Source organism: Cyrtonyx montezumae, unplaced genomic scaffold, assembly GCF_038088225.1.
Source record: "Cyrtonyx montezumae isolate F1298 unplaced genomic scaffold, pur_monq_1.0 scaffold_10, whole genome shotgun sequence".
NCBI classification, from domain to species: domain Eukaryota; kingdom Metazoa; phylum Chordata; class Aves; order Galliformes; family Odontophoridae; genus Cyrtonyx; species Cyrtonyx montezumae.
In genome coordinates this window covers 28,255,929-28,362,787 of record NW_027071826.1, presented here as the reverse complement: position 1 = coordinate 28,362,787, position 106,859 = coordinate 28,255,929, and the positions used below count along the sequence as shown (strand labels likewise).

The window sequence follows — 106,859 nt, the reverse complement described above, 5'->3', positions numbered from 1 at the left end:
TTCCCTCCCTCCTTCCCTCTCACTTTCCCTCCTTTCTTCTGTTTTCTTTCTCATTATATTCCAAAAAACAACTTATTGGAACTATTACTGAAATTTATCTTTTTTCCCACTCCTAAACTTGCACAAGGTTCTAGAGTAATTCTAGTGAACTGACGAGCTTCAACAGACAGTTAAGTATTTTGGGCACTACCTCATTGAATTCAGGCTTTTGCACTAGGGCCTCTTTGTAAGCACTGTGTATAAGTGTTTGTTTTGAGAAGCAGTGAAGTAAAAATACTGAACTGATATCTTTGAGCCAGAACGTACCACTTTCCAGGAAGATTATCACGTAGCATATAGGCTTTCCCATAAGGTAGAACAGTATTGCCCTTCCTGTTCTGTTTCTGACAGTTGTCAGCTTGAAATAAATTAAAGAGATTTTTTTTCATGAGATATTTTTTATTTCATTAATTATTTTCATTAATAATTTCATTAATATTTTTTAATTTCATTTCATATTTTATCATCTCAATTTAATTTTCGTCAATCTAATATTGAGGAATTACGAAGCCTATTTATAGAGTCTAATAATATAAGTACTTATTCACACAAGTAATTTTATGTACGTAAGTATTACTGTGGCCCACAGTTCAAATATCAAGAAAATATCTATATTTTAAGATCATGTAACTGAACAAAACCTTTAATTTTGTCATGAGGATTATCCTGAGTTGGTATAGTGTCAGACATTGCTTTTTTTCTATGGTAGATATTGGAGCTATGATTTGTGTACTATATTGACTTTGGCATACATTATCCTTGTTATGTTATGCTCCAGTGGCTTTTAGGAAGAGGTTCATCTGTTCACTGATTGAGAGATCACTTATTTCAAATCTGACATGGAATGTGGAGGAATAAAAGTGCTTATTTACTTTTTTTCATTCTGCTGATTCCTTTTCATTCCAGTTATTCATTATGTGTTACAGTCTAGTGTGCTTTAGAAAGACTGTGAAGAAATTAGAAGGTTCATGTGTGAATTTCTTTCCTTAAAGATTCCCAGTAATGTTCATATTCAACAGAATGGCCTGAAGAACTCCTGCCCTGTTCCCCACACTCCTTGTTTCATCACAAGTAAAGTCATGTAGTTACAAAGCTACTTGCCAATGCTCAAAGAAAAACTCAACTTTGGGTGAGGAGAGGTCACTTATCTTCCAAACCATAGCAAAGTCTTATTTGGCTTTACTGAGCACGATATGAACCTTAGCAATTCACACAATCACGGAATTCACCTAAACAACTCAGTTTCAAAGGGTTAGATAATCATTACAATGTTTTTATACATTTCTTTTCCTGATTTTACTTAGAGAAAGCCTGCCTCTCTGAGTAGAAGACAGAACTTGTGCATTTAATTATGTAATCAAGGCTTTTGCTCTTTTTGAGACCAAAAGTACAAGTAATGTGAGAATTCTATCTCAGGGTCTTGGCATTATGTTTTATAAATATTTTCCAACACTTACCCAGAGATTAAATAAAAAGACTGTAACATACTTGAAAAGGAAAAGGTTGGCAAAATAATACAATTTTAAAAGATGCAAAACCCATTATTTCTTTCTAGCTGACTTTCATTTGAAGTACAACCTCAAGTAACATCCTATTGAAGTGTTGGAGTTTTGTTAATTAGTTTGAATTCAAAGATAATATTATATCAGATAATCAAGCCGTCTTGTCTTGGATAAGCTTCTATGGGGCCCAGAGCACTAGTCAAGTACAACTTATGTGCATGATCAACAGGTCAGTGTGCTGCTGTAGCCTGAACAAGTTTCATTTGGATATGACTTGAAAGAAACTGGGGAGGATTTTCAAATGTCGAGTTCAGAAAAGATTGTGTCAAATAAAATGCACTCATGTCCTGCTACACCTGTTTTGAAATGTCGCTTATAACTCTTGCAAAGGAAAATAAAGCTCATGGACCACATAAGAGGAAATTTGATGAGGACAGTTTACAGAAACTGGAGAAATGTGCTGTTTCTTATGTAAGTCCTCAGCAAAGCTGTGAATGCCCAGCTGATGACTGACAGTATGCATTTTGTGAAAAATCATATTTATTAGGACAGTGTATTTCAGCTATTACAGACTTATGAACAAAAGCTGCCCCGTCCAAAAAAACTGCAAGCAAACCATAGGTACTGTGTGAGTAGAACGAATAAAATTTTAATATCTTATAAGGCAACAGAAGGCCACATTTATTTTAAATATTTTCAACACATTGGAATCATTCAGTGAGTCTTAGGCTTCTAAATACCCCAACCTCTTTTCAAAGATGATTTAAAGTTTCATGTTTTGATTTCGAAAATACAGCCTGTCATTTCGTACAGAATACCACTCAGCTATTACTCTCTGAAGTACAAAGCTAAAAGCTTAGGCATGTTCAAATGTTTTAGGAAGAAAAAATAGAGAAAGATTATTTTTGGAGGAATCAGATTTGGCATCTAGAAGGTGTTTTCAGTAGGATTATACTATGATTTTCAACTTCTATTTAGTTATTTTGAGGGTTTTTTTGTTTTCCTTTCCAATCAATTTGAGTTGAATAGTTGCACTGTTGAACGTTATTGCTGTTGGTACTCTTCCCTCTCTTCTCTCCATTTGACTCAAAAACATCAAAATACAGACTTCTTTGGCTCCTTAACATCTCTTTGAAGACACAGCAAAATAGCAAATGCTCTTGCAATGCTATTAATATTCCGTGTGTACCCAGCAAGTTTCACAGGGTTTAGTCTCTCATGTCTACGTGTGATTTGCTTTAATAAAATCATAGTTTTGCCCATATGTAACATACACATTCAGCATTAATATCTTTGATGTCGTGAACTGAGCTCAACTTTTCACTTTTCGTCCCACAATATGTACTGCAAAAATAACAGAATATTAGTATGGTTTAGTATTTTATTTTCAGGAATTGAAGTCCTTTGAGTAGTTCTCAACTAGATGTAATATAAATATCCAAGAATAAGCTAAATAGATTAAGGTGGTTTTTTTTTCATCTTCCCTTTGTAATCGTGTGTGTAGGGGGGTGTTTTTACTATGTAAATGTAAGTTTAATTTTCTCAAAAACAAAACGTGCACATAATTTACTTTGTAAAAGTTATTGTAATGGAATGGAGTATTTATTTTTAAACTAAATTCTCAAGGAACCATCATCTGTAAATAAAAGACTATTTTTTCCTCCTCGCTATTTTTGTTCATCCTATCAATTGTATTTAAAATTTGTATGTAAAATATATTATTGAGGTACTGTAGGTTTCCCTGTTTAAGTAACTCTGTCTCAGTAATGTTTTCTTTAATTACTCTACTGATCCAGTCAATATTGTAGTTTCAGTGCACTTGTTAAAAAGATCAATTTTATTTTGGAGATCTGCAAAGAATTAAAATAGGTAGTTTACAAATGTAAATTTTTTGAAGTTCTTTTAATTAACGTTTGGGGAAGTTGTGTCACAGAAGATTAGCATACACTTCTGGGGATGTGGATTTCCTTTAGTTCCCATGCTTTGGCAACTTTTACCACTTCCAAATAGATAATACGAAAAGCTCTTAAATGCCTTTTGAGAATTCAAAGCATGCTGCCCACAAAAAATATTTATTAAAATACTGTCTCAAAAGATGCATCTTTCATGTCTTCAGACACTAATACATAGGTCGTATTATATAAGGAAAAAAAACCAAACAAACCCACAATGTAAATTATATTGTCATTTTACCTGTATTTTTAGGTTACTTGTATTACTCTAGTCTAGGAAACCTTATGGTAGATTATTTCATATGTTTTTTCCTACTTTCTCTAGTATTAGAGTAGGAAACAGCATCCACTTAAGGATAAAGTTATAGAGTAATTTTATCCAGCACTTTAACCACTGATTGTTGGGGGAGTACAGAACTGGAGGCATCTTTGTCAGGATGCTAGGCAACTTTCTGAAAAGCCATACATTTCAGCCATTTTGAGCGGGATTTGGCATCACACATCAAACGAGAAAAAGAAAGAGAAAAAAAGAAAATAAGAGAGAAAATTATTTGGTTTTAGATATTTCTGAGAACAGCGTGGTGTGTTTAAAAACTGTTACCTTAGCCGATCAGAAGTTGGAGTGATCATGTCAACAGAGTATACAACAAAGATATCATAGAATTATATCATAGGCTCATAGAACGGCCTGAGTTGAAAAGGACCCCAAAGATTATCTAGTTTCAGCCCTCCTGCTGTAGGCAATGTCACCATGTGGCCACAGGCCAGGCTGCCAGAGCCACATCCAGCCTTGCCTTGAATGTCTCCAGGCATCCAGAACCAATCTGGGCAACCTGTTCCAGTGCATCACCACCTATGAGTGAAAAACTTCCTCCTAACATCTAACATAAATCTCCCATCTTAGTTTAAAACCATTCCCCCTTGTCCTATCACCTTCAACTTCACATGCAATGAAGGACCTTGAAAATCATGACAAACAAGAGAGGGAATCAGTGGAGATACTCAACAGATCTACAGTGATATGATCAAACCTGTGTTTTTGTTTGAAAAGCTGCATTTCTTGTCAGAGAATACTGTATTGAAAATTGAGACAAGAACATGAACAGCTATGTACATGAACCAGAAATGCTAGATGGAAATAATCACCAAGATTTAGACACAAACCAAATATGAAGAACTGTTTACAATTAACTTTCTGTGGAAGAGAAAGGATACACACGTATTGGGAAAACATGAGAAAGGCTTAAATTACCATAATGCTGAGAATGTTAGAAATACATAGGTAGACACTGAATAGTTAAAACACATGTAATAAGTTAAATTTTTCTAATTAAAATTAGCTAAGCCAAAGCAATCCAACTTAGAGGAAAACTCACTGTCTTTTCATTCTCTTACTATTTATTGTCTTGTTTCTTGATCGTTTAACACAGTAAATTGATGTACTGCTGAAGAGACAGACATTAGGAGCCTCTTTGTTGGAATTCTACTGATGCCAAGATGTCAAATGCCAGATTGTTGTTCTTTATTCACATGATAGGTTCATGAAGAACCTAAATTTTACCTTCAGGTCTAAAAGAAGTGTTGGAATGCAAATGTTCTTGAACTCTCATGCTTCATGGTATCGAAGATTTCTTCAATATCTGATAAGATCTAGCCAAAGAGCAGTATTTGCTATTGTTCTGTGTCAGTTACTCTGAGGAAGAAGTACCACATGCAGGGAAGTAAATATATCAGATAAAGTGAAGTTCCAAGAATGAACTTATATAATAACATTAAAGTTGATCAGAAGTTCAAGAGAGTGAGATGGATCTAAGTTCTAAAATAAATGCTTATCTTCTCAATATACAAAGCTGTCATCAGATATAAACCTTGTTTTCTATGTTGTAGAATTCTTCATTATTTGTTATTGCATGTCAGCTTTATAGTTATTTAAAGGTGTTATCTCATAAATACAGAATTAAATTATAACAGACTGCTTATAACAGACTGCTTTTAAATGTTATAATACAAATTGTTTGCTGTATGGGAACTGTCAAATCACGGCCTGAACCACTGATCGATCACCTGAGATGAGCACTGAGTCAGCTGCAGGAGCACAGGTGAAGGCAATGTACCTGTGTGACTGGAAGGAGTGGAGTCTGGCTCCACCTCTCCCAGACTCCATTTAAGGGCTGACCATTACCGGGGAAGGATCTCTTGTTTGAGATCCCTCCCTTGTGGAGTTATTGGTGAGTCTCAGCCATCTGCAAAAGGTGAGCCTCTCTTTATTTCTCTATTTACTGGTTGTCTGTTTACCATCTAGATAAGCCTAGCAAAATATACCATCTTCCTCGCTATTTTCTCTGAATACTATTCTTTTGGGTTATTCACCCTACAGTCTGCTTTTTCTTAATTATTTACACAACTCAGTAATTTCAGAGATGCAGTTTCATACTCATATGGAAGTATTCCTAAATTATCTCTGAGGACAAGGCTTCCACTATCTCACTGGGTAACGTGTTCCAGTGCCTCACCATCCTTATTGTAAAAAAGTCTTCCTTAAGTGCAATCTAAATCTCTTCTCATTTAGTTTAAAACCATATCCCCTTATCCTATTGTAGCAGACCCTGATAAAGAATCTGTCCCCTTCCTTCTTATTTCCCCCCCCTTAAATTGTGAAAGGCTGCTCTCAGGTCTCTCCAGAGCCTTCTATTCTCCAGGCTGAGCAGCCCCAGCTCTCTCAGCCTGTCCTTGTACAGGAGGTGTTCTATCTCTCTTATCATTTTTGTGGCCCTCCTCTGGATGCACATAAGGTAATTCCATATAGATTGCATTATCAGACACTGAAAGTAATGCCTCCTATTTATTTCCATGGAAACTTCAACAATACAGATACAAAGAGCACAATAATGCTATTCAATGGAGCAGACTCTCAGCTATAAAACATTATTTTCAACATAGCCACCACCATTATCTATGCCTCTTCACCAGTCATGAAAAAGAGCCTGCACACTGTGCTCGTGGAAATCTACGTGGCTGTCTGGAACATGGCTTGTCTCATGTTGCTGTCACCACTTCTGAAACCCAGTACACACCATCTCAGATGCTCACATCCACTGATTGGTCTCCATAAATGTTAAGCATCAATGAATGTCAGTGGATGCAATTGTTTCCAAGTGGAGAATTAAATGCCTCTGCTTCCCTTCATACGCATTTCCGTGTCAGATGACATTTTGTCAGGTTGCCTCTCTGCTGCCATCTGCCACACAGCAACAAAAAAATAATGGGATATTGGTGGGAAGGCTCAGCCTATACTGCCATACCTCTAACACCCTCCTCTGACGTAAGCCAACAGAATAATATAGGAGGCATTACTTTTGGAGCAGAACCATATGAAATAATACTCCCAGTTGTTCTTGCACGGGTAGTTCGTACTTGCTCAAGCTAGGAATGCTTAAGTTTGGTCTTAAAGACCACGTATCTGTCTCTGAGAGAAACTAAAGCTTCACAGATCACAGCTGAAGACAGCCTCTGAAGAAATGAGTGGTGATTTGACTTTTACAACTTATTCTTTCTGAGTGAAACTTGTTTAAGCATGCTGGGCCTTCATGAAAACCCTCTGCAACTCCTTAAAAAGAATGTGAGGGGTGAGTGAAGGATAATTTTTTCAATCACAGTATGTTATAAGTCAACTTCTTTCTCTTTTTCTTCCTTCTGCATTGCTTCCTTTTAGTATTTTATCTGGCTTTCTGTCTCCCTGTTTAAGAAATCAAAGAATTAAGAATGCTATGTGAATATGCATTTGTCAATTTCCAACAAGTGTTTGTTACTAATAATGAGATGTATTCAAGCTGTAAATGACAAGACTTCAATATATGATTAAAGCATTGGAAATTATTTATGAAATTGTCATCATTAATAGATTTGTAAAGTTTTCTGCCAGATTATTGGTCAAACTTACAAGTACTTTTACCAGCACTTAACTTTTCTTTCAGACTCTAGTAGTCATAGAGTCAGAGATAGAAGCCTATTGTATGATTCATAACTAATCAAAATAGTGCCTGTAACACCAAGTATTGTACAATTACATAAATTTTCAAGCAGTAAAATTTAAAGATAATGCCTTAGTGAAAAGCTTGAGACACAGATGCTCATGTGAAGTGAGCTTCAAAGGTACACATATGTGAGTTAAGGGAAACCTTTTAAAATGTTGGTTCAATTTCTCTATCTTCCATTTCCCTTGTTAAGCTCAAAAAAGAGGCAAACTGTTGGAATGCTCTTTGTCTATCCTTCTTATAGCAGCAATAGCAATATTTTGTGCCACTGATTGCTTATGGAGCAGACAGAAGTGTGTTGTGAGAAATCAAGGTTTCCAGAAGCTGAAAGAGAGTTAAGATTCTTTAAAAAAAAAAAAAAAAAAAAAATGGCCTGCATATGAGACTAAAGATCCTATTCAAAGCCAGGAAAAAAATCCGGATATTTTCCAAAACCAAGATTAACATACATTCAAAATAAACTTGCATCACACTGTGATGCTAGCATGTCCTTTCCTTTAAACAGCACTCAACAGCTGAGAATCATTCACCTTATTTTAACAGACATATTTTGAGAGAAATGGGACAAAGACAATATTAATTTTTCAGTAGTGTGAGCAAAAGAAATCTGACGCCAATCTGCCCTTTTTGCTCCTTGGATTGAGTTGAGCAAATTCCCAAGATATCCTCTGAAAAAGTATCCTCTGACTGGAGAAAAAAAAAAAAGGGGTGGGGGGGAGGGTGGGAGGGAAACCCACCCTCTTGATTCCTACTGTTTTAGTTTCTTGTGTTAATCTTCTGGTTTGATTTAGGAATGTGCTTCTTGGTTCCCATGTGCATTGTTGTTGTACTATTTACTTTGGAAGGAAAAGTGAGTATATGGTTCACGCCTTAACCTTGTCAGGCTTCCCCCTTACCAACTTGAACTGACACCACAGAAATTCTGAAAGGAAAGGCCACAGCCAAAATTAATCATAAACATTAACCATAAAATATTACTCTTGACCCTACCAAGGGGCAGACCTCTAGGAATAACATCCTGCTCCTTAAGAAAATAACATCCCTCTCCAACTGAGAGGAGCAGACGATCTCATCTATGCGTGACGGACATGTTGACCTGTGCCTCAGGGAGTAACATCCGATTTCAACTCAGAGGGTAATAAGCACTCCAGGTCTTACATTATGGAAGGCCTTCCCAAAACACAGCCCCACAGATAAGCTCTGGCAGCTTCTACCTTCTGCAAAAAACAAGTCCTGCCCAAGGTTGCACTAAAAGGTAAGATTTTTAAGCAAGGCCAAAATAGAAAATAGAAAAATTAGAGTTGCTACCCTGGCTTCCAGTTTCTTTTGGCCAACAAGCAGCCCTGATGAAAGCCTACAGTCAGCTGCTCCTTTGTAACATTCCACATGAATAGATTCTATGCTTAGCTTATTCTTAAAGGCACAGTCTATTTCCAAAGCTACCAGTTTGCTGCTGAACAGCATGCTGACTAATTTAAGGCAAGCCTCAGAAATCTGAAAAATCCAGAACCAAAGCATGGTGCCCAATGCTAATTTCATTTTGAAAAGGAATAACAGATCAAAGACCAAAGAACAACTGATTTTATTGGAAGTCACAGAAGATGAGACTTAGGGGCTTCATCAAGCAAGAACTGCAACATTAAATGAAGCATTTTCAAAAGATCACCCCCAAAAAGTCTAGAAATGGAGCAATAAACCAGATTGCTTCCCAGAACAAGTTGGTAGTATAGACACAGACTGATTACAGCAGCGAGCTGTTGAAATTACATTGAGGAGTTGATTATATTATATTTCTATATAGCGCTTTTCCATAAATTCATTCTATTGCAAGGACAAGATGCAGGTAGCACCTATACTCATGCTGCAGAGCGCTCTCCTCAGCATAAATATCCTTTCCACACATCTCCTCAGTGAGTGATTTTTTTTTTAACTTCATTTTTTCCAACATATCAGTCCCAGATGGAAACCGAGCTATTTGGTAGGACAGGTAAGTTAAGTAGAAAGAGAGCCGGAGAGGAAGTCAAATAACATTCCTAAATATTGGAATGCTCAGTAATGCAATGTAATTTTCATAAGAAACTAAATCAAAATTTCTTTCATAACCCTTGTTTTTCCATCTATTGGACAAAAAGTAAGGTTTGTCTTACCCATTGATTTTAAATAAAGAACAAACATTGAACTTTTGCATTATAATTATTATTGGTAAAGGTAAAGCTTATCTGAGATCTCTCTGTCATGCTGGCATGCAGATAAACTCCTGGGAAATGAATGTGACAGATTTTATAGAGATGGCAGAGGTTTCTGTGAGTAAATGACTTAATGTGAGTAAATATTCCCACAGGAATTGATTTGTACTTGATTTGTTCTTGTGTAGTCTCAGCAAATATAAACCAATATTCAACAAATATCTAACAAATATAAACTGTATCCTCCCCAAATATCTTATTTCTGACTATGCAATATGTTTTCTCAAACTCAGTATACTCCTACTCTCACAATAATGCCAATACATCAGTTCTGTTATTAATAAGCTATTTATACATATTCTGACAGCAGACTAGACCTCATCTTTAAGATCAGTACCTGATGCACATATTTCTTCCCTCTTGCCCTCTGGTTCTTTCCACCATCCATCACAATGACTCTTACTTCCTATCCTATCCTGTGAAATAGACACTACCTTCTTTTTTCACCAACAGTAAAAACAGATCAAGGTGGTTCCATGTGTTGGTAAAGATAAATGTTGAAACTAAAACCTTTCCTTTTGGGGCTTCCGTTAAATTTCATTGGGTAGCATTTGCACACCTTTCAATTATGATGCACAAAGGCTGGTGTTGCAAAAGGTTTTTAGAGTCTTATAACATCTTACCTCTTTCGGAAAGCACGCTTCTTAATTGAAATCAAATGCCATTTAAAATTATGTTCTGTGTGATTTAGTTGTCCAGTCTTTTCTAATGGTGCAGATGGTATATTTTGTCTAAGAGAATACTGACCAAAGATGCCATGGAATTATGCAAACAGTGTACTTGTGTACTTCAGTGTACTTGTGATTAATAAAGACAGTAGACTACATTAAAGACATTTTCATTCTGGAGATGAGACAAAGATAATGAAGAAAAGATGTGAAGATGCATTGAACCTAAGGCAATTCTCACTGGGGGAGATTTTTCATTTGCCCAACTTCTCCCTTGGGGTGAGGAAACTGAAAATCTTCTCACTTGTCATGGTAACGTGATAGAAAGAGAATATTTATTATTGTATGTGTGTATGCTGTTTCGTTCCCAGTAATGAATGAAAATACTGGGTTCTGAATAAAGTTCTCCTCTGTTTTATGAAGAACGGTGTTGTGTGAACTACACTTTGTGGTAGAGGAGTGGGAAGGCCCTTGATTTCTGGTCACCCTTCCACACTACTAGTTGAAATAAATCTGCCAGGGCATCTGTCCAATCACTTGTCTGGGCACTGGCACTTTCATCACCAGAAGAAGTCAGAATTTCCTTCTGAGGAGAATTGACTTCGACTTTTTGAACTTTCAGACTACTGGGCTGAGCAGAGTGAAAACAATTGTTTAAAGACATCATGCATGGATCTGAGGGACAGATGGCTCTGAGCTATGCCAGAGAATTACGATAAGATATTCAGGCTGCATACCGTAACTTTTTTTTTCTTTTTTCTATTTGTTTCCTTTTAATTTTAATCATTGCTCTTTCTCTACTGTTTGTTCCCAATCTCAGTTGCTTTTAATCATTTCTCTGTAACAGTGAAAATATAAGATACTCTGATAGAAACCCGAGACCATTTACTAAGCAGCCTTAGGCTGCTTATTATTATCATATTCAAAGAGCAATGGATCCCTCGATCCTGAAGATACAAACTAAAGGCAAGACCTCCTAGATGTTGTGGCTCCTCAGAGGCTTTCACTTGTGTTCATCCTTTTAAAACATATTCAGCGTACAAAGAGTCCTAAATGCTACTTAAAGGTGAAGTTAAAGATCTACATGGATTACACTCCCAATGCAAGGGAAGGGATTAACTCTTCTTTCAACTCCTGCTGCTTAATGTTGATTTAATATATTCTCTTGACTTCTAATAAGGTTATTGAAAGATAAAAGCATATAAGGAGCTGTGCCACAGATGCGACAGTCAGAAATTCATATGCAAAATAAAAAGAGATGTTATAATAAAAAGAAATTTGAACGTTGCTTGTATAAAATCTGGCTTTGTTTTGATGCATAAAACAGCAAACACTGTTCCACGCTGAGGTTTTCAAGAATGTCTTAAGTATACAATGCTTCTGATGCCACCCCAGTTGCCTATATATAGATCTGTCTTGTGTAAAGAATTTAAAAAGCATTAGAATGGAGAAATCAAAGAGACAATAAATTTTAAACCAATCTTATTGTCTGCAGCCCTAAGTGTTATTAAGATCAAAGTGGAGCAAACATCTGGCATTTGCCTTTCTGCAAAAATTAGATCAAATTACCTACCATAGGATTTAGATCCATTCGGTAAGATCTTTCCATTGCACACATAGTTTTTTCTCTTTTTTTATTTGCTATATCTAACTGAGCTTCCAACCTCGACCCTCTTCATTCATTTGGAGCTGAAATAAATTAGCAAGAAAAATGAAAATATATGTTCCTTGTGCACATCTGTTTCCTAAGGGACATTCACAGTCCTTCACATCCTAAGGAGAGAGGTTTGGCTAGTCTTCATCATTGCCATTAAGTAGCCTTTACTGATTACACACAACCCTCTATCCCTCCTTAAAATATAAATTCTTCATGCTTACTGTTCTGTTTTCACTGTCAACTATATTTTATGATTATTGCCCACATACTACATTATTAAGAAGCCTGCAACACTAGGCCATACTTTTATAAACATAGCAAATGTATATTTTTCAGTCTCTTAAAGTATATCTAATGCCTTTCGATACCTTTTTTTTTTTTTTTTTTTTTTTACAGAGAGAAATACAAGTACATTACGTCTATGTAGCACAATTTTTTATTCCCTGGAAAGAAGAACATGCCAAGGCAGAGGTAAGACTGAAAATATGTAATGACTTTGCCTGTAGTCCTCGACAAATTAATTACAAAATGCAGAAACTCGATAAAGTTTAACAATATAATGGCACACAGATTCATTATTAAATAATTTAAAAATGCTAACAGAATTCTTTAGTGATACCATGCAATAGCTGTAAAATTATGATTAATGAATTTTAGAGTTGGTGTCCCAGATGAGCTGTAACTGACATGTTAATTCTTTCCAATTTCTTTCTTACTGGAATCCATATTGGTATTACTAGACAGAAAGTTAAGATATACCTATTTTCAATTATTCTAAACATGAAGATATTTTAACTTTTGTTCTTTTGATCTCCTGTATTATGAATTGGAATATAGCTGTTTCCATAAGGCACTCTTTAAAAAAGAAATGCAAACATGGCAATTCCAAATTTTATTTGCAGAACTTTTATTGGGAGTCAGTGTAACTTCTTGATTTGATTCATCCCCAAACTATGTGACTTACATCTGTATCACAGCATAGAGGGGTTATTGCTCATCGCAACTTAAAAATTTATTTTTTTAAGGTGCTCCCAAACATTCTTCTTTTATGTCAGTTTACAGTTTGATCCTCACATCTTGCTCCTCAGCCACGTGAAAGAGGCAGACAATTAGTATTATTTTCAATCTTTTTCAAAAGTAATGGGAGAGTGAACAAGTGGCAGTTAAAATTTCTGTTCTTCTACCCCCAGACCAAATAAAGCCTGGGGAGGAATTCAGGCAGCTAGAAGTCACACATTGTCAAAGGGCACCTTCCAGTCATCAGCTATATTCTTGGGCAAGCAGTGCAGACAAGCTTCAGATGTTTTTATGGAGCGGCATTACAAGGTAGCATCAGAAATCTGCACTACTGGTATTCGTTACCATACCTGTATGTTGCTTGCATTCCTGGTTTAAATCTCAGACAACAAACAAGAAATAAAGCAAGATGTCCAAAGCTTATTATGGTCAAACTTTCTGATACCTTAAGGCCAAGGCCTGATGTAGCAGTGTTTTGACTAAATCCAAACATACATCATTGTTTTTCATTTTCTGAAATGTTAAACTGTGAGGCTTCCCCCTTTGCAGTTCTTGGTTAGTGCAGCTAGCTGCACAGGGAAGCAAAATCACTCAGAAATAATTTGGGGCCTTCTGCTGCTGGTGTTGTGACTGCTGTATTTCAGTGATAGGGGAAGTAAATTCTAAAGCAGGTTTGAATTCTTCAGAGTGAATAAGACCTATGCTGTTTAAAAAGAGAAGGAGCAGTCTGTGTTGTACTGGGTTAAGCAAAGCAGTGTTGCAGGCTCTGCCAGTGACTGGGCACTTCTCCTTTCAGAAACCTGTTGAAAGTACTGTGCCAGGTCAGGTTTGCACACTGGGCAGCACGAAACGTCACTCGTGACAAGATGACAGCCCTCTGGTCTCTCTTTTATTTTTTGCCCAGGAGAAGATGAATTACAAAGTTCACTTCTGCATGGCTTTTGCAGACAGTGCCCTTTTTCTGGCCGGGAACTGGCCGAGCATGCTGCCATGTGGCCATGTGTTGTTCAGATGTCTCATGTATGCCCAGCCAGCATGGCTTGCGCTTGATGCCTCTATCTGATCGCATGTGCAAGTCTACTGCACAGCACATGGGTTACAGAACACACACACAAATACTGAACAGAAATCTTGCCTGCCTCACAGGGAAGAGAGCAAGAAATAGCCTTATTTCTGTCTGTCTCTATAAAAGCTGAGGGAGGTGTGTGGATTCCCTCTCACCCTCGCATCTTCTTTTGATTAGTGTAGCTATCTATAAAGCACGCAGGACTTCACAGTGGACATAACTCCAATTTAAAGTTGGTATGTAGGTCAAATGTAAATTATAATGACTACCTCAGCTTGTTAGTATATAAATAATAAGGCCACAGTACTAGGAAGTATTAGAAAGGTAAGCCCAGGAGGTTGTTCTCTGTTTTAAATCTTCATGTGAACATATATTTGTACATCCCTTCATGGAAATTTATTGCATCTGACTGTATCCATATCTCAGACCAAAAAAAATTCAATTACCTTTTACAAATAACACTTTTAACATTATTTCCTTTCAGTAAATTTTAGAAGAGCAAGATAATAAATGAATGGACAGAAATAGGGGTGAAGGATGAGTAAAGCTAAAGCCTCTATGTTGCCCTAAGAGGCAGTACACTACAGACTGGTCAGCTCCATTATTTCAAAGGGCTACAAATGCAGTAAAGCCATGGAGAATATTACCATCACCTGCCCTTTGTGGCTGGGTGCTGGCCAGCTGACCTCTTGGTCACCTAGGTGTGCTACAGGAAGCCAATACATGCTGGCTACTTGTGGAACTGTCTGCTCAGCTATGTCATTGCTGCTCCTTGGAAGGAAAGGGAATAGACCTGTGGGACTGTGGCTCCCATCTGAGCAGCTTCTACTGTGAAGGCAGAGAATGTAAAGGGAAGTGAAAGGAAATGACAAGTCCTCCTATACTCCTGTATAATTCTCTGTCCCTGCTGAGAGCTTGCTGAGAGCTCTGCCTTGCAAAGATGTTCTCGACTTTTTTTTTTTAAGTGGGAGTGCACTGATGCATAGGCACAAAGCTGAGGTAAGGTATGAGGCAGGCATGCTGAGTCCAGCTCCACCTCTATAAACATTCAAGTTTGATTTATACTTTGAACTGTCACTATATGGTTTACAAGGGGAGAAGTGTGAGTAAAAATTGAGATTTTCCTTCTATAAATTGTGGAAGGGTAAGGGGGAAGTGACAGATCTCATTTAAAGACTTTATTGAAGTAGCCGTGTTGAATGACGGTGCCGTTGCCTGTCTCTGTGCCTCACTGTCAGAATGTAAGCCCTTTTATAATTAAGAGAAGCCACAGAAGTCAGAGTAAAGTACAACAGATCCAGAAAGAGCTGGAAACTTAAGGAAGAAATAAAAAATAAATAAAAACAACAATAGACATGGACTGGAGAAGATATTTTATTTATTTGTTACTAGTAGTTAAAATGACGTACAAAATGCTGGGAAGACAAAATTCCAATTCTATTCAGTTACAAAATAATTAAAACTTCATTTTAAACCAAGTTTTGCTTTGTGAGACCGAGCATGAAAATACTGCAGCCTTAGGTTATATAGTCCATTGTTTTTAGAATAAAGCAGACATTTAAATACATATTGTGGTTGATATTAAATATCTGGTATAATTGTAAGTTAGCAGAACTTTCTTACTCTCAGGCAATAACTAGCAATTCATAAAAGTTCTTTGTATAAAATTTACATAGTTATAGGGGGATCTGCCTCCAGGGGAGTTCTGCTGTGAGCTGTGCACAGGCTGTCTGGAACCTAAGTATTTGTAATACTTTTATCAGTTGCCCTTTAGAATGCTGAAGTCAGTGATGTCTAAAGCTGTGCTTCACATCAAAGGGTTTAGGGACACAACAGCCTAGGATGAAATCCCATTACTGTTAAAGAGAACGGGTGTTTTGCTAGCGACATCATATGAAGAAATAATTTCATTCTTAAGGTGTGCCCATTTATTGAACAGAAACACTACGGAGTATAGAACTTTCAGCAAGGGCTGAGATTGGCCCTGTTACCTGCAAACCAACTCAAAAAAAAAACCTAATTTAAAGGTGAACAACCCCTGTCTATCATCAGTGAAAGAGGATTTGTATTAATAATAACATTAAATATCCATATCTTTCTAACTATTCACATTCCACACAGTGGAAATCTACCTCCTGTAATGCCAGATTTTAAAATTGGATTTTAAAATCCACTAAGAAATGTGTCAAACCTGCGGAGTGAGAGTACACCAAGTGAAATGCATTTTAAGAATACGAACCAATGAGTTGCGATCTCTTAATCTCATAAACACAGATCTCATAGCAGTGGATTTTTAAAGAAAAATATCTGAATTACAGAGATGCAAGATATCACCAATAATTGCATGACACATTGAGTTACATCCATGGCTTTTAATGTAATGACTGTACATCCTATACATCTGTGACATGCCACTGTATGGTTGTCCCTTTGGACATGTTACTAAGAGCAGAACTGTCTTCCTCAGAGCATGATGGACAGAAATCCTGTCAAAGTAATCACCCTGTGGCTGAGAGAGTCATTTAGTGTGAGAAAGTACAGCTACACAGATTGTGGGGAGAGAAGTCTTGCTGCTGAATGGGGAAGTGTGTCCTGAGCTACACAAGCCCCACCACGCCATTAACATGGGCCAAGGACCATAGGACCATGCCTTTTTGTGGGTGCAAAACCAGATGGGGTCTTTTTGTTGGCACACAGGTGGAGGCAGGAAGGCCTGCAAGGTCTGCAGCACCACAGGACCTTCAGCATCTGTACGGAAGGTGCCCTCCCAAGCCAGTGCCCAATGCCTGGCCCAGCAGCCACTCTGAGGTGCAGCTAGCCAGGCTGCAGCAGTCCAGCCAGCCTTCAGGGCTTTGGGACCACCTTGCTGGGATGACTTCTCCTGTGAGACTCCCCGTGGTCTTGACAAAAGCCACCCCTCTCATCTAGCTTGTGGTCCTAATCCTGAAGGAGGGAAGACACAGGCTGATCTCCCAGGTGACACTCATTGAGCTGTTGGAAGTACTGTGTCCCCGTTCATGTGTTTTTTCCCCTTCAGTGAGAAGGGGAATGAGTTAGCCCTTAATTTTCAGGAAATTCTCTTTACTTAGTCCAAATCCTGCTTAAATGCAAGTCTGTGGTAAAAGATATAAAAAGAGGATTATTGCTGGCAAAGTTCTGCATCTCTTTTTCAACAAACTGCATGCCTGTGGCAAAGCTAAAATAACAATAACAATGCAATGTTTACTAGTCATGAATGTCGTGTCTTTTGTCTCTTGTGTGGTTATTGCATTTGCAGTCACATGATGCTTGTTTTAATTTTTGCTTTGCTCTTTATGTACTAAATTACTGCCATTCTGTACTTGATCTTGCTTAGCAAGATTTTTGTGCTGCGGTATGTACGTTTCTATGTATGTGTGTGAAAAAGAGGAGAGAGTTCAGATAGGCACAATGAAGCCTGCAGATTCATTGTATGTATGTATAGATACCTATGAATAAAAGATACTGCATATACATATATATGTAATATGAGGAATAACTGCTATCAGAAATACAAGACATCAGATGGATCTAGTGGCACAGGAATGGGTTTTGACTGATGGAGAGAGATATTAGAATTCAGAAGTATATTTATAGCCTCGTATATAGTTTCTCTTTAATTTATGTAATATATGACTAGGTATATAAATTAAAGCAAAACGTAAACAGAAGACAATATCTCTTCCTCTGTGTCTTCCTATTTAAGTATCTTTCCTTTTCCTATTCCCCCTGCCTACTTACTTTGGCCTTTTGCATTCTAACTTGCTGTGGTTCTGTTTTCCATCCACCTATGCTGAGTTTTCAGCACTCCCATTTCCCCATTGTTCTCCAAAAGCAGCCTTTGGATTTCAATTATTTTTCTGAAGAAGCATGTTACAAACACTTGATACAGCTGCTATTTTCAGTGATGTTTTTGCTACGCCATAACTGCTTTTTGCTTACTTCATATTTAAGAATAGATTCATGCTTTCAGATATAGTGTCCACTCACACTGATGTTACTCCTAATACAGTAAAAGCAAATAGCACGGCAGGTGAACATTAGCAAAAGCCACAGCTCCACTTTCCCAGTAAGTGACAAAAATGCGAATATACGCTAGGAAACCTAATTCATTCACTGTGGGTAAGTAGATCTTTAATATTTCCTACCCATTTTTTTTTCCTCAGAGTGACCATTCTCATACTTGCTTGTACACACCCATTTCCTCTCCTACACATATGTGCCTGCTCTTCCCTTACATCTGTTTTGTTCTTTTTGTTTGGTTACTTGTTTATTAGGTAATTCACTGGGTTCCTTTCAGTTTTGTCCAGCCCCGAAGCTTTGCTAGTTCATGCCACTCACTCACACTGGCAATGGCTGCAGAGTCAGAGTGCAATATAGCACACTTCTCAGCTTAGTCCAAGTCGATAGATATACACCGACACTCCTTCACGCGGGTGATTCTTTTCTTCTTCCTAGGGGGCTGAAGCTCAGGGCAATTGAGGGTAACAGTCATGGTGGTAAATTTCTTGGGCTTGCAGAAGGAACAAGACTGGAAAGAGCCTTCCTCTTTGCGGACATGCCTGGGGATGTAGAATGAATTGCATTGGCCATAGCAGAACCTGTTGATAATGGTGCGACTGTTGCAGCCTTCTTCGTGGATAGTTTGTTTGAGGGGCTGAGTTTTGCACCAATCCCGTTTTAGGTATTTGCGCTCAGTGATGTGTAGTGCCTCCTGGCTGGACTCCAGCACCTCCTCAGCAGGCATTGAGGTGCCTTTTCCTCTTTCTCGATGCCTGGAGCCCGACTGCTGCTGTGTCTGCATCTGCTCTGAATCATTGGGCTGATCCTTGTCAGGAGGAGGGATAGCGCCTTGAGATCCACGATTCCTCTTTCTCCCTTCTGCTGTCGGTAGCAGAAATCCCATCAGAAGAAACACAGCGCCGATGGCATACAGTGTGCGGACCATCCTAAAGAGAGGAAGTTGAGGAAATAAAGCACAGTTGTGGATTTCAGATATCAACAGGAATCAGGTATGCAGTAAATTTTCAGCTCCATAAAAGAAATGTGTGTGTGTGTGCATGAACGCACACACTTAGAAAAGATGAGCTCTTTGCTTTCACCAGCTGGAAAGCAGTTTCCAAATTACCAAGTGATAAAAGCTTTCATAAATTGTGATTGAAAGTCAGATACTGAAATAAGTCTATACAGAATTTCACTTAGTGTTGCATGCAACTTTTTCCAGCTCCTTTCTTCATGCACCCTTCTAAAGAATTCTCATTCCCTTCCTATAGCTTTCTGACATCAGGAGTGCTCCTCCTGATTTACACAAGCGGAAGGAGTGATTTTATGCCTTGCTAGGATTTATGACATAATTATCTGCAGTACCGGAGGACATCCATTCTACATGTTTCTTTGTCAGACTCGGAAGCTTTGTACAATTCCTTGCATAACACACATCCAAAATACAACATGCAGGCTGTATCTACCTGTTATCTGAATACATCATCCCAAGCTCTGCCTCAACTGCACCTCTGAACTGGTCCACTGAGTCTGAATGTAATGAAACCTAGGGTGAGTAAGAGATGTGTGCAAGATAGGCAACAAACATAAACTGATATGTAGATATAGATTAAAAGAGATGCATCTTTTAATTTCAAATTACACTTTCTTACATTACCCTGAATCTCTGACTGACAGAAGCAGTCATAAATCTCTGTGCTATATTCACTGTGTCCATCATGATAGTGAAAGGACATATGAAGACAGTAGGATTTCATATATGACATTAAGAATCATGAGATGACAGTATCATAAAAGATTGTTGATTGTGCAGGAAAAAAAAAAAGACTTCAAGAAGTGCAAAAAGTAGAGAAAATCAAGTTCTTTAAAACTGCATTCCTGCTCCAAGCCTAGTTACCAGCCAGCCTACCTTCCTTAGTCTTTATGACCTAGGTATCTTCCATCAGTCCTATTGCTTCCCAGAGGTCCAAGCTCTTTGGGCTGCTGGGTCAACTCCAGACCCACAAGCCAGAAAGTGAGCTGCCATGCTAACGTTTTTTGAAAAGCAAGGGCTGTGGCAGCAAGCAAGACTGACTGGGAGGGAAGGCACTCAGGATACCTTCACTGTGGGGAGCTTGGAAGACAGCCACCAGAAAGGGGAAGCTCAGGCATTAAAATATGGAAAAATTGTGAATTAAAAAATGAGGAAGTCTGTCCTCTACCTTTTTGGAGTGCTGCAGTCATATCCCTTATTTAGCGTATCTTATCAGTAAAGATGAATTACTGTTTGAACCGAAGATTCCTGCTTGTCCTACTGCCCAGCCAAACCACGTGAAACCAACTGCCATGTCCTTGGTAGGCTGATAGATGGTGAAGTGCCAGCTCTGGAAGAGCTCCCTGGAGACTCAGCAGAAGCTCAGGGTCTTGTGTCACTTGCCACACAAGATGTCTGTTAATTTCTAAGTTACTAGATCTTTCCAGTCACACAGAAAAAGTAAGTTTTGGTTTATGCTGTTCAGAAACTATTTCTCACCAGAAACTGGAAAAGGAAATTGCTGGAGTGGAACAGTGTCACAGGAGGTTCCTGTTCTATGTAGGGATTTGCTCATGGAGCTCGTGTTTTATGTGTCTGTCTACAGGCTGTTAATATACTGGAGCTTATAATGCACGTGATAAATATCTTCATTCACTTTATTCATTTAGATTTATTTACCAGTAGCCATTCATTTTGTTCATTTCAGCTTTGTACCAGTATATCTTCTGTTTGAAAGAAGCTTTGGACTTCAAGAGAGGAGTGTAAGCGTGACGCTGTTACTGACTCCAGCAGGCAGCTTGCAAGGGCTGCTCTAAACATCTAAGTGCAATATTGCGCAGAACATGCTATTTTAATAACCTTAAGGCTCTGACGCAGAACAAAAAACGCCGGGAATTCTAATTGAAGGCTAATGCAGTGTAATTTCAAGTGTCAGTTTGGACTTCATATTCACTGTTTTTTTTCCCATTTGTTACAGCCTCAATGTTACTTAAACGTGTTTCTTTTCAGCCTCCATGTTCTGTCTGTAAAACATTTTTTAAAATACAGTTATAAAACACCACTTATTTCCTCAAGTGACCAGAGTGACTCCTTCCCAAACTATTCTTATTTCTCTGGTGACTGTATACCCACACTGTATTTAGACAGTATGCATGTTATTTACTCAACATGGTGCCAGAACCTTAGAAGAAGAAAAAAAAGTCGCTGCATGCAACCAAAAATAAATTGCTGGCTCCTAAGCAGTGCCAGGAAACTTCAGGTGTTTGTTTAACTTCCCATAACTGAGTGCCTGTTTCACCTCTACGCACATTCCCGTACTACTTTTGTTCCTATAACTGATCATCTCCACACTGTTCCACCATTTTTCCACAAATGTGCAATTGATGACATAGTTATGGAAGGTCTAGTCATGTGAAAATGAGTGTGCTTGGGGATGGTGATTTGGGGAAAGCCTGATGGTAACATCTACTATTTTAAGATCTGTATCCTAAACTGACGCATCGTTAAGCAGTATATGTTTCACCCTAAGGAAACACCATGTGCTTCAATATAACCCTAGAACAGGAAGGAATACAATTTTTCACTGACTTGGTGTCGTGGTTTATAAATCTAAAGGGAAAAGCTATAATATATACTCGAAGCAAAGATTATGATTTGAGTAAAAGTTAGCAATTCTGCAGCACCTTTTGTTATGGTCCAATTAAATATATTCCAAAATGTACATCTGGAAATAAAAATAATTCAGGCTTTTAGGACTAAATACAATTGAACCATAAACTCTCTAAAGATGCTCACTGTCTTCATAACCCCCGATGTCAGGAAGCGGGAACTTCCTATCATAATAGCTTACTGCTAATTTTTTCTGGTTATTTGGAGGGGGGGATGAAGTAGAAGAAAATCAAAATACAAAGGAAAATAAGGTATTGTGCCTCAGTAATGAAAGCAGCCTGCAATCTGTACTCTCTCTGATCGCAATGCTCATAAGAGAAGACAACACCTCTGCTTATGTTAGGAACTGGAATGATTCATCCAATCCCCAAATTAGTGTTTGTGAAATGCTTCCTCAAAAGCTTTTTTATTACTGGGAAGAAAAAAAAACCCAACCCACAAACCAGCACAAGTAGCTCAATCCCTGTTACCATGCCCAAGGTTTTACCCAAACAAAGTCTCACCAGAAGTAGATGGTTTGGGGTTGGGATTTTTTTTTTTTAATTTGTTTTTTGCTGCCTTGTCACAGCCATAATTCTGAAGAAGTGGCAGCTCTGAAACCTGGGTAGGAGCTGTGAGGAATTGGGCTGTAAAAGCACGTATATGCCAAATCTCTGCAGAACTCTGTACTTGATACAGGCCGTTACAGAAGCACTAGTGTGATCAGAAATCCTTCTGAGAACTCAGCTGAGAATTCTCTGAACAAGGAGATGACTACAAACAAAACACTTCATTCAGGTCCCACTTACTTCATTCAGATCCAGTGAGAGATCTGATAACACTACTATTTATTTCTAAAAGTAACAAAATGCTTCAGAAATCTTTCCATATCTCCCCGCTAAGCTGAATTCTCATCATCATCATCTGCAAGCACTCAGTCCTACAGCCAAGAGTAGTTTTATTGCTGACTTCAAATGGGAGCAGAATTGGACTGAACCATTCAAATCCCCTCACACGTGGATTATCTGGAGCTGTGATCCAATCATTTCACGGCAGATGAGGACTTCTGCAAATTAATACCCACATCCACTCACAGAGGAGTGTGAACTCCTTCAGGTTTACTGCTCAATACAGTAAGCTGTCATTTTTTAGTTCATATTTTCTACTGTAATTTAAGGTCCTCCAGAAGTCAGTATTTAAACAGTGCTTCCCAGTAAGTTCCCAGACAGAGCCACAAAGCAACCTCTGAGATGCTGAGCACACAGCGATGCGTTTACAAGCGCTGGGTGGAATCCCAGCTCTGCTGAAATGCACAGCAAATTCTCACAACCCTCTGCAGGCCCAGCATTTCATCTGCAAGCCATATTCACTGGGAAAATATTCTGATGAGCCATGGGTTCACGTGCTTCACAGAAAACATGAAAAATAATCTGCTGAAGACCTAGAAAAATAAATGTGCATGGTGGGCTTCAAATAGCAGCCAAGCAAAGAGGCAAAACACAACACTGGCTATTGAGAAAACCAAAGCGGTTATGTCCCAGTGGATCAAAATGATTTTCTGCCTGGTTTATTACATATGAATTACAGAAAGTGTCTTATGTAATGTTTTCATAGTTATAGATCTGTATTTCTAAATATACAAGGAAGTAAGACAACGGCAGTTCCCACAGAACCATTTTATTATTTTTTTTCCCCTCAGACCAAGATGGCAAAGCTAACACTGCTCTTTGGTAGACTTTAGGTACGTTTATCATTTCCAGTAACTCCTTTGCGTGACTCACGGAGTTTCCCTTTTTGAGACGTTTAACTTGAGTGGGCAGCACCACGAGGAACAAAAATAAAACAAAACAAAAAAAAATCGAAAAGGGAGAAGCCTCCTCCGGGAAGGTATCTCCGCAGGGGCCGCAAGCAGCCGCACGCGGCGAGCGCACGGAGATACCAACGCACGTCGGGGCGGCCCCACAACTGGGGCCCCGTGAGCAGTGCCGCGCGGGGACGCTTGGAAGCGTCTCGGAAATGGAACACGCATTTCTACGCGACCTCCCCGGGAGAGCTGCAGCGCTTTCGAACAGCTTAGAACCGAACCCCAGGAAGGGGACGCAGAGCACGGCCGTGCGCTCCGTCTGAGATGTGCACGCAGACTCGAGGGGCCCCGCATCCCGCCCCAAGCAGAGACTTCAGCGCGGGCTCGGCGCCCTTTGCCTCCCGCGGAGCCTTCCCCCGCCCCGCAGCCGCAGGGAGGAACCGCGGGCAGCGCACCGGCAGCAGGCGGGACGCAGAGCTCCCCACGAGTGGGGTGCGGGATGCGTGGGGTCGCGAACTTCGCCAGCCCACCGTCGCCGCGCTCCCGTCGGGGCAGGGGGACCGGCTGGCCGGCCGAGCTCCCCGCAGAGCGGTGGCGACACCGGCAGAGCCCTCGTCCCCGAATCCCGAGGGGTCGCGGCGAAACGGCCGGGCCGGTTGGCTCATTCGCTCCGTCCGACGCGGGCAGGGCTCACGTCCCGCTCGGAAAGGACGGCCCCGACGTCGAGGCCGGCAGCTCCGCCGGGCCGAGGCCTCTCAGTAGCGGGGAGAGCTGCAGCCAAAGGACGGCCGGAGCCATCGGGGAGGCAAAGCCCTGCGAGTGCGGCTTACGCGCGGGTCGGCGGCGGGGAGCAAAGGGCGCTCGGCGGAGCAGCCGCCGTTCCTGCCGCCCGAGGATACGCAGAGCGCGGCCCCGACGGCGCACGCAGCCTGCCCTGGCGGGACGCGAAGCGGGGCTGCTTGGCGGAACGGGACGGGATGGGACGGGCCAGGGCGGGCAGCGGCGAGGCCGGCACCTGGAGCTTCCCTCGACCCGCTCCGCGCAGAGGCCGGGCCGGGATTTCTCCGTGAGTCGGGTGGGCGCCGCATCCAATTTGTCGGATGTGATGCTGTAGGCGGAGATGAGAGGCTTTTGCAATCCCCGCGCCTGTCAGGGGAGAGAGATGTCACAGTGCCCTAGTCCCCGGCACTGCGGCGGAAAAGCTAGTGACAGCCCTATGCCTCCGACGGGAGGGCCGGTGGCACCTCCGCACACCCACAGCAGCTTAGACACGCACCGAAGAACGACTCCTCCTCTTTTGCCCGCACCCCGGAGGTTGGAGAAAAGTACTACAGTTTCGCCTCCCGCACGGACTGGCCAAACGGGACCCGTCTACGCTCCCGCTGCGAGAACGCGGCCCGGTCCGGCTCAGCAGCGCTCGGCTCACCTGCGCGGCATCGCGGCTCCTCGGGAGCCCGGCTCGGCGGCGGCTCCTCGGCGGGGCCCGGAGCGCAGCGGGGCTGAGTCCTGCGGGTCACTCGGCGGAGCGAGAGGCGTGGGAGCCCGCAGCCACCCGGGAGTCCATAGAGGGCGAGGCTGGGATCCTGCCTACAAATTGCAGCAGCGCCGGGCTGTCTCCCATTTAAATGTCTCCCAGCTGAGGTCTCCGCTCCAAGCCCCTCCAGATCATTGGACAAGCGCCTCCGCCCCCTTTAACACTTCCATAAACTTCCACTAGGGAAAGCTCTCGGGCGTGCAGATAAACACTCCGCTACTTTCCTCTCTTAAGAGAATGGCTGCTAAAGGTCACCACCCTAAGGAATTTTATCTGGAACGTACAGAAAACTCAAATTTTCCATCCTCATTAAAGTATGACATTTAAGAGGAGTTCCCCCCGGCCTCGCCTGCTCCCTTCCCGTTCCCGCTGCCCGGGGCCGAGGACCGCTGGGCAGCCGAGCCGGCACCGGACCGGCTTCGGCAGTAGGGAGGCAGCGGCCTCCCCTCTCCGACCCCCCGCCACCCACTGCCCCCGCTGAGGTGTGAGGTTTGCTTCTGAGAGCGTGGCAAACAACAAAAAAGCGTGGAGGGGAAGCCGCTCGTAGCTTTTTATCAATGAAAGTCTTTTTTTCTTTCTTTCTTTATTTTATTTCTTTTTAAATTGCCCGCAAGAGGCGGGGCACCTCGGGCGGGCTCTTCCTCTCCCGTCGCTCGTCTCTCGGAGGGCTGCGGGCACCTCGGGCATCCCGTAGGGTTGTCATCCCGGAGTCTCCCACCCGTCGGGGCCGGGAGCTGCGGGCGAGCACGGCCCAGAGCTCAACTCGGCTCGAGGACCCGCTGGGAGCTGCCCGCTGCCGCCTGGCTGCCGCTCCCCTCTCACACTGACGTCTCACTGCAGGTCATGCTGCAGTCGTTTGCTGTTGTGTCCCCATTTTCCGATGTGAACCCGAACCACCTCGGTGGCCTCACTTTGGTAGTACCTCGAGGCTGGAGAGAGGCACAGATGTAGCAGAGATTTGTATCGCCCCCGTTTTTGCGGAAGGGAAAATATATATACCAAAATTAAACTATAGGACCTGCTGCTTATTGTGTGTATGTAAGTATGCTAAGGCCGAGGCAAGGTGCTGATCATTAAGAGCCCTTAGCACCAGCTGGCTCCTTATTAGGGCTGCACTCAGTGCCAGCTACAAAGGTGAGTGCTCAGCACGTTAGCAAATTATTCCTGTTACTTTAACTCACATGCATGGCATGTACATAACGTTGTGAAAAAGAATCTCTCTGTTCCTTGACCAGCAGCATATAGGAGTGCTGTAGCCATGCCATGCTTGATGGCAGCACGAGAGCGAAAATGTGCTGATGTGTGGGGGCACTGTAGCACAAATACAATGAAGAAGGAAAGGACTACTGGCAAAGAATCACAGTAAGTGACATCTAGATGGATGGAAGGAGAGGCCTGGGGAATTTTTAGGTTTTTTTTGTTTTGTTTTGTTTTTATTTTGCTCAAAAAAAGGGCTATTGGACTTCCTGGATGTTTTTAATTAGCTGGGGTCTTTCTTTCTGAATCTGGAGAGAAAGAAAGTCACAATTCCCACCTCTCAGTGTGCTCACAGCCTTTATTTGCTTCTTCTTTGTGAAGGCGAGTGATGGTGTGGGGCAGGGGCTCTGCCCCTCCTGTACTCTGTGTCTCTGAAAAAGCTTAGGGTTGGGCTGGGCCCTAGGCCACAGTGGGGCTGCTGCTGGAGGACCACGAAGGAGAATGGCTGTAGTGATACCTGCTTCCGTCAGATGAATGAAGGTAAAGGTAAAAAATAGCAGAAAGGAAGAATAATTTGTCTACGTTTATTTCTTAGTGGTTGAAGGAGAAAGCTTTTATTGTTGTTCATTGTATTTTTAGCATCAGGTATCCAGATCATCTCCAATCCCTTCTCCTACTGGGTTCTGTGGCAAAGTGCTCCCAAGGCTCGCTGCCTGATGGGGTCTGTGCTGTTAGACCCTGAGCAGAGATGAGATTTTCTTCAGTGCACCTGGCATTGCGTTGAGGCCCAGCAGTGCTGTCCGCTGGAGTCTTTCTGCACTGAGCAGTTAGCATGGAGTCCTGTGGGGATATGTATGTCTTTGTGACATGGGTTGGGGTTGAAGAGAAGCAATGCCATAGTGCAATGGCACCGTGTACTGCCAGCCTGGCTGGATCCAGCTTCCTGCTCACTGATGTTTTTTTGTTGGTTTGTTTTGTTTGTTGGTTTCATTTCCTCTCCCATTTCTTGCTGGTATTTAGTGTGTGAGTTGTTCTTTGTTTTGGTGGAACAGTAACAATTGTTTTAAGCTTAAAAGAAGTGCTGTACTTAATTCTTGCACAGAAAAATGTTATTGGGCTGTGCTCCTGTCTGCTGCTACTGCCTCTGAGCTCTGCTCAGTGCCTCCTCCCTGCCAGGATAGTTGGCGCCTCGTTAAAAGCCTTTGCAGAGGAGCCAAGGCCTGACAGGGGCCAGATCCTCCTCTTGAGCACATTGGAATCACTTATAATAACTTCAGGGAGACGTCCCCGATTTCTGTCAGTGGAGGAGCTGGCCCTAATGGACCCCAAGTCTGAACACTTCCCACTTCCAGAAGAACAGGCAGCTTGGGCACCTCATCTGGACTCTGAGCAGCTCTGCTGTGGGGAACAGAATGTGATGTGTAGGGCCATGTGTCTGGCGCTCATTTATGGTGGAATATCTAAAAGGGTGCATAAAAGTCAGCCACTGATGACAAAATCACCGATGTTTTCAGTGCTTTTTGTATGGCAGCAATGTGAGAAACTTCCTCTGTGGCAGTAACATTCAAGGCCGTTCCAAGCCAGTCTACTTGTGTGTTTTGAAGCAGAAAATATGAATGTATGCATATATCCATATCCCTTCATCTCCTGTTAATATGAAGGTAGTGATGTCCACCTATGCTTTGTTTGCTCTTTAGAATTAGAGAGGTGCTTGTGCAAATGTTTTTGAGAATAAGGGGGTGAAGTGTTTAGCAGTCACATAGAATGATAGGACCCTAGAATGGATTGAGTTGGGTTGGAGGGATCCATAAAGGTCATCCTGTTCCAATCCCTGCTGTGGGCAAGGCTGCCACACACCAGCTCAGGCTGCCCAGGGCTCCATCCAACCTGACCTTGAATGCCACCAGGGATGGAACATCCGCTGCTTCTCTGAGCAGCCTGTGCCAGTGCCTCACCGTCCTCTAAGTGAGAAATTTCCACCTAATATCTAATCTAAGCTTCCAGTACCATCATAACGTCCCCCTTAGGGCTTGCAGTCAGATCTGGCATTTGGAAGATCTGGGCACAGGTGTTCCCAGCTGCACTGGGAGCTGTGAGGATCTGCAGAGGGGCCTGGCTTTCGGAATGTGTTTTGCAGGACGTACAGATGAGGTGTCTTTATGGGCACTGTCCTTGGGGGGGGTGAACACACTTCCTGACTTCCAGGAAGGGTGAGATGAGCAGCACCTTGAGAGCAATCCATGCATAAGCATGGGTGTACGAAGTGCATGCTGAGTAGTCTGCCCAGAATGATGCAGAAAAAGCCATGTGGAAAGAAGAGGATCTGGGGGTATTATTTGACAGCCAGCTGAACATGAGCCAGCAGAGTACCCAGGTAGCCAAGAAGGCCAATGGCATCCTGGCCTGTATCAAAAATAGTGCAGTCAGCAGGAACAGGGAGGTGATCATTCCCTTATCAGCACTGGTGAGGAAACATGGAGGTATGGCACTGAGGGATGAGGTGTAGTGGGCATGGTGCTGATGGCTGGGCTAGATGAACTTAGTGGTCTTCTCCAGCCTTAATGTCCCTATGTTTTTGTGTTATCAGCCAGCATGGAAAAAGAGTTTTCACTTTTTATTTCAACTGTTTTATTTAAGCAGGCAAAGAATAATAAATGACATAAAATAAGGGAAGATTTCCTGTGCTTTCAGTGCACTTTGTTAATGTACCAGTCCTGTGGTTCCCTTTCAGACATTTTACTGTTTATTTTTATATAGATGATTGTGTAAAAAGACCTTTATATATAGTTGCTGAACTTTATCTTGACATTGTACTTGATATTGAACAATATAAAATTATGAAAAGCTGAGGTTAATGTGAATTATTATAAATTTCTCAAAGTCTACTGGAAAATCAATCTTTGGACTATGCTTCACATTTAGATTGGCAGAACATCATTATTTTAATATATAGATTTTCATCAACAGAATGAGGAAAAAATAAGCAAGGGGAAATGCTTAGTGGTGTTTGTTTTTGTTTTTTTTTAATGAATTGTTTTGTCTTTGCTCTTTTTTCAAAATATCACTTCATCTAGACATATACCTGCATTTCATTTGTGAGTGCTCAGAAATAGGACATAGGAAATCAGAAGTATAAATATGGTTTTGAGATCAAATTGCTGACTTCAAGCACTTTAAAAGATCCTCCAGCTCTGAAAGGAATGGTGTCCTGGTTTGTCTGAAAAGCTTTCTTGTTTCAAATATAATACGTGTACAGTCAGGTTGTATGCTTGTAATGCTCTCCACACCTAGGAGCCATGGTCACTCACCAGAATTCCACAGCACTATGTGCTGCAGACATAGAATAAAAATATGTCTTCTGGCCTCAAAACACCTACGTATGTAATGCATCCCATATGTGACTATTTTTCAGAAGTGATTTAGAAAAGCTTATTTTATTAAGATGAAGTTTGACTGTTGGACAAGTATAAACTTTCAAGCCAAATGAGGAAATATAATTGGTCAAACTTACCTCTTATTACTGTTTCCACAGGTTTTCTCGTGTGTGTGGGTGTTTTTTGGGGTTGTTTTTTTTTTATTTTATTTTTTTTTTTGTAATGCATCCTTGGTATTTGAGGGCTACAGAAAAATTTGCCAAGAAAATGAAAGCCATAAAATAGCTCTAAAAGATTCTTCTCCCATTCTGCATTTGCTTTACACATCCTTCATGGTCAGACTGCCTGCAGGACCGGGGGAGGTGTCTGCTGATGGGCTCTGCTTTCTGGATGGTCCTGGAGCAGCATGTCATGAGGTGACTCTGCTCAGCACTCTGGAGCTCAGAAGCCCTTATAGCTTAAAGCTGTGGCTGGGTATTAGGAAGGAGACATTGAAGGAGCCTGAGGTTTTATTTGCTTACATATTTTGCTCCATGACATGACAGCTATGAAATAGAGTTTCCAGTTATTCTGCAAAGTGAACCAACTCCTTCCCATGCTGTGCTGCATCCCACATGATTGCATATGCTTTCAGGACATGTGTGGATACGTCACAGGCAGTTCTGGCAGAGCAGTGCTGCCCTGCCATGGTGCCGAGCAGTGCTGTGCTGCAGCAAACCATACCTGGGGTACAGCCGTTCTGCAGATGTCTCTAGGAGAGCTCTGTGTTGCAATGTGGGGCCTCTGTGCAGCATTCTGGTGCAGAGTGCAATGCTGGCCATGCAGCTAGGTGATGTGACTGGAAGCCGAGACCTGGGCTTTTCCTGGCTCTGCCACTTACTGCCTGTTGTGAAAGAAAAAAAGGAGTAGCAAAGGCAGGATAAATGTTTCATGATGTATGAGGGTTCATAAGGCTTTTAGTTTGGGTTGTCTGCTTTCCCATTGCCCGCTTTTTAAAATTCACATCTTATCTGTTTTTGTTTTTCCTGGCAATATCTAGGTAAAAACAGAATGCCAGATAAAGAAGTGACTTTGCAGGAATGAAGGATTGTCAGCCTTCTTTGGGCTGGGACAACAACTTATTTAGCCCGTGCGCAACTTCTGCCCTTTATATTTGAAATGCAGTGAGACAAACACAACTGCTGTGTTACGGGAAGAATAGAGCTCTGTGAAACCATTGTGTTCATACTCTTCTCTGAGTGAATGCTAACGTATTCCTGGGAAGGAGGTAGTAAGAAACAGAGCCTGTCCTCACTGCCATGTTCTGTTTGGATGGTCTCTGTGTCAAGAAGATGACATGTAAGGGACACAAGTACCCTCCCACTCCCTTCACTCACTTTGATTTTTCATGCCTCCCTTTCCTCAGTGACAGGGAACAGAGTTTTCAAATTGTTTTGGTGTAAATTGTTAAGGCTGGTTCAATACCAAACTCACAAGGAAATTAGCAGTTAAAGGTAGTTAGAGAAGCTAGGAGTTCACATTAATTTGGGAAGACAATTTGTTATTTATTTATTTTTTACCTTTTGTGTCCCTCTGATGCACCCAGTTCTAAATTTCTAAAAGATTTTCATGAAGGAGAAGGCCTTCTAACTTCTGCAGTTCTCCACAATAATAATAATAATAATAAAAGATATTTCCAACGAATAAGCCAAGTTTTTATTTCTGTGGACAAAAAAAAAAAAAATCTGAAGGCAGCCAAATAAGTGTTTTAACCTCTTGTGGTTATCTAGAAGAACTGCTGAAGATAAGGCAGCAACCCAGCAGGCTGCGTTGATTTGAACAGCATTTCCACTATATGCATAAATGCAAACATATAGTTAAGTGCTTTGCTGAGAAAGATGGACTTGTGTGTGCACTTACATATGTATTTTTTTTAAATGCTGACTGGGACCCCAGTCCTGTAGGGGCCTGCCAGATGCCCGCTTTTGTTTCAGTGAACTATTCAGACTGCATGAAGTGAAGTGAACGCAAAAATCCCAGGGGTTTGAGTGAGGTGAGCCTTCTGAAAGATCCCCCAGATGATGTATGTATGCCTGTCCCTGTGGATGTGTATATTAGAATTTTAAACTTTGCAAGCTGAAGAAATAACAGAACAATACAATAATAACAAAATACAAAAAAAAGTCTATGTATTTTTTTATCTGTATAGTTACCAAAAATTTACTCTTTCAAAAATTGCCAACAAAATCAGTTCTGGGAAACTACACAGGCAAGTGTAGGGCCAAATCTCTTGTCCTGATATTTCCAACAGCTCTGTTTTGCTTCTTCTGTTTCCTTGTCAGAAGTATCCTGTTCAGCCTGTTTGGCTAAGGGCAGTTGGATATTTATTCATTGATCTTTCCCTTTCTTACAGTATCTTGAATTCTAATTAGTGTTTTTCAAGTTCTTTTACTTTATTCCCCAAATATAGCTACACCAGACCTCGTTCTTCCCCTTTTCTGGAGCTGTTCAAAGCCATGGAAGAGCTGTCATCCTACGTTCTGTAACTAACCACACCGCCTATAAATTCTTCATCAGCTGCTTTCATTTGCAGTTTGATTAAATTATATTTCTTCTTACATTTATCAATGTGTCTAGAAATGAGTAAAATCATTTGGTGTTAGGAGACGCTGAATAGTTCAGGAGCTCTCTTCTAGGTGTTTGCAATTAATCAGGCACCAAACACTTGGAGCTTTTGGATGCACTTTTAAAAAGTCTGAAAATGTAAACAGGAAATCTTAATGCACTAAAGACGTAAGCGAAGAAGTTAAATTGCAAGTGACCAAATCAATTACACTTCAGATCAGACTGTGGCAGGGCTTTTTTGGTTCTGAACCAGATGGAACAAGACTCTTTGTGAAGGAGGTATTATTATTTCTTGTCATAGTTTCAAAATGAACATATGAATTTGCAGTAAAAAAATGCATATTTTTCCTTTTGAAAAATATATTAAAGCATTTAGAGGAAAGAATCCTTGTGACTGGCATCATCAAGAGCTATCAGATACATTTTAAAAAATATGGGTCACTGTAGCTATTTCTTGTTTTGCTTGGGTCAGGTCAGATCAAGAAATGAACATGACATCTTTCTCTGGTGGGAGTCAAAGAAGAAATCCTGCTTTTTAATAGGATAAAGTCTTAGATTTAGGGCTTATGACTTCTTTTGTCAATGCTTTTCCTGTGGGCTGAGGTTTTTTGTACTGAGACAGCTAGGGTGATGTAAAAATGTACCAGACAGGTGTGTATTTTTTTTGTTTGTTTGTATGTTTTGCTGTAGTTTATTGAGATAAAGCCAGGTGATGACACAGACTTTCTGGAGATATAAAGCACCTTTGTAATCCAGTGGAAAGGGACAGAATAACTTGTTAAGAAGCTTCTGTGCTTTCTCTGAGAGGAAGTGACTGCTGGAATCAAGTGTAATGAAGTTTTCTTCCTAGATAGAGAAAAGTCATCGTAGCCAATTGTAACTTCTTTTTTTCTGGTTTAGAGAGGTATTTTGGAAAATAAAATACATTCGGATATGTCAAATTTTGTTTTATTTGGCATCTAGATCACTCTTTAGAGTATAACATCATCATCTATCGTGAGAGCATTGAAAATCACTTCTGTATTTGGCCCTATATATTTAAGTAGGGAGAATTCCACACAAAACCACCTTGGAATGAGTTATCTCTGCTGTTATGTAGGGGAGCACTGCCAGAGCTTTGGCACTGTAGATGATTATAACAAGACATGTCCTGCTATTTGGAGTTGTCCTGTCCATGACACTAGCAGGGCTCCTTAGCATTACTGAAGCAGTTAACGACAAACCCCATACAAGATGAAATTTGCGAGATTAGATTTGTCACTGGAATGCTAACAGTGAATAAGGAAGTAGGATCCTAAATCCTCCTTTTTCAACTTGCAAAATGTGTGAACAATTATTACTTTTTTTTCTTTTTTTTTAAAGTTACTAGACTAAAGAGTGCAGACAAGTAAATCAACTCTTCGTAATTCCCAAGTCTTGCTAAACATAACATTCTTACAGACATCTGAAGACCTCATTTCTGAAGTGATAGCCTGCAACCCAGATGCCACAAATTCACCTTAGACTGAGCTGAGAGCTGCCATGCGGAGTTCTTGACAGCAACTCTGGGTTTGCAGAGCAATGTGCTTCCTGAACAGGCCAGCAGGGAACACCAGGAATGGCTGGCTTGAGTTTCTCCCATCTATGGAATATGGGTGTCTAAGCTGGTCTTGAAGCAGGTACTACTCTTAGCTTGGGGCTGAAGCCTGGGTCTGCCTCTTGAAGTTAACCACCTAGACTGCTCTGAGATCAAAATACAGCAAGTGATGCTCTTCTTTCAAAATGATGCCACCATCATTTGGCAATGGCAGTGCTGAAATGCCCATCCTTTCTCCTTTCTACAATATCCTACTTGACAAGGAGAAACAAAAGTGCACCAGAGAATTTGTATTTCTCCTCTGGAGAGCACGAATCTTGTACATCCTGTACCTCCAGAGGTGTAACAGCTTAGCCAAGAGGGCGGAGTCTGTTATTTTTGGCAAGTTCTCAAATTCTTTTGCCATAGCTCTTTCAGACGTGGTTGTGTTTGTGTTTGGTTGTTTTGGGGTTTTTGTTTTCTTTTTTTTGTAATACAACTGTCTACTTTTGTTGTGGTTCTTTGTCCGGCACCTGGCCCTGAGGACCCGTGAGATTGGTCCTTCCCAAGCTGACTCCTTCAGGGAATATAAGGAAAGAGTTGCCAAGTTTGTGGCTTTGGGCTGTGTCTAGGACTGAAACAAGTGTTGAGCAACACTACTTTTCTGAGATTCAGATAGTTATAGGCAAGCGCAGAAGGATAAATTTAGATGCCTGAGGTAATTTATTGATAAGAAAACATAGGTGTGTATACATTTCAGCTGCCTAATAAATAGGGCAAGGGAGGCAGGATCAGCAGATATTTTTTGATATTTGTGTTCTACTTTGATATTTGCGTTCTACGCCATCTGCACTGTGGGCACTTAAGACTTAAGTGGATCTGGCCCTCAACCTCTTTGCTTCTGTTCTCACATCTGTCAGATGGAAATAGCTCCAAGTTTTGCAGATAGGCAACGAAACAGACACAATGGTTTTTTATGGAGCAACCAGAATTTTAGGAACTGTCTAGGAAGGTCTTATCTCCATGTTTGTGGGTAGTTCTCCTCATTTTGAGGGCTCATGGGTTGTTGCTGGGAGCATAAAAGCACAGCATGAAACAGTACTGTTAGAGAGGCACAAAAACTAGAAAATCACCTTAACTATCAGAGCAGGAATAATTTGCATATTTTATATTGTAAGAAATGTGTGCTCACTGATTGCATGTTGGATAACTTGTTCTCACAAGAACCCCTGAGAACAGGTCTTCAAAAACTTTTAACTTCAGACCCGTAATCATCCAAAAAGGCTGCAGCAAAAGTGGAGAATGTCCAGGAGAAGCTATAACAAATCAGAAGCTGGGCAAACTTTCCTGCATTTTTAATTGCACACATTACCTGTGTGTGCGCATAGCCCTGTGGCAGCTGAGTCAGAGAGTTGTTTGAGAATTTGAATAATAGCTGTGGACTATGTGTAAACTGACTGCAATGTTTATCTGTTAGAATAATGACTTTTCAAGAACTTGCTTAAATCAGTTATGTCTCCTTTTATTTGATAAATATTTTATGTAGCAATAAGGATGATTTTGTCAGTTCAGTTGCAGTTAACACTGCTCTGAAGACCATAAATTTTTCAGCCATCTCACTGTCCACTGGAGCCCCTGAAAATTTTGCAATCAACTTTGCTTCTGGATGCAGTGTTCTTAAATAAATTAATTTAAAAATCAAAATTAACAAATGATGATCTTTTTTAGTGCATCTCTGGATGACCTGCCTTTTTTTTTTTTTTTAATGAGTATGTTTTGTACATTTGGCAATACAAAATGCCATCATGTTGAAAATTTCTTTTATTTCTAAATATGAAAGATGTTCTGCCTATGCTCAGTGTGGCTCAGGACCACAGTTACCTATGAGGTTTATCCCACTTGAATTTCAGACACTTTCAGATGTTTTTTAGACATTAGGATGTAGGTAGTGCACTGAAGAACTTGTTTTGATTGTTTGTGGCTTTTTTGCTTATCAGAATAAAAAATTTAGTTAAGTAAGTTAAGACTGAATTCAGCATCAAAACCTGTATCCCTTTCTGTGAGCTAACTCTTAAATATTAAAGTTCACAGACTTTAAAGAAGCCCCCAAACCTATCAGTCAGGGAGGACTTTGGTTCTCAAAAACCTTACAATGTCATGTGGTGATTAGGTTAGGACAAAGATCTGGAATAAAAACAATTAGTGTTTATGTATTTTAAATGGTCTGTAAATGAATGACACCAATTAAGGAATGAGGGAGAATTTTAGGCACACCATTTGTGCATTCTCCTTTGCCACACACATTTTACAATGAAATCTAACCACAAACTTCTACTGTTTTTCTCGGAGAGCAAAGTAGATTGAAGAAACACAACAATTACATGTAGAAGACACCTGTGCATTGTAGTGAGGGTTGTATTCATCTCCCTTGGTGACAGGAATTGGAGGAAAGAGATGATTCAAGTCTGGCAGGTCATTAACTTTTGAAGCTTTCTCAGTTCCAAACATCTCTTATCCCTTCTCCACCTGTGTCACGTACTAAAACCTAGATGTTAGCGACACTTTTGTTTTAAACTCAGTCCCAGTTGGTAATGTTGCTGCCATGATATTCACATCATTTAGATTTATTGTGCTCCCATGTGTTGCACACGTGGCTGGCAGCTATTTGCAGAATCATGGCAAAGCAGCATCATAAAGAAAGCAAACATGGGCAGATACTACATACTTCTCATGTTGAATTAGGATGATTCAACCCCATTCTTCACCAAACTGCAGAAGGCTTATGTGTGCTAGACCTCGACCATGTATGTAGCTGATAAATGGTCCTTTAACTCTTTCATGGTCTCATACTGTCTTAGGACAAAATACTGTTACATGTTTGTGGTTCATGGGGCCCTTCATGATGGCAGTTATAGTATGTAGTTGCCAGCAGCTGAGCACTTTAAGAGAACTTACTATTTTTGCTTATGGTTGTAGTATGCCTTTGGCTCTAGGCAAGACCTTTTAAGGGACGTGGTAATTATTTAAAAAGGAGTCTTGTTGTTTGAAATTATTTGTGAACGTATTTTTAGATTACTGAAGGTAATTGCGTGAATCCAAATAAAACTGTTTCACTGCTAATAAAGCAGTGAACCCATTCATCTCCCCCAGTGAGTCATGTGAAACTGTCCTTATACAGTTTACACTTTCTGTGTAGAAGATGTTGTAGCATCTGCTCACTTTCCCTTTCTCCTCCCATGAATCTGAGTCTGTGAAGTTGGCTGAGAAATTAGCATCTTTGAACACTGCATCCTCATGATCCAGATGTCCCAAACTGACATGTAAGAAAGAAATATCTACTTGAAAATTAATTCACAGGACAGCGTGACAAAAGAGGTAAGAGTTGGTTTAACAAGCTTTCAAGCCAAAAGGCCAGAAGGGTTCAAGTTTGTTTTGTGTTAGTGTTGCTACAAGCTTTTTTTCAACAAATATAAATGCTAGAAACACTTGGTTTTGGGTTTTGTACAGAATAAAAATGAAAGCAAAGCCTTTTCAGCCCTCTTATGGAGCTATTGGCTGCAGATCTGGTTTGGGGACATGGACTCTTTATGTTTAAAAAATAAAAAAATAGAAAATAAAAATTCTTCACCCTCAGCTCCTGACATTTGGAAAAACAAGAAAAATAAGAGACTTGAATGATGCTTTGTCCACAGCAAATCCAGAAACTTAATTGACATGATATTCATCGTTCTGCCCATGTCCTTCATCAGTTTGCAGATTAAATGCCATATTTTGATAGAATAAGATTCAGGTTGGCTTTACTTAACAGTCCTGTGTGTGATGCAGGCAAACAGCATGGTTTTGTTAGCTGAATGCAGACGTGCCAACAGAATCCCCTTATTTTGTATAGATTCTTTTAGCAAATTGTATCTGAAATGAGTGATAGGTAATTAACACACTTAAAACATCCTTTTTTTTTTTTGTTTGTTTGTTTTCTAAATAATGAAAATTCTAAACAACTATAGGTATATTCAAGCCCCTTAATTCATGTATACCATGAATGCAACAGGAGTGATTACACCTGTGAGAGATGGCCAACATTTTTTTGCATCCTTGAATACATTGTTTTGGTGTTGTAAGCTCTTACAGAGAAGATAGTTGCACTTTTTGTTCCGAGTCCAAAAGACAAGCACTGAGATGACTTTTTGTATAAAATTACATTAAAATGTTGGGGCTGCTGTTGAAAGCATTGAATACTGCTGTTGAAAGCATTGAATCCCAGTTCAGAAAGGTAGCTCTATTATGGAACCAAAATGAATTTATTCCATTCTCATGGTGCAATAGCCATATTTTATCAATATTTCACAGTACTGCTATTGAACTCTTCTGGATGAATACTACAGGTGCCTGATGAACTCAAACTGTGGCTGATGTGGCTCCACATTTTATTTCTTCTAGCCAACAGTTCCTGTGAAATGTCACCGTATTGTGCAACATAAAGGTGGGTGGGTTTTTTTTTGTTTGTTTGTTTGCTTCTGTTGTTGTTGTTCCTGCTGTAGTTTTGGTTTTGTTTTGCTTTTATTTATGACAAAAATATCTCAAAAATATTTCTAAGGCATGTAATTTTCCTTTGCCTCCTGTGTGCACATCTGCCATAGGTGGAAGGGCAGTCTCTCAACTCTGTTGACTTGCAGTTCCAGCAGGTGCAGTTAGATGACTAACAGAAGTCAGTTGGAACACTTCTGATACTGTTAAGAATAAATTACATTTTTGTCCTATATTTACCATATATTCATCCTTTAAGTATGCTTTGGTCCATACTCAGAGCTTAAAAAAATGAAATAAATTACCTTCATGTTTTCTTCTTTTTTGTAATTAAAATGGATTTTAGTCTAGGCAACAGGAACACAGTGTAGCTTAAATTCCTTTATAAGTAGATAAGAGTTGTGCAACTGAAGAAATGCAGGATTCCCAGCAGTGGAAATGGAGCCACTGACCAACTAAAATCCTCCGTGGCAGCAGCAGGGCTGGCTGAATGAATTTGGGATTCATTGGGCCACTGGGTGCCAAGGGGCTCAGATCTAGGTAACCTTTGCTCCTCCACAGCTACCAATACTTAAGTGAAGATTAAGTGGGAGTGAGGATAGAAGTAAGTATAGAAGATGTATCCTACCCCTTGAGCAACTGGCCTGCTCTTACTCTGTTTTAAGGCACTGGAAGCTGAAGGAGCTCAGCATTTCATAGGAGCTTCTCCTTTTCATGCCATTGTGCAGTTACAAAGTCCACTCTTAGTTTTCCAGCATTTTTTTGAAGTGAAAATAAGATGAAAGATACTGTAGTTCAGAATGGTGGTGAGTTTTGCAATCCACCCATAAATAACTTGAGAGGAATGACTCTGCACGCATCATTTATTATGAGTTACTTACTGGTAGGACAGAAAAAGCAAGAGCTATGCATAGTCATATTTGTGACGTTGTTAAATCATACGTGGCTAGGACCTTTGATTTCCGTTAGTGTCTTATCTGTTTTATCTAAAGGATCTCTGTTCTTTTACTGTGTCTCTTTGTAGGGTAGGAAAGGAAACTATACAATTATTTTTCTTTTCATAGATTTGAAGTTCAAAGCTGTAAGCTAATGCTGTTTTATATAATTCCAGTGCCACATGGGCGTTGCTTGTTTGGCTTGTACATTTTCAAATGCAAAATAGCAAAAAATCTTATTTGATATTATATTCTCATGTTCATGTAAGCCAGAGTTAAGTTTGCTGTTGTATAAGGTTACTCAGTTTCTTGTGGCAAAAAAACAATGTCGGCTTCCCAGGGTGACTTCCAGAACAGCTGTAGCTACCAGTTTTATGGAGTACCACAGCTTTTCAGATCATCAGCTGCAATGACCTTCAGAACATCCTGGGTCTGTATTCAGAGGATGCTGGCACATCCTCGTTAAGACAGATAATGGCCCCTGTCTTAACTTATCACATCCCAGCGTCATTAATTTAAGCACTTCATAGAGCACAAATGCTGCCATTGCTTTAGGCAAAAGAGCAGAGGGGGAGATTAATTCCCATTGATAAAGAAGGAAGATGTGCGAGGGGTTCAGGGACAAGGGATGATTAACAGAAAAATATTCCAGTGGATAGATGCAAAAAGCAGCTCTTTAATTTTTAAATCTGTGCAGGAATAACTGAGACAGATGAGCCTACGGAATATTTTGGAGAACGTCACTTTGCAAACCTTTAGATTGCTTAAATGTTTATTAAAATAGACCAAAAGCCAAAATTCTCTGGTTAAGATAAATACTTTGTCTTTGCTAAGTAACAATATTTGTGAACAAAACATAAAACTATAATTTTCATGTGTCAAACATAGTAACATTTAAGATTAAATGCTAAAGTCAGACAGGGCATTTTTTTTTACATCTTCCTATTTACAAGCTGCTCATTAAGACCATTTACCTCACATTAGCTATTAAAATGACTAACATTTTAAAAGTTTTCTCCATGACTAAAATAAAAACAACAGAAATGTCCTTTTACCATAGCTTAACGAAAAGCAGAACCATATTTTTGTTATCTAGGAGAACATACTGTTATAAATACAGCTGTTTTTCATCTACAATTATATAAATAATAAACATGCTGCCATTCACAAGGATTTTAATAGATGATTATATATAAGCAATATTACGATCTAGCAGAGGATGGCATGAGTTTTCATCATTCATTTTTATTGTACTTATTCAGGACCCTTGTCTTCATCTGAAAAATGTGGAACAGACTTCTTTGCTACAACATTGTCCAGTCGCTGTCCTTGCAGATATGGGTTCACATTCTGAAAAAAAATTTAAATAACTTATTAGAAACAGGGAAATGCAGAAAAGGCGATGAGGAATAGTGGATATATGAATATATTTCTTATCTGTCAAATACAGACTGAAAAAAAGAAGAGACTGCTCCTAGGGAGAAAATCTGAAGTCAGTCAGGGCTCTGTTTTGTTTTTCTTTTTCTAATACTTCTCTGTATAGTGAGAATTTAGTCCAATTCAATGTAAGAATAACTGTTACCTACCCCACAGTGCAGGCAAGTGAAGGAGGCCCATCCTGAGTGCCAAACAGGCTGGGCTAACACTGTCCTTGTGCTTTGATCCTCCTTTCTCAAGTCAGCAGAGAAGTAGCATGTCTATCCTGCTTGCCCTCAGGGCAAGACAAAACTCATTGGAGATGTACAGGTACACCTTGGCTTAAATCACTGCTCCCTGATGGACCTCAAGCTGGGAGAAAATATAGTTACCACAACAACTTTGATTACTGTCTCTTCTTCAGCTCATCCTCTCACTGGGAAACCCATCCTCGCTTCCTTTCTTGATGCAGAGATTAAAAAAAAAATACTGCTGGCACAGAAGCAGAGCCAAGCAAGACTTTGGCGTAGGAAATGGCCTCGTACCACTGCCAGAAGAAGGGAATGCTGGAAAGAAGATCCCTGGCAAGGGTCTGCCTTCACTTTGTGCCATGTAAGCAGCCCAACGTGAGACTGAAGATGAACAGACCCTGTCTGATACTGTTTGGACATCACGGTAATGTAGAAAGCCTCTGCTTGAATGTTGTCTATGCCGATGAAATAAAATGTGCTAACTGTATTTGCAAGTACTGAGCCATTTTGTGGAACTCTAAAATAAACTTACTTAAGTAAGTATTATTTACACCCACTGTATCTGTGTAAACAACATTTGAATATATGATGTTCTTTTCTTCACAGATATAGACAAAAAAATTTAGCGTGCTGCTTCTTGATGACAATAAAAAGTATTTGCCTCTCTAACAATAAACTTTGGAAGAACGCAGTTTTTCCAGTATCTCCTGATTCTCATCAGGCTGCTGCAGCATGGAAATTACTTTTCTTGAATGCTTCTTTCATTAAAACCTGGGAGTTCAAAATAAGGTAAGTAACAACAACCAAAAAAAGAATAAAAATAAAAATAAAACCAACACCTTCCCCCCCACTCCAAAAATAATAATAATAATAATAAATAATAATAATAAAGCAGCTCTAATATATGCCCAAAACATTTATTTTCAAATATATTAACTGTCTGTCAGAGCTGGAAAAGTTTTGGGATTTGTCTCTATTTGTGCTTAAGCCCTTGGATTTGTCTCTATTTGGGGAAGCTATCATTAATGCTTGATCAGAGCACAGAGCAGCCCTTTTGCTTTTTTGTACTGTTCCTGAATGCTCTGCTTGCTACAAGTGAAAACAAAAATATTAAGAAACAGGAATGAATGTAGAAAAATCTTTGAACATAAAACTAACACTAGTTTAATGCTCTAAATTGTTAAAAATAAGACACATGTAAATGATTTGTTTGTGTTTGTTAAAAGAAGTTCTGCTTAATGTTAATTTAGTGAAATTCAGCTGTTGCATAAACTTCTAGGAATTATTTGAAGATTCTTAGGAAGATTAATTGGTCTTTTTTTGGAATGGTACTCGCTAGCTACTTTTTGAAATGAAGTACAAGAGAATGAGAATACATTAAAAAGTGAACCCTCAGCAGACAATGGAGAACACAAAATATAATGCATAAATTCTGGCTGATATGACTAAAATTTTTTTAATTCCATACAGCTGTGCTGAGCAGTGGGGTTCGTGAGTACCTCTGTGCACAGCTCCAAGTCCAAATGAACATAACTCTGCTTTTACAGAGCTGTTGGACATGGAGGACTATAGATTATGGATTGAAGTGTGCTTGTGCACAGTTTCAGCAAAGGGAGAGTCACTAGTTAAATTAGAGGTCACTGAGGGGCTGCTGCATTTACTCTGCAAAGTGCAAATAGTTAAAACAGTAGCAAATAGCAAACACAAACTTACATTTCTTGTATATGCTGAGTATTTGTGTGCATGGGGATGTGTATTTATGTGTATACCGACACAGAATGTGTGTTTTTGCAGGATCCCGTGGTCTCCCCTCTACAGCACACATTGTACAAAACACACACTCTCCATGTTCCAAACATGGCATGTGTTAATCTGAAAACAGGGTTATTCTGAGCCCAAACAGCAGTCTGTTGCAGTAGACATCCTCAGCAAGCTCTGCTGTGCACAGGGTGCTGTCAGGAGTGCGGGGAGCACAGGGACAGGGAGAAGATACGGGTGGGCTCTTTGCATTCTAGCCCAGTACTTTTCTGCTCTTCTGTTGATGGTGAGAAAATTCCCAATTGTTTGTTGCAGCATTAGTAAGCGTTTACAGTATTACTCTCTAAATAATAATTAAAAAAAATGATTGCAGTGCTAGTTTACACTTAAATGATACACCTGGGCTAAGAAAATAAATCTGTTGTAAAGTCAGAAGCTGAAGATTCACCTCCGAAATTTGCTGCAGGGTTGTCATGTATCTTCAGCCATCGTTCTTTTTATATCTGATTATATCAGTCAGCACACAAATAAAAAATGTCTTTTTTTTTTCTTGTGCCTCTATTGCACTTATTATGCTGTTCTAATGAGCAGTGAATATTCCTGCTCCCAGAGTAAATTCTACCTCAGACTTAAAATATGGTGTCCATATTTTTTCCTTTTCTATTAACAAACTTGAAAATTAAGGATAAGTAAGTGGAAGGCAGACACTGAGCTGAAGGGGGATCACTAACTTACGATCGAACCGTGTCTATTACCAGTGATGCCTGAATCAGTAAGAATTCAGTCTATCCCCTTCTGGCAAAAACATTACTTTTGAAAGTTAAACAAACTGAACAAACAAATAAATAAAACACCTTCCCTTGCACTTCAACTATTTCAACCCAATTTGCCTTAATTTACAGTATAAACTGTGCTGTCATATTTTACAAAGCTACTATATGGCAGAGAGTTAGATGCACTCCACAACGTAAAGCCCTGTTTTCTTCTTGTAAAAAAATACACCAGAAGCAAAATTAAAGACTCTGCCGGAAAGGGATTTTTTGATAAAATACAGACTGACGCTGCTGAAAGAAAAAAAAAAAGAAAAGGAAGGAAGGAATACAGTGGCGTGAATGGTACATAAGTGAGTTCTCTGAAGCATTCACCTCCTCCTCCCTTGTGCTGGGGCCACTGAGGTGAGAACACTGTCCTGCTCTACCCAGCAAGTGGAACATGGAGCTGCATCACGTTGTGCAAGTTAATGGAACAATATTGATTTAAGAGCCAATTCTGTTGCTATTCACAACCAAAAGAATATTGAAATGCGTGGGGAGTGGTGATTAATTTTGCCAATATTTTTAATATAAAGCTTTTTATTTGTTTTTAAATAAATATAAAGAATTTCAAGTGGGTTTATGCAATCAGGATCTCCACAGATAATACAAAGGTTGTGAACAAATGCTTTGCATTGAAGTGTGGCTTCTGAACACAATATGCTGTGTAGAAAATTACAATCATGGGCAGTCATGGAGCTGCTGCAGCAGTTTATCAAAGAGACTTCCTGACTTTATGACAACCTGAGGTGTATGTAATGCAGGCATATTAGAATAGCTTTTCATTCCAAAAGTATGATTTTATCCTTATTAGTACTCTAGATGATAAAAGGGCCATAAATTATTCTGATAGTTACCCTCTTTCTTCTTTTTGGACCACCGTTAATCTTCTCAAAGAGTAAATTCTTGCTCTGGAAGGAAAGAAAAATTTTTGTAGCCGTCAAATTCATTACATCCTTTTAGAATACTGCTCTTGCTCTTAAATACTAGCACGTGAACATTTCAGTAGCAAGTTTAGATGGGTGCATATTTTTATGGGAAAGATAAATATACCCAAAATATTAGCAGGAAAACATGAATAAATGCTTGCTTCAGGAGCAGTCAGGCTCATCAACGATTACAAAGCTACAGTTTGCTGCTGTGCTGCACAGTATCTTTGTGCTTAGCAAATAAATAAGCATGTTAAGAACATGTTCGAATAATGACATAGATTGGAAGTTCCACATCACACATTATATGGTATAACTGCATATATGTTAAAAGAAAAAAAAAGAAGAAAAAGGAATAAAAGGTAAGTTAAATAATAGGAAGGGGATGGGGAGAGGAAGTGCTGTCTCTGGTACATTTTTCTGTACACTTGAGGTGACAAGAACAGAAGCAAAAATACTTTCCTTTTACAAGGGATTTTCTAATTCATTTTTAAAATTGCATTCAGTGTCATTCCTACTGTTTTGTTGTCTTTGCTTATTCTCTTCCAGATATCAACACTTTCCAGAACAAAGTTCTGCTGAAATGAGTTCTGTGCCAACTCTTCCTTTGTTTAAGTAGTGCCCTCAATAAAGTTTCTAAAAACCATTTGGTCCATAACATTTTTAATGGCAAACCTTTTAAAAACTGCCAAAAACATCTTGGCAGAAAGGAAAGTTATGATGATGAGAAAAAAAAACACACACAAAACCCTTCTGACCACGGTTTATAAGAGCGCATCCACATATTGTTATATTTCATACAAGTAGTGAATTCTAATAAAGTCCGGAATAACACACACATGCTCAGCACATTTTGTTTCAATTGTGTATTATGCAGAAAAACACAACAAGACCCTAACCTGAAAATGGAAGGAGAGAAGAATTACATGTATAAAAGCTGAACACTGTATAAACAAGACCATTAATTCTGTTATAAACAACTGACCTAATGTTGATTATATAAATAGAAAGTGTAATTCTAGCGCGAGACAAATTCACCAAACACTTCTACCCTCTGCACAGCCTTGATATGAGAAAAAACAAACATTTTCAAGTGTTACAATGAAATCTGCCAAAATTGTCTGTTTTGTACTTCTCGTGTTCATTAAGCCCAAAATTCGCAAGGCCTATCTCTTGCCCAACCTAAGTTATTTTATCCGAACTGTGCCAAAAGGGAACAGAGAAGAAGTTGGCCAAGGGAGACATTCTTGGCTAGTCACGTGTGCGAACTTCTTACTTAGGGAAAATGTAAATTTAACATTAAAAAACCAAACAACTAACAAACAAACAAAGAAAAACCAAAAAACAGAAGAACAGAAACGTGTAAATTATTCTCTGTAGAAACCAAGCACCACTAAATCCCCTCTTCATTAACTATTTGAATTTACACTTTAAATGAGAGGAAAAATATTGTTGCTGAAGTAAGAAGGATTTAATGACTACCTATGTTAACATTCCTGTCATTCCAGAAAATTCCTTACAATTGAAGTGTTCCTGCTCAAGATGATCATTTTGGCCTTGTCTGCCTAGGAATGTGCTAAGAACATTTCTCCTACTTTTTAGCATTACGTGTAGTGCAAAGAAAATGGGCATATGGAGCACAGTCTACAAGTGTGAATGAATGGTAAATCACAGTTCTAGAAGCACATCTCACTGCATCATGGACTCAATTTGCCTGACTCATCTTTCACCTGGGGCCCAGTGGGAGTGGAGGTACAGAGCTCCTGGAGCTGGAGACAAAGCTCGGCTGGAGACACACTGCGTGGCCAGCAAGGATATGTGGCTTCATGAGCGTGGAGGGGATCTCCTGTATTGTTTTAGGGCTCAAGAACTGCAGGAACAGCCATGGTGCAGGGAGCCAATGCTTTGTTCTTGCTCCCGCACCTTCCTGTGCATCCATCAGGTACTTGGAGGTGGGCATTCAAGGAGGAGAACTCGAGTTAAAATGCTTACAAGCAATGTCATAAGGATTTACCCTTCAATCATTTTGGGGTTAGTGAAACTTGTTTAGGTCAGTAACAATCAGCAGCTCTGAAATCTGGGCTTGCACAATTATTAAGCAAAAGTGAAAATGGAAAGTGCTTTCAGGAGCACTGTTTTATAGCCATGTCACTCAATGTGCAGCCCATCAGGAATATCAAGCATGAAAATTTATATCACCAATCACACTCCACTGAATTGAACAATGTGTATTCATTGTCTGAAACTGAAGAGGGGTATTGGACTCACTGTAGCCCCCTAAATAATCACCGCTACCAAGCAGATATTTTAAAATGCCAGTTAGCAAAGCTAGATGCTCTTAACATTGCTCACTGTAAAAGAATCCAGAATGAAATGAAATCTATGAGTGACTATTTTCAGGATTTCAGTAAAATTAGGAAGCCAGAGATGGTAGCTTCTTTTAACAAGGAGTTCATTTTTGTTGCCTGTTTTTATCCCTGCTTCCTATTTGCCTCTCTTTGTGTTGGCCTGGTTCCCTTTCTGCAACTGATAAGCACAAGCACAACTGGCATTATTTCTACCCTGAGATTGAAAGTCATCCACTGCTTCAGTAGAAAGAAGTGTCGTTGAAAAATACTGTTGCTTTTAATTTCCTATTTATGCTGATAGCAGTATCAGAAAACACAGCTCAACTTCCCTCCTCCTTTTAACCCCTACATATGGTATTGGTTAGCACTTGGGGGTTCAATCAGTATAAACCTCATTTATACATGAGTTATATATTTGTATTGTAAATACAAATATCTTCATGAAAATATTCATGGATACCAAGAACGCTTCTTTAGACCATTCAAAGAGTCAAGATGCAGAACACAGAAAAAGGCAGACTCAAATGGACAATACCTGCCTCCTGCACAAAAAAGCCTGAACTGAGTAGAAAATAGTTCTTTGGCCTGAAACCTTAGAAGTCATTGTTGCACATTAGAGTAGTGCCCTGACTTACTGTTCCCACTATGTCTACACATGAAGGATAAAGAGGGGTCCTCTCTATGCAAGGGGACAGAGATGGGGGGGTGGGGGGAAGAGAGAGAGGGAGGGAAGAGTTTAAGCTGCATGTCTTGCCCTGTCAACAAACCCTGTTCCCAGACTCCCTCAGGTGAACACATTGATACATGGAGAGTTCCACCCGATAGAAGGATTCTTCCTATATCTTTCCTCTCCTAACCCAGTGTACATTTATAATGATTTATGTATTCATAACTTCATATGCATTAGCAAATATTTACACACGATATTTGGCATCTGAATGGAATCACACACTTTGCTACACAAGACAGCTTCTAAACATATTTTACCATTATGAAATACTTTACATTATTGGGTACTGCACTGGTCCCTCAGCTTTGCAAACACCAGAGTTGGTTACCAAAATAAACCTTTGTAATAGCTGATTTTTATAGCGCTTTTCTGCGATTATTATTCCAGAGAGGAAAAAAATAACCAAAACAGTCTAAAATCAGTGTCACTGAATTTCCTAATCTTTCTAACGTGCAGTACTATCCAAGGAGGAGGCAGCCGGGGCAATACTCCTGGATCTCGGCAGAACATTTGCTCATGTACATTACCAGCTGTTTCGTCTCTAATCGAAAAGATCTGGGCTTGGCTCTGCTGCAGCTAGATATGATTACTGCTTGGGACCTAATGCTCTTTTTTAATCCACATGTGAGTAGTTTTTTCCCTGAATTAGCAGTGATGGATGGAGAAATGAAGAGAAGGCCAATGTTCACTAGTGATTACCTATCATTTGTTAAGTATATATGTTGCTGATGACAGCGCAGTACATACGCTGATTCTGAAATCATGCTGCAGGCCAAAGATCTGCAGAAGTGTTTTTATAGTCTTCAAAATGGCATTATGAAAGTAAATTACTTTTGAATAATAAGAAAACTAACAGCATTATCTGGCATAAATAATAAAGTTCACCATCTGGTGTTTTTAAAATGAAAACTTTTGATGGTAATTACTTAGAATGCAATGAGGGTTTCCAAAATTTGGATTTTTGGCACGATTCTCTCCAGAAATTTAGCACTCACATAAGTAATTAAGGCTATAAATCTTACACTGGTTTGATCATGAATGATGAATCATTGTCTCACAATTACAGCAGAAGAAGAGGCTGCCAAACATGTATATTTATCGATACATGCTTAGAAAGCACTGGCTTAGGGCAATCTTAAGAAAAGTGCTGTAATAATGTATAATGAGATTTCGTGATTTGCTCTAGAAGCATAAATTATGATCATTGTTATTGTTTTCCTGGCGCCTGAAGATGGATTTGGGATTGGACATTCAACTGATGTAATCTAAGATTAACCAGCAGAGCTCTCTTTGGAGCCTCTAGCCTGCAGAAATAGTCTAGCTGGAGTTATTAAAGTATTGTATGTGTAGAGCAAGAGTTTTGCCCTCAGTGTAGCACATAACGCATAAAATAGGTTTTCAATGAAATCCAGTAACATGAGAGGCCACTGATGCTCCACACAAGCCAACAGCAGCGGAAGGGGAAGTTGCAGCTGGGTGGCAATGGTGGGGTTATGGAGCAGACCTGGGGACCCGCTGCTATGCCAGGGCTGCTCCAGCCCAGTGTGTGCCAGGCTCTTACAGGGGCCCTGCAATGTTTTGAAACCTCATGCTAAAATCTGCACTGAGTTTGGTTACAGCGCGCTGTAGTTTGAAATGTGGTTTGCTGCATTTACCACGCACATACATAGTTGTCATGCTTTTGGACATAATGAGAGAAGGATTTCTATTTTCTGCTTCCATGGGCTTTTCATCAGTCCTTTTTCTTAGCCTCTATTTCTCTATTTTTAAAGGCCAATTCATCCTCCTGAGGAGCTCCCTTCAGGGTGACAGTTCTACCACCAACGAGCCCATTATGCTCCTTCTGACTCCCGGTATCCCACGCAGCAAAACCCAGGGCCACATATGTGGCAGAACCACCAAGAGTCAAGTACTCACCCACTTGCCGGTGTTGGGATAGTTGTGCTCTGGATCGAAGAGGTGTTGGTGCAGCTGGTACTCCCTGCTGAACTCCGCAGTGTCTGGGGTGTTCTCTAGGCACCCATCATCCACTGCAAAAGCACATTAGAAAGCACAGAGTGTTTAGTGGCTTTAAAATAGCGTGCCACTTTTAGCAGCAAACTTCTTAAATGCAGTTTGCAATTTAAAAAAGCATCTAAGCAACTAGACAACTGAAAAGTACCTTTTTTAAATCGTTTGTTTCTTTTGAAAGGATTTTATCTGGATGTATGTAAATATTTTTGAAGAATGCAACTTCATGAAACTCTAAAACTAACAAACTTATTTTCCAAGTTCTCCTCCCTCCTTTTTGTTTTTATTTTAAATCAGTGATTGGGATTTATTTTACATAGAACTGCACGTTATGCTGATTTGGAAGGGATCCTATTTGCGTTTTTTTAATGCCCACAGGAGGTGATAGAAGTTGTTTAGGCAATACCTTCGAATTTCATGGTGAAATGAGTCTGCAAGCAAAGGCTGCTTCCTGCACTAAGCAGCTCCTGGTGGAGCTCCATTTTTTGGCTTGCTACTTCGTTGAAAATGGCTGAGAACTGTTTACACACCGTAAGTTCCCTTAAAAAAAAAAAAGAAAAACAAACAAAAAAAGAAACTGCAATGTAGCAGAAGTTGTATGTCCTGGAAGTTTCTGTGGATCAATTACTAACATGATAATTGCAGAAACTTCCTTTATCACAATGAATGATTTTGCAGACAGTGTCACGTCAAGAATAATATCCTCTTAAAAACCTTTTAATTTTAATTAAGATCTATTTACCAAAAGCAGCAATCTTTAAACAATGTTTCAGGAACTTGAGGTCAGACCAGTTTTTTGTTCAGAGCCTGCTGATGGCGCTCCCTCCCCACCGCCAGCATGGAGCGCTTGCAGCCCCAGCCACTCCCAGCCATATCCAAGCAGAACCCAGCACCCAGGGCATGATGTGGGGCAGACAAACTGCTGCATCTGCAGGCACGGGCATTCTAGAGGATCCCATCATTTCATTAAAAAAAAAAAATTGCAGGGGGACTGCTTTTCCCTTGTGTGTGGGAAACAGACAAGACTTGACTTAAAAATGAATTACTGCAATCAACTAAGGTTTATTCTAAGTTCAACAGATTCTCCTCTCTCTCTTTTCTCCTTAGGAAGAAAAAAATACATCACCAGGAAGAAACAAGGGCAAAAGTAACCATGAAGGCTAACAAACCCAGAAGCCATTATACTTTAGTAGCTTCTTAAAAATTATCTCAGTCTCACAAGGGAGAGGGTTAACTCATGGTGGCAACAGAAACATGGATTATCTCCTCACGGTGTCTATGCCCTTGTGTTTTCTACCCAAAGAGCAGCTGGATGTGTGTCTGCCCTCTGTGACTGCTAATCAAAAAGTCTTCAAGCTCAAGTGCTTGAGGCTTATGTATTCCTGCTGTGGAATGTGCATATGTAGACAGTGACTGGAAAAATTGTTTTCCATTAGGCAAATCCACAGACCTGATTGAGGAAGGCCTCCGGTAATTTGTATGCATAATACAGTTTTAACTGTCACCACTTGAATTTCCATTTAAGGCTCTGAAAAACATTTTACTCTAATCCTAGCAGATGCTATCTTCACCCACAGTGTACCTGTGGCAGCATTTATCTATCTGTGCAGGCAGCTCTTCTCGAGGATTTCCTCCTGTGCTCATGTCTGACCGTATTGCTCTGACCAAAAACATTTATTTCACCTAAGGCAGAAAAACTGAAGGGATACTCAAGTTATTTCTCCAGAAGCTGTATTTTATTTTTTTTTTAATCTGATCACTAACACAAATTGGATGGGCAAGCAAAATCATTCTTCTTTATCTACAAAGCATGTTACTGTGTGTGAGAATACCTAAATATCATCATTTGCAACTTGTCAGACAGTAGCTACATTGAGCAAACAGAAAATAAGATGTTCTTTCAGAAGAGAGACAGTCATCATCACCAAATGGACTGTAATAGAAGTCAGTGGGGAGGGCTATTTGATTTTTCTAATATTTTTCAATGAAATGTAAAAACTGTTTGCAAAACTTCCCATGACTTTTTTTTTTTTTAATCAATTCTAAGCTAGTTAGAACATTTTAAATAAAAATACAGCCAACTGTTTTGCATTATCCAAGGAACATAAATGAAGACTAAACAGAAAAGATTTTGAAAGGATCTCTTAGCTCACAAATAAAAAATGAGAGACAAAAAAGAAGTGCTCATTCCCATTCCCAGTTCCAGCTTCCAAAGCAGCCAATGGGTGTTTTACTACTACTTTCAGTACTGGAAGTCATTCCTTGGCTCAAATAACAGGAAAAAGATCCATTTCCTTAGCATATGTCTATATCATGCACACAAAGTACTGTTTAGAGGTCCCCGAGCACGAGCCACTGAGGATGCACCCAGCCCCAAGGTACAACAGGGACCTATGGGTGTCCCAGGAACTACACCATGTTTGCCTTCCCCAGCTGCTCTGTGCAACTTGCTCACTGGTAATGAGTTGGGGTACGGCCACACAGCACTCTGAATCTTGGCGCAGATGCACCCTCAGTGAGCCATAAAGCCACGTGGAAGGGAGCCAAAGTATCTTAAATATTGACTCATGGTCTGGGTTGGAGATCAGGGCAGACAGTTTCATTCCTCTTGGCACAATGAAAGTCTCTAAAATAAGGGTAAACCTCATCTGTACAGAACGATAACTTTTTTCAGGATCCAGCCTAAAAATGAACTCCCTTAGGAACAAGATGCTATTATAAATCTCGCCATCTTCTGCTCCAACTTCAAGCAGGCTTCCTTCCCCACACCTTTTCTAGCAGTCATACATAAGTACAGGCGGTGCACGTATTAAAAGAAATCTTGTCTAGAACACCTGATTGCTTTACTAGTCTTCTCCTGGCATACAGAATGAAAGGAAACACTCACTGGTGATAAGCACCGTGCTGCTCAGTATATCACTAGAAAGCCCAGCAGCACAGCTTGTACAGAAGTGAAGGCCATGGCAGAATTACCTGTTTTCCCAACAGGACAGGGGTTTGGTGGGTCAGGATATCCTTGATCTTCACTGAAATCCTTTGGTATATTATCTCCTGTCAGTTCAGCCACGATGTTTGGGATATTGCCGTAAGGACCCAGGTGCTGGAGACCCTCGTGTGCACCACCTACAAGAGAAGATTTGTACACCTTCTTTTCACAAAATGAAAAGTATATGATTGATATAAAAATAGTTTTTATAGAGACAGATCCTAGTTTAAGATTCAAAACTCAGTCTTTGAAACATTGCCTGTGATTTAAATCAGATGACTTTGGTAATGAAAATTGAAGCTAGGAAACAAAGTCAGCCACATACTATAAACCTCGTTTTCTCAATTTTTTGATTATGTAAGTTATATCTATGTAAATGCAAAGGAAAAGGAAAATGAGACATTAACGGAAATTAAAATGTTTACTTCACAATCATCCTCACTCACTGAAGATGTTATGGTTCAGTGCAGCAACCAGTAATCGAAGAAGATACAGTCAGACAGCATTGTTCCAAATTAATGACACTGTAAAAAAGGAATGATCCCATGTGTGCAGCCTAGAAATACTTTAGTAAATACAGCCTAGAAATGCCTTAATAAATTCAGTCATGGGAGTGGATCTAGAATACTGTACCAAATTTGGTTACATATGTCCAGAAAAAATATTTTAACACTGAAACATTTATTGAGTGAAAATTTGAGTTTCCTGGTGATAGAGCATCCAACCTGTTACTGGAATTCCTGTGCACACACACCCACATTGCAGTCATTTTGGTACAAAACATCACATTCATTGGTTTTGCACTTTTTCTTAACAGGTGAGTTCTAGATTCATGCTTTTATATTTGCCCTGCGGCACTGTGACAAGGTCACTGCAGCAATGGCTGTGCTGTGGCAGTGCAGCAGGTCTCTGTAACCCCATAGGGCAGGGCAAGGAGAGGTGCTGCCTGCTCCTGTGCAGACACAACACAACCAATGTGTTACTGAGGTTACTGTGTTACCAATGCAGCTACTGAGAACAGAGAAGGCAAAGCAGGCTGCAGCTCTTTTTTTTCCTGTGTACAGCCAACGCTTCTCCACTCTGACTTCCATGAGAGCTTTGGGAACCAAGGTCGGTCTAATCTCTCTTTATTCCTTTCTACAATTATGTGTGTGCTCAAGCTTGTGGTCTGTGCACACATTACTGGTCAAATGCATCTAAGTGCTGAAGCCCAGCTGCTTGAGGAGTTTTCTAAATGCTATTGTACGGCATTCTTTTGAATTTTAGACAAATGAAAACTTAGTTTCAAGTATGAGCTTTCACCCTGCTGTAAACCAGACACCACACGCTGCAGCAGCAGCTAATGCAGTTATTGAACACCAAGACAGTTGTGTGATGGCAGAGCAACACGTTGTACAGCCCTGGAGATGGAAGGATAGCAACATGCAGCCCCCTGATAGACTCCACTAACAACAAATGAGAAGAAAAGGAATTTGAATGATAGGATAATGTGAGTTAAAGAGCGAATGCAGATAAAATTGGTTAAGTAGCATTATCACTGGCTGATCACCGTATAGTCTTCTTTTCAATATATATAATTTTTATAGATCCAAAAGGTAAGAACATAGCTTCTGAAAATGCAGTCTCCTCCAGAAGAACTCAAGCAATCCTGCCGTGAGTCACAAATAAATACTACCATCAGAAACTGCATTCTATATGCAGCTAAGCATTCTACGCTAACACACTGCCTTTCACAAATTGATAACTTCAAGTAGTCTTAAGAAATTTCACTTCCTTTTCTACAATAAGAAGTATTAGTTCTGTCAAGTTGTTTGGAGATCGCAAATAACCAATTGGAAGTTGGCATTATAGTACCAGTTGGTATATACACATAAGTATTTCAATTTTATTTTCCTATTTTTTCCCCTTTAAATACAAGTTTCTTATGCTGTAATGCAATATTGAAAGTAAGTTTTACACAGATGTAACAGTCATAGACACAGTCCCATTAAAACTTTTGCAGCTGTGTTATATGAGGTTTTCCCTTGCAGCTGACCATGAGACCTGGCACCAAAACCAGAAAATAGTTATACAAGTTATAACTTCATTATACATTTACAGTTTATAATCAGCACAAAGATGGTGCTTGTAAGAACCGTATAGACTCACAGTAATGCTATGGTTACGCTTTAAAAAAATCATATAACATACATGTAATCTAATGTCACTCAAACATGTGGAGTATAGCATAAATTTTTTCTTTTGTGCTGAGCTCCTTTGCATGACGATTGATTGCATATCTGTACTTAAAAGCATCAGATTATGATTCTGCTGTAAACGAGAGAACCGCATAATCAATACGTGTTTGAACATCCTGTATACAATGTGGTTCACTGTGGGACAATCCATCAGATGCAAGCATATCTACCCTTGCATGTGGTGCAGACCTCTTGGCACCAAAGCTCCATCCATAAAGAAAACAGAGGTACTTAGCAGGCTCCAGTGTGCTATATATACATGCAAGTTTAAACCAACTGCCAAGAATCCCTTTGACTGAGTGCAAAACAATCTTTTTATATTAATATAAAGGATTGTTTCCTTTAGGTATAAATGTTCAGGATCATTTAAGGGTTCTTCCTTTCTTTCTGAGAGAACTGCAGAAAATAGCACCTGCTCTAGTGCCATAATTTAGCACACTTGAGTGATTTAATAGCGTTAGTGAAGTTCATTCCTTATTAACTGTGATAAATAGCACACTCAGACAAGACTGCAGTAATAAAAATGAAATGCCATGAATATACCAAATGGGAGTATTATGTACGGTAATTCACAAGCTGCATTAGTTTGGGTATTGTGATGTTACTGATCTGAAGAAACATATCAGGATTAAATACACGGCAGCTACCAAGTCAAAACATAGTAATACAAACATATACACTGCCATGTAAAAAATAGCACTAGATGGCTCTCTTGAACCGGGACCAAACCTTGAAGCAGAGACTGAAGGAAAAAGACAAGGAGACTAAATATTGAGGAACTTTTTGTAATTCCTCGTCCAAGTACAGCATGAGAGTCACCATTGTTGAACTGCTTGAAACCAGACTAGAGAAACCCAGAGGAATCATACAGAGAACACTCCTGTAATGAGAAAGAGCAGGCTGGAAAGACCTATGTTCTTCCCATCTCTGCTTACATCTCATTTGAAATAGCTTTTGTGCACCTCATATTAATGCGAAAACAAACAAACAAACAAAAAAACAATCCGTTCCCTTTTATGCTTGGGTTGTCTCTGTAAGCATGTGCTGATTTCAGTTCCCTATAGGATAATCTAGAAGTTTAGATCTTTTGGACTGAGGTTTATATTGTCTTATCTCAGCTTTGAATTTCATTTAAAACATATGCATACACGTAGCCATCTTCTGGTATCGGTTGTGAACTGTTGCAGAGTGAAGAAGAAGAAATGGATCGATGCCGCCCTGCCCTCATGGAATTCTGGAGAACTCTTTGATTATCTCACCAACTGTCACTGTCATCTCCATTGAGGATACTTGGAATGACTGAAAATCTCAAGTGCATGCATTTTAAGCTCATTTCTCTGTAGCAACAATACTGCCCATATGTATGGAAGGACAACACAACCACTGTGTTTTTGGAAGGATAAAAGGAAAAAGAAAAAAAAAGAGGGGAAGGAGAAAGAAGGAAGGGGGAAAAGGAAAGGAGTAAGCAATCTCCTGCCAAGTATTAAATAGTTTCCCTGATGAAACGGGTCTGATTGAAAAGCTGAAGTTCTGGTTGCTGCTACCTCTATTAGTGGCACAAAACACAACTGAAGCAAATCTGCTCTCAGAAGCAATCCTTTGCATTGAATACAAACAGCCAGCACTGCTCTCTGAAAGAGCCATTTTAACAAAGCCAGAGAATGGGTTTTCAAAAAATGTAAAATGGTTATAGAATATTTCAAGAGAAATAATGGGGCTTGCTTCCATCTGACTAGAACAGTTTCCTGCATCACTGGTAAGGTTACCCCATTTACAAATGCAGAAAGGCGGTTTGGCCAATCAGTGTAGGAAAACAAAACAGAACAGATTGAGTGTCAGTTGCGAGTAAACAAATCCCAGGTCCCAAATTAGCAGATTTTTGCCCAGAGGCCTATTTTTCACTTTTTTTCTCTTAAACATCCATTCAGGAGCAGATTCCTGAAGTAGCCAAGCCCTCCCCAGATGCACAGGGAAGTGTTCTCCCAAGTGAGAAGTGGTCCTCTTTCCATCTCGATCTACACAAGCTCCAAGAACTGTGAGCTGGAAGGGAGGACTGCCATACTTTATACCCCTGTGTGAAGCCTTTGCTATCAGGAGACGAAGTGTACCAGAACCTGTCTGATGCACCCCACATTTTTGCCATTTTTCCTCATATGGTGATGGTGTGAGTTCAGGAAATGATAGACAAGAAGATGTGATAATGGAGTGAAATTCTTCACATGGGGAGACTCCTCTGGCAGCCATTTGCAAGTGCCTTGCATTTTGCAAGGTGTGCAAGGCAAACTGACCTCACCAAGAACTCCTCCAGCAGAGGGTATCCCAGGTTTGTTATTTCCCAGCTGTGAGTTAATTAGTGAAATTTAACAGCTGTTAAACAGAGATACAGTACTATCTTTGCTACTGTCCAAAATATTTTGCTAATCTTGAATATTAGTTCTTATCATTGGTAAAAATCTTCAAAACCTTTTCCAGTGAATCCACTCTGATGCAGAGATAGCTTAGCTCCTTTTCCTTGTTAGCTCTCCATTCCATCCCGCACTTCTGACATCACTAACTCTGCTCTATCTACCTTCCTTGTGTCACTGTGTCATTCAAAATGGATGTCTAATACCAGATCAAAAGTAAGTTTGCCAGCATGCTCTCTGATGCCCTTGCATCTTAAATTTGGACACCAGCCACTGACTTCTTTTTCCTTTTTCCTTTCTTTTCTTTTTTATCTGCTCCTCACCATCTAATCTTATTCAAACTATCCAAAAATATCCCAAAAGCAAATAAATAAATAAGTAAATAAAATAAAGCAAGTAATGCATTTTCATCTTCCTTATCCTTTCCAAACATCACTGAAAGCTTAAAATCCCAGTGCTATTTTCCCCCTTCATTTTCAGGTAGCTTCATCCAGGAGATTTCTACTCTGTTGCTGAAACTGATTAAGGTCAGGAAATGAGAAGAAAAGAAGAAATTATAAATGATCACACTTTCTCTATTTCAAAGAAGCTGCTAAATAAAAGAACAGGAAAAAATGCTCATACAGGAGAACCAAGAATGGAAAAACACAAGCCTAGCCAGCTTCCCTACTCAGTGAGGAGTATGCCTGGGGAAACCCAAGAAAACTACAACTGCACTCACGCAAGTATCCTGGATTCCAGAATCAGCTTCTCTCCCTAATGGCACCAAGTTTCGTAAAACTATAAAGATGATTTTTTTTTCTTCTCTCTGAAAAGGGACACATTTTTTCAACATCTTTTCTAAAGCTTTAAGTACACACACCACACAATTACTGATCTCAATTTCCAGTGAATTATTCACTTTTATCCCATATTTTAATTACAAACAGTACAAATATTTAATATATGAAATCCTTTCATTGTGAAATAGCTGCGACCAAGCGACGCCCATGTCCCTCTCACAAAGAATTTCTAACAGTAGCTTATATGCCATTATTAGTCATTATTCAAATTGCAAAGACAATACAAATATCCAGCAGCTCACTTGTTGACAGAGCACAAAAGCAATCTTACGTCTCCTTTGGCTGAACAGTCCCGTAATGGCAATATTAATTTGCCCCGCACCCTGAGCAGAAAGCTTTTTCACTTTACCGTGTAGATAAGCTCCCATCTATATGAAGTGCAACCTGCAGCAACAGACAGCCGTAGCCACACTGGCTTCCAGCTTCTGTGCATCATCAGCAGGGCCATGGAGAAGCGTGTCCAGGAAGCAGCACGCACCTACACCTGGCATAGCATGATCATGCTAAGAACCTTGTGAGTAGCATGTGGCTTTATGAAACAGAGAGGAAGCAGGTGGCCTACTTTATCTCATGAGGTGTGGGGAACTATGTCTTTCGTATGAATGCAGTTGTGCCAAACAAAGACTGGAGCACATTATTTACTGGTACTCATGCTGGCTCTGTGAGAAGTCTAGAAGTCCAACCTACCTCAGCACTGGCACCAAATGGAGGTGCCAGAGGTAGAAGCAGGCTGAATGCTGCTCTCCAGCACTGTGATAGGGATTCAGGCCAGGCAACCTGCTGCACTCAGCTTCCCAAGGGGAGGAATTGGCTTCTTTCAACCTCCTGCCTGGTGGCTGGGAACATTCCGCCCCTCATTCATTCCCTAAGCAGCTGTGAGGGCACTGCTGAAAGCATACACAACGGGAAGCACAAGGAGAATAGTTTTGGAAACCCCTGGAGCGTGCCAGAGATCCTATCTGCTGCACACTGCACCACAACCAAGAAAAGCAAGAATCTCCTCTTTGTCCAGAAGTTTATAATATCTTTTCATAGAACTAAATAAATAAAGGAATCTTTTCTTATTGCAAGTTAATTTAAAATCCAGATGGGAGCAGGGGAAATGCACATGATGTGAGAACAATTACAAAAAGGTATAAATCCTAATAAAAGCACCCAACGACTTGTTTCATGCATGTGAAAGACAAGCAGGGAAAAATACTAGTATACAAGAACTCATCATAATTTGGCTAATCTTCACTGACAGGCTTTTAAACACTTCTGGGCATTTTTCATTGATACATAAGATTTCACAATCTCATGTTGTATTTCTGCATACCATCTGCCAACAGAAGAAAACAGTACTGCATAGCATCAGATAACACAGAAGCTATCATTTTTCATCTCCTCAGATTTCTACTTTCTCTTATCAGCTAATCTCCTCCTATTCACATGTAAAATACATAATTTTGTGTACAAGCATTTGTCAAATCCCATTCAAATTGATTAATTATCTTAAAGTACATGAAATCTACCTTAATCCCCACAGACCTTCCATCTGCCTTCCTCCAAAGGATCCCATCTCAGCCTGCTTTGTCCTTTGGAATTACCTTCTGAAGATGACTTTGTGACCCACAGTAGAACTCTACTACACAGCAGCAGGTTACAAAGTCAGCATGAGGTTCTGAGAGCTGAGGTCTCTTTATCTTTTTGTTATCCAGAACAGAGATGGATAGTGACACCCACACTCCCTCCTGTCACCATGATACTGTGGGCCACACTTTCAAACTCTTAAAAAAAAAAAGAAAAGAACACATAAATCATCCTACCTCGTTTTTCTCCTGTTTATGGATTTTTCAGCTATAATTCATTTCACATGCAGTTTCTTCATAGAACCCTGTCACATCATTTGCTCAGATTAAGAAAACCCACTTTAAAGCACCACTGTCATTTGGCTCCTAACTTTTAAATGCAGGATTAGCATTCTATGCTGCTTCTCATAGGGTGTGCACTATTGCCTGATATCTTATAGCCAGAAATATTTGACATCATAATTCTGGGAGTAAAACGCAAAAAAAAAAATTATAAGTATTTTCAGAAAGCCTGTACAAATTAGTATAGAAAAAAGCTTTGCCATTTTCACTTTATGATACAAATCCAAGGCGTCTATATTAAATTTTGAAATGATATTTGCTGGCTTATTTCAGTTATTTGAAAACAGCAAGAAAACCTTTAAGGCATGGACTCGTGGAGAGATGTAGGGAATCAATATTGTTTGTTTAATGTCAGACCAATAACACAGTGTTCAATGAAGCTCTTGTGTGCTTCAGCATAAGAAGACCCACTGTGAACATAACTTTATGTTGAACTGCAGCAGGACTTTCTCTATAGAACAGATACAACAATCCCAAGCTATTGTGTGGTCCCTTTACACCAAACTGACACCGCAAAATGGCCCTGAAGCAGCCAGCTGGCTGTGGGAGGTCTGACACAGTGCAGTGGCACAGGGCCAGACCAGTGATGGCACTGCTACCCTGGCTGCTGGAATGGGGGTGCAAACGGAGCACGGAGGATGCAGCCATAATGTGACCCTCAGATAGGGTGTTCCCATGTCACTGTGGATATTGGTACCCATCACCCAAGGAAACACAAATGTATTGCAGTACAAGCACAGCACGCATCAGCTGAAAAGCGACTGAGTGGTGTTCAGTCATTCCTGCATTCGTTTCTTTAAGTGCTATACCAGCAAATATTTGAGCAGCTCTCTAGTGAGAATATCGCAGCATCCTCCTGGGAAGCAAGTGGCAGTCTTGTAGGTGCATTACAGGGCAGATAGCAAGGCAAGGAAGCAATGTCCCTCTTCATTTTCTTATCAGGAAAATGTAAACTAAATAGATGTAATTAACATCTATGAGTATTCTGCATGATTTTTCAGAAAGCATATTTCATGCAGAGTGCTGTTTGTACAGCGTCTGAACTATCAGTTCTTAGTAAAAATATTAAGGTAATGGTTCTTAGAGTTTCACATCTCAAACAGGCAAGCACTAACTCCACTTTTTTTCTGAAACAGAAAACGTGTAGATTTCCCTAAGAAATAACTAAACAAAAGCCTTCCTTTTCTCAGTTGCTATATGCAGTCTCTGCAGGAGAGTAAAAATCTCTGTGTGTTCCCAAAGAGACATCGTATTTTCATATTCCTACAAAAGACCAGGATTTAAGAGACATTATTGAATGTTTGCATTGAGGTTTATGGCATCGTGACTCTTTTGCACTTCATGTTTCTAAGAAATAAAACCGAAACAACCAACAACAAAAAATCAACAGAGAGGAAACAAAAGTGTAAGGAGACAATATTTGCAAAACTAAAAGATTTCTCTTACCATTTCAAAGTGCTACAAACTGCCCGAGCTGGACTCCTGGTGCCCCCGTGTGTTTAAGCGAGAGGTTAATGCTCTGCTGCTGTCAGAGCCCTGACATCAGAGTCACGCACAGGTTCAGCTCTCTATCCCTTCTTCCCCCCGAAAAACTACATATTGGCAACATTTATATGCACATAAGAAAAGAAAGCAAAACAAAACAACGTGGTCTCCTGCTTCATAAACCCCTGCCTGGCAGAAAAAAGCTTCAGTTTTTGAAATGCTGAAGGCATCTATTTTACTCTTCAATGTTAACGGAGATGCAGCCCCATTATTCTCAATAGGAAATCTGAATATAGCATAGAATTACTCATTCAGCGCTTTAGTAATAAACTAAAATAGTAACCGCAGAAACAGTTACTCTTTAGTTACACAGTTTTATTTTCTAGATTTGGGATATTTCCCCTTCTTTATGCAGCACTGCTTAGTCTCTGCCATCCTTCTTTCTAACAACATAAAGTAACAGAGAGAATTACTATTGAAGTGAAAGTAGCTAGCATGCGGTTGCTGTGTTTAGGAACTGGAGCATGTTCAGAAAGCAAATCTGCACAGTGGTCACCAAATTTGGGTGGTTCACAGTATTTCTTGGTAGTTTAAACACTCTGTCAGGCATCTGCTAGACTCTACTCCCATTTCAGCCATTTCAGCATACTGAGCTGAGATAACAGGTAAACGGACAAATGAAAAACGAAAAAGAAAGTAGACATTCACTGGAGACATTCAGTGTCAAGCTGGATGGGGCTTTGAGCAATCTGATCTAGCTGTGGGTGTCCCTATTCATTGCAGGGAGGTTGGACTAGAGGACCTTTAAGGGTCCCTTCAAATTCACACAATTCTACTATTCTATGTATTTATAGATGTCAATATAAGAAAAGACAGTAAATTCTCTTTTTAATTAACAAGTTTTATATTGCTGCTTTTTTGTTTGTTTGTTTGTTCATTTTGGTTGTTGGGTTTGGTTTTGTCCATCAGGAAGAAAACTGATCATTCGGGAAAGAGAAGACATAGATAATTACATTTTCTGAAACATATCCATCTTTTAACTGTCCTTGGTGCATGGCAAGTTTATGACTGCCCTGACTACTGCCAAGTTAGCCCCAAACTTTTTTAGGGGGAAAAAATGACCATGTATAGCTCCTTGAAACACCATTTTCTAGTGGTTTTAGGTCAGAATATGATGATTAACACTGAAAAAAAAAATGTAGATACCAGAAATGGAAAGTGGGCATAATTAGGAAACCTGTTTATGAACTAACAGCAATAGCATTTTTATGGATGAAATTAAGATCTTATTCAGCTGGAAAAAGTTATGAAGATAATCATTCAAAACTTTACAAACATTTCATTATAATAAGGCAGTTAGCATGTTAACTTGTCTATATTATGGCAGCTTAAATTTGTTTCCAAATTCCAAAGCTACACAACTTATTTTTTCTTGACAGCACCTCGTTTGCAAGAGTACACACGTAATTGGTGAAATGTTGGCCTTTTGGAAATCTTTTGGAATCCTGGCTTTGCTGACGTTGATGGCATGCACACTTATCAACACAGCTGTGGGTCTACACTAGATTGGTGGTGCAATTTCTGACAAAAAATATTTTGCTAAGAAAAACATGTTCAGAACAATTTTCTGCAATAACACAATAAATTTATTAAATCGTGAGTGGTAAACTTTGTTTGTCTTTTTTTTTTTTTCCTGAGGTGCAAGATCTGGTCAAAATGAGAAACAGATGCACTCCAGAACAATCTGTGGGCTGATGGTGATGACACCAGCATGAGATGAGCCAAGCTTTAACTGTCCACACTGGTCACTGCAAACTGCAGTCTGAAAAATGGACGGACGTCAACACTCTGGGCAGCTCAGAATTTCTCTCAGATAATACCACTTTCATACCCAGTTCCACTACTTTCAGGCAAAAATTCCCAGCGAAGACAGCATCTCATGAGGGCAGTTAGTGAATTACCATTTTGCTACTGATTATGTTCTCTATGAAAATCCTATTTTGCTATGACATATTCCAGTCCTTGCCTCTCCAATTCAAACTAAAGAGAAAACTTTCACTGACTTCTTTTGTCCAATCTTTAGAACTTCTGCCCTTACCTTTCTTCCTTTCCTTACCTCTTAGATTTCCTCCTCCTTAGTATTAATCCTTTCTTTCGGTTTTTAAAAGTACCTGCATGCATTAGCCAGTGGTGATCATGCTACTGTATTAGGAAAAGCCTACATGCAAACCCCTAAAAACATGAACTGATGCCATCTAAAACCATATGTAGCTATCTCTTCTGTAGCTCAACCTTAAATCATGTACAGTTCCTACATGTACTTCTGGGAATATTAGTCACAGACCCTCTGTCTGTCAACCAGACAATACCACTGCCAGCCAATATGAGCACTACAGGCACAGGTTTCTTGGCTTCCACATCACAACCCCACATGCAGCATCATGAGCCACTGCTCCATTCCAGTCCTTGTGTGATGGTCACAAGACACCTGATGCACAAGTGAGTATCAGTTTCATGGCTTTAATGGTGGGCAGATGGGACACAAAAACAGCTTTTCACACACATACCACTGTGCGACTATTGTGCATCTCTTGCAAAACCAAACTATTTTGGTTTTCACCACACCATGCCAGCAGTTCTGTTTCCAAAGTAGACATCGAAAAGTACACCCTACTGTGCAGTTTTCACTGAAATTATGCAAAATTAAATATACAAAGAGGATAAAATAGAGTGTTGTTAACTCTGAGGTCTTTAATATGGTAATGCTTAAAATTACCAGTGGAGAACAAAATTCTAGGGTTTTTTTTTTTTAATCAGTTGTTTAATAATACGAAGTCTATATTTAGAAAGAAAATCACAGTGAATATTTACTGAATTGTATATACCATTTAAAAAAAAAAAAAGATAAGAAATTATCATGTATAATGGCAGAAGACCATGTTAAGTTTGTAACAGGAATTAACACTTTTGAAATATTCAGAAGTGTTTTTTTTTTTTTCTTCAACTTCTAATCTGTTGTTTTAGTAGATAGCTCTGTAACTCTCTCAAACCGAGACAAGAAACCAACAAAAGGGCAAGTGGCTGCTATCTGAAAAACTCATAGCAGAAGAACTGATGAAGAGAATTGCTCCACATGAGGGTTGGATTTATGTATCTGTTCTGATTTTTCTTTTTATATATATATATATGTAAAACCTGACTCCTGAGTTTTTCTATTTCTTATGCTTCTGAAGTGAAAAGGACAGGGGGAAAAGAGAGAGATGGAGAGGAAATTTGCCAGAAGTTTACCAGAAATTGACCCAAAATTGTGAAAACTACCAGTCTGTTTCTCTACATATTTGCATTTATAAAGGAGGAAATACCACAGACAAATATTACTCTTTATCCTACTCTCTTTTGCTCATTTAAATCTGCAGAAAAGCAGACAGAGAAGAAAGTTCCTTTAGGTCTGCAACTATAGTGTAGAAATGCATTTTCAGGTTTAAACTTCTCCTCAGCCTTCATTAGGGCAATTTTCTCTCTTCTGCAAGGACAGTCATTAGACCTGAATGCAAAATAAATAATGGATACAGACTTTCTATGAACTTCAAAGCAACTACATTTTGTAAAAGTGGCTTCATGTCAAGAGAGAGAAGGGCTGAGATATCCTGCTGTTTGGATGTTCACACATTAACAACAATATTCTGAGCTGCGTACCTTCAACCTTTTACTATAATCCCAAAGTAAGGGCCAGCTCGTTACAATTCAAATAGCAATGCATTTTGCAACATCACCCTAATACCCTAACATTTGAGCCAGATATTTTAGGTGGCTTGCATAGTTAGAAAAGGCTGATTCCAAGGAAACTTCACAAAGTGAGACCAGAAGCACTGGACAAAACAGTGAGCCTGATCCTGTTGCAATCATCACAGCAACAGAGTCTTGAGGTGCTACTGTTGCACTGCAGGGAAAAGGGCAGCTGTGCCCTTCCCCACCCCACAGTGCACCACCTTGTTGGTGCCTCCCCTGATGCCGTACAGACCCCTGGAGAATTTCAGATCCCCCTCAGTAAGGTTTCTACATTTACCTTGCATGACATCGCAAATGTTTGGTCTAGTCTACATAGTTTTCTAAAAATCCATGAGATTTGGGGCCTGCAGCTTACATTTGTTTCGTGTTAAATATGTATGTGATACAGTTATATTCAATACTAAGGAAGAATTTTACAACCTGTGTCATTATGAGGTATGAGAGGCCAAATATTTCCAGTATAACAAAGTTGTTTTTTTCCACAAAGCTTATAGATAGAAAACCACTGCCTCTTCAGCCCAAGTCATTTCTTTAGGAAAGGTTAAAGATGGCTGATTTGAAGGCAGACATCAGACAACAACAGGATGAAGAAGTCTGTGATTTTATGCTCAAGATATTCTGCACAGATACATCTGCAAAGTGGTAATTGTTTCCAAAGCATACCAAATTCATCATAAGCAGAAGAAACCAGCTACCTTCAATGCTCTGTGGGCCCACCAGGTTCATGGCCTGGTGTGCTGGGTACTCCACGCGGGGCCGGGCAATGCCCAGCTGCTCCATCACCCCATGGAGCAGCCTCTGAATGTCGGCTTCAGAGACCCTGTCTGGTGTCCTTGCGCTGTGGCTGTAAGCCGAGGCCAACCCAAACACCAGCAGGAATGTCGTGGTACATAGCAGGGTGCTTGCCATCCTGGTAGCCAACTGCAGCCCGGGAAAAAATAAATGGATCTGATTAGAAACAGTAGTGAAAATGAAGTGGAAATAACTCTACTCTTAATACTACATGCTTTTAGGATCAGCTGAAGAATCTGTGGGGGCCAGAAAAGAGAGAAGAGCTTCTTCCCTTCAGAAAAAAAACCACCAAACAGCGAGTTGACCAAATCAGTCTGCTGCTCTGTGTTTCCCTGCAGTGCTCATTAAGCAGTCGCTGCAAACAAAATGGATCCACTGCTTCGTTTAATGAAAATCAGTTTCCCCTCCCCCACGCGTTTGTTATGCCGTTTTATAAACCCCTGAGCTCAGTGCAAAGCCTTCTTCGGACGGGAGATGCTTCCCAAGCTGTACACTTGCGCTGCCCAAAAAAACAAGCACTGAGAGCAGCAGAATAACGCACGTCGTGGCTTTATCTCTGCTGTAAGACAGGAGGCTGCCTGCTTCACCTACATCACGTTCCCACCTGAAGCAGAGGGTTCATTTGGTTCCCCTGAGTGCCTTTCACTAAGCAGCTACAGCGCACGGTTTAATTAGACACAAAATCAAAATTAAACTAACCACTATTGTCTCGGGTTGAATTTCACCCAGAGCATTTATTTCCGAATGCTCATTTTCCCATCACGATGCCTATCTCCAATCTCCTAACCAAAGACCCCCTCGGCCCCCCTTTGGCTGCCTGATTTCCCCACACCAGACGTCAGGACGTTCCACCGGCCCTCGCCAGGAACCCTGCAACGACTTCGAGGCAAAAATGGCTGAAAAAACAGCGCCGGCAATATTCCCCTCTCTCCTGCGCGGCTCCAGCACATCCCCCGCCAGCCTCTGCAGGAGGCAGCCTCGCACAGCCCGTACCACCGTTCGCCGCTTTCTGCGCGCGAGGAGGCGGAGGGCAGCACCTCCCGCCGCTGCCGGCAGCAGCCGGAGGAAGCCGGGCAGCCCCCGGCCCCGAACCGCGCCGTGCCGCACTCACCTCCGTCCCGCTCCCGGCGCGGCTCTGCGGGTGCAGCGGCTCCGCGGCCGCGCATCCTCCGTGCGCAGCCCCGGCCCCCCCCGGGCACCTGGTGCTGCCGCGCACCGCGTGGGTTTGTCACACGGGTGTTCCGGAGGCCCGATGCAACGCGCCGAATGCTACGCTCCGACGGCTTTCAGTTTATTTTTGGTCAATTGACGCCGTTTCGACGATGTCATCTCTTGTTTCCAGCGCTGCGTTCGTTTTCTCGCCGGGATTTTTGTTCCAGAATAGGATGCTCCGCAGCTGAACTGCGGGCTGGAGGCATTACGTAACGGCACGGCAAGCAGCTCCCAGCGCTTGCAGGTAAAGGGCTGCAGGATGAGCAAATCTGCAAACAGCTCGAGCTGCTGGCAGCAGAAAAGACTGTAAACAGATCTGTCAGTACCTGAAGTCCGTACTTCGTAGCACACAAAATGATCATCTCTAATGGTTCTGTGTAATGCAACCGCTGCTGTGGATTCCACGCCTTCCATTTTAGAATGGCAACATCTACAGAAAGCCCCAGACTCGATGCTTCACAGAACACAAAAGATGGCAGGGACTACTTTCAGCGAGCGGCTCATGTTCATTTCCTGGTCTCTGCTCCTTTTCTACTAACTTCTGTGCAACCTCTAACTAAAATCAAAGCTTAGCACTTCCTCTGACGGTGTTTGTTGGATGTTAAGGGTTGGTTTGTCACTCCCAAACCAAATTATCCAGGATTTAAGTCTGCTAGTTTGTGATCAAAAACAATTCACTTTTTTTTCCTCTTCCAGGTAACGCCTCACCTATTTTAAAGCCTCCTTAGTCTGCTAACTTCTGGAAGTGAACCTGCTTGTTTGCTTTGGGTCTCAAATCCATTACCAGAAAGTGAAGACATTCAGCTGCCAGCTGAGTTAGCAATTCACCCCAACTATCCACCATAAGAGCCTGAACTAATGACAAAAGAAAACAATGGGAATTTGGATTGTAACACCTTGCTTTCCAGGTGACTCAGCTTAAAGCTTCAGAAAGCACGAGAAGCAGATCAGTAGCAATTGGGTTGCAACTGGTGGACTTCTGCAAAGATCTGCTGTGTCTTCACATTACAAAAGATCATCTTTCAACATTTAAGAGAGAAAGTAATGATTAAAGGCAGCAATATATATTCACAAACCACATTCTTCCCACTCTTTTTGCATGACAGCTTAAAACAGAATCTAGAATAATTCCTACTATGGACACCTGCTCTGATATCCACCCCAAATAAGGGAAAAAAGTAGGACCCAGAAAGGAAGCAGAACCAGTCCTGTCAATAATAGCTCACTTTAAAAGCCTAGCCTTACTGAACTGTTTTATACTGTGCTTTTGCTAGTAATGAAAATTGCCAACACTCCTCTTCGAGAGCCAGAATAGAACTATTTCTGATGTCAACACTTTCAGATTTACTCACTGCTGCTTGCAGTCTTTGTGTATATGATAACACAAGCTAAACTTCTAAGTCACTATAGAAGAATGGGCTCAAAGAAGGAACAAAACCAGAGGTTTTATTAAAAGCAAAAGTATCCAGTGCTTTCAGCTCTTGCATTTTGCCAACAATTTGCACATACAGAAAGCTAACAAACAGCTTGAAGTGTTTACTCTTAAATAATTTTACAACCGATGACAAACAGTTATTTCAAAAGATGTAAACAATTGCCTGTGCAAATCAACTTCTGACGCACTATGGCTTCATACAATCATCCCCCTTGCAACATCATCAACATCTAAAGTCTTCCACACCATCTAGTTCACACTACTCTATTGCTCTAGAAATAAGTTAAGACTGTCTTCTCATAGTAAAACATTTCACTGCCTGCAACTGAAGATACTTAGTACATATTGCAGAATGCATCACCTGATGAAATTGAGGCTTTTCTACACCTGAATACTTACTCCAAAAGAAATAAAGGTCATTTCCCAAAAGTAGAGTTGGTAATAGGTCCACCTTAAATATCAAAACTGTGCTACAGTACATTTGTAACTAGGAAGTAAAGAAAAATCAACAAGACCCAGCACCAAGACATGTCTTTCCCACGTCTGTTAGGTCTGGTGGTAACTGGTATTTAGTCTAAATGCTGCAGAAATTGTTCCGGGACATGCTGCATGTCTTTAGAAGCTGAGGTAAACAAACAACAACTGCAAACGTTTCTAAAAACACTAAAATAAAAATCAAATCAATTTGAATGAATGGACTAGCAGTTATAAAGGAAGCGTAAGTTAAAAAAACCCTCAATATAAACCCCAAAGTGTTTTGTACAAGTCCTATACCTTGTACATATCACAAAAGCAATGCAGATTTTCCCAAAGATTAACCAAGTTACAATAAGCTCATTTCACAATCGTAATTAACCCTATAAGTCCACTGGTTTTGCAGTTGGCAGCAGTTTCACTTTAGATATCGGATTCTTTGGAGAGCCTCTGTAATGAGCTTTTTCTTTTCCTGGAGCACTTCTTGTGATTGTAGACTTTTCTGGAGTAAGATCTGGAATCTTGACAGCCACATTAACTTTTGAGCAAGATTTCACTGTTTCATGATTGGTTAGATCTTCTAGAACAGACTTTGAGGGATGAACAGTCACTTTCTGTCTGTAGACACCAGCAGTTCTTACAGAACCATCAGGCTTGCCTGATGGATATAGATGTCTGCAACATGATTTGGATGTTATGTCAAGCTGAACATGAGACGTACAAACCTGGTCAAATGTACTTCCACTCCTGAGTGACAAAGCAATGGAATTCTTATTGTTTTTTTCTGTGCAGGAGGAGAGTACAGAACCACAGCTCAAAGATTTTACAAGTGGCGAACCATCATTAGCTACACTGAGCTGAGAGCTTATAGATCTTTTATTAGCCTCCAATAAAGAATTTATTCTTCTTACAGACTGTCGAACAGGAGTACGTTGGAATTTAAGAGGTGGTTTAGTTTTGCTTGCAGAACTTGGGTCATTTAATGAAAGCCTGTTAAACCACTGTATGTGGTCAGAAACCTTTCCACGGTCAGAAACAGTTGATGTCTCGGTTAGAATTTTAGCAGAATTTTCAGCTTGCAAGTATTGGTTGCCCACTTCATTTCCTAATACAGGAAGCTGACCTGCCCCTGGAAGTTTAGCAGTACCTTCTTCTGAATTACAGTATTTTACCGTACCATTTTCAGCTGTTTGTGAATGCATTAGCTCTAACTCCTCTTGTCCTCCAAAGGAATTTAATTTTTTAATGTCATCTTTTGATGAACTGTTCCGAACAGTCAAATGGCCTTCTCTGGCTAGTACTTGTGTCACAGGAAGTTCTATTACATTTCTCACATCTGGTTTCTGGACCTGAAGTTCAATCTCAATAGAAGTTCGGAAACTTCTTTTCTCCAGAGAAGTAACTGCATCTTTTTTTGGTTGCTGCTTATCAATAGCATAGGATTGATTCTCTTGGTGGAACAGCTCTCTGGACTCCAAGTTTACTGGACTTGGAGAAACTTCAGCTACCAATTTTTTCTCCCGAATGAGTCCTGTATGACACGGAGTTTCCTTTAATGCTTCATCTGTTACACCAGGGAGAGAAGAGTTTGTATCAGCTCTCAGATGGTGAAGATTACTTCCAGATGCAGAGAAAGCCTGTTTAACTTTCAGTAATGTTTCTGCTGTTAAATTATTTGCTTCTTCACAAAGCTTTAACCTGTCCTCTTGTTGATCTTCGGCTGCGAGTCTGTATTCATCTGGAAGAACCGGTTCAAATATGAAAGCAGATTCTGAAGAACTGTTTCCTTGCAGAATTCCCTCACTGCTGCTGATCTCCTGAGAATCTGTAACAGTAGGACTGTTCCATGACATTCTGTAAACAACTTCATTGTGGCATTTTGGAGTTAACAAGTTTTCTTCTGATTTGCTCACATTCTCTGAACCTTAAAATAAAAGTCACAGGTGTTCAATAATAGCATCTTGCCATTTAAAATGACCGTTATTGGTAACTTTTTTTAGCAAAACTTTTTCCCAAGCAGCACTGAATTGAAAGGTACAATTAAACTCTTATTTTAGAGATGCGACTTCAGTTCTTCATATTATAACCTTTTTTTTCCACATCTCATCATGTTTAATCAGCAGAAGAGAACTACTAAGATACACTAAAAACAAAAGCTCGCCCTAAACCATTTTCCCTTCCTACTAGCTTCTAGCTTACTATCTAGAAACACTTAATCCAATTGCTCTCTCTGCATAAAGTTACTTCTACCTTAGAAAAAAAATCCCACCTCCCCCACAGTGTTCTGTTTGGAAATTTGGAATTTACCTCTCTTACAGACTTTTTCATTGATGCATGGGCTGAAGAGTACACCTCTTTTTGCAGATTCAGCTCTGCTTTCCAAACTTTGTTGACTTGCAAGACGCCTTCCAATATTTTCAGCTCTATTACCAACTGCACATCCTGATACAACATTCTTGGAAGAAAATGAAAAAAATTGGAATTGCATTTATAAAGAAACCACCAGGATAAAGCTATGCAAATCATAGTGATAGTTTTTTTTCCTGGCTGTGCTTTATCTTTCCTCAGTTCTCCGTAGGCCTACACTGGAAACAGCCTACCCACAGCAAGGTAGGTTTAATCACTCTCTGAATATAGTGACTGCATGCACAGCCCCTGTAAAATCAGAGGTTCAGAAGCAGTGAGAACCACTGATCGCAACTGCATTGGGTTCTCTCTAGCTGTCAGATAAGTTCCTACCCATTTGCTCGCTCACTGTATCTCCAGCAGGTCGTGGAAGTGAACTGGAACATGAAAGTGCAAGAAAAACTATACCATCGTAAGACAAAACCTCAAAAACTCTCATAAGCGATGCAAAAGCAACTGTTCAACATCAGCAGACCAATGACCAGACAGTCCCCGAGCACTGCTCACTTAGAAAATATTCCACCTCAGTTGTATTGCTAAGAATGACATTATTCAGCATGCAATACTGGTCTCTTTGATCAGTTTAGGTCAGCTGTCACAACTGTGCCTTGTACCAGCCTCTTGTTACACTCCAGACAAATATAATGCAACAAGATGATTAGTTATAGCTATGGAAACAAACCTACAGCTTCTTGCAATTGATAGCAGGTCCAGCTGTACTGTTAGTCCACCATTAGCAATCAAGTCCTTCCAGCTAGAGAAAAGCAGTGCCCAGAACTTTTGATTAAAATCTGCATTGCAATAGAAGTAGCATACTTACCACATCTCTGCTGCTTTTCCCCAAACCAAACTTCAAGCGTAATGACCTACGAACCATTTCTTTTCGGCTGATCTTTGGAGAAAAGCAACCTGTTCTTCCTGATTCAGCCCTGGGAAGACAGAGAGAAAGAAGTGACACTGAAGACTCCTGAAGTCTTACTTACACTGAAACACTTACACTGAAGTGTAAGGGCAGTGACAACATCCTTACACTTCTTTCCCCTACTTCGACAACTACTATTGCTTTCATGTCAAGCTTTTTTTAATAAGCACAGGAAGGTTCACTTTAAAGCCATTATTTGATACCTTTTTATTTTTTATTTTGAACTAGACTTTACTGCCAATGATGATTTTGAAAATATTATAAAAATCTGATGCATTTTAAATATAAAATCATTTTAAAAACTGAGATTTTATACATCATTAGTCAAGGTTAGATCAATGTGTTTGTTGTTTGAGCGTTAAGGCTAATTACCTGTACAACTTTTTGCTTGCAAGTCTTTTACTTCTTCTGTTCCCTGTGCTAGACAAACGACTTTCAGCACACGTTGAAGGAGATAACAAAGTTTGAGGCGACTCAAGAGACACACAAGGGCTTGCTTCAAACTGAACTACAGGAAGAAAATAAATGATCTTAAAATAATCATCAAGTTCTCAGGTGAATGCTTAACAGATATAGCGAAGAAAGAGAGTCTTAGTAGATTTTACTTCTTTTCTGCAGTGATTGCTTGAAGTTCTTTTGACTTCTACTTTGTTTAATATTAAGTTATACTGTTCCTTGAAGCATTCATAGAAGTTAGATTGGAACGAAATGTGCACCATAGAAAAATAACCACCTCAAGCAGCAAAGGAAAGAAAGGGCATTGTGTTTACCTGATGCTGGTGTGGAGCTGCTGCTAAAAATACTACTTGGTAACAACTCAAAAGTGAAGCCATGCTTAAAAGATCTTCTCTTCTTGCTGGACAAGCCCTGAGAGCAATCAGCTGGAAGCTTACGCTTAATACTTGGAGTAAGCACCACTGGAGTCACAGATGAAAGGACTGAAATTAAGAAAACCAAAATTTTCAACAACTATAAAGGGTGAAAGTTTACTAGAAGACAGCTTTGTTCTTTACCCCAGAAGACGTTGTTGAAAAAACTTAAAGTGCATGCATTTTGAACAGGCAAAAGCAGTCAGTATAGCAAAGTTGGTTCCTTTTTTTTTTTTTTCTTGCTTGGTTATTTTCTTTGCATGCTAGAAAAATCCAAAGCCAGATACTAATATAGGCATTACAAAAAAAGTCATTTTTCTGTAGCTTTAAGAAAGACTAAAATGGAAGTAAGTCCTTCAGTTTTCAAGTCAAGATAAAATGCTACACTACTGAAGCCTTAATGCATGTTAGAAAAAAAGCAAAGTTCTTATGCTAGAACCAGCCCACTACTGTAGTGATTGTAGCTGCTGCAAGAGCTAAACTAAATGCAGTATCAAACAAAAATGTATCTATATTCATAGTTTTATACAACTTAATCATTTATCTTCAGTTCAAATTCTTGAACTTCACTATGGGATATAGCATACAAATTTTGAAGGTACTGCATGTGCTCTATTTTGCACAAATACACCAGTACCTACCGCTTCTGTCTTGCTGAGGTGTAGTAGTGGAGGGTGTTCTGTTAGATTTAAATTTATTCAATGCTTCACTAACAATATCTGGAATGTAAGACACACCAAGCAATCAAATTTAAATGTGAAATTTGCCTTGCTCTATTTTCAATTGAAATTTAATATAGAAAGTATTCTACTGGTCATTATAAAGATATACGTCTTTCAATTTCTTGATTTATTGTAGGCACACTCAGAAGGTATTCATTCAAGACTTCCTCACAGACTTAACTACATGATTCTCTTATCCCTAAGAACAAATTTGCGCTTTCACATTAGGTCCAAATACAAGAATGAAACTGTGGTTTTGCAAAGAACTAACATACAATTTTTCTGGGATATTTTTTCCTTAAAGGCAAAATGAATCCCTGTAGAATACACATGCACTTTTACTGTCTTCCCTTTCTTTTAAGAGTGTGAAACAGAAGCATTCTTATTAAGTGAAGCTGCTTTGGCAGGGGGGTTGGACTCAATGATCTCTTGAAGTCCCTTCTAACCCCTATGATTCTATGAAGTGCTCCTGGAACGCTGCATTTCCACGTGCTCAGTGCAATGCTCAGCAAACTATAACGCTGCAGTGATAGTTCTATGGTAACTGGTAGCTGTTGGGCAGTTTTTTCAGATCTCATATTTGGATAAGTATACAGTAAAATGTAGTAATGTTATGCTTTATCACATCTGGAGAAAGAATAGATGTTGCATATAGCCAGAACCTATTTTACAGAATTAAATTCTGACTGCTTCCACTCAAAATTTGAACATTCACAAACATTAATCACTTTGTATCTTGGGTAACATCCCCTCTTCATAAAATAGTACACAAAAACATGTCTTGGCTAGACATACAACAAAGTCAATTGCTGCCAGGTTTAACATTTCAAGCGTTAGCTAAATATACATTCATATTTTTTATAACAATACATATGAGATCCACCATTATAGTTACAATTGTGCAACTCTTGTAACTCTAATGACCAATGTAGCTTCTTAGTTTCAAGGTAAGATGCTCCACACCTTTTTAAACAAACAAAAAAAAAAATACAGATCTCAGTGAAATTCTACTCACCCTTACATTTTAAAACCATTAGAAAACCACTTTCTCATCCACCTAGGTTTAGAAATGGTTAAACCAAGAGCTTTTAGAAATAAGCATATTTACAGAAGTGAATTAATATCTTCAATTAAAGTTGTGTTGTTGGAAAATACAATAATGAACTAAATCAACTCGGTAGGAGTTGTTTCAGTTTCATGTCTCACGGAAATAAATTTGACTTCTGATATAAAGATTTGCTATCCTACATTAAATATTTCAGAACTCAGTAATAATTAATCTTATATGTGAAAAACGAATTGGAAACTACTTAGAAATTATTACAGTAGATTAAGAAAATCTGCACATATGCATTGTATGCCAGCTCCACAGTGTATTTCCCTAAACATTCATAATCCTATATGCCCAAGACACAAAATTGTGACAGCATTCAGTATATCACATTTTACACTTCAAAAGCTTCTAATTTACATAGAAATATTGCACTTCCAAAAGTCTAATCGGCCCACTGTAGACATACATGAAGCTGCAAAAGACCAGTTTCAGTGCATAAGCCTATCACATGACATACTTACCCCCAACACTTCGGTGCTTCTTCCTCTTACATTCACTGGGAGATTCATTTTCACTGTCTTCACAGCCCCTCAGTGAGGGAGGAGACTGAAAGGCATCGACGCCTAACATCGCAGGAATCTTTTCCAAGATAAATTCTGGTACCTGGCCTGAATTTGTTAAGAAAAATTTTTACAAGTTATTTTAAAAGTTGAAGAAGTTGTATACAAGTACAAGACATTTTTATAAACACACATCACTTACCAATTTCTTCTGCATGATCAATGAGTGTCTGTACCACAGCAGCTTGCAAACGAATTTTTTTTTCTGTACTCGTTGTCAACTTCTCATTTTCATTTGAGTGCAAGAGGTTGGGAGCAAATATCACTGCCAGGTTACTGCTATCCATTCTGTTTTCATTAGATCTTAAGAGAAAAAGTATACTCTTTTAATGCAAACCATCAGGATGTAAGCAGAACAGAAACAGAGAGAATAGCAAGCAATAAATACTGTTGAAAAAGAATGGAGTCACTCATCTGGCAGCTCAAAGACCAAGGTTAGTGGGTATACTTATTCAACCCAGGCACAGTAATTGCACATCCTGAACTGAGTATGTTACAGCTGCTCATCAGTTTTTGGAATTGCAAGGTATCAGATTATGTTAGTTTCTAAGTCACTCCTTCAGCTTCTTGAAAAAGGTGAAATGCAGCTATGAAAGACTAGAATAAATTCCAGCATAAGACAACTTCGTAAGAAAGCCCTATGGATTTAGGAAGGGAAAGACTCCTGACTGTGCCAGTTACAGTAAAGGGTTGCAAGTAAGAAAGCTTTCGAGTAAAAACCAATCTTGGGAAGCAAGCTGGAAAAGAGAAGTTCACTGAATTTAGGAATGTTCACAGTCACTGCTTTACATTATACTGACCTTAGGGACACAGTTCTCAGGAAGTTGAAGAAGTATCGCAGAGCTTCAATTGCTCTATCAGTCATTAAGCATGAAAGTAACATAGTTGCAGTTTTCTTCCCATTTGCTAGCTGCTGAGCTTTGAGAAAGCCATCCTGTAGATGAAGGGGAAGGACTGGTTCCGGCAGCTCTCTAAAGAACTTTTTAAGAAGCCCAGCAACATCACATGGTAGTGCAGCTGAGAGGCAGTTTTCACCTTGATCCAGCTTACTCTGAAATTGTTCAGAAGAAACATGATTTCAAGTCTTCAGTATGCTGCCAGATTTTTAAGGTTATGCATTAATTCTCTAGACTGCACCAGCCTAGTTTTTTTTTTTTTTAATAAGTTACACTACTTATAAAAAGACACAGATATTATCAGACAACACACTGCAATTTTCTGGTTTTCCACTGCTCGCATCCTTCTGGGGAGAACATAAAGCATCCAGCATCTATAGCTGCTAACAACTTTGTTCAGTCACAAGTTTTTTCTGATAATCTGGAAAAATGGATAATCCATTGAGTCACAACGAATAAAAAAGCTTTAGAGAATACCTTTAAGGCTTTTAAACGAACCAGAGATCCAGATTTTCTGAAGAGTCCTTCAGTATGAACATGTTCTTCCAGATACTCACAGGCATCAACCAGAAAGCTAAGGAAAGAATGGCAATATATTTCTGGACTTCAGAATATATTTTTCTGAGAAAAAACACTATAATAAACAGATAACGCATAATACATAGGATTGTTTCCCCATGACAATAAACGTGGAGACATTCAAAAATGGCAGCCAAGGCTCTGAATTCCCCATCAAACTACTGCTTCCCTCCTTTCCCAAGTAGAGCTGTTCCTATTCCCCACACTCATCAACAAATCTGGAACAAATATTGTATCTCCTCTGATGAGATCGTTACTATATAGTGACCAAACAAGTTTAATTCTAAATAACATCAGCTTACCTGGGAATGTGCCCATATTCTGGCACCAGTGTTTGTGGCAGCGTGTAAAAAGGTGTTCCAAAGATTTTAGTCTAAAATATAAAACTCAGTTAGTGTTGTGCAAAGTTGGTGGGGTTACTTACAAGTTATCACAGAAAGGCACATTCTCCACAAATAGAAGGATAGTTTAGACAAAAAAGAAAGTCTTTCAGAGGATGCAAATAAGAAGTGTTGTCAGGAAAAGCTCAGTCACCTCTAAGTGTTGGAACCTGCACTGATCCTAGTTACAGGTAATACCCCAGGTTACTATGAAATAATATGCAAAACATACTGCAAAAAAATCTGTACATTTTTTATCTCACATGGAGTCAGTTTTCTCGTAAGGCCACTTACTAACTTTTCTTGTAAGGTACTTAAGATGTTCCAGAACAGGCTGTTCTGGAATCTCACCTTTTCAAATAGTTCAAGCCACATTTCTCTTTAAAAATATATAAAACAAATAAAACAACCAACACAACAACTCAGAATAACAACTTTCTTAAGAGAAGGGATTTTCTCTTCATTTGAGGCTCTCAAGATTGCTCTTACAGTGAGGGTTAATCTCAACACAACGGTTCAGAGAACGTTTCTGAACTCTCGTGTTCAGTATCTGCATTTAAGAAGCCTTTACAAAACTATCACTTTATAACAAGACATCAGAGTATTTGTTACTAGAGAGCATGAAGTTCCTTCAGTCATTATTACTGGAGCACACCTGCAGGGTTCACCTTTTTATTGTTCTGTTTTACATGTTTATCAGAGGTGACTGCAAAGTTGGTACATTAAATCACAAACTCATATAGCTGAAACAACTTGCATTTTTATTTACCTCTTTTCTATTTAAATTTACAGAAAACACAAGCTCACCCCAAGCCAAAAGGACTGCAGTCATTCTCAATTTGTTATTATCAGAAATGAATGCAAACTCTCAGTTACCTATGCCTGAAAGTCAAAGTGCTGACCACAAAGGGAGAATAGTTAATAACTAACCCATCAAGCTACCTTTGGCCCATCTGTCCTACAGAAAACAAACATCACGTGATAGATAAGCAGCAAAAATGTTTCTGTAGTTGCAATCCAGGTAGCTACCATAAATACAAGATGAAAATTAACTCTAAGGTATAATGTATTTCAGTGCTTATGAAATGGTGTAATAGGGAATTCCAGCACTTTGCAATTGAGTACTTAAAACTGAACAGTGGGTGGCAACCCTGCAGTGGGTTGGAGCTGGGTGGTCTTCAAGGACTCTTCCAACCCAAGCCATTCTATAGTCCTATGATATCACTAGCTTTACAAGGCTTTGATTGTCATATCAAAAACAGCATTTCAATATAAGAACTGAAATAAAATTATGCCTGTTTCCTTACAGTAGGAGATAGAAGGCAAAATAAAAGTTTTTCTCTACCACTTACTACCTTGCTCATTTATTACTTACTAATAATTTTCTTCCTTCTACAATACTTAAACTCTATAGACAGCTATATGGGCACACATCAACACACATTCAATCTTTGTAACCTCCTCTTCCAACACTAAGAAAAAATCCTAGATCCGTTACATTGACTTTGACAAGGGGGAAGCTCATACTGGCTTTACTCTTGCCTTCTCCTTTTCCACCTCAACCCAAGCACGTAGTTTTGCAATGTCTTCAGCTGACTTCAACCACGGGTTACTGCAGCATTTCGTAATGTCTTCAGTAGAAATAGTGCTACAGAAGGCTGGAACTGACAGCGCCCAGTTCTGTGCCACACCACTTGCACAGATATCTTATCTTGGTCTTGGCTAGTGAGTGCTCCCCTGATTTGAAAAGTAGGTTCTATTAGGAGATGAATGTTCTGAATCAGACTTAAGTGGTGCAAAGATCACTACCTACTGAGTTTGCTTATATTTTAACTCAGAGGCCCGAGACAGAAAATTCAATGATTTAGTACCGGACATTTAAGGCAATAGGATGGATTTAATTCCTCAGAGTGAAGGCAAAGAAAGGGCAGGCCTGTAATTATTTATTTATTTGCTGCCCTTCTTGCGACCGCGGCCACGTTACCGTCCCATACCTCTGAGGCCGCCGCGGTGGGTTGCTTCGCCGCCGTCAAGCAGGCCCCGCTTTTCACCTTGATCCCGTAGGAACCGCGCAGCTCCTGCAACACCGCTAACCGCAGCAAGCCGCGCCGCTGCTCCGCCATCCCCACACCAGCCGCCCCTCAGCTCCCGCACGACGCCATAACCGCAACAACCGCCCGCCTCCGCCTGGCTCAAACCCAGCGCCAGCCCCATCCTCGCCTCCCATTGGTCGCCTCCCGTTCAAATTTAAGACCCGCCGCCCAACGGCCGGGTAGGGCTGTCCGCGCAGCGCCTGCTTCCCGCGCCGCCTTCGGGCGATCGCGCAAGCCGCCTAAAGGAGCCTCCCTCGCCGCGGGACGGCGGTTGCCTCAGTGTCCGCATGGTGGCGCTGTCACCGCGGCCTCGGGTGCCGGGGTCCTCGCGAGGTTTAACCACCAGCGCCAGTGTCATTTGTACTTTCAAAACAGGGGTTTCCTGCCTGTTCGTCACTGTGTCCTCATACGCCCTCCCTAGCTGTGCCTCTTGCAACTTCACTCTGTATTGTTATTACAGAGAACTGGAGCTTCTCTTTAAAGTCCTTATTCCTAAGGTAACTCTTGAGCTGTTAATAACAGTTCACAAACAGTTAAGAGATGAGCAAAAGTAATATTCCTGAAAGTAAGGTCTTAGCACGGACTTACTGTTGGTATTATCTGTGCTGGCATTAATACCGTATGAAAATATAAAACTCAAGAACCTGAAGCGTCACTGAATAGAGTAAAAATAGCAGACAGATGAACCTAGAGTAATTTTAGAGTTTCATTAGTGAAATATATGAAATACAAAATAGTCTCATAGACTTCTAACTGGCCTGAGTAAGAATTAGGTAACTGAATAAAACAGCCCCAGGTCAACATTGTGGAACATATTTTCTTTTTGCAACTGTTCATATGTGTTACAGGAAAAGCTTTATGAATGTAGACGCGATAATGCAAAAATAATAATAAAAAGGAATATTCCTCTAGGGTCCCACAGTAGAGAAGATCTTTGTGGAACGAATTAACTAGGTATCTTAACATTTACTTTAAGCAATCACAATATAACTTAGTTTTCTGTAGTAATACCAAATTACACAAGAGGGAGCTGTGACCTGCTATATATTTTAAAACTCCAAGTCTCTTCGATTCAGAATTCACACTGGAAGAAAAAGCACATGATGATAGCATATGCTATGTTCAGTTTTTTTTCATTGTTCTAAAAAGTGATGGGGATCTTCTTACTTTTCCCGCTAGGTATTTAAATCTACAATATTATCTATATTGTCAAAAGCATTTACCAAGTATCGTCATTTCCTTAGGTGACTATTTCAAAACATTTCTGCTTTATTTACAGGTAGAGACTAAGGCAGAAAAAAATACTTTGCAAATAAGAAATAGGCATCCAATTTAGGAACCAGTTGCAGCATCAATTAAATCTGCTACACTCTTTCAAAAACAAGCTGAGAAAAGAACTGACATACCCAGCTTCTGCACTTTAAATAATACTGTTTCTTAAGGTCTGTGGTCAAAAGACAATTCTGAATTATGTTTATGGCAAAAATCTGTTTTGTCATCATTTACATTCATTTTCACACATAACCTGTCCAAGGGTTGCTCTGAAAATAATACCTCCTCTTTTATTATGTTGGCCCATGACATCAGAGGCAGGTGTTGGAAGTATGGCAGTACAGGTTAAGCCTTCCCACCAACATTCCATTACATTTTGTTGTTGTGTGACAGATGGCAGCAGAGGGGCAGTCTGACAGAATGGTATCTGACATGGAAGTGCATCTGAAACAGCAGTGGCAGTGAATTCCTCCACGAGGAAAAAATTGCACCCACTGACATTCATTGATACTTGCTGAACTACTTTCAGAGCAATCTACGTAATACACAAATATTTTTTTTTCATATGTGTGTGCTCTTTTTCACTATCCATGTACATGTAGCTGTTTACAGCTCACCTACATTTACCATGAGGCTTTGTCAGTTTTGAAATCTACTCCAGAATTGAGAGCTCTAAAGTAAAATATTTATTGACATTCTTGTTTCAGTAACCACTCAGAACATTCAGTGATTGAAACAACCAGAAACTCAGTGGTTGGAGGTAGAAACAATCTGCTTTAACAAGCTGAGTACCATGAGTAGGGAAAACAGAACTCACTCCTAAATACTCTTCCCTGAACAAACTCAACTTGGGGGGTAAGATTGTAAGCATCTCTCACTCTGGTGCTTCCTTACCTCCTCATCCAAACAAGCTCAGGACAGAAAGATAAGCTAGACCAAGAGAAACCAAAAAAATAACTACACGAGGGATATTTACACACTAGTGTGCTGAATGTCTTTTAGTACAGTTTTTTTCTGAGTATCCTTCCTTATTCTAGCCTCTTGCTGGCTTTTATCTCTCAATGAGAAATTATGCACTCAATTCGCAATTGTCATCTCGGCACATTGTTCAGGCTGAATTTATGTTAGATATGCTTCATTTCCCTCTCTCACTCCCTCCACTGCTCTATCTTGTTAAGTAAACAATGTATTAGTAAACAATTTTTTCCAGGATAGCGAATTGCATTGGTAGGACAATCTCATACAAATATTCAGAATTGTGTCAGAAGCAAAACATTCTGTGAAGTCGCAATACCTTTAGAATTTAAAGCTAACTATATTCCCTGCCTCTACAGGAGAAGCTGGATGAAAACTAATTCCAGATCAATAAAATAGTAAGGAAGAAGAATGTATTTAAAGCAAGAAAATAAGGATAAGGTTAGAAAAAGCGTATTCTAAATTGACAACATGAATTTCCTCTGAACAGTGGGTTCAGGATAGAATAATTCTGTGTAACTCACCTTTCACTACGGCTGTGAATTTGCTCTTAGATTACCATCTTGTCTCTACAAGTTTCTGAAGAGACTATTGCAGAAAAATTAGATATGACAATCTTATAACCTTGTTATGTGAATTGTTAACTCTGTATTTGTATTTGAGCCTGCTTCTCATACTATGTTCCTATTCTTGAGAATAGATGATCAAAGCTGTTTCATTAAAGTTTGAATATTCCACACTAAGAACCACTAGTATTTTGTCTGAAATATTCTAAAACTCAGTTTCTTGGTTGGTACTAATGGAGCTTGTTATTTAGAGTCACCAGTACTGTAGTCATTTATGTTTTTCCAATGCAATTTTGAGATAACAGAGAACAGTAGTACACAAAATGTAGAGTACAGTACCTTTTCTCCATTTACTCTGCAAGACCACATGTCTGAAAGAGCTGAGAAATCATTATATGAGAGAAAATATACCTGCATCTCTACATAGAAAAGGGAAACTTCGGAAACGTCCAAAGATTTTATATGTAGATTCTAACATATATTATGCTAAGATCTTGATACAGTGAATACAGTTTTGCACTTAATTGCACCAAGGTAACATTTTCTTATTTTCACTGGGGCTGGAAATATGCTTCTAATGCACTCAAATGCTAGTTGCAATAGATCAGTCTAGGTGAGCAGATTTCAAGTTCACCATGTCATCTAGAACTCGGTTAGAAAATAAAAAATTGAAAAATAAAAGAAAGCAACAATATTTGTTGATCAGTTTGATATATTTGATATCTCCCTTTTACCATATAAGGGGAGAGAGGACTTCTTTGAAGCCACATACTGTCTTGGAAACCAGCCTTTGAAATTTAAGGAGTGCTTCTAAATCCAGTCAGCTTAGCTATTGATGATACCACAGCACTCAACTAGATTCACTATAGACACTTTCTGCTGTAAGTGCTTGATGGTTGAACTGCATCGCAGCAGAAGCTAAGATTTTTCTCTTGACACTGTACATGACATTTTGCACTTATAATACATTTCATTTCATTTTTAACAGCATTAGTAAGAAGATCTGTTTTTCTTTTCTGGTTTTCTCTCACTTTCAGTTCTTGTGCTTGAGTGGTTGATGTGTCTGAAACTGTCAGTAATGGAATGATTTAAAAATTAGATGTGCTATCTTCACACCCTCTCTTCAACCCTACAACACAGAATGTAAATAATGGTGTTGAGATAACCCTAACAAGGGCAATGTTTTAAGCTGTTCCTCATTCCAGAAAATTCTCTAGTAAAACCAAAACTTTGATCTATACATCAAGATGTATCATGTACCTTTAAAACAGATACAGAGATGAACATACTTTCTAAGAAAGGACACAAGCCTTCACATCCGCTGCTGCTTAACATCACTTCTTTAATGAGTTGAAGAATAGATTGATAAGACCACAGCAAACCATAAAATAGCTATAGATTTCTAATGGAGTGACATCATAGATAGTGAGACAGCTTAAGCAACATGGAAGGAGAGCAGACAAACTGGTACTGCCAAAAATGGAAATAGTAAATGAAAACTAGTAATATGTATCTCTGGGTTGCAAAAATGGCATCTTAAGTTAAAAGATAAAATAGCTACTTGGTTCACTTCCTATCTTGGAAGTCACATTTAAAAGAACAGAAATACCCAAAAGAAAATGTTGGAATGGGAAGGCAGTGCCATACATAGACTGCAGTTATAAGATAAGAAAAAAAATCTCTTCTTTTTTTTTTTTTCCCCAGCATATCCCCATTACAAACCTCGAGGTAGTTAAAAGAGAACTTGGCTTGATTTTTTTCCTCATACTCATTCTTTCCAATATTTCATAAATCTCAGATTGTAAGAGAATACTTTTGTAATACAACATTTTATTTCCTTTTTTATCAAGTAGAGAACGTTTAGATGTTTTTATCAAGTAGAGAATGTAGACAAGTAGTAATGTCATTTTGGAATGCTTCTGGCAAGATATTTTCATGTAAAAAAACATAAATATTTAAATCATTGAAAAATTGTATCCAAAAGACACAATCTGGGTTTTTAAAATCTCTCTGTCATGATTCAGTTTATTTGGATACTCTTCAAGAGTACAATTGTGTGTATCTCCCAGTTCCCACTTCAGTTGAAAAGGTATGAGTGCACTCCTTATTTAGCTTGTGAAATGAACCAAAGGCACCTCTGAAGAGATGTGGTTTTAATCCAGTGAAGTAATCATGCTAAGAATGCATTATTGAGAAAACTCATTCGTTCAGATTTACTGTTTGTAGAGTTTAAGAGTTAATTAAACTTGATTTAGAAGAAGTAGATGCTTCACACTGCTATAATCCTAGACACAGAAAGGAAATTAAGATTAGTCATGTTACTTTACTTTTACAGAACACTGTTTCACACAAAGTTAATTAGTTTTAAGAATGCTTCTGATTCTCATCAAAATGATACATCCATCTGAAGTTACACTTGCACCATTTTAAGTGGTAAGTTTAACAGGAGCAATGGACATTTTTCATTAGCAAAGTAAAAATAAGTATACATTTTTATTTTTACTTTGAGTTTCTCATATACGCCATTTGTTATTTTCATATATTCTGAAAAGCACATTTAATCAATTTCTTACAGAGAATTTCAATATTTTTCTAGCTATAATTACCTACAGCTAGTATTGCATCTTTATAGCCTTATGTATGTCCTAAACCTTCTTCTTGGATCAGATGGTCTAGCAACTGATAGAAGACAAAGCTCCTAAAACTCAGGAGTGCCAGCGGTAGATAGCACTCAGGTGCTTGGTATGGACAGGAAAGCAGAAATTTTTGTTCATTTGTATTTTGTAAGAAGTATAAGTATTATAAAAAGAGGACTCTAGCCACTCTTTCAGAGGCAGATGCCCTACTTGCTTTTTTCCAAATAACAGAGCACGGCTTTCTTTTTTCTATTTTTCTTATCCTTTTGTGTAAAGCACTTGCAATGAAACTTTTAAATATCTATTACTAATTCTTCTACTCTGGGAGAGCTCAAATGCACTTGACATACCCTAATTATCCATTCTGCTGCATAAGAGAGGTTATTATTTATCTACTAGAATGGTGACCAGAAGGGAGGTAAAGAAAATACGTGGGTTAAAGGGAATAAGAAAAAATATAATTATGTTCCAAGTACTGCTTTTTTTTTTTTTAATTTATATATATTTATATATATACATATCCAGCTTCAGTACAAAATTAAGTATCTATTTTTCTTCAGGGGTGGCAGCCAGAGTATCCCAATACCAGCTTGATGAATGAGTCATGCTGCTGCACTTAATTTTTTTTTTTCTGACTCACTGAATTTATCATCTTTTTTTAAATTATTTTTTTTATTTTCCACTACGTTGTGGAGTAGAAAGACTCCTTTTTTTCTATTCCCCCTCCCCCCCCCCCCAGTCTTTCACAGTAAACTAATATCTGGTGGATGGAAAGGTTTTCTAATGGGAAAACTATGTGTATTTGAAAATTCCATTCCTTGGGAAATACTGTTATGAAATTGTGTGAAAGAAAGGTATGAACCCTCCTCCAGTTCCACTGATAGTAGAACAAGAATCTTAAACTCCATTTTATCATCTGCCCAGTTCCATCAGGAAGCCTATCAGAATATTACTGAGGTACAGTTTCAACTAAGGAACTGATTTCTAGATTTCAGACCAAATTATGATATGTAAGAAGTAGAAGGGGAAAAAATTGCACATCTAGTCAGATTCACATTCTAGATCCTTTTGGATGTAAAATCCAAACAGCAGGAAGTTTATGTGCTTCTAGTCCTGGGTGGAAGTTGAGTGGAGCTTTGAAGGGGTCTTTTTTAGACTTGAGCCTGATGCCCAAGTCTTATGTAAGTCACCCAAGGCTTTAGTCAGATATGTGCATCTATTCACAGCATGTTTGAAGTGAAGGACCTCTTCTGAAATTAGAAGTTTAGCTCCAGATCCAAATCTTGGTTTACTTCCCTAGTTTTGGCTCTCTTCTTTTCAATCAGTGTGGAAAGGAGAGACAGCAAAGCAAGCTGTGTATGGAAAATTGAAACAAGAACAAAAGTCTGTCCAAATTATGCAACAAGGATCATTATGCTATAAAATTTCTCATCAAGTGTGGATGTCACTGAATGATATTAACATTTCAACAGTTATTTTCTTGATGAAGACTTAATGTCTTGCATAAAAAGCTTTTTAAGCTTAAAGCTGTGCAAATACAATTAGTGCCCTTTAGTTTTTCAAAACACTTTGAAATATGTTAAAGGTTTTCAATGCACTGGAAGCATTTTTCTTTGTTACAGATCAGTTGACTCCAACTACTTTCACAACAGACTTAGAACATAAATAATTTACAAATGAAATGCATCATTAGATACGATGGCCACTAGATCATTTTGCAGTGTCCTTTTAGGAAGCAGCCTTTCAATGCAGGCTTAAGGCTTCTGTAGCTGTATCTAGGTTCAGGCTAGACAAAGAAAACTGTAACTAAATTTCACCTGCACATTAGAATGAAGATTTTTCTGTCCTGGAATACAGCAGAGAACAGAAGCCACAAGTTCCCCTTTTTTACTCCATTCTCTGTTTCTACTGTGAAATGAGGTGTTTCTGCATGCAGTGAGGGAGAAATAAGCTATTTTACCAGCAGTGAGAGTGCTTGAAAAAAAAATCAGTAAACAATATTATTGATAGTGACACTGTTGTTGAGGATCACACAATGCATGGTGGTATACACATTGCTGGAAGGCTCTGAAGTGCATTTCTGTAATCCAAGGGCACTCTTTGAGCTAGGAATAACAGACTGGTTTTGTGTGATTTTAAGCAAACTTATTTTGAAGAGCACACATAGGCTTTCCTTCCTCAGTTCCTCCCTAGTCATCCCATACACACCTATTACTTGGCTGGCTGCTTGCTGTTGGGTTGTTATCCCAGTTCTTGGCATGACAAAGCTGGGCCTTGTGCTTCCCTTGCTGTGTGGCCTTGGTCCCCTCTTAAGCCTTAATCTGTAAAATTGTGTCACTTTACTGAATGTGTAAAGGACAGATGATAAGGGTTTTTTTTGTTTGTTTGTTTACTTAATATATTCCCTCCACTTGTATCCCATTCTTTTAATCTCTGGCATTTCTTTGATCTGATTTCTTTACACAAATGCACATTTCTTCAAGTAGAAAAGAACATAGTTTGTGAATAAGAATGTTCACTGTTATTATTTTCTTCTTTATTTCCCTTTCTCATTCCTTAAAAATAGTTGTGTCTGCTGAACTTAACTAGCATTTTAGCCTACCTACACCAGATGCTGTTTAAATCCAGAGAGAGACAGAACCTTTTAGAAAAAGTCCGGAATCCAAAACAACAAGGTAGTGTATATTCTTATAGAAGAGATACAGATCAATGAGATGGCTTTTCTAGAACAGTCAATAGCTGAGCTAAGAATAGGATCCAGATCTCTTGAAATTCAATCCCACTAACCCCACACTGAACTATGCAACCTACTTTTTATAACCTATCAGTAATTCCAACTAAGTAGAAACAGTGTTACTGTGTGACTAAGACACATTTGTCCTATAAGGCCTCATCCTATTACTTCTGCGATACATACAGTGACTTATAATAGCTGTTGATTCCAGCTTATATTGAAGAGCAAGTCTGTATAAGGAGTGTACCTTTGCATAGCCTTACACAAACTATTCTACCTATACAAGTACTTCTTCACAAGTCAGGACGTCAGTAAATATGATGGAGAAAAAATAGGCAGACATCAATTTTGACAGTGGTAACTGTTTAAAACACTGCAGAATAAATTCTCTATCATCAGTTTTTGGATCTGAATAGACTACTGACAAACTTTTACAGAAAAACAGTGGTTTTTTCTCTGAATACTGAAGTCTTAAAACAGAAACTCTGTTACATAGGCAGCCGAAGTAAGGCTGCATGTATTACTCTTATTATCAAATAAATAGCATTGGTATCTCTCCATCATATATGTTATATGCAAATGAAATTAAAAGTAGTCTTGTTACCTACAAAGCCACAACACTGAAACCCCTTGCACATGTAGATACCTTTCTATTATTCGTGGGTGGGTCCTAACTCATGTTACAGGCTGAACTTCCTGTGAATGCAAAAAAGCTCAGACCACCCTGCTGTGCATGATTATTAGAACTAGATCTCTACAGGATGCAGTGTTGGTAATGTCTGGCATGGCAACTCAGCTGGATAGGATTTATTGCTTGAGAGAAATCCCTTGCTGCCATGGCCATGCAGCTTGCTTGTCTGGTAGATATATCAGTGGCACACCACATTTGCGTGAACTTTCAGGCTTTTGGAAATGTCTGCACTTCCCCATTAAATGTTCAGCGGTTAATCTCTTCCTCTTTGTATCTTGTGTGTTATTATAGCTTATAGATTAAGTATTGTATTATATATGTTTTAATGTAACCTCATTTCTCATCATCCTAGATAAATTGAAAAGTAAATATATTCAATATTAATGCATTTATCGGCCTTACTAAAACATAAAATCTTATAATTTCGGTAGAAAAACTGTTTATCTGGTGGGGTTAGATTTAAGTCTCAGTTCATCTGGTTTTATTTTTCAACTATTTTAGAAGAAAACTTAAAAAAATATGAGATAAACCAAAGAAATTGAGAATGAGAGCTCAAGAAAGGCAGCAAGTCAGAATAAAAAAAAAAAAAAAGGAAAAGCTTTTTAGGACACCTAACAAAAGAGGCAAATAAGAATCTACAGCTGTTTCCCTATGTTTCCTCATATTTCCTCTGTTATGTGATTTCAGTAATTTTGCACTGTTTGTCATGTGACATTTCCAAATATCTCCATTTTCCAAATTGCTTTAATGGACCTTGTTTTTCCACAGTTTTACTCTACTAAGCAAACCTGTTAGTTATTTATACACAGATCATAATTATGTCTACCTATCGTTATATAATGTATTTTAATTTTAATTACTTTTGCTCCTAAAAATACACAAGATCAGCACTCAGCTAGGAAATGTTGAAGTTCACCTGTTGGGTTTTTTTTTTGGTCTTGTGACTACATTAATTTTCAATTCTTACTGCATCTGAAATAAATTACCTGCCTTAAACCTGGAGGTGTCAAGACGTGTCAAGATCTTTCACTGTTCCACCTCCACTGAAAGGCTGTCAAGGTAAAAACACTACATGTCATTCTAGCTTCCCACGCTCCATCCAATTTTAATTTATTCTTAAATTGCTACAGTATCTTGTGAGCACTATAGCTTTTTTTGAGTAAGTGTTTATAATCTATTCTTCCTTCAAAAATAAAAATTAAAATAAAATAATAAAGCGAAATAAAGAAATGCTACACTTTTAAGACTAGTATTTGTAACTATTTTTGGCAGAAGTTGAAGTGAAAATGAGAAATGTCAAATAGAATCAGACTAGGAGTGGATCCCAGAAGAAATTTTTCCAGTGCCAAGAATGGAGGAATGGGCTCCTTCTGTTCACATCATGGCTGCTGGACAGATCTTCCTCTTTTCAAAACAGATAATTTTCTCTTTACCAGTCAGATACTTCTTCAAATAGCCAACATCCTGTAATCCTCAAACGAGCATAACATCCTTCCTTCGAGTTTTAGAGGAAACAAAGTTATTTGCGTATTATTGTGTAAGCATATTATTTCTTCAATTTTCTTTCAGTCTTTCATAAATATGCAAGTTCTTTAAATAGGCAAATGTAGAAGAAAATTACTGCATTATGAATACATCCTTATTCAGTCTTTTTTATCCATTTACTTTTAGTTTTATGAGATATTTTGAGATACTAAACTCTTTCCATTGAATATACACAAAACTATACATTACTGCAAAGATCAAACAATTGTTACGTTATGTTAGCTGTAGAAAAACCACCACCCCTGAAGTTGATTTCCTGCTTGACAAACCATAAGCTAATTGCAGCACAAAAGCTGTGTTTTGAGATGTCCGCCACTTACAGCAGTTACAGCATTAAAACACATCTGATGCAGAACAGCTTGCAAGTCTCTTGCAAGTTCGGTGAAGATATTCTGGTTCTTGAATGCTGTTCATACTGCTGGATGGCATGATATAGCATGTCACAGAGCAAGCTCCATCCTTTAGTGTTAAAATTTTCAGTTTCAACTGCTCCAGAGTACATGCATTTGGGTAAAGAGTAGGCAGCTGCTTTTTTTTCTTTTCTTTTCTTTTTTTTTCTTTAGTCAACTGTCATCTTTACCAAGTCACTTTCCACCTGGTGATTTCTGAAAAGTTAAAAGCCTCCTCACTCTCTTCAGGTTGGTTACCAAGATTCACACACATGGTTCCAGGATAACTTCTTCTGTGTGACTGATAATGAAAAAGCAACGTGAAGAAAGCAATGCATAACTTGTAGTATTTAGCAGAATTTATTTATTATTTACTTATTGTCTGGGGGTGATGACTTCTTATTTATTCATTTTCAAAGTCAAGAATTCAGTGTAAAATTATTATTATTATTATTATTATATAATTAAAGAGGTGAAGATTAATTAATGCAAATAACTCAGACTTTAAAACCTAAAAGAATACATTCTCAGAAAACTGCATTGTTAACTTAAGCAATGAAGTGTTCAGAGCTGCTAGGTCTGTGTGACACTGTTTAGAATTTCATTTCTGAAATAAGATAGGATGCTCTTAAACTCAGACCTTCTAGCCATCCACATTAAGGGTCTCTGAATCTTACCATCCTCAGGAATTTTTCTTTATGTCAGAGCTGAAAGTCAGTTGTGTTGCTTTCCCAGCTGTTTCCATCTCTGCCTCTTTGAGTGTTTGCAGCTTTTCAGTGTGAAAGGCCTGAACACAGGAAGCCTTGTGGATGCAGCTCCACAGTTTTCTGCCCCTGAGCTCTTATCCTTAGACACTTCAAAAAACAACCCCATGGTGAGGAATAGGACTCCTCTGAAACAGAGCCAGGGCAGACAGAGAAGACATACACAGAAGAAAAGGGACTATAGGGCTTAAGGTGCTGATAAAGATCTCAAGGGCAACCTAACCCTTAACACAGTCAGAGTGCTACTGCTCAGCTTCTACCACTAAGATCTGGGCTGGTAGATTAAACAGATTTTGTATAGCTGAATGGAAGAGTATTTAATAATTTCAAAAAGGGGCTGTAAGGTTTTATGAGCTCTTTGAATCTAAATACTCAGACCTGATGCACAGCAGTAGTCAGCACTAAGAGTAGTTGATGCCATTGCTAATGGGCACCCACAGAGATCTGGCTTTGCAAATCTAGAGTACAGGAAACTGAAACACCCAGAATGACCAGCGCTTTTGGAAGCATTTTAGTTTAAACTAAAGAAGATTAAATTATTTTTGACAAATTATGTGAAGACAATTTATTGTACAATGGGAGGTTTTATATAGAAAACTGATTCATTGATTTTGTGGCAAATTTTAAAAGGATAAATAAAGTAATATATTTACATTCTCAGTTGCCATATAAGCATAAATATTGAGGAGAGAGATAAGAGAACACACACACAAGGTTCAACTGCAAATAAATAAAGCACATTTATAATGACAGAGTGGCTTTTATTATTTTATGCCTGTAAAGTACATATCCATGTTTTTTCACTGTAGTAGAAAGAAATGTTAGTATTACTATTCAATGTATATGCATTTACATTAAGTATACAGATGAGCAGGCTTTCCAAATGATATGCATTAATGGGGAAAATACAACCTTCCATAATTCTCCATAATGCAATCTAGACCACCTAAAATTGACTGACAATTTGACTTCCGGCGCAGATGGTCTGAATAGCCCCTTAAAAGCACCTTCCTCAGTCACTGATTGTAGAGCATCAATTTCGTCCTTTTTACTAGAGGCCTAAAATAATTGTGCTGAATAAAATTTGTACTGCACAGATGTGAATAAGAAAATCCCTTGTCCTGAGGATAAGAAGGCAGCGCACTCCAAACATGGACTTGTCTGTAAGATGGTCTGTAAGCTGATTTTACATGACATTAGCCATTTACAGAATCTCTCCAATTAATCTTTATCAAATCAGTTAAACCTTTTAAAGAATTAAAAGAATATATATTTTTGCAATGTAGTCACCACCGTTAGCTATGCATTTTTGCCAGCAATGAACAAAAGTCTGCATGCCATGCTCGTAAAAATCTGTACAGTGGAGGTGACCCACTGTTTCATAGCTGCAATTATGACAACCATCTTTAATAGGAAAACATTGCCCATGCAGTCCACTTTTCATCAGCCTGATGAGACAGAAGTATGAAGGCATCAAATCATGACTTATGATGGGTATAGGTAGGACATTCCAGCCAAGACTGACAATGTGCTCCATTGTCTTCAAATTACTATGAGGCCTGGTTTTACTATCTTGCAGTTAAGTTTGATGTATAGGCATTGTTTCTCTGCACAGAGATTTATTTTTGGGATCATGTTACCTAATGGGAAATTAGACCCTAGGAACAGAGTTCAGGCTGAGATGGAATTTCCACCCAGCAGTATTTCTCCAAAGCCACTGTCAGGTTTTGAATCTCTCATTTTCTACTGGTAATAGAATCCTACACTCAGCCAGTCGATACTAATGATTTTAGTTGCCTCTAGTACTGCTTATGACTAAGTGCAAAACATTCTGTTCTACTTCACCACTCTCCACCCTGCTGAACCACAAGTCTAACAAGATAACCATGCCTTTTCTTTCTCAGAGTTTCATCACAGTGGAGCTAATTATATACAAAGACAAACACTTCCTTTGAGAGGTAGCAATAAAGAAGTCACGTCCTCTAGCGTGCTCAGGAGTTGTAACTGCTACACAAGTGTCCAAGCTGAAAGTGAGTTCCTCCAAACATTTTTACAATTTGAGGCCTGAAAGAGCAGAATATAACAAATATTTTAAAATCTGGATACACTCTAATACTTTTTGATGTTACATGTACCCAGTGTCACCCAGTGTTGCCAGAGTATACAAGGCTTTTCTAAGAAATGCATTCATTTCAGGTCACATCTAAGAAATATTCTGTTGTGAGTTTGCTCCTGAGTTTGGAAAGTTCTTCTGGTACTTCTTGACAGTGCATGCATTGCACCAAGTATAAAGGATGAGAGGCTTCTACTGAGCTTCAGTTTTTTGGCTTTACTTATTCACCTAATTCATGTAACAATACTTAGACATTTTAATGAGCAAATATAGTAAATATTTATTTTCATGATTTTTTTCCCCCAAATCTATTTTCCTTGTCATTTCCCCAAAAATATTCCTTAGATACTTAGGCTATCTCGTTTCATCTACTATTTTATGACCAGTGAATAGCATACATTATAAATGCCTTCACTACCATGAAAGACTTCTACATCACTGGAAAGACACTGAAAACTTTGTGTGTACTCAAGGGATGCAAAACTGCACATATATTCCCCTGAGAAATCCATACAGTTTGGCTTCAATATAGAGGCATATTACATTTCTGGATTTGTCAGTCTTAAAACAGTAATACAAAACAGAAATCAGAACTGTGAAAAATAAATTAGGAATTTGCTTCTTTACATTTTTATTTTACACTGATATTTTATGTTGATTTTTATCTACAAAGTCAATTCTGAAGAATGCATCATGAAAAAAAAAAATAAAACACATGGCAATATCTAGGGTTAAAAAAAAATCAAAAATCAATTAAGAATCAAATTTTCCAGCAGTTAATTGATAATGTGACTATGACATTTAAGTGATTAATGCCCTGATTTACAATCGGACTCACTTTGTGAGTCCAATACTTTAATTTACTCGATTAATAACACAATTAATTATAGCTATACATTGGCCTATTTTTAACACATCAAGCTCATAGTATATGAGGTTAAGAACTAGGTCAAACACCAACAGATAATGTTATGCTACAAATAAAACATCATAAACTGGACTAGATATTCTTTGTAACTGAATTTTCCACAGAGCCTACAGGAATTAGGTGCCTAACGTAAAGCCCCTTTACGTCATTTTGAAAGGAGCCTTGTTGTTCACTCTTCACAGATTATTTTGGTGAAGAGGAACTGGCATGCCAAATACTCTCTTACTATGTTACAATACCAGGTGACATATTAAACATGAGCTCTTCCTTTTTTTTTCCTAGAAAAATAAATATCTCTAAAATCAAGAATGTAGGTCTAGGTTCAGAATGATACTTTGCATCTTAGGCAATTGTAAAGTTTTCAGTTATCAAAAATCTTTTGATAAAGATTCTTTGGTAAAGAAAAGTAACTTGCAATTCGCAGGGAACCTTCTCTGCAGATTTTGCTAGGATGAGAAGAAAGGATTTTTTCATCCCATTAAAAGCTTTAATCCTTTAGTACTCAAAGTACAGGTGATATTTCTATACACAAATCCTGGTCTGAGAACAGGACTTAAGTTGCTTCTCAAGATTTTAAAGCACATTTAGAATTTGTGATTCAGTATCTACATGTTTTTACTTTTTTACCTCATCTTCAAGCCAGAAATAAGTGCTTTCTAAATCATAAACTTACAGCTGAGCTAAAGATTCTTAGCTATCATAATGTTGATAGCTTACAGAATTCACAATTGATTTAGGCTAGGTTAGTTAACTCATTTGAAATCACTCCGTCACATTTGTGTTTTTCAGAGTCAGTATGAGACCATAGCTGAGTTAAACTGATGAGCAACATATGAATAGACAAAATAAGTTTGGAGCACTGCTTCATCTTTAAGAAGTTGCCTCCAGATTCCATAATTAATGTAACTTGAAGGGCAGTTCTCTAATTTACCACTCACTCAACACTAAAGCCTTGTTAGTAGTTATGTACGAGAACTTAAGCATAAAGAAGATAATTTTTCATTATAATTACATCATATACTAAAAATTCCAGAATTTTAAAAATTTCTCTTTGAAAAGAACAGTAAGAAAAGCAGAATGACCCCCTTTGTGAAACCACATGGCAGGTAAGCATGATAATATAACTCAACATGAAATTCACTAACATAAAAATTCAAGATTAAATTTGAGGCTTCATTAAACATCTGAGAGAAAATATTTCTCAAACGTACCTATGCAACCTGAAACAGCTTAGTGGGAGAAAAATTCAGGTCTGACTGTTCAGGAATTCTGATTATACAGAAACTACTTGAAATAAAATTAAAGAAACTGGTAGCTGGTGATGAGCTCTATTTTTTCTCGAGTTTATAAAATCACTATCTGACAGGCACAGAGATTTCCCAGAAGCTCACTTTAATTATGTACCATAATATTTTTTAAATATTTTTTAAAAGTGCTCATACAGACCATATCAAAACAAAAGTAGAGCATTTAAGAACAGAGTAAAGCAACAGTTTAAAAACAATATTCCTGACTTTATTTGTATATCCTTATAATTTTCATCTCTTTCCTGTTTAAAGCTAGCAAGCATCAATTATTGGAGCAAAATTTTTTCAAGTCACTGCCTGCTACCAGCTGGATATTTCTGTGCACTTCAACTTATTGAAACGACCTCTGGTAGTAAAATTAAGAGAAAATGCATTGTGTTGTTGGCACTAAATTATTTTCTTACCTTCTTTAAGTGGAGAAGACGTAACTAGTATCAAACTATGAACAGCACCAGTGGATATATACGCCCTCCTGCCTTGTTAAATTCATCAAGATGATGGTATGAATTTGCTTGCATTGATTAAAACTTCTTTCATTTGATAATTTCATAACAACTACAGCCTATTTACCAAATATCAATTCATGGCTGAACTCCTTTTTACAAGCAATGATCACGCATTCCGTGTCCAAAGCAGATGTACCCAGGAGTCTTTGTTCTGTGACACAGCACTCGAGGTGCTTTCCAGGTTGTTTCTGCACAGGTGGTGGGGCATGTGCCTCTTCTAGGTGAAACCAGAGCAGCAGTTTGTGAGTCATTTTGTGAACTGGATGATAGAAATGACTTAAGTTAGAAAGAAAGAAAACATGCACAATAGATCAGATCCATTGACTGACTTAGTGCACAGAGTGGCCCCACAACCAGCTGTAGAGGAACAAGGCAGATGTGAGCTGCAGTGCTGGAGTAACCAAAGGCTAGGCATTAGAAAGAAAAAATGCCTCAGCTAAGTATTACCACTGAAGCACTGTGTAATTGAATTAGATTCTATGGGAATTCTTCTCTAAACCCAAACTCAGGGGATAACAATAGCATCTGGCAGAACACCTGAAGAATGGTGTTCATTAACCACATTACATAGTTGTGTATTTTGCATAAGTTGCTCATCAGCATCATTTCAGTTTCTTTCAGCAATTTAACAGTCACCTTGAGCTGAAATACTGCTCAGATAAACACCTCCACTTGCTAGGAACAACTCAGGTGAAGAGAAACAGGGTATGCTACAGCTTAAATTAACTTTGAAGAACATAATGGAGAATTTTATTTTAGATCACCTCTTTCACACAGCTGCTTAATCTAAGTATCACTCAGAATATCACTCAGAACATATAGAAAAACACACCTGCTGTGCTGCAATTCAGGTCACAAATTTTACTCAACTGAGTTTGGTAGCAGGCGTCATTCAAATACACATTTATAAATACTACAAAGAGTAGATTGTAATTAGCCAGCAGAATCTAACTTAACTGAGTTTTACTCTCAGTACTTTGGTGCTTCATACATACAACATAAATAAACTTTCATTTAAACCTTACTAAAATAAATTAGGTAATAGCAACAGAAAATATAAAAACTCTACAAGGGAGGGATCTCAAACAAGAGATCCTTCCCCAGTGGTGGTCAGCCCTTAAATGGTGTCTAGGAGAGTTGGAGCCAGACTCCACCCCTTCCAATCATGCAGATGAATTGCCTTCATCTTTGCTCCTGTGGTTGACTCAGTGCTCACCTCAGGTGATCAATCAGTGGTTCAGTCCATGATTCAACAGTTCTCATACAATCACTAAATCTATTTTCCAGCAATCGCAATCAACCACATAATCTTTTCCTGAAAAGCTCCAAGTTTGTCTTTAAGCTTATTGGTTGGATTGCCCAGAATATGAGAAGCCATAATGTAGCCATCTCTGGATTTCACTGACCACTTTGCCAGAAAACTTCTAATGTTCAGTCTGAATTGATGCAGGTTAAGATGATACCTATTCTTGTGCAAATATTTTCCTTTAAAACAAAGTTTAATATACTCAGATAGGGGGGCAATGATTTTGTGATATATTAGAATGAAACATGGATAGGGAGCATATATCACTCCATAATATTAACTATGCTTTTTGCTCTCAGAATTTATCTTTCTTAATCTCAGATGCAAAGAACTATCATAGATGAGAAATCTCCTGCACATCAAATACTATAACTGATTCCTAGCACTATAGTAACCAATTTCATTTAGTACACCTGTCTCTTCTGGGGCTGTATCTGTGACTTATTTAGGATTTGGGGTATCACTGTTGCATTAGTTCAAAGCATAATTTTCACAGACAATGAAACTGTCTCATTTACAGTTGAGGTAAGGATGTTGTTTTAAAAAACAGTTTAGGACCCTTATTTTAGAGCTGCTAAATCTGAGGCATAAATCCACTATTTTAGTTTGAACTGAAGGGAAGGCAAAGGTAAGCAGAGTCAGAAAGGCAGTGTGGATGAAAATGTGTCACCCTCTCAAATACATCAACCTCTCTCATGTAACTGAATCTAGGGTGTGGTGTAGGCTTACTCTCTTATCACAGAACCCATCCCTCAGGCTGTTTACAGTAAGGTGCAGAGCAAGCCAGGCATTCGTAACTCTTTTTATCCCACTTCAAAACCTCTACTACAGTTATCAGTGCTTGCATCATCAGTAACATCAAAACTAGCTAGAATTTCTTAATGTAGCATTGATCCTCAGTTAAGAAAAAGGAGAAATAATAAGCAGGAGCATTAGTAACTCATATGATTCCCATGTTTTCTAAGAAGCCAAAGAAATGGCTGCTTAAGAATCCTATCCTATTCTACCCAATTCTATTCTTCAGAGTAGAAGAAACTAGTAAATTGGATTCACCCTTCATAATGATTTATTGATTCATTTGCTTCCTTTATCTTAATTATTTATTTGCCTGATTTTAAATGATCCAGAAAAAAAAATATCCAAGTTTAGAACTGTCGACAAAATCAATAATAAATTTCCTTTGATCTGCATGCTGATTACAAATTTTAGCTGTGAACACCTCTCTTCTTTTGATGTGTTTGTTACTAAAAACTGCAGATATTGTTTCTATTCTGTCTATGTGTATACCTATCAATTAGAGAAATGCAGCCTCTGTGATTCTATTCATCTTCAGATTCTTTCATGGTCAGCAACATGCTAAGCACTCCGAAGACAAGGAGAAAGCATTTGTTCCTGCCTGACCAAACTTCTTTGTTTAAGCAGGCAAAATGAGACAGAATTTGACCAAAATTACACAACTAATGGCAAACAATGGAATCAACATTAACTGCATTTAAATCCAGGAGGCAATGAATCGGACTGCTTTTTGCCTGTAGAACTACAGGGGAAATGAAGTACTCAGTCTATTCACTTACTAGAATGTATATGGTATTGGAAGACAATTTTGAGTTCCCTATTTTTGCCTTCTGTTTTTGGTCTTGTTTCCTAAGGAAATGAAACTTGTGCAATCACAGTGGTGGTTGTGTATGGGTACATGCACAAGGGTTCAAGTAATAGCTTTTCAATCTGTTGGCAAATTGCAACATTTTGTTTGACACAAAGTAGAAGTCTCAAAGATAATGTAATTCCTACAGATGCTGTGAAAATACTGTAACAATTGTACGTCAGACTGTAGCCAGAGTGCAAATATCATCAGATTCTGGATTTTTATTTTTATTTTTTGGTAGAAATCATGCTATTTTTGTTTTGATGTCAACAGAACAACAACATAGATCAGTTAGGTTTTCACGTTTTCCTCTGTGTTAAGAAATGTATTAATTAAAAACAAACAAACAAACTAGGACTCCCTGCCAGCTTCAGATGCTATATTTAAAGGAAGGAAGAAAGAAGAGAGAAGAAATGTGGGGTGAAGCTTTGTTCGTGACTCAGGTTATTTATGTTAATGGTGTCAGTTGTTACACTTTAGGCAAAGTCTGGGAGCTGTAATTACAAAAATATCAGCAAGGCCTCATTAAAGCTCAGGGAGGGTGAAGACTCTAGTTCTAATGTTAGAATGTGCACTTTGAGCATCTGTCTCATACTGGGACTTATTTTGCTGCTTACTTGCTTTACTTCTTAGCTGGTGAGGTACTTTGCCAAGAGTATGTGAAAGAATCTGGAGGAATAGTACACTTACTTAATTTGAGTCCTACTGAGCAGATCAGAAGGTTTTCTTCCTTTTGTAAAAACAAGTTCTTTGGGGAATTTTAGCTTTCCACCCTCACTAACTTGAGCAGCCTTCAAAGCATGCAGTTTCCATTGTGTCATAGACATTTGCTCAGCATATGCATAAAACTGAAGGAGAGAAAGACCTCTTTGTATGGGAGGGGCTGGAGAATGTTTTTATTCCAGTTGCTATAGTAATGAATAGAGTTAACGATGATTGCACAATCCCTGCAATTACACGTTTAAAGAGGGTGGTACTTTCAGACAATAATAATACAACTGCCATGCAAGAAAGTGCTGTAATCAAGGAAAGACGGAAGCATGGATCAATAGTGTGCTTATGACTTGTTTATTTATTGTATTCTGATGAAACGTGACAGAGAAAGGCAAATTTTTGGTTAAGATTTTTGACATCTAAATTCAGTATTTTCCTCTTCCACAGCTTTCTTCTGTGACCTCGAGTGGTCTCACAGCTCAGATCCACAAAAACATAGCATTAACTAGATGTTATAAGCAATAACAAGCCAGTTAAGTTGCTTGGCCACAGAATCAGAACCAAGAATTTTAAATCCCTCAATTTTACAGCAGGCTGCATTCTAAGCTGGGAGAAGCTTAATGTAGGTAAATAATTCCCAGTGAGAGATTCTATCTTAAATTACAACGCATGAGGTTTATGTAGTCTTTGTTGAAAGAAAGTTCTTTTTCTTGAGCTTCTAGATATGTTCTTGAGACTTTCCTTTCAAAGGGCAGAGAAAGCAACACCATTTGTAATGCATTCTTGGTGCATTTAAATGCAGTGTCTTAGATGTTAGAGCACTCTCCTAGGATATGAGATGCCTCAGTTCAATTCCTTCCACTGTTTATGGAAATTCAAACCTTAACTCCCTCATCTCAGTGGAAAAAATGGCTTAAATGGCATGCTATAGGATATTTAAAAGGGAAGAGTGCTCTCTCTCTCCACTTTTCAATAATTAAGGTACCACTAAAGCACAGAGGCTGCAAACACGAACATGGCCAACTATCAAAACACTTTCTTGGGAGAGGAAGAAACTGAATTCCACTTCTGTTACATTTTGCTGTATTACTTAGTACTACTTAGACTACTTAGTACTCCAAGTAGTCCTTGTATCAAGATTTTCAGCAACAAATCCAGAGGACCAAACAGCTTATGGACTTCGATGAGGCTGAGATGGAGCAGCATTTCTGAGTACTTGCAAGCCTGTCACAGAATAGAGATGCCACCAGGGTGAGGAAGCAACTATGTCAAAAATTCTTAATGAATTTAAACTGCATCTAAGGAGTCTGGAATATAAAATACTCTGTGTACTGAGATATCCATTAGTACAGTTAACATTAAAACTTTAAGAAATTATCATCTCATTAAACAAGTATGATAAAAATAGAGCTGGTAGTATTTTAAAAAGCTTCACATTAAAATATCTCTTTATGTAAAAACTATCAAAAAACTGAAAGGAATAACTGAAGCATAGTATTTAATCAGTCAAAAGATAGCACAAGGGCTTTTTATAGTGGAAGATTTCATTTTTCAAAACATAGTCACATTGGAATAATTGTCTTGCTAAACATTTCTTTTGAATAATTATCTTGTTAATTTTTTTTCTGGTAGAGACAAAAATAAACATAAAATAAAAACGAATTTTAAAAAATGAAAAACATTATTTTCAAAACTGATAAATGAAATTGAAAACAAAACATTAAAAAAAAATGAATCAACAGAAAACGCTACCTTGTAGTCTATACATAAATAGGGGGAAAATGAAAGATAGAAGGCATATGACTGAAACAAGCTTGCTGGATAGCTGGGTGACCTCCTGAATTTACTCATATCCCTGATGTTTTCAAAAACACTGAAATTAATGGAACAGGAGGATCGGGTAAATGGTACAAGCAGTGTTGAGGGATACATGCATGCAATGCTTGAAAATGTGGCTGCGTGTTTACTTGAACTACATATATGTAAATTCAGGCATGCAGAGTAAAGCATGAAAGCAAAAGTTTCATGCATTATACTTAAGAATGTTCTGTGATTTACACAGCACCTGTGGAACAACTTCATATTTGAGCATATAAAATATAATCAAATTGCATCTTTTAATTTCAGCATCATCACCACAATTATCAGCATAGTAGTTATGAAAATTAGCATGAAAATGAAATGGCTTAGCACATCTACATGTGCTCAACTTCCAGCAGTCCTGAAAATGTTAAGCTACCATGGCTGAAGAGTGCTTCCCATTGGTGGGTCAAAATGAATCCTCAGTAGAGTTTCAACTGTTATTTCATTGCCACAACAACAAACTGATATAAAAGATCTTAAATGGCCTTCCTGTCTGTATACAAATAATTTACTCCTTGTAAAATCATGATTTGAATATTGGTAGAATATAACTTCTGTTTATGCACATTTTTCTTTCATTACTGTCGTTTCCCTCTGCTGTGGAAAAAGTATTGAACTTTTTTTGTCCACATTTTTAAATAATATCCTGTAGCTGATGCAATTGCACTGAGAATAATAATGTTTGTCATGCACTTAAATGTGATGTAAAGCAATCTGCGTTAGAATATAGTAGTTCAGTTACTCTGACTAATTAGTCACACAATTTACTGGCAATGTTTTTCCCTCTTCCTCTTTGTTTTCTGACTTTTTAAAGATAGTTACCACTAAGTTTAAACTCAAATCTTGAAACATGCTTGCATTTGACAGGGAAATAGCACAAATCACTTTTTAGACCTGTTAGTCACCCTGAACAAATATTGACAAGCCCCCTTCTTCAAAATTCCAAAGAAGATAAAATAGAACAGGCAGACAGGAAAACAAAACACACCCAAGCAACCATGTTCAGACAATACCAGAATCTTTACATTTCACTAACAGGGTATTTCCAGGTTGTCATAAGATCTCACTGTACAGATTCATACCTTAGGATTCTAGAAGCACTCAAACGTATTAAAGAAAGATACCATTACTTATTTTTATACAAATCCTTCAGAGGATAAAACAAAAAGCTGTAGGCTAACAATTTAAAAAACAAACACACAAATTCCAGTTAGATCTACAAGTTTTGGACACTTTACATAGCCTTCTTGTATCCTGACTGCAAGAAATCTTAGTACTGATGGTGCTCAGCATATATAGACAACCGCATTGCTGTCTAAGTTGAAGGTTTACAAAGATTCTGATAATGAAAGCAGAAGTTCCCTAACCTAAAAATGTACTTGAGCTGGGACTATATAGGGACCTCTTACTGTTGCTCCTTGAATTGCTCAAAGTAAGCAAGGATTTCCTTTAAACCAATTTAATTTTCAACATATGACTAAGCCTCTCCCTGCCACTAATAAGAGTGGGTTTAAATATGTTTTCTGAACTAGTACCTTGCCTAAGTATCTTCAAGTCATAATATCAACACACCAGTGAATATTAATTTGGGTATACATTTGCAATTATATTCTTTTCAGTATTGCTACAGCTATTCTCTCTGATTAAAACTGAAGCCAGCAATTGACAATGTTTCTAATCCAGAAAGTGATAGCAGTGTTTGACAATACTATTATTCAATAATATTGTCATTCAACAATAGTTATTCTGGGCAGTTTTTTGCAACAGAAACGTTTTAGGAGTTCAGGAAAAACTTGCAGGATTTTAGATCCAGGAAGTTGACAGTTGACCTGCGCTCATTTTAAAGGTAGCCACAGAATGGACTGTTATCAACTGTTATTCACTCAGAATGTACTATACTGCATTCATCTGCCTGATTCTGTTCCCAGCATAATTTATTTCAAAGTGTCTTGTAATTCCAGCAAACTGAGGAGCAGAGCTCATGATCCCTTCATGAAAACATGATTGTCCTACATTACACGCATGCTAATCATTAATCCTGGCCTTCAGCTCTGCAACAGCAAAAATAAATCTTGTGCATTCTGTTTGGAACTTTTGAGACAGCTCTATCTGATGGAAATCATGTGTCTACATTTCTTTCCAATTCAAAGGATCAGTGTAATTTTAGTTGGCATTTGAAAAACAGAATTTTTAAGTATTACATTAAACCACATACAGAAAACACAAAAAAAACCAACATTTCTCTGAGCCCGACTTTCATCTTGTCACACTTTCAAAGGCACCGACAGAGCCGCAACAGTTTATCTGTGAAAGTTCTTTAAAAAGGTTAAAACAATTCACTTCTATATTTCTAATAAACAGTGTCTGGCCTCTTGGTGCTGACCAAGAGATATCCTGTAAAGGAAGTAGCTAATCACTGTCTCCTTGGAAAATGTTTACAAAGGGACATTGGGGATGATGTTATCTACATCCTGTTTAAGCAGCTGTTTTGTTCTTTTAAGCAAAGGGTGAACAAAAAGAATCATTCTTAGTAGTATTGTTACACTTTTCCTTTCTGTGCCTTGAGTCTCACCGTTTCTGGACAGTAGTTTGTTCAAGGGTGTCAGATGATTTTCACCTCATCTTCCCAAATTTCACACACATTTTAAGGAAAAAAAGACCTTGCAGCATGATTAGGGTTTTGATGGGGGGAATGTGGGGCAGAGAGAAGGATGTTTGTTTCTGTGCCATTCGTATAAAAATCAACATGTCGATTTATGTACACGTAAGTATCCTGGTCACCTAAATCAAAATTAATAAAATATGTTAATAATGAAAGACCATAAAGGAAAACAGCTTTGTTGTAGACTTCTGTAAGGGAATAGATGATAGGACAACACTGCTCCTGGATTCACAGTAAACACATTCCAGAATCAAACATACTTTTGGTTTTAGTGATACAGAGAACACAGGTTTCAGTTGGTAGCGTCATTACATGTCACTGAATGTTACTATATCATAATATCTCAAAGATGTTTACTACTTCTGAAATGACTGGACATTGATGCAAGTTAGTTTAGTTGTTCTTGTAGGCAGACAATCAGTGCTTACTGTATTTCAGCATTCTTTTAAATAGGAAAATGTTGAAATATTTACTCAAAAGATAGGCCAAGATGTTACTTATAGGACAGAGCCTCAAAACCACACAAATCAAAGCATGATTCTATTCAGTACAATTCCATCAGTTAATAGCATTTCCTAACTTACTAGACGTGATATTTTCCTATATTATCAAGATACATATTCATAGGTCTTACTGGAATGGCTAATTTTAATCCACTCTTTTAAAGCCTTCGAGACGAAAAGCAGAAACCTCTAACAATTTCAGTCCTTTAGTTTTTTTAGTTAGATACAGCTGAAAGTTCAAGATTTGTCCATCAGTAGCTTGCAAATGATCTGCACAAACAACTAATGATAATTCAGATCTATTTCATCCATCAGACCAAATCTCTTCTTCTACAATCCTCCTTCCTTAATGATATAGCCATCTAACTTCTCGACTAAAAGCTGTTGAAAATAATTTTCACCAGCGTTCCTCCTCATGTGGCCCTGCTGCATACACATCCACACTATGATCTAAATGAACCAGGGGTGCTTGTGAAGGGAATTGCATCTTGCTTTATAGTTAAAGGCAATATTGACATACATATATACAATGAGACAAATCAATCTAATTTTGGATCACACAGTTCTCCAAGGGACTTCAAAGCTATCAAGACTAACCTGGATAAAGCACTGAGGAGCCAGATGTGGTCCCACAGCTGGCCATACTTTGAGCAGGAGGCTGGACTACAGACTACCTGAGGTCCCTTCCAAACCTATTCTTTTTTGTGTGTCTGTGGTTCTCTACAGAAACAGTCTTCAAGCCACGCCTTTTTCTGACTGCTAGTTGGTCTGATAGAAGATATTGATTTTACCTACAAACTATGCCTTGCCTGTAATTTCCAAGACTCAAAACCACAGACGTTCCATCATGTGGCATGTTCACACCCACATGGATCATTAGTAGGACTGGAATCATTCAATCCATCCCACAGACCTTTAACATTCAAACTGACAAAATGACTCACAGCAGCTGTAATCATCAGCCTAATTGTTCACTGAGGGTGGTGGGGAATTCATGGCTGGCAAATACCTGTAACAAAATAGACACCATTAAGCATGGGATGATTTTATAGTGCTGCTTTATATAAATTCGCACACTTTTCACTGACATGTCCCCCCTCACTAACGTTTAAAGGCACACAGATAAAGGAGAAATGTTGTACTGAGTTCGTCTTCAGCCTCAATTCTGAAAGTAAGATGATCTATGTATGTTCAAGGTCTCCCAAGATGCAAGAAGAGTCAATTCATTTGTACTGACTTTCTGTAACTTTAGTCCAAGGTGGGCTCAAGGTTGACTGTCGACCATTGAAGTGTTTGACAGAAGCAGCCTTTACAGCAGAAACATCAGTATAGAGGTAGATTGGCTACAAACTTTGTAAGGTGTTTAACACATAAGGTATTCAAACCTGTGGTACTTAAACATAAGGAGGCAGCTGCTACTGGGTGCTCTCCATACCTCCTGTTCTATCAGAAAATCTGGAGCCCCACAGGCACCTTACTGACAACCCAAAGCACTCAAGATTAGTCCAGTCTTTCTCGATCTAACTTAAAAATCACATTTTTAAAACTAACAATCAGTTCACACTCCTCTTAATTTGCTATGCACTCTCTGAATGCTACAGTTTCATAATTTCAGGTCTGATTCTGCAATCGCAAGTATGTATTCTACTGCCACCTCCTTATAAACAGAAGCTATAGTTGTCCTGAGGGTTGTCCCAGAACACGGACCTCTGAAGGAAGATATTCCTATCATGATACAAAGTGTAATGTTCCAAAAATGAACTCTTGCTATCAGTCATGTTTCTTTAGAAAGGGCAACACACCATCTCTGCCCCCTTGACAAGGCTGCATCAGGAGGAAAACAGCAGAGGGAATTGCCATTGTCTGATAACCTCAGAGGGGTTATCAGACCAAAATCTTCACTAACATCAAAGCTTTCTAAGAATAGAAATCCATGGTAAACTAGTGAAAATAATCAAATTCTAGATAACACTGTGGAAAAGTTAT

At 38.9% G+C, this 106,859-nt stretch overlaps 3 protein-coding genes across 6 annotated transcripts; all 3 read right to left on the bottom strand.

The window, feature by feature from the left end:
* Nucleotides 1-15,542: 15,542 nt before the first annotated feature.
* GREM1 (gremlin 1, DAN family BMP antagonist) lies at nt 15,543-25,287 on the bottom strand. The gene is given in 3 exon segments (XM_065753916.1): nt 15,543-19,148; nt 25,093-25,236; nt 25,238-25,287. Coding segments are annotated over 3 exon segments (750 nt in total). The 3' UTR covers nt 15,543-18,592.
* A 14,021-nt stretch (nt 25,288-39,308) lies between these two features.
* SCG5 (secretogranin V) lies at nt 39,309-67,537 on the bottom strand. Of its 3 annotated transcripts, none has more exons than XM_065754353.1 (6): nt 67,101-67,537; nt 65,996-66,237; nt 52,617-52,766; nt 49,551-49,663; nt 44,484-44,537; nt 39,309-40,739 (listed from the first exon to the last, which is right to left on the bottom strand). In XM_065754353.1, the coding sequence occupies exons 1-6, from the start codon at nt 67,256-67,258 to the stop codon at nt 40,644-40,646; spliced, it is 813 nt and encodes a 270-aa protein (XP_065610425.1). In that variant the 5' UTR covers nt 67,259-67,537; the 3' UTR covers nt 39,309-40,643. The 3 variants fall into 3 exon arrangements, with proteins under 3 accessions (XP_065610425.1, XP_065610408.1, XP_065610416.1); XM_065754336.1 differs by having other exon boundaries at nt 65,996-66,221; nt 67,204-67,536; XM_065754344.1 differs by lacking the exon at nt 67,101-67,537 and adding an exon at nt 66,945-66,964 and having other exon boundaries at nt 65,996-66,221.
* Nucleotides 67,538-69,519: 1,982 nt separating this feature from the next.
* ARHGAP11A (Rho GTPase activating protein 11A) lies at nt 69,520-79,821 on the bottom strand. 2 transcript variants are annotated; one of them, XM_065754016.1, is made up of 12 exons: nt 79,656-79,821; nt 77,584-77,654; nt 77,180-77,276; nt 76,607-76,857; nt 75,949-76,109; nt 75,708-75,854; nt 74,052-74,129; nt 73,312-73,479; nt 72,914-73,049; nt 72,440-72,548; nt 71,521-71,668; nt 69,520-71,137 (listed from the first exon to the last, which is right to left on the bottom strand). In XM_065754016.1, exons 1-12 carry the CDS (start codon nt 79,782-79,784, stop codon nt 69,597-69,599), a joined length of 3,036 nt encoding a protein of 1,011 aa, XP_065610088.1. In that variant the 5' UTR covers nt 79,785-79,821; the 3' UTR covers nt 69,520-69,596. The 2 variants fall into 2 exon arrangements, with proteins under 2 accessions (XP_065610088.1, XP_065610097.1); XM_065754025.1 differs by lacking the exon at nt 74,052-74,129.
* Between the last annotated feature and the right edge of the window lie 27,038 nt (nt 79,822-106,859).

Coding starts and splice junctions, on each gene's coding strand:
- SCG5 (XM_065754353.1), bottom strand. CDS start 67,258: ATGCGCGGCCGCGGAGCCGCTGCACCCGCAGAGCCGCGCCGGGAGCGG. Junction 49,664..52,616: donor CTGTCCTGTTGGGAAAACAG/GTAATTCTGCCA, acceptor GTGCTTTTGCAG/TGGATGATGGGTGCCTAGAG. Junction 40,740..44,483: donor GTCCAAAAAGAAGAAAGAGG/GTAACTATCAGA, acceptor ATTTTTTTTCAG/AATGTGAACCCATATCTGCA.
- ARHGAP11A (XM_065754016.1), bottom strand. CDS start 79,784: ATGGCGGAGCAGCGGCGCGGCTTGCTGCGGTTAGCGGTGTTGCAGGAG. Junction 72,549..72,913: donor GCAAGCAAAAAGTTGTACAG/GTAATTAGCCTT, acceptor CTGTCTTCCCAG/GGCTGAATCAGGAAGAACAG. Junction 71,138..71,520: donor TGAAAAAGTCTGTAAGAGAG/GTAAATTCCAAA, acceptor TTTTATTTTAAG/GTTCAGAGAATGTGAGCAAA.